Below are 140,982 nucleotides of genomic sequence, written 5' to 3' on the forward strand. Positions count from 1 at the left end.
TCCAGTTCTTTGACTGTACTTCCCGTTAGCAATTATCTCCCACCTCATCCTGCTCCTGGGATTCTCCCTTTCCTCATGAAGCCAAGAGTTCTCCACACACTTCCCTTTTGTTTGAACGTAGTCTACCATTGATAATCTGGACAACTTTTTAACCCATCCTTCTCTTCCTTCACTCCAGCCAGCCTCCAAGAGTGAGGACATGTAACAACTTGCAACTACTTTAGTGGATAAGGGAGTCAGCCAGTGGTGGGTTCCAGATCCCGGTGCAACCGGTACGGTGCAACAGGGCCGGGCGTCCACCACATGCATGCAAGCAGCACTTGCGCAGCATGCGCATGCATACTTACTGCCTGCGATGCTTGGCAACGGCTGCTCAGCGGAGCATCGCGCAGGTGCCATACACTCTGTGCACGTAAGCCCCGATCAGCTCAAATACAGGTAAGGAGGGCGGACGAGCACTCCAGAACTCCGTACTGGAACGGTAGCTGGTGCTCCCAGCAGGCACCGGTAAGCCATATCCCACCACTGGAGTCAGCCCAACGGTTCTGTGGAAATGCCTAAAAATTATTTCAGACTAGCCATTGTAATCAATATTACCCAGCTTCATAGCTGAATAGTTTTGTATGGAATTTGAAGAAAAGGGATTTGCAGTTTTGGTTCAAAAATATTTGCATTTTTTAAAGGTTGGTAATATTTTTATTATGCAGTCTTTAAGAAACTTCATCTAATTCCTTGTTCATGTGAATCCTTTGCCACCTTTGTAGTGAGTGACTAAATACCTCAAACTGCAGAGATGGCAAATATCTCAAATGTATTTGGAAGAATTAGGTCTCTGGTTTCCTAAACAATTTGGGCAAAACTTTTTTTTTTTTTGAGAAAGTAATACTATCCGGGGTGGGGGGAGTGTTCCAAAGAACCTGAAGTGTATGGAAGAGATGCCTATAATTTGTCTTTTAAAGTAACATTCTGATGTTTAATTATTATTCTCATCAAATCACCATAAAAACAGCATTAAAGCCTCTTGCCAGCAATTGGTACTTTTGGTTTGCAGGGTGTCACACCATTTTATGTCGATAATTTCAGCAGCAATCATGCCAATAATGAAACAGGGGGGGAAAAAAACCAAAAAAAAAAAAAAAACTGTCATGAAGTAGAATTCCTCTGCTACATGAGGGGTGTGTCAACTCGCAGCCTGTGGGCCAGATGCGTCACAAGCTGGCTATGGCCACCCCCAGTTTAGCAAAGGGAAGGGAAACTTAGTCATGTGACTACAATGTGACACCGCAGGTTTGACAACTCTGTGCTATGTGATATGGGATGATTTTCCTTGTCACTTGATCAGTACTTACACTGATCATTCCTTAGTCCAGTGTTTCTCAACCTTGGCCACTCTTAAAATATATGGCCTTCAACTCCCAGAATTCCCCAGCTGGGATGACTCGCTGGAGAATTCTGGGGTCTTAAGAGTAGCTAAGGGTTGAAAACACAACCTTAGGCCATTTGCTATTCTGATCCTAACCAACTACTTACACTGGTGTTTGGATAAAATTGGGGTGGAGAGAAGATAAATAAGGAAGAAAGAAGGACTAGTTTAGTTTAGTTTAGTTTAGTTTAGTTTAGTTTAGTTTAGTTTAGTTTAGTTTAGTTTAGTTTAGTTTAGTTTAGTTTATTAGTTTTGTATGCTGCCCACTCCCGGAGGACTCCGGGCGGCTTACAATAAAAAGGGAGGGGGGATAAATAAGACAATACAACAGTTTAAAAATTACACCAACATTCATAATTGAAGTGGGGCTGGATACTTCAACAGCCCCAGTCCTTCCGGAACAGCCAGGTCTTAGTAGCTTTACGGAAGGCTGGGAGGGTAGTAAGGGTCCGGATCTCAGCGAGGAGATCGTTCCAGAGGGCCAGAGCTGCAACAGAGAAGGCCCTCCCCCGGGGGGTCGCCAGCCGACACTGGCTGGCAGATGGAATCTGGAGAAGGCCTAGTCTGTGCGATTGAATCGGTCTTTGGGAGGTATTTGGCAGGAGGCGGTCTCTCAGGTAACCAGGTCCTATGCCATGTAGGGCTTTAAAAGTAACGACTAGCACCTTGAAGCATGTCAGGAGACCAATGGGCAGCCAGTGCAGCTCGTGGAGGATAGGTGTGATGTGGGTGTACCTAGGTGCACCCACAATCGCTCGCACGGCTGCGTTCTGGACTAACTGAAGTCTTCAAACACTCTTCAAGGGCAGCCCCATGTAGAGCGCGTTACAGTAATCCAGTCTTGAGGTGACGAGGGCGTGAGTGACTATCCGAAGGACCTCCCAGTCCAGGTAGGGTCACAATTGGTGCACCAGGCGAACCTGGGCAAAGGCCCCCCCTGGTCACAGCCAACAAGTGATGTTCTAACGTCAGCTGTGGATCCAGGAGGACTCCCAAATTCCGAACCCTCTCTCAGTCACCTGAGCTGAACTCTCCAAGTAGACAGTGGTATGAATTTATCTGGACTTTATACTAGATGCCTTAAGGCCTCCCAATGGGATTGGGAGTTGTATGCAACTACAATTGAGCCCAAAATTTCTGTTGCTAAGCAATGCAGTTGTTACGTGAGTTTTCCCCCATTTTATGACTGTTTTAGCCACAGTTGTTAAGCGAATCACTGCAGCTGTTAAATTAATCATGTGGTTGTTATCCCATTGACTTTGCGTGTAGGAAGCCAGCTGGGAAGGTCTCAAAAGGTGATCACATGACACTGGGACAGTACAACTGTCATAAATACATGGCAGTTGCCAAACACCCAAATTTTGATCACGTGACATGGGAATTCAGAATCAAAATAGAGCTGGAAAGAACCTTGAAGGTCTTCTAGTTCACCGCCTGATCAAGCAGGAGACCCTATACCACTGTGATGGCGAACCTCTGGCAGAGCTCTCTCTGTGGACATGCGAGCTCTCACCCAGCTCAGCTCCACCACACATGAGTGCCTCCCACTGGCCAGCTGATTTTTGAGTCTGTCGCACATGCGGGAGACATGTGTGCATGTGTGGGTGGGTCATGCATGCATGTGTTGGGGTGAGGGGGGATCAAATATGCATGTGGGGAGGGGCACAGCGTTCCCCCACGCCTCATTTTTGGTATCAGGAGGCTTCAGGGAGGCCTGCTAGGCCCAAAACGGAGCTTGTGGATCGCGCACATGCATCAGGGAGCGTGTGGGGGGGATCACGCACATGTGCTGGGGGAAGAGCGCATTGCATTATGGGTGTGGGCATGCACGCTAACAAAAAGGTTAGCCATCACCTCTATACTACTTCAGACAAGTGACTGTCCAGTCTCTTCTTAAAAATCTCCAGTGATGACACACTCACAATGTCTGAAGGCAAACTGTTCCACTGGTGAATTGTCCTCACTGTTAGGAAGTTTCTCCTTAATTCTAGGTTGAAATCATTCTTAATTATTTTAATTTTAATTAATATTTTAATTAATTCTTAATTCTGGGAGTTGAAATAGACAATTGCACTTTATTCATTAAACTCCTGCCAAATACACCATGGTTCTTCACGGTATCTGAACCCAAATCACTATTGTGCCACATTCCCAAAAGTTGACAAAGTCCGACATCAAAATAAATGCAATAATCGTTAAGTTTGAGAATTAGTCATAAAATCACTTTTTTCAGTACTGTGGCAACTTTGAACGGTCACTAAACAAGTGATTGTAAATTGAGGATTACCTTTCTTAATAAATCAATAGTTAAATGTTGCTAGGTCTATTATTGAGTTTTGCCCCATTTTACAGCCTTCCTTGCTACAGTTGTTAAGTGAATTATTGCAGTTGTTAAATTTGTGACCTGGTTGTTACATCTGGCTTCCTCATTGACCTTGCTTGTTAGAAGGTCACAAAAGGGTATCATGATCCTGGAACCGTCACAAATGTGTCTCAGTCGCCAAGCATCTGAATTTTGATCACAGAGATGCTGCAGTGGTCATAAGTGTCAAAAATCTTTTTTCCCCCCCAGTGCCATTGTAACTTTGGACAATCACTAAATGAATTGTTGTAAGTTGAGAACTACCAGTACCTGTAGTTTATATTACAGCAATTGTATTCATTACTGGCCACTAGAAGGCGCTATGTGACTGGTTTAATTCTTGTTAGAGTTTGTTACAGCATTATCCAGAGTTTTCTGAGTTTTTTTTTTCCAAAATAGCAGTAATGAGAAAAGCTTTCAATCAGTGTAGTGGTGGCTGAGTGATGCCACAGGGACTCTATAAGTCACTAATATAGAGAGAACTTACCAGAAATGCACATCAACTGAAGAAAAAAAGACCACCACCCCCAAAGGTGACCTTAATGCCATCCCTTTTAGTCAGCTTCAGTTTATGGGCAGAGCAGTCTTTCTTGCTAAACTACGTGTAGTCCTCAACTTACGACCACAATTGAGCCCCAAATGTATGCTGCTAAGTGAGAAATAGAATAAGTGAGTTTTGCACTTTACAACTTTTCTTGCCACATTTGTTAAGTGAATCACTGATGTTGTCAAATAAGTAGCATGGTTGTTAAGTGAATCTGGCTTCCCCACTGTCTTTGCTCATCCGAAGTTCACAAAAGGGGATCACACGACCACAGGACCCTGCAATAGTCATAAATGTTAGTCAGTTGTCAAGCATCCAAATGTAAATCACCTGCCCATAGGGATAGTACAAGTGTAAAAAATGGTCATTAGAGACTTTTTTTCAGGGCCATTATAACTTTGAACAGTCACTAAATAAACTGTTGTAAATCGAGGATACCTGTATAGATTATAATGTCCCATGGGGAAAAAAAGAAAATGAATGGGATGCTATCAATTAAAAGCATCCACAGCGGCAACAGAATTTGCTTCCAACTGCATCCATCTGTTAGGTAATTAGGCAAGTATGTTATTAGGCAAGAAAAATGAAATGCACAGGTACAATATAGGTGGTACCTTGCTCAATAGAAGTAACTGCGAGAGGGATCTTCGAGTCCTAGTGGACAACCATTTAAATATGAGCCAGCAGTGTGCAGGAGCTGCCAAAAAAGCCAATACAGTTCTAGGCTGCATAAACAGACGGATAGAATCAAGATCACGTAAAGTGTTAATACCACTTTATAATGCCTTGGTAAGGCCACACTTAGAATACTGCATTCAGTTTTGGTCGCCACGGTGTAGAAAATACGTGGAGACTCTAGAAAGAGTGCAGAGAAGAGCAACAAAGATGATTAGGGGGCTGGAGACATATGAAGAATGGTTGCAGGAACTGGGGATGTCTAGTTTAATGAAAAGAAGGACTATGGGAGACATGATAGCAGTCTTCCAATATCTCTGGGGTTGCCACAAAGAAGAGGTGGTCAAACTATTCTCCAAAGCACCTGAGGGTAGAACAAGAAGCAATGGGTGGAAACTAATCAAGGAGAGAAGCAACTTAGAACTGAGGAGAAATTTCCTAACAATTAGAACATTAATCAAAGTTAGAACATTAATCAAAGTTAGAACTATCTCAAAGCTTTAATTATAATTCCAAGAACCTTTGTAATCAGACAGGTGCTGATTTGAACCTGAAGACTAAGTTTGGATAGCAGAGGTGGCAGCACCTGAAAATAGGAGAAGAGAAGGGGGGGGGAACCTGCAGATAGGTTCATTTTTATGGTTGGTTACACAATCAGCCAGATATTTAAACTGGATTGGGCATTTTTATCTACCTATCAAGCCCTGCATATCAATTTGGAGAAAATCACCAAATATAAAGACTTGAAATAAAAGTAGAACAACAGTGACAAAAGAAAACAAAGATTGTACCAATAGTAATAGGTCGCTCGGATGCAATCACAAAACATCTGGAGCACCACTTGAACACCCTTGGCATTGGACAAACTTACAACCAGATAAAAATGCCCAATCAAGTCTAAACATCTGGCTGTGTAACCAACCATAAAAATGAGCCTATCTGCAGCTCAGAAAAAGTCAGGTCTGTGTTTTCCAAGGAAAAATTGCCATGTGAACCCAAAAGTTATAAAGAGTTATTTGTGGCAGGCAAACAAGCAATTTAAATCTAGCTCTCTAATTTGCATCTCCAGTTTTGTTATTACTGTATATTCTTGGAACAAGTAAGCACACTAACGGATTGCTATCAAAATTAAGCATACTTGTTTCTAGTTACAGAAATTTAAATTGTAGTATAGGGGAACCTGCTCCAATTTCTTTTCCATTACCAGACACTTCGGGGGGGGGGGGGAGAGCTTTGTAAAATTTAAAAAATGTGACTGGCTATTTTATTCATATGATGTTTGGAACTTTTCAAAAGCTATTCTAATTTGCTCATTTTTCTTTACCAAACGGAAATTAAATGTCCAGGCTGTTTGATTGACAGCATCTAATTTACACAATAATACATACAATACAGGGTTATTGGCCTATTTTTGTTTGATTTATTAAATAATATTTTTTCTCACAATCCAATGTATTAAAAAGAAAAAGCACAGCTCAACTTTTAAACATTGGATATATGTTATGGAATCCAATTGAATCAAATTTTAACTTGTATTTCCTTAATCCCAATTGTTTTAATACCTGTTTAATGACATTATTTTCATTAAGTTTTTTTATGTACCAGTTTTCATCCCGTCTGATGCCGAAATGGTAAAAAGAATAACCATACAAATAACCAAAAAGAGTGGTAAATATTATAACACTTCAACAGTATAAGCAAAAATACGTAATATTCAACTGATAATATTCAGCCAATTACCAATGAATCCTTAGATTCTTCCTAAGATAAGAGGCTAGATATAATTAAGAGGGGTAAAGTGGTCCTGTGGATTTACAATTAAGCTCACAAACAGCAATTTAAATAAACACTGCACAAGATTGGAAAGCAATAGAAATGCCTACATTTTATAGATTGTTGCAGGAAAGTAGGAATTAGCATTGTTAGGAAATTAATTCCTTTCATTACAGGAATTTATACAAAAACTGGCCATCGCTTAGAAACAGAATACAGCTCTTTTCCTTTCTTAGTGCATATTTTCTTATCATCTTTCCTTTCTGTATGCATTTATAATATTTGTAAGATAAATGAAGGCATTATAAAATAATCAGCGTAAAGAACAGAAACCAAGGTGGCTCAAGTTTTTTAGATGGGGCAACAGGTCACGAATAGTGTTAAATAGATAATGTCAATCAATCCCAAACTTTTTATGGTATGGAGCAGTGTTTTTCAACCTCAGCAACTTTAAGATATGTAGACTTGAACTCCCAGAATTCTCCAGCTAGCACTGAGCATCACCAAGGTTGAGAAACACTGACCTAGAGGAAAGGGCAAGCAAGGCAGTGAAAAGCTATGTCATTCTAAACTGAAGATACCTGCAAAAGAGAACTAAATTTCTAGAACCTACTTGGTTGACTGATTTCAGCAGCTCAACCAATCTTTTGGTTCTGTTGTGGTGTAAACCAGTGGTGAAATTCAATTTTTTTTACTACTGGTTCTGTGGGCAAAGATTGGTGAGCATGGCAGGGGAAGGAAACTGCAAAATCCCCATTCCCACCCCACTCTGGGGCCAGCCAGAGGTGGTATTTGCCGGTTCTCCAAACTATTCAAAATGTCCGCTACGGTTCTCCAGAACATGTCAGAACCCCTGGTGTAAACCAAATTGCTGCATCCCCACATTATTATTATTATACAATTGTATCACAGCGGCCAGTTGTTTCGCCGGATTTGGCATTGGTTACTAGTCGGGCCCCACCCAGGGACCTAGGACGTCGTAACGTATTTTCGTAATATGCGTGCAGATCCAAGCAGTGCGGCTTTTTGCATTTGACTGATGGTGATTTTGTCATTTTTTAACTGTTTAAAATGTAATTCCAGTGCTTTTGGAATAGCACCCAGTGTGCCAATTACCACTGGAATTACCACTGCTGGTTTGTGCCATAGTCATTGAATTTCGATTTTTAAGTCCTGGATATTCAAGAGGCACCTGCACTTTCTGGGGTTTTTTAAAAAGACATTTCACTTCTCATCCAAGAAGCTTCTTCAGTTCTTTTTTTAGTGATATTGTAATTTCAGTCACTAAATGAATGGTTGTAAATCAAGGATGAGCTGTAACCCAAGAAACCATGAAAAGATCCTTGAGGTGTTTGCCATGCTCCCATTCCTCTACGGGCTAAGCAACCTTTTAGCTGACCTTTCCCCTTCCTCTAATCTCCCAAGGTCATTCTCATATACTATTGCAGATAACTTTTTTTTTTTTTTTTTTTTGGCAAGCTCTTCCTAGCTCTTTTGGATTGTTCCCAGGTTCCTGAGATCAGCAGGAGTAAAAAGGCATTCAGAAAGCCCCTTCCAAACTGCTTTATAGAGCTTATGGTAGTCTCCCGAGTGTCAATTTTGACTTCGGCGCTAATGAAAGGGCAGAATCCCCCACTGTGTGTAAGAACAGCAGGCTATGGGGAGCCAGAGCAAGTTGTCTGGCACACGACTCTATCTGCAATCTGTCCCTGAGCACCTTATGCCTAAGGCAGCTGTCTTGTTCTGCCTAATAATAGAACTGTCCAAACCACGGGAGAAACAGCCCATTTAGTGAGGTCCGGAGGCTCATTAAGCACGCATTGCCGCCATTTAAATCCCCAAATAGATAATGGATGCATCTTTCCATTTGCATACCTCCACTGAAACGCACAGGCCAAGGTTATACATGGCTTGCCATTCCTCGTGTGCTGATGGGACCCGTTTTGAACAATTCATGATAGGCTAATTAAGTTATTCTAGCCTATCTTTTTCTAGAAAGGGGGGACAAAATCTTGGCTTCAGAAGAGAGCAGAAGAACCGATTACAATGAAGAGTAAATAAGGCAGCAGATGGAGCGGAGCCTTGAGCAGAGCAAATGGTTCCTTGGAGAAGATTGAAAACAGAGCACTGATCTCTGATACGGGATTATGTGCTTTCGAAGCAGATCCCTGTTTTCATCTGCGAAATCAGAGGCAGCGTATCTCCCAATTCCAGCTTATGGGCCGAGCCTAGCATCTGGTCAGGTTCTGCAGAAGTAGAATGACTTTAATCTGATCCCTCGCATGATTTATTTCACTTTCGGCGGGGGATACGTGCATATCAATTGAGTCATGCAGCTTTGAAACTGACTGCATTAAACTCTGCAGGAAAGAAATATTTCCTGGTCCCGAACCTCTCAGGTGGCCACACAAAGCAAACGTCAATGGAAACTATCAACTTCTATGGGCCCAACCCTATCCTTAATACCTGGGCCTGCCACTCATTGAATAGAACAACAAACTGAAACAAAATACAGGTAATCTTTGAATTTAAGAGCTGTGGTGGTGCAGTGGTTAGAATGAAGTACTGCAGGCTAATTCTGCCCACTGACAGCAGTTCAATCCTGACTGGCTTCAGGTTGACTCAGCATTCCATTCATCCAAGGTCGGTCAAATGAGGACTCAAATTGTTGAGGGCAATAGGCTGGCTGTAAACCACTTAGAAAGGGCTGTAAAGCATTGTGAAACGGTATATAAGCCTAAAAATGACTTATGAACATTATTCAAATTTACAAATGTTGTAGCATCCCCATGGTCAGTCAATCAAAATTTGAATGCTTGCAACTCGTTCATATTTATGACAGTTGCATTGTCCTGGAGTCATGTGATCACTTTTTGCAACCTTCCGACAAGCATGATTAATGGGGGAGCCAGATTCACTTAACAACTGCAGTGAATCACTTAACATCTGTGGCAAAATAGCAATAGCAGTAGACTTATATACCGCTTCATAGGGCTTTCAGCCCTCTCTAAGCGGTTTACAGAGAGTCAGCATATTGCCCCCAACAATCTGGGTCCTCATTTTACCCACCTCGGAAGGATGGAAGGCTGAGTCAACCCTGAGCCGGTGGGATTTGAACCGCTGAACTGCTGATCTAGCAGTAGCCTGCAGTGCTGCATTTAACCACTGCGCCACCTTGGCAAAAAAGGTTATAAAATGGGACAAAACATACTTAACTGTCTCACTTAGGAGCAGAAATTTCAGCTGAATTGTGGTCATAAGTAGAAGACCACCTTATAGGCAAGACCATACTTCCATGTGGCTTGGAGTTGTTTCTTCAACAATGATTTGCCTTTGCCCTTGCTTGCCCTGAGCTGGTGGGAGTTAGTCCAAGTCTCCCTGGTTACGATGTAAAAGAGTGATGCATGACTTTGATCCTAAATGTTTTTGGTGGCCTATATGCAGAATTCCTGTTAGTCCTAACCACTGACCATATAGCATAGGGATGAGTGATGATTCAGATGGTTGTTAAGCAAGTCTCACTTCCCCATTGTCATACACTAAATAAATGATAAATAAATCCCCCCCACCGCATTGGCTTTGCTTGTCAGAAACTCCCTAGTAAGGTTGCAAATGACAATCTTGGAATGCTGCAACCATTGTAAATACATGACAGTTGCCAAAGTTTGATCGCATGATTGTGAAAATGCTACAACAGTCATAAATGTGCAAAACTGATCATTAAGTAAGTTTTTTCAGGGTTGTTGTAATTTTTGAATGGTGGTTAAATGAATGCTTGTTATGTTGAGGAATATCTGTACAAAAGGTACCTTATGCAGTGCCAGGTAGACAACTAGATGGCAGCTTTCTACAGATGAATTGCAAACTAATACACACATGACCAGAGGATTATAACTAAAGTTAAGGTCAGCCTGAAGGATAGAAGGCAAAGCTGGGATACACTCAATTTTCTAATTTATACAGAGGACTTTAGCACAGACAGTTAAAAATAAACTTAGCACAAAGTTCCTAGTGATGTTTTTACCTATTTTTTTCCAGAGATAACGGTTTCATGAAACAAATATTCTGTCTGCCTTAATTATTCCTGGGCTTCCCATTTCCTGGGAATTCTTATAAATTAATATTGAGACTGCTGAAGAGATAGGCAGCACTTTTCTCCCTATCTGTAGCTGCTGTTCTTGTTTAAAAAGACGTCACATTTTTCTATTTCCAGCAAAGAAAGGCTTGGGTAATTTGTCTCAGCAAATGACCAAATGACATCCCTGACTCACTGAAGGTTGAATAACTAGCTGGCATGAGGCTGGCAGTTTGCAGAATTGTTAATGTAGGCTGGTATCCGCAGCATACTTACGTGTGTGTGTGTGTGTGTGTTGTGCACTTCTTTTTTATAATTTTTATTAAGGGTTTTAGTTACAAGAGTAAAAGATAATAGCAAACTAAAAAAGAAAAAGCATCCACCCTCCAAGAAATCAACTTCCCACCCTCATCACATTGAATATAAACAATTTTATAATCTCTTCACCTGCTCTTAATTAACAAATATAAACTTCTTCCTTCCGTCACTTATCTCTTAACTGTAGGCAAATCCAACATCTTCTCCAATCCAGGTGCCAGCAAAAAAAAAAAAAAAAAATCACCAAAATCCAAACAGAGCTCTAAAATATTAATTTTAATGAACATATATAAAACTCAACATTTCACATCTGAACTTTTAAATATAAGCAAAATCACATTTAAAAGGCATAAAGTAGTCCTGTAATCCTATTGTAAACAAATAAACAAACTCCTACAGTTTAAAATGACAAAGAGGGATCATTTTTCCTTTTTAAAAAATCTCACAAACATCCTTTTCTTCTAGAGCAACTGTAGGGAAAGCACCATGTTAACTGTGAACAAACATTTCTTTCATTCCAAATGCCAACAGTTTGGAAAAGAATCTCTCCAGATAGCAACATACCCCGTTCAGGTAATCATCCCATATCTCAATTCCTAATTATAAATGCATTTAGCAAAGGTAAAAGTAATCCCAGTGCCCTAATATGAACAAAAAAAACCCCTAACATTTAATGTAACAAAGAAGGCTAATTTTTCCTTTAAAAAGAGCAAGTTCACCAAACTTCTTTACTTGTTAAATACTCAGCCAGTTTAAATGCAATCAAATTGATATATAAAGTAACTGTAAGGAAAATTGTTAAACACCATATTAAATATAAGCAAATCCAGTACACAACATTTTTTTTACTCCAAATATCAGCAAATCCCAAAAGAACAGCCCAAAATAGCAACATGTCCCACTTTAATTCTGGTTAAATAAGACAATGCTGTGTTCCTCCTCATGGAGATTACAGCATCTTTAGAGAAAAAATCATCCATTTTAATTAAAATGAGTTGGGCTGAGAGTGGTTGGCCCAAGGTCTCTCCGCTGGTTTTCACGCTAAGGTAAGATTAAAACTTGCAGTCTCCAAGCTTCTAGCCTGGTGCCTTAACATACAAATTGGTTCTATAGTATTATAATTACACATTTGAGAAAGAAATGAAAAACAGACCTGCTGAACCAAGCCTATGTCTGTTGCAGTCCAGAATTTCATTTCTCACAACGGGTACAGATGTGTCTCAACTGTTGATAAAAGGAGGTGGATACATACTTCCTACTGCTGTTAAAGGCAAAGGTAAAGGTTCCACTTGCACATATGTGCTAGTCATTCCCACCTCTAGGGGGCAGTGTTCATCTCCGTTTCAAAGCTGAAGAGCCAGTGCTGTCCGAAGACATCTCTGTGGTCATGTGGCCGGCATGATTAAACACCGAAGGTGCACAGAACACTGTTACCTTCCCACCAAAAGTGGTTCTTATTTTTCTACTTGCTTTTTTACATGCTCTCAAACTGCTAGGTTGGCAGAAGTTGGGACAAGTAATGGGAGCTCACTTTGTTACGTGGCACTAGGGATTTGAATCGCCGAACTGCCAACCTTTCAACGTCTTAGCCACTGAGCCACCGTATTTGCGGTTATTGTCCTGCAACTAATATTGAATTTATTGATCTTCTCTTAGAGCAGCTCAACTTAATGGTCATTATCATGTTTTGTGATGGTGAATTTCATAAGTTAATTTTGCACTGAGCAAAGAAATACTTTTTTTTTGTCTGCTCTCAATCTCCCTCCAAATTACTCCCATGGGTCATGTTTAGAGAGGAGACAAAACTGTCCATTTTCACCACAGCATGTATTATACCATATTCCCCCTCACTTGGCTGTTTCCTGGAGTCCCAAACATTCTAGCATTTTCTCATAGAAGAGTATTGAGCCTTCAGTTACTTTGGTTGCCCTCTTATGTACTTTATTTCACTTTCCCGCCAAGAAATGTGGTATCTGAGAACAGCCAATAGAATTCTTGATGCAAAGTATCATCTCTTTCTGAAAAAGCTTGACAATTTTGACAATTTTCTAGAGGGGGGTATCAAACTCGATTTCATTGAGGGCTGCATAAGGGTTGTTTGACCTCAGGGGGGCATGGCCAATGTGGGTGTGGCCAACTCATCACTCGTGTTGTGGCCCTTCCGAGCTCCATTTTTGTTGGCAGTGGCACCATGGGCTGGTCCTTTGCTGTTTCCAGGGTGGCCCACAGGCCAGATCTAAGCACTCTGCAGGCTGGATCCGGCCCCTGGGCCTTGAATTTGACACCCCAGTTCTAGAGACTCCTATCATGGAATCTGCCCTTTTCACAGCAGCCAGATATTGAGCTGATATGTTCATTGTGCCATCCATTGTAACTCTAAGAGCTTTCTCGAGGATGAAAAAAAGAGATCTCGGACCCCATCACATGTGTGTGTACCATTAGGGAATTTTATTTTATCTACCACTTTTCACACTCACTTAAATTTAACTGCATTTGCATTCGATTAACCATTCTTCAATTTAAATAAGATTGTTCTAAAGCTCTTCTCACACATATTTGGTTTTTGCTATCTTGATATCATCTGCAAACAGTTTTAATTCTGTTTTCTGACATCAAGATCCATAGCTGTATCTTCTGCTATGTGATACACTGTAAAATATATAAGATGCACTATGTGTAATTTCTCTTTAATTAAATAGGAGCCAATCTAGTTCCAATATTCTTTAAAATACTACACATAATGATGGTGGTTATGAGATGGAAAAAGCGTTTTGTTTCTTCATAGGAACAAATGATGGCATTATCCATTCAGTTGTGTCTGACTCTTAGCTATTCTATGGGCACGTCTCTCCTCATCTTTCAATCTTGAGTTCTTTCAATTTTTTATACTCTTGCTGGTGTCAACTTTGATGGAGTCCAGCCACCGTGTTCTTTGGCGGCCTAGTTTCCTTTTACAGCTAACTCTTCCAAGCAAAATTGCTTTCTCCAGTGATAAAGAAACAAAAAGTAAAAGAAAATATATAAGTATGAAGCGTTGTGAGCTAGGAGGAAAAGGTTACTCACTCATTGTATTCTTTTAGACATCAGTGAGTCTAAACCTGACTTTCTGAAAAACAAAGTCATGAACTGTTTAATATACAGTTGCATAAAAGATGCTGCTGCAATAAAAGTACTTAACAATAACGAGTGTTAAGGCTTAAATATTATTTAGATAGTTCATTAAAAGAAACTTTCATGAATCAGGTGATTAAGTACCAAAATAATGTTAATATTGAGCAAATACAAAATTAAATAGTCCTAAACTCATACTACATATTTCTGAGAAGCGAACTGTTTGAATTGTGTAGGTTTCATTTTTAATGAATGTGTTGTTTTCCAAACAAGTCCTACATGAAAACAAATATAAACCAATTTTATATTTCCAAAACTAATAAAAAACGTAATTCTAATCTCTATGAAACTATTCCAATCACATATGCCTATTTGATTCCTTCCATTATTCACAAGGACTAGCTGAAATTTCGTCAGAGGTTTTTACTTTATAAATTTTAAATGAAACCAACGTTACCTAAAAATGTGGCTTCTAAATGCCCCTTATATGTTTGGCTCACTGATCATTTCTGGAAACTAAAGGCAGGATTTGCTGAAACACCAGAGGATCAATCTCTATTCATTCCTCTCCTAGATTTCTCCCTTGGTCAACTGACATACACACTCTAGGAGAGAAATAAACCTATTTCCTTTTTTGCTACCCATCTTTCTCTCTTTATTCCAGTTTATGATGTTTACCTGATTCCAGAATATAGGATGATATAAAATGGGTATTTCTTCACCAGTTTGTCTTCATTCCTTCCTGTTTTGCAGTAACATAGAACAAGTAACCACACTGAGTTTGGTATACTTCTATATCCTGCAAAGCTTTTTGGCATGTGCTGCCCTCTCCAATTTAGATTCCTCACTAGATCCAAACATTTTTATTGGGGGGGGGGGGGAAAGTTCCGAATCTGCACTTAAGAAATCAATTTATTGCCAGTCATTTGTATATATTGGTTTTCCACCTGTGTTTTCAAACTGTTGTGCTTCATACCCTGAATAAAGAACTACAAAGCATTTGCACGTTCAAACAAAATCACTTCTTTTTTTTAACATTTCACATCTGATCTTACTCTTCTCTATAGTTCATAATAGCCAAATATTTAAGAAAGAAACAAAACTCCCTCTAAATTAAGTGTAAATGTAATTTCACTTTGCCAAAGAGAAGCTCCAAAACATTACTGATAAAGAACAGAAAAGAACCTTACAGGTCAAGAAATTAAGTATTTCTGTACCACTTGTTCTAACAGTCAGGTGCCTCTGTAGCATTCTTTGAGTTTCAAATTTTACTTTCATCATACTGATTATGCAATCTAAGCCATGCTTAAAGATTTATATTTAATTATCAATTTACATTCAGCAATTTACATACTTATCTACTCTCAACCACCAAAAGTTGCTTTATAGGGTTATGACAGCAATTGGGACTGGTATTGCCATCACTAAATGTGTAACATCACTTAGGATGACAAGCCCAGTAATCCAGTTGCCCTTGTAACCCTATGTAACTCTTAATGACTATGCAGGTCATTCAGTGGGAAGAGGCAGGAATCCCAGATAAGGAGCATGGAGGATACTGCAGGAGGGCACCAGGGAGTGGTGGGCTGCCTGGCAGGAGCCAGGACTAAGTACTGGAGGAGGTGGCTGGGGAAATGCTATGAAGTACAAAATCCCTGGTAACTCATACTCCCTAGTGGGATTCCTCGGGAGAAAAAGTAGCAAGAGCAATTTACACAATTATTTGTGATCTTCTCTGCCAGCTTCCCCATTGACTTTGCTTGTGGGAAGCTGGCAGGAAAGGTTGCAAATGGTGATCATGTGACTGCAGCTTGCCCAGGTGCTTGAGCACCTTCATTGAGATCACATGACCACATGGATGCTGCAATGACTGCAACTTCATGGACTCATCATAGGTCCCCCCTCATTCATCATCACTGTAATTTTGAACAGTCACTGAAGAAGTGGTCATTAGTCAAGGACTGCCTGTATAGAATTTAAGATAACAGACAGATATCCAAAATCACCGTTAAGAGGGACATGAATTAAATTTAATTTCAAACCATAGAATTATGAACATTTGTTGCTGGCACCAAAGCAATCACAAAGCATCATAAATGATGATGATGATGATGATGATGATGATGATGATGACGACGACGACGACACAAGATATTTTTGTGGTCTGTACCCCCCTAAATGCATGGTGCTTCTATGTTTTACTTCCCTGCAGATATATAGCTGCTATCTAAATGCAACCAAAGCTTCAATTCCTCAAAAGCTAGAGATAACCCTGGGATTATTCTGGTCTATAGAGCAACAGGATTTAACTGCATCCATACTGCCTCTGACTCTGGTTTCCAATTCACATTGGGAAATAATCTAACCCGAACTGGACAGCATCAAACCAATCCATTTATATAAGTCACAGAAGCAGATTGACGGCCCTGATAAACCGCTGCCAACTATTTCGGCTATGAGCTAGAATGCCCAAAGTGCTTGAATGAGGAATGTCAAAACTAGTCCAAATAGACCATAGAGTGGAAAGAAGCTGACCCCACACTCATCAGAGCAAATCCAACTATCTAACAAATGAAACAGCCCTGCAGCTATTTTTTTACATCTCCAGCTTTCATAAGGGCCTTAATAGCCCGCGCTCGCATCTCAAGCTCCAGGAGTTCCAGCTGCTGTGCTGATGGCTGAACATCATCTGTTGGAGGAACTGCTAAAGCTGCCGCCTTGGGATCCTTTGGGGAGGATTCAGCAAGCCCCAGGATTTCGTTGACACTTTTCTCAATGTCTTTCTGAAGGTCATCTATCTGACCGTCTCCACTTCCAACTGTCCGTTCTGGCACATCTGGATTATCTTCTTCGTTACATGGTCCTTCGATGTCACTGTCGTATGCATCTGCATTGATGCTGAGAATATCGCTATCTTCTCCTTTGCCTGCGGCAGAAAATGAATAAATTCAGAAGGCTCACCAAAAAGGAAGAGATGCTTTTCACCACCTTGCAGTTGCTTTTGCACACAAATATTCCTTTGCCCAGATTTAAAGTATAAGAAAGGTCATCTATAAATTAAAAACAAGTTTCTCTCTTTCCGGCCCTCTCCCTACCTTAAGACTGATTTAATTTAGACGAGTTTTAATGCATTTTTATTCCAATTTACAAGAACATGCAGTAGTCCAAAGCAGCAGTGCTTGGAAAATTTATTCCATCGTATGGAATTGCATGATCTATTTTCCTAATTAAAATGTCATAAGGTTTTATATCATAAGGACGCTTCTGCATTTCAAAATGAAAGTTGATGTGGGAAGCCTCTGGGACTGACTACTGTTTATTATTTTAGAAGTAAATTTAATTCCTAAAGTGCAGTTTAAAAGTACTCTAAAAATTACTTTATGTACTGTAACAAAAATACAAAAATAGTTATCAGTACAGTAGTATACGTATTAGATATATCTAAGCAAAGACATTCAGTGAGGTTTAGATTTCAATTTAGGTTTCCTTCATAACAATTATGGCATTCTTATTTGCTTAGTTATGTTTGATGGTAGGCTTGATGAGAGCCAATAAATTACATTTGAATCCTTAGAAGACAGAAGTGTGGTTGATGGCCAGATCTTTCATTCTGGTGCATAATATGGAGCTTCTCCTGGACTCACCAACTCCTACTCAAGGAGCAATGCAATTGTGGTCAGGAGGGCTTTTGTGCGATGGCAAGTCGTGCACCAGTTACATCCTTTCTTGGACCAACAATCTCTGCTCATAGTCACACATGGCCTAGTCACCTCCCGTCTGGACTATTACAACACACTCTACATGGGATTGCCCTCGAAAAGAATCCATAAGCTTCAATTGGTTCAAAATGCAGAAGCCCATGTGGTTTTGTGCAGACCTAGATGTGCACGTGCCATCACTTCCGAGGGAGCTGCATTGACTACTGATTTGTTTCTGGGTCCAATTCAATTGTCACATTCAAAGCCCCGCATGGCTTGGGACCAGGTTATCTTAAGGACCATCTTTTCCCAGCCACATTGACCCAACCCATCACAACAGGGAGGCAGGAAATGTTATGGATCCAAGGAGGTCCATCTAGCGGAACCAAAAAAAAGGGTCTTTTCCATAGCCACTCCCTCCCTGTGGAACACCATCCCCATGGATATAAGATCGGCCGCCCACTTTGATACTCTTTTGCAAGGTCCTGAAGATCTGGTTTTGCCAACAGGGAATCCCAGAGTGGGACAGAGCCATTGAACAGTTCATTTGATTGTTGTCACCAGGAGGGGGCTTATTGCTTTTTTTAATTGGTTTTGTATTGATCTTTTATCCTTGTAAGCCACCTGAAGCCACTGAAAGTGAGTTGGGAGGCCATATAAATTTTCTTACATAAATAAATGAAGTACACTAAAATTTTGCCCCGAATATTCATAAGGCCTTTACACCATGCTCCTAGAGTTGGGAGGCCATATAAATTTTCTTACATAAATAAATGAAGTACACTAAAATTTTGCCCCGAATATTCATAAGGCCTTTACACCATGCTCCTACAAATGTCTATTTTCACTTCCCAATCTTTAGTTAACCTGTATCTAGTGATCCATGGTGTGATAATGTCTACATTACTGTAAAATGAGATTGTTTTGGATGGTCCCAAAGCATTAGGTAATACAGAATTATGTTATATCTATACTTGGTTATTTGTACTAGTCAGTTATTGGTGTGGATTTACAAAGCCCTGAACAGCATAGTACCAAATAATTAGTTGGGAAGCCTCTCTCCTCTAATATATCATCTTATTAAGATTTACAGTGACAGTTTTCCTGTGGTGCTGATAGTGACTGCATATGTTCCTGATTCTATTCTATAGTTTTAATATATTAATATTTTATAGTTTGTATTTTAATTGTTGTAAACTGCCTTGTGTCTGATACACAAATGTAACAACTGCAGTGTGGGCTTAACCCAATCTGAGGATGCACTAAGGCTCAGAAATTTTAGAAATGATTTCTATAAATACTAGAGTGCCGCTTTATAATTCAACCTTCTCCGGTATAGTACTTTCTTTTACATAGGAATTCTGATACCAATTGTGGACACCTGTTTGGGAAAATTTGTTTAAGTTATACCACCTTTGACATTTCCATTAGGTTTAAGAATAATGCAACAAGATAACTGAGGTACTAAAAATGTAAGTCCCAAATTCTCTTGGATGTTCAAAACCAGCTGTGAGGATCTTTTAATCCAGAGAAACTGACGTTCTGAACATCAGCAAAGGTTAAGATGTTTGGATATCAACTCCTGGAATTCCCCAGTCAGCAGTTGAAATTCACATATCTTAAAAGTTGCCAAGGTTGAAAAACATTGATGTAGAGTATGGATTTTATTCTTTGATACTAAAAGAAAATATATATTTATATGATATTGAGTCATCAGGTACTACAAATGTAGTCATTTATACTTTGAAGCTATCTATTAGTGGTGGTGCAGTGGTTAGAGTGCAATTACAGCAGGCCACTTCTGTTGTCTGCCAGCTGCCTGCAATTTGTCAGTTCAAATTTCACCAGGCTCAAAGTTGACTCAGCCTTCCATCCTTCCGAGGTGGATAAAATGAAGACCCAGATTGTTGGGGGCAATATGCTGTCTCTGTAAACTGCTTAGAGAGGGTTGTAAAGCACTGTAAAGCTGTATATACGTCTAAGTGCTAGTGCTATTAATTATTAACAGAGCAATTTAATACTACAAAACAGTACAATGACAGATTTCGTAAGCAGTAGAATACAGAGACAAAGAAAGAACATGTTTTGCTGGATCAGGTCAAAGCCCCAATTAGTTCAGCATTATAACAGTACCATCTACATAAAGCCAAATGTCCTTTTGAAGCTACTAATGAAGATACTTTCAAGATCTCATGAGTCTATTCATAGCTATTATGGTTAAACATCATAGTTTCTGCTGTGAATTTGTTAAAACAAAGTTATTTAAACACTTTTAGAAGTTATTTTCACCCTTTCTGACACAATTAGGCATTGTATGAAACTTTTTTTTTTACTTACAATGAACTTCAGCAGGTTTAAACAATTTTATGAAGTGTATAAACACTTTTATAATCTTGCTACCTTTTTGTCTTAATCACTTTTAAATTATTTTTTTTCTGATTTTTTTTCCAGCACAGTAGTTTCCTGATGATTTTCCACTCAAGGATTCAAGCTGGCTTATCTTTTCACAATGCAACCCCTTTGACTGGCTGTGGCCATCTGTTCGACTTGGTCAAAGAACAAATAATGAATTATAATACTTAATTGATAATACTTAAAAGAACTGGCAAAATAATCATGTCGGGTCAATATGCCTCCATTGACCTACTTCCCCAAATTAGAGGCTGCTATTACTTATTAAGGAAGTAGCAGGACTTTTATGTACCTTGGGAAATGTAGATCTGGATGGGGTACACCGGGGAACCATATTGCCAATTCTCTAGAATGATGGAAAAATTACTGTGACAATCTGACTGATCTAGAAATCTGAAAATTAATTTTACTCTTCTACAAATTAACATAATTGTTATGTAATTAACAATGATTGTAAAGTCATTGATAATCATTAAAGCAACAATACCTTAAAATTTAATTCCTTGACCATTCTTTAATCAATTTATTTCTAACCCTATTTGCAGATTAAATTGTAAAAAAACATGGGAAATCCTAACTAAGGTAGTAGTAGAAATGGCCTTTGCTCTGCATCAATCCAGCGAAGCAACTCTTCAAGGCATTTTGAGTGAATGATGCAGGCAAGACAGATTTAGCTTTAGTAGCACACACTGAAGGAATTTCATCTTGGATATCAGCACATATCTAAGCACTTCAAAAACATTCCCACAAGCAGCATACAGATGTATTTTGTAAGATGGAGGGAGAAACCTTTAAAGAAAAATATAGCAAGATGAGACAAAGAGGTGAAAAAAAGAAAAGAAAAAAATGCATGTGAATGGATGCACTTGGCCATGTTTAGAGATTCTAAGTCATCCAGGTCATAGATGTTCCAAAAGTGCTTTTTCAAACGGCAACTCATCTTTCTTTTTTCTCTTGAAGATGTTTTGCTTCTCCTACAAGAAGCTTCTTCAGTTCTGCCTGAATGGTGGAGAATGGAAGGATTTATATTCCTTGCAGTCATCTAGTCTTTAACCCTCTTTCTGACAGTCATTGAGGCTATTTGGATAGCTTCAATCCATCCTGAGACCACTTGGAGAGTGCTAACAACCAGATGACTGCAAGAAGCATAATCCTTCTCTTCTCCACCATAAGTCAGAATTGAAGAAGGTTCTTGGATGAGAAGTGAAAGGTCTTCAAGAAAAAAGAAAAAAGTCCAATTGCCTTTGGGATGCATTCGGGCATTAAAAATCCCAATCTCAATAATCAGAATGAAAATCCCAGATATGTCTATCTAATCAGACTTTATTGGGACAGGTAGATTAATTCTTAGAATTACTGTATTTTTTCGGAGTATAAGACATACCGGAGTATAAGATGCACCAAGGTTTTGAAGAGGTAAATTTTTAAAAAAGTAGGTAGGTAGGTAGGTAGGTAGGTAGGTAGGTAGGTAGAGGGAGAGAGAAGGAGAGAGAGAGAGAGATAGTAGGTAGGTAGGGAGAGAGAGTAGTTAGGTAGGTAGATAAAGGGATAGAGAGAGAGAAATAGTGATAAAGAAATACAGTAGGTAGAGAGAGAGTGTGTGTAGGTAGGTAGGTAGGTAGAGGGATAGAGAGAGAAATAGAAAGAGAGGGAGAAATACAGTAGATAGGTAGGGAGAGAGAGAGAAAGTAGGTAGGTTGGAAGGTAGAGGGATAAGTAGGGAAAGAGAGAGAGTAGGTAAGTACGTAGGTAGATAGAGAGGGAGAGAAATACAGTAGATAGGTAGGGAGAGAGAGTAGGTAGATAGGTAGAGGAGGAGAAAGAGAGAGAAATACAGTAGGTGGGTAGGGAGAGAGAGGGAGTAGATAGGTAAGTAGATGTTTCCAGGTGTTATTTATCCATGTGCTGGAGAAGGAAATCGCTGACAATCTGCAGCACCTAAGACTTTCTTTCTGCTGGCACACACCTGATAAATGTAATTCTCATCAATCAGTTAGAGCTTTCCAAAAGGGGGAAAAAATTTTTTGCACTCTGCAAACCTCATGAAAACGGGCCGTTTTTCACGAAAACAGGCCCGTGTTTTTTTTAAAAGGCATGAATAGCCGGGGGGGGGGGCTTGCAGAGGGAAGTGGGGTGGGGGGCAAAAAGAAGCAAAAAACGCCCCATTTTGGTCAAAAAATTTGCATGCATAGCCTTATGGAGGCTTATAGAGTGCTCCTTGGGGCTGGGGGAGGGCAAAAAACAGGCAGTTTTTTGCTCATTTCTGCCCTCCCCAGTCCCCAGGAGCTCTCTGAAAGCTTCCATAAGGGTATGCATGATCATTTTGGTGAGGGGGTGGGGCTTCGGGAGGCAAAAATTGCTGTATTCGATGTATAAAATGCACCCAGATTTTCAGCCTCTTTTTTGAGGAAAAAAGGTGCGTCTTATATTCCGAAAAATACGGTAAATGGTTGGCATTACTATGTGGTGGTACAGTGGTTAGAATGCAGTACTGCAGTACTAACTCACTGCCCAAAACCTGGAATTTGATCCTGACTGGTTCAAGTTCCATCCTTCCGAGGTCGGTAAAATGAGGACCCAGATTGTTGGTGACAATATGCTGACTCTGTAAACCGCTTAGAGAGGGCTGTAAAGCACTGTGAAGCGGTATATAAGTCTAAGTGCTATTGCTATTACGTACTAGGCTCTAGTCAAATTACCCAGATACTGCAATTTGAAGGTTGCTTGTCATTTTTACATAATAAAAAAGGCCTGCTAAGCACTTTTCCCATGTGTGCTAGTCTCTATTCATTGTGAAGGTTTCAGAAACCAAAGCTTCTATAAGAGAGTTGCTACCCTAACTATTCCACTGTTTGGCAATAATAATATGAGTTGGCAACATGAATACTTCTTTTGGAAAATGTGACAGAGAAATAAAAACTTTTTCCTACATACAAAAAAGTTAATATTCTGCATTTGATCTTTATACCAATTACTTTTCATTCACATCAAAGTCTGTCCAAAAACTGAGCAGCAGAATACATATTACTGAAATTAATCTACAGCCATTCCAAACAACTTAAAGCAAGACTACTTTTTTCTCCCTCTCAAGTCAAAAGTAGAGTGAAAAAGCCTTTAAAAAACTATTCTGGTTTTAAATCTTTTCTGAAAGAAATGCCATAACTTTCATTGTGTGCGTATGTGCATTGGGTCTTGTGTTTATGAGCTAGGAAGAAAATCTTTAGAAAAACATACTTTCTTTGACTTTTTATGATATAACTGGTATCTGGAGGGAGAAAAAAATCAATACTGAACACTAAGAGAAATGTATAATAAATGCTCTTGCCCATAAAGTAGGAAGTAGCTTTTCTTGGGGAAAAAACCTGGAAAGTAAAGCATTGCACAAGTAATTTTACAGATATTAGAAATATAGATAAATAGATAGCTGCAGTATATAAATATTATGATTTCATCAGTAATATCAAAATGGCAAAACCAAAACTGCACAGAGCTCTATTTGCAAGTTCTGATTTCAGCAATTGATACTTTAAGACTATTTTTTGTCAAACTATGTACCTTTCAGACAGACAGACAGACAGACAGACAGACAGACAGACAGACAGTGTGTGTGTGTGTGTGTGTGTGTGTGTGTGTGTGTGTGTGTGTGTGTGTGTGGTTTAGCAGAACCAGGAAAACCATATTAAATGCATCATACTTAAACTGGGCATAGAGCAACACTTGCAGTGTAGGAAATATAGCTATGATTGTGATTTTCTATTTCTTAGTTACATCTGATTATGTGCCAACAAATAGTTATGGAACCTTAACAACTACGCAGATAGATATGCCCCAAAGGGATCCTTCCCAATCTGACTCTTCAAATCTTCCAAAGGTCAACCTATTGTTCATCTGCCTGACTGATAGATAGCCTCTTCTTCTCTTTCGTTTTACCATTAACAGCATTATAGACTTTTCTAGAGAAATGTTTCACATAAGTCTAATTTGATCATTTGAGCCTGGTCCCTTGCATCTTAAGGGATAATTGTGGGTTGGTATTTTTGATGATCCATTTGTCAGTTTTCTTGACTATCTACAACAGGGGTGTCAAACTGGCGGCCCATGGGCTGAATGTGTTATCCACAGACCACGCCCACACCCACCCCGGCTCCACAAAGGCAAAAAACATTGTGATACATCACATCATGAGTTTGACACTTGTGATCTACAATATTCTCAAAAATCTTCTCCAAAGTTCAAAATACTGTGAATACTCCAAAATTGAAAACCATGAATATGCTTCCTATCCTGTTTCTTCAAAGTCCAACTCTCACTTCCATACAATATCACAAGTAAATCCATTGTTTGTATGATTCTGATTCCTGTGGACGTACAGGAATCCTGTACGTCCACAGGAATCAGCATCTTGATATCTTTTTCAAGGCCTTCACTGATACACTACTAATCTGTTTGGGCAATTTGAAATTGAATGTGATCATAAAAACTCACCAACCTCCTTCTCTTCTACATGAGTAGTTGGAACATAAACTTTAAAACTGTCACATTAAAGAGTTTAATTGATAGTACTAGGTCGCTAATTGAACTGTAACCATGCTACGATTAGGAATGGCTAACTAAGTTGGTAGCCATTCCTAACTATGAAAGCAGTGTTGTTCCTTATTTCTTATGTCTTGAGTAGTAAATAGTATGATGCTCTGACTAAAAGTATTCAATCCCAATCCACTTCCATTTGCTGATGCCTAAGATGTTAATTTGTAGTTATTTTATTTTTCCTTTGATGGTGTTGGTTTCCGGTGTTCGTGTTTTTTACATTCTATATTCCCACTGTAATTCTATTTTTGCCATTTTGGATTTTTTTTTGTCTGCATGGCAACATCAGCAACTAGACATCCTGAAGGCTTTAATCTAACCATGTCATAAACACCACTGAGCTCTTTCTCAATAGCACGTTAAGTGCATCTGGCCTTAAGGGCTCATCATCTGGTGCTGTATCATCAATCACTTTATCTTACGCATCATGTGCATATGTGGAGGAGGGAGTTTTGGTAAAACACAGGAGTCATTTTCCATTGCCTTCTCCTGCACAGCTTTTGCCACTGCCACTAAAGGTACCATAAGTATCCTCCTATATTACTGCTGCCCAATATAATTGCCTACATGCTTTAACTGGGCAGCTGGAATGACCTTTATGTTCTGATGACCCTGTTGTGATTATATACTCTTGGTATATATTCCCAACATGTTTTGCTCATTCATGAATTGACACCATAGAGCAGTGCAGCAGGATAGGCGTGGGGTGAATTAACAACTACAGTTATAAAGCAAAAGTTCAAAATCAGTAATTTGGAACCTCTGAAAAATTTAGCCATCAATATTGCCTTCTGAGAAATAGTTGTCAATATAATAATCAAATATTCAACTTGTACCTATGTGATGCAATATTTAATTTTCTACCACCTAAGAAAAGCAATCAAAAATCATACTGCCAGAAACAAATGAGAAGTGTGAAAGACCAAATGAAATGGGAATCAATAGGATTAAGGAATGGAAAATTCTTTTGCCTTGCTACAGGGTAATAGTCCATATTTACTTAATATACTGTTCAGCTAATCAGAAGCTCTTCAGTAAGAGATCACATTCCCCACTGAATAAGCCTTGTTCAAAGATCAGAAGTTATGTTCTGACATACTCATCTCTTCTTGTCAAAGGCAACTATTCCAAGTAAAAGAAGAACTGACCTGAGGGACTGAGGCAAAAGTATTTTTTAGAGAAATCATTTCTCCTTTTCCTCAAGAAGTTATCTGACTCTGAAAATAAGTGTTATCAGCCTGGATTTTTTTGTTCAGTGCTTGAAATCTCCACAGATGTATGCTACACAATAATGACACGGCTATAATGGCCTAAGAAATGTTTAATTAGTTGAGCTCCTTTATTCTCCTTTTTTGCATCCGTAATTTTACATAGTAATAAAAGTCTCTGGTGGTATTTCTCTCATTATCTTTCTCATTTTATCAAAATGAAAACCTACATTTATACTTTCAACTAAAATGGTGAAATTTATTTCTGAGTTCTTAATTTCTGTCTCTGAATCACTTTTTCTTAAGATTTTGTATTTTTCATCTTCAGCATCACAGTGTAGAATAAGAACAGTTACTAAGTTTTGCCATTTTATGCTTTCACATTTTCCAAAGCTCCTTAAAACGTTAACATCCTGACTAGAACTGTTGTCATTGCCTAAAGCCATCATGAAAACGGTGCTGATAAAGTCATAAAAAGGACAAAGAAGTAATCATCTGCAAGAAGTCATCAATTCCTCCTGATAGCAGAAAAAAAGGGAACAAATCTGCAGGAAACATGTCAATTCAAAGGTCATACCCGAGTGCAAAAAAGCAGTATTTAAACTATTCCTTAGAAAGTCACAGCATTTTACTAAAGCTTCATTGCCTCATAATTCTATTCTATTCCAGTCAAATTTTCTTTATTGGCTAGTACAGAAAAATAAAGTATTTATTTCTACAGAAATAATTAGTGGGAATATGTATCCTAATAAGATCTTATTTGATCCCATCCTATAGTTTGTTGCACATACCTATCATCACAAAATAGATGGGGAATTGTTGAAATTCAAACAGACCCATAAATGGAATTTTTCACTGAATTCATACCCAACTGCCACCAATAAAATAAGTTATCCTCTTCCCTACAATTTCTAACACACATTGTTCCTCTCAACTTTCCAAACTCTAGGTCAGCCTTCTACAAGGCTGAGGTATCAAATAGGTAGGGTTCAATTTTAAAATTTCTACAGGAGATAGATAGATCATCTGATAGGAATTCTGGGTCCTGAAATCCACACAACTGGAGGGACAGAATAAAATTGGACCTATGTCTATGAAGTAGTAACAGATGGAGTTTATCCTCATCACAACTGTGAATTTAGGGACACAATTTTCCTTTTCCTGTATGGTTGAATGAAAACCATTCAATAATATAAGACAACAACTGTATGAACAGTAGGACAATGCTGCTACTGAAGTTCCCCTGTTCTATCCATTATATTCTAACAGGGGAAAAAAACATAGTCAAAATCACGGTTAAAGAATTGGCATTATGAATATTGAGTTTACCTGATGGGAATGTGCAATCCATCTATGCCTGTTCTTCTCCTTACCTGACAACTAAAAACTAATTCAAAGTTTTATATCATATAAATATATATTTCCAAATAAATAGGTAGTGCTAATGCTTCTTTACAATATATTTATATGCATGGAAAGTTCCCCACCCACCCAATTTTCAGTCACATCACATCAGGATACCTAACACAAAACAGTTCGATTTTCTCCAATCCCTACCTTGTTTTGAATCCAGCCCTTCCAATTTGTTTTCTTCCTTCAAAGAAGAAGTAGAATCTATGCTATTGTCTTGCCTGAGAACAAGAACACATTTAAATTAGTTTGCCTTTTATAATTATAAAATAAGCACTTCAAATATATCAATACCTGCTTAGCACTCTATTTTATTGCTTGATTTATGTAATGACATAATCATAAATAATAGTAATACAATGAAGCATATACAGTATATTGACAGTTTTCAGAAAAAATTATATTAGTTTCCCTAGCCTGCTACTTTCCCCTCTAGATCTGATAAGGCAAGTTACTTTCAGAATTCCAAGCCAGCTTGAGAATTAGGAATTTATGGTCCCAATATACCTGGAGGGAACCAAGCTGGATAAAACTAAACTTGATGCAATGAATCTAAAGAATTATTTTAGAGGTTTCCGGGCATAATATATTTTGATATTATTTGGGCATAAGAAGAAGACCCTGTCGTTGAAAGTGCACTATATGAACTATATTACCAATAAAATAGCCAAATACAAAGAAGGTCAGGTTCTTCGCTTTTTTTATATAAATATGAAAAAGGGAGTGTGGCTTCCACTCAAAATCTTTATTTCAAATAACAGTTAAACTGAGGAAGGTTCATCTTTCTTTGTAACTACCCAACCTAATGACTCCAAGAACACAGTAAGCTTATTTACAACTCAGAGTATTGTCTGGTTATCCATATCCTCTGCAAGTGATGACTATCAATAGTTTCAGTATTTTCTGCATAGAGTAATATGTGATATATTGATCATTGACCTTACCCCAAAGATATGTGCTCTACCTATTGTTGATTCTCCGAATGGGTTATGACCCTTTCTAGAAACAAAACAAAAAAACCATCTCTGACTTCTTAATATAATGCTTTCCCAGCTTCATCTTCCCAGAATGGCCTTCAGCATTTTAAGTCCTAAAGAAGTCTGACTGAAGAACTCAGAAGGACTAATAACCTACAAAAAAACCTGAAAACAATTACCTTTATGAATGGCAGGCCCACAAAGCCTCCAGCAGTGAATCTGTCTAGTGTTACTACCTTCAAAACAGATTCTGAAAGTTAATTCTTTCTACATTAGATAGGATTAAAAGGTTCCCCAGCAAGCAGTTTTAGGAACAAACTAGGATGCCTCAAAATAAGCCCACAGTGTTGGATAAGAACTGTAAAACCCAGATAACTGCTACATAAAAAAATAAATTCAAACCTTGCATGCAGTGCTGCTCAATGCTACATTTGCAACTCCTAACACCATTGCTACCATCACAGTGATGATAAGGAATACATTTTAACAATAGTTTAGCCTTTATTCTCAAAACTGAAAATGATTTCAGGAAGGCAATTATACAATCTGCAACAAGGAATAGCCTAGCTCAAAACTGTGGCAAGGACATCTCTTTAAAATAGCCTTATTCATTTGACAGGTTATACAGAACTGGAAGAAAAATAACACATTTTCTGAAGAGTTGATGAGTGACCAATTTAAGAGATTTTTACACGCTTTCACCTTAATGTGAAGATGTCCACTGTACAGTGAGGGGACACTGCTATATGGAGGACCTTATCTGTTGTCTAATTGTCTTTATACAACGCAATAACGGAAAAGAAAGACTATAAAACACACTTGAGAAAACAGGATACAGTTCTCCACAGGATTTTGAAATCAAGGCAGGCTAGTCCAGTTGCTGAGCTTAATGAGCATTTTAGTCATAAAATTATTTTATATTTATATAAGTAATTTCACATCTGAATTATTTTGTCTAACAATTATAAATACATATTATGTTAATATACATACACAATCAAAACACTCAATGACACTGCAGGTCAGAGTTAAACAAAAGCAGCAAAGAGTCTTCTGTTCTTCAAACCATTTTATCATGGAATAATCTTGTACCATAATAATTCTGGCAATATTTTAGATGCCATAGGATTTCTTATATGTAAAATAACAATATCATGCCACAATACCATACAATTAATAGGACTTTTACCTACTTTAACTATGAAAAACATCAATGGTACATACAATCTTGAAATTATCCCACAGCTGGACATGCAAACAGTTCATTAGAATTAAATACAAATTGCAATGCCCTTAAAATTGCAGTACCCTTTCAATACAAAGTTAAATACCAGCTATTCAAAGTATATTACAACCAGACTAAAAATATTTTTTTCATACATGCTGGCAAACAGGAGAAGGGTACTTGACAATGGTTCCCCTAGTTTTTTATATCCTTTTTTCTAACTGAACATAGGATAAAGACTTCAATTCCTGAATTAAATGGCAATCCTATAATCAAGCACTCCTCATCAGCAAACTAAAAGGATGGTTGGCCAAAATCTACTTTTATTGAGGAAGAAACTACCCAAGGGTATAGGTTCCAAAATAATACATTTTTTTCTTCCTTGAAACATGCTGACAAATTTCATTTGGGACTCAGATAGTTAGGCAGGAGCAACACAGTAACTTCTTTAGTTCTAATAACATGACTTGTAGTAGAGGTCATGGAAATGGTTACAGCCAACCTATTTAGCTCTGTCATTTTTCTGACAACTGAAGAGTCTGATACAAAGCCATCTGGAAGAAAAATGTAGTACCTGGTTTCTATCAACCACTTCAGCAGACAGAACTGTACATATACTAATAAGACAATGTGTTGTCCAAAACACTAACACTGAGAAATTCTTTGCTGTCACATACCGAATTTCTGATATAGGACTGCAATTGGTCTTTTAATATGCATGCATTTTCTGCCATCTTGTGGCTAAACAGTATAAATTTTAGGAACCACGTTTCCCAGTTAATTTTCATTTTAGCCAAACTACGCCAACTGATAAAGTCATTATTATACCATACCTTTTTACATAAATGAATATTGTTCAGGTTTTAAAGGTCATATCACACAATTCATTTCTAATTGCTGACAGAGAGTCATTACAAGTATTTATTTGTGGGGAAACATTGCTTTCTCACAATCTAATATATGCTAAAAATATTATCCCTCATATCTATTTACATCAAAATACTTTATTAAATATTGCCTGGTCACTTTTTTTCTTTTTAATAAATAAATGTTAAAAAAAAGATCATTTCAAAGTCACTTATGGAAAATTTAATGCCTTAGGTTGATTCTTCTTCCTTTCCTGCTATGATTTTACAATAGCTCTATAATTGTCCAATTAGTACATGTCTGTATCTTTTGAAGTTTTATAATACCCACTAAACAAGTCAACTATAGGCTTATTTTAGATTGGAAGGGCAGAAAGAGAAATCAGATCTACAAAAGATGTATTTTAGCAAAGACCTCAGATAACTCAAAATGATTACCATCTGAGAAATAACACAATCTCTTTACAAGGGAAACTGTTGGAATGTATACCTTTTTGCCTTTCAGGTGTATCAAAGCAGATTATAACTCAAGATCAAGTTCAATACTTATAATGCCATTCCCTCCTATGAATGCAGTTCAGAATGCAATGACTCCCAATTGAAGCCTGCAATTCTATGTACATTCAGAGAAACAATATTAAAGATTAGGATTTACTTTGAAATAAATAAGTTCATTGTACACATATGCAATCAAGAAAAAAAAGTTGTTCTTAAAGAAAAAGCATACGGCATACATAAAGAGGTGATCAATGTATTTATAAAATTTGAATGCAGCTTGATTCCTAACAATTCTGGACAGGATTAAAATACCTATGAGGAATATCTGAATTCTAATATTTGAATTTAGTAGATAGACAATTTTACTTCTTGATTTAATAGTATTTGTTCAAAGTTCAATTAAAAAGCACTATTGGAAATAATATAAAAATAAAAAATATGCAAAATGTTATTAGCAGGCAGGGTCCCATTGTGCAAAACCAATATTTTAAAAGTACTATTTTAACTGAATCACAGCAAATACTGTCAAACTTTTACTATTTATCACATTTTAAAAAATAACAGAAAACAATTATAGAATTAACCATCATTGCAGTCCTTTATTTTTTTAAGGTATTTTCATCTAGGATTCACAATATTTTGTCATGCAATATTGTGTTTATTTGCACATCCCATAGAGCCCACTGAGGCTTTACATGGAATTTTGCAGGCTTTAATTTCTTGATTTTTGCAATACCCACAACAGTTGTTCATTTGTCATATTGCAGCAAGATTTCATACATTTTCACCAACATTTCTACAGTTCCTCCAATGTTTTGACAAAGTTTTAGCCGGAATTTTGCTGACATTTTACAAGTATTTCTAACTGAAGTTTTAATACAAGACAAAATTAAAACAAACTATCTAAGAACAAATATAATTAATTTATGGCAATTACTTACTGACTGGCTGGTTCAACTATTGTCTTTTCTTCAGCATCATTGGTCTCCTCATCACTGTCAGAATCTGCCCCACTCTCACCTTAAAACAAAATGTCAATATGAGATGTTATGTTTTGGTAGCATTTTTCTGTCTTAATTTTATTCACTAATAAATATTGTTATTACTGTCAAGAAAGAGGCAGTCTATTTGTTTCAGAAGGGGGCTTGAAATAAGCAAACTCTAATTGCAATCAGTAACGGAAATATCTGCATTTTATAGACAGTTGGCTATAAGAGGCACTGCAAGCTCCAAAGGTGTACTCTTTCCTAGAAGAGTAGCAGGCTGTTTTAAGATAAACATCAGCTGTCTAGTAGGTGCTCCATATTTATACCCAAGGAAAAAATACCTCACATTTATGTCAGGAGCCGTGATGGTGCAGTGGTTAGAATGCAGTATTGCAGGCTAATTCTGCCAACTGCCAGCAATTCAATTCTCACCAGCTCAAGGTTGATTCAGCCTTCCAGCCTTTCAAGGTCATTAAAATGAGGACCTAGATTGTTGGGGGCAATATGCTGACTCTGTAAGCCACTTAGAAAGGGCTGTAAAGTACTGTAAAGCAGTATATAAGTCTAAGTGCTATCGCTATTTTTCATGCACAAGAACACTATCATCTTCAACATGGAACACTGCAGAATCATTGCTAATAAGCATAGGCAAAGTTTTATCTTTGTATAAATTATCATCTGAACCATGGGTGTCAAACTTGCCGCGTCATGTTGCTGTTACGTGATGTATTGCAATCTTTTTTCCCTTTGCGGAGCTGGGGTGGGCATGATCTCCATGTGATGCATCCGGCCCGTGGACCACCACTTTTGACACCCATGATCTGACCATTCAGAACCTAGAGGTGGTCCAGAATGTGGCATCATGAGACATTGGCATGCCCATGTTAATCCACCTCTTTGTGAGCCGCATTGGCTTCCAATAAGCTTCCAGGTTCAATTAAAAATGCTGCCATCTGTAAACCTCTTCATGGCACAAGGTTGAATTATCTGCAACATCTGTATCTTATTAATTCTGCCTGTTCCAACATATAATGGAATGCATAAATAATCTTGAGAAAAGGTGAGAAGAGATGCTGCCTGGGAAACTTATCAGCAAGAAAGACAGAAGCCCAGAATCGTTGAATAGTCAAAGAAAGAAACTTAGAAAGGGCCTGCCCTAACAATCTAGCAGTTAAAAGTGGCAGGCAGGAAGTCTGTAAGATTATGTTAATGTAGTGTTACAATAAAGTAGACTTAGCTCATCTAGTTGTGCTTCATGTATGGTTTACCTGGGAAGTCCAACCCAACAAATCCAACAGAGTTGGCAGACACCAAGTCCTTTCTAGCAAGCTGTGCTATCTGATGGACTCAGAAAGAATGCTTTCCTTGTCATGGTGCCTGCTTACCTCCCCACCTCACCCAATAATTTGATGGAATTATTTGGCAGCTTATCTCCCAAAATATGAAAGGCCTCCTGTTGGCCTTTCAGAAAGCATTGAAGAGCTGGCTATTTCCATAAAAATTGGGCTAGGACACTGAGTGAGACAAAATCTGAGACATTTTATGTTATATGGCATTGAGTGATTGTCCCTAATTGTTTTTTAAGATTCGATACTGCACTTGGTTCTAAATTTGCTGTAAACTGCCCTGGTATTTTGAACTGTGCAACCATATAATTCGAATAAACAAAAACAATACTCATTAAGATGAACATAAAAGATACCCGCAAAACAACTTCCAAATTTTAATTTGCAAAGTAAGAAAAATGTATTACATTTGTGAGCAACTCTGACTCTGAAAATATTAATCTTAAATCTCCCTATATTTAGAGAGATTCCAGCTACCTTTCCCTTCACTTGCTATAAATGTCTTATTCTAATTGTATTATAGCCAATTTCTGTATTTGTCTGCTGCACAGGCAAACACACTTTTTTGCTTAGTGTTCATTGGGGATCCACAATTTCAAAAAGACTCCACTGCTTTAGGAATATATAAATGCATCGCACAACAAAAGCAGAGTATAATTAAGGCATGTGCTTCTTTAAATGCCCGTATTTATACATTTGGGACTACTTAGCTATTCAATATCCAAACAATGTCTCAGTAATCAAATCTACCTTTAGTGGGAGGAGCTGACCTTGATGCCAAGTAAGGGCACTGGCAAATCTCTATTCATACTGCAATTACAAAATAGAATTTATGCTTTCTTCATAAGGACAGTTAAAATGGATGTTTGATGTTTATATTCTAGTCCTATCTTGCTTTCCCTACAGTTAACTGACCTTCTCTATCAACACCTGCCATCACTTCACTTCTATTCAGACTTTAGCTTTATTTCATCCAAATCATATAATATCTTCCTCAAATCCCAGCACTGGTTTCTCATTCTCTCCTGCAATATAATTTCCTTGTCTTTATCTGTAGGTCTGGCAGAAGATTGGGCTGGTTTATATACTTGGGGAATGGAATGAACTGAAAGGCTATTTTCATAGACAGACAATGTTGATGAACAGTTGGAAGATATTAAAAAATGGGAGTTGCTCTTCTTTCTGTAAGACACAGGAATAAGGAAGAAGATATTTTGTGTGAAAATTCAGTGCTTTTTGCATACTTTGCTTGAAAAAAAGTCCTAGGTTTCAATCCCTGATATGATCAGCTGCCAAAACTTGAATTTGAAATTAGTCCTCGACTTGCTACAGTTCGTTTAGTGACTGTTCAATGTTACAACAACACTGAAAAAAGTGGTTTATGACCGTTGCAGCAAACACATGGTCACATTATCAAAATTCAGACGCTTGGCAACTGGTTCATATTTATGACAGTTGCAGTGTCCCAGGGTCATGTGATCACCTTTTGCGACCTTCTGACAACTTAAGTCAATGGGGAAGCCAGATTCACTTAACAACCGTGCTACTAACTTAACAACTGTAGTGATTCACTTAACAACCTTTGGGGGAAATTACCTTAACAAATGTCTCACTTAGCAATGTTCTCGCCCTTTAGATGCATGAACTTCAACTCTCAATGACTAAGCTGTCCAGATGATTCTGGAGATTAAGCTCTATAAATATGGAGGGCATTCATAGTGGAAAAAACACCACTAAGATAGATACATAGAGGCTTTAGGACAAGGCAATGCTCTAGGGTCCCATCTTTAAAATTTTCTGTAATTAAAAAACAAATGACTTATTTGATAGTGCAATCATTCTACTTTTGTACAATACAGTACAAATTGTTCTACTACCATTTCCTCAAATCAAGAAACCATGGCGGTTTCCCAAACATACATAAAAGATAAAATAAATAAAAAATAACTAATTATTAATAAAATGCACAATTAAAATACTAATCATAAAATGAATAAACTAGGAACAAAATCATTACTAAAATAACATAATTAATTAATTTAAATAATTTGAAGGTAAGCTAAAAATGGCAATAGTGAACTATTTACCAATCATTCTTCATAAGAGTTCCATTTTATTTAGTTTCCGGATTGTTACAAATATGAAGCAAACCTCAGGAAGACTATTACAGTAACAGTGACAAAAAACAGTGTCTCCTGGCTTCCATTTCTCTAATTTCACTTATATCCCCTGCCATGTGACATTTGTTCTTTCCACCCAAAGTGCTAAGATCCTACACAGAATAACTAAGCCTTTTGGTAGGCAGATAGGATTTGCTAGGTTTTTTCATATAGCCAAGCAAGAACAATGAAGAAGCAGAGACAGAATTTATCATCAAGCAGCAAAATAACTCAGCAGAAAATAACAGGATTAGTATACAAACCATAGTACAGGTCCAAATAATCAGTCTTAGAAAATAAGGCAAAGGTTATGGCAATTTGGTCAAGTAAAGAAGTTATTTCAAACACTAAGTTACTTCCAATTCAAATCTCTTTCCTAAATCAGATGGTACATATTGGCTTATGTCACAGACCCAATTCAGCTGGGAACAACAGTGGGGTCTGTTCCCGAGTGTGGCCAACTCGGTATGGCCAAGTCCCCATGGCCAACTTGCTTCAGGACAATTCACCACAGTCAGCTTGCCACAGGTCTACTTGCTATGAGACAGGAGTTACACTAATATTGAAGAAATGGTGGAGTAGAATCATTAAAAAATGGATGCAAAAGGAGGGACAAAATGAAGTGTTTTTAATTATTTTAAATACTTAAAATTGAATTGTTGAATTGTCCTGCAGTAAGTTGACCAAGGTGAGTTGGCCACAGCAAGTCATCCCGCCACGAATTGGCCATGATGGGTTGTAACTCGAGAAGTAACTCAGTGTTTGAAATAACTTATTTATTAAACAGACCCTTAAATAGAGAGTTATTCCAAAGAAAACTTCTCTGCTCCTTCACTTGCCTATGCCTTTCAGCCTCACTCTTGCCATGGCTCACATGGACTTGGAAAGTGCTTGGAGAAGCCCTAAGTGAGATCAAAAGCTAAAGATAACCCAGCAGGAGGAGCCACTTCTTTCTCACTTTTCCTGTTGCATTCTACTTTGCGGTACCATCCAAGTCTCCAAGTCTCTTCTGGTTTCTCCTAAATTGTTTTATTGTTCTTCTGCAGGAAAGGAAGATATGTGATCCTACCTATGACTTGACAGAAACTAAATATGTTTCTTTTTTTCAGATGATGCAAATGCATCTAAATACTCATAGAGTCAAAATGATCAAACTTTGTAATTCTAAGCAAAACATATTTATTTTACATATTTGAAGCAAAGGCTACTGATTCCTTTTGGTATGAATTACTCCATAGTTTGAAGCTCAATAATTAATCTAATGGCACCACATAAAATAGAGGATTTCCAATTCTTGTCATCTCTAATTCAGATATTTAAATTCTAATTTTAATAGCTATAGTTGATGTCTAGAAAGACACATAGGTTTTAATCATATATGTATATTCCCAGACTATATATATGATGTGCAAAGAAATCCTGCTGAACTTAGTAACAGTTACATCTTAGTAAACATACATTTATATAATATTTAGTTTTTTATTACAAAAATATTTCTAATTTTCTTAATTGAAACAAAGCTGTGTCCTCATCTAATCTTCAATAGTTGTTACTCCAAATTTTAGAATAACCAATCGAAATGTTAGTTCAATATATATATATATATATATTTACCTTCAAGAATTTTCAGTAACTTCTTTTCAGACATAAGGTCCAATTGTTCAAGACAAAGCCTTTTAATTTCTTCTATAGAACAGTTCTAAGGAAATTGAATAAAAAAGAAATGTTTCTATACAATAATTAAAATAAGATACTTTAGATAAGCCAAATTTAAGCATGCTTGAAACAAATTTAAAATCTTGTAATTAATTATTAACTAAAGTTGACTTTAAATAGTATTATTAAAATGAATGTCATAAAACAATGTAAAAATAATAGAAATCCAGATATGCATGATTTGGAACTTGAATATTATGCTTTGAATAGAAGGAATACAATTAAAATGATAACATACAAACCTAATACATTATTAAATCATGATAAATATTCATTAAACTATTGACCAAAAAGTTAAACATATATGTAACTAATTATATATTCTTTTTATCAATCTAAAATACACATATTGGATTAAATTAGAAAAATATAATGCTCAATATACTAGAACTCCACTTGTTCTGCTGTTTTTAGATGATTTTAAAGAGTTTTCTAAAGTGTCTATTTTTAAATATATATATATATATATATATATATATATATATATATATATATATATATATATATATATATATATATATATATATATATATATATATATATATATATATATATAGTCAACAATTTAAATTATTGGCATAATAAGTAATTATCATTATGGATTAAACACATGATTTACATAAACAATTCAATAGAATCATAGGGCTGAAATGGCCCTTGGAAGTCTTCTAGTCCAACCCCTGCCTTAGGCAGGAGTCCTTATTTCATCTCAGACAAATGGTTGACCATTTTTTTCTTGAAAACCACCAACAATGGAGTAGCCACAACTCCAGAATGCAAGCTGTTCCATTGACTAATTGTTTTCACATAAAACAGAATGATCCAGACCGCAATAGAGAGAACTACAGAGAAAACAAAGTTATGTGGAAAAATTGGCAGTTTATGTATCAGTAATATATAAAACAGAGAGAATGTGTTGGGATCCACATTTGATGCAAAAGATACATGTTGGGATGTATCTTATACATCAACTGTTCATTAAAGAGAAGAAATGTTTTGGGTAACTGCAAGTGAATAATAAAAATGAATTATGAATTATGTTCAGTTAAACTGTTTTGTGGTCAAGTTACTATTTTTTCAGCCCTAATAATTTGCCCTTGCCTGAAATAGATTTGGAACTTGCAATCATCACCATAGCCATTTTATGCATGGACAGCCATTCTGGATATTCCAATAGGTTTCCTGGCCCCAAAGCATCTCCAATATTAGAGGTGTAGTTTTTTTAAATTGTAAGAACAGTTAAGGGGTCAAGAAATCCCACAAATGTCCAGCAGTTTCACTCATTGAAACCATGCCAACAATCTCAATTTTTTCCTAGTAGACCCCAAGTTTGACATAAACCTATCTCTATTGCAGTCTTCTAAACAGGCATTCCCATTGTTTTGGGGTATGCTGAAAAGTTTTACAATTGCTGGTTGTCCCTTTTTTTAAAAAAAAAATATTTTTGATTTTTTAAAAACAATTTTACAAAAGTAATTATTATGAAGAAAAACAAAGATAGATTTAGGATATCACAACTGAATATCAGTGCCTTTCTCACCTACTGAAAGCTTCATCAATATTCTTAAGAAGCACTGAATAGTAACACCTTAATGTTGTTTCCGTTTTATTTTTAAATCCTGCTTGCTTCTGATTTCTAGTTAGTTATTTCCAGGCAAAGATGTCAAAAATCCTTTGGGAGTAGTATGTTCTTTAATTATAAATGACTTATTTATAAACTGCCAGGTTGCCACATTCTTATCTGGTGTTATGTCCAATTAAAGAAAAATTTCAATATCCCTTTGGAAAAGCTGTAATTATATATTACATTATTCCATATGCCACAGTAATTAACGTTATTTACATTTCCAGTCTGATTTATCCCAAGCACTATACATCAGCATTTATACCACAGAATTTATTAATATACATCCATATAAAATATATAAATACTAGCTGCCTTTACAGCATCTTAATAACTGAACTATTTAATCCATATAAACTACTACTGAACTGTCTTACAATTATATAAGATGCACACCAATAACAGTGCAGAGTTTAATTGGCAGGTTAATCAATTACAGCTTTCTTGATGAATCAGTGAGAACTTCTTTAATCAGTAAAAAAAGCCCACTATAATTGGCAAGGTTGTAAGACTGAGATGTTTTGTGCTGAAGATTTTCAAATGTTGGTGTGATATTGCAATAAGGAATAGAAAACAAACAGAAAACAGTAATTTCCTTTCAAAAATATATGGTAGGTAAAACCTTTTCTTTTAACCTTTTCTAAAATATGCACAGTTGGGGAACAATTTGGAAGAAAATAAACTGAAGCCACACCCGACTTCAACTGATAAAAGGAATGTCACCCATAGGCAGAGAATGTAAAATTTTACTTTTTGAATGTGAAAAATGCAATAAATTAACGGTAGTCTGTCCAGGTGATGATGGAGAGATGGTTTAACATTAAAACTGATTTAAAGCAAACTGGCAAATCCTACATTATATACTCTTAAATTCTGGCTTACTAAACTATGTTATTTTACCCAATTTATATTTCAAAAAGGTCCCTACACTGAAGTGTGAACAAAATGGATGCACATCTAAACAGTAACCAAATAAGTGTCAAATAAATATGCTTTTATTGCAATGCACATAGTTCTCATACTGAACATTTTGCTATTCATATTTATTATGAAATGGATATCTATGGATTTATTTCCAGAATATCCTACAAACACAATTATTATATGATTATATAGGTAACATTTTTGCTCTGATTATGTCATGGTTATGACTCATTAAAAGAATCACACCCAGAATTTGATGTGGGAATTTATTTCACCCGCCCATCACCAAAGGATGAAAACCAATATATCCTAGTATAGACCGCGGATTATCTGCCCAACCCCAGATTTGCAGTCTAGTCATAGTAAACTGATAACATACCATTTCATATTTTTCTTTATATATTTTTCAAAAATAAGAGATGGTACCAATGCCATAAGCACAGTTTATCATTGTGATAAAAAGATAAATAGTTTTAAATTATTACCTTTAAAATCAAACTCTATTTAAATTTTTATTAACTTGTCATATCTCATTCGTGTTTGTATGTGCATACACACATACGCACACACATACATACACACATATACTCAGCCTTCTCTTAAATGTAATAACATAGATATTCACATGAAGCACTTTTTTTGAACAATTCTAAAAGCTGCATCTTTTTCTAGGCTCATGAGACTAATTTCAGAAGTTATTCTTGGCATGGGTGTGTACAACCAATATACTTCATGGATAAAAACATGTTTGCTTTTTAATCATTTTTTAAAAAGTATTTCATGTGTGTTCCAATGTATTGTGATGCACCGTTTTTTTAAAGAATTTGCATAGCTCTAACTGATATACTTCAATACCTTTAAAACATCAGGCAACATCTTCTGCAATTTCTTCTCCCCTATGATATAAAAGCATTGCTGAAGCATTTCCTTCTTGTCCGTAATATAGAAACTGACAGGCTTTAATTGGATAGTCAGATCTAATCCACCTTCTTCTATGTCACTGGGCTCTTCTACCACATCTTTCTTTTCTGGAACCTGAGCAATACACTTGGTTTCCTAAAATATGACAGACAAAAATAACCAATACATACTTGATTGACTGTGTGGTATTCTCAGCAAATAAACTATGACAAAGAACTGACACTTGAGTCTCATGGAGTTCAGTATAGATTACTCACAAGTGAATCCATATAGAATTGCAGTTTGAATCAATGAAGCTTCTAAAATTGCTTCCTACTGTTATATAGTCTAAACATCATAACACTCTCTAAGTTATGACACATTCAGTGACAATATTTTAATATGGTTCATTAAGCTGCTCAATTTTGCATGTCAATATTATTTGAAAGATCATAAGCCCAGCAAAGGAGTTTACAAATGAATGTTGGAAAGGAAGACTAATAGAATAAGGTTATCATTATATACAACTAATTGGCAGAATAAAAAAGCAATAATAGAAACCAATATATGTTTTATATATAATTTTGTTATATTGTTGCATATAGTCCAAAGGACAACTTATATGTTTTAAGAAATAAATGAAGGATAAAGTATTGGGTCATTTAAGGGAGACACAATATTTTTGAACATCTAAGGGCATGGAGAGAGAATAACAAAAATTCAGAGCTATGTCTTCAAAAAAAAGTCATGAAAGTCTTGAAAGAGGAAGAAAAATTGAACCAGATATTGGAAAAAAGAGGAACTGAAGAAAATTAAGAACTATCACATTATTTGTTTACTGATTATTTTGATTATCACAAATGATTTTCTGCACAGAAATGCTCCATACAGAAAGATAAGGCACTGAATGTAAGTTTAGAGAAGATTATAAAATTTGAAGATGACCAGGATAAAGATCCAAAGATAAATTACTAGAGGTCAGAAAAAAGTCACAATAACCATATTAGCACCATAATTTAGCAGAAGACTGAACATGCAGGACAAAGCAAGCAAGCCACTAAGGAAAAGTCAAGGATATATTTTAACAAGTATTGAAATATAGTGAGTTGACCTCAAAACAATAATAGCTCACACAAACAAAAACAGCAAAGGGTAGCATAAAATATAGGAGAGAACACTGTAAGTTCTCCAGCATTTTCAATATAGCAGTACTGACATCCATAAGATATAATGAAGTCATTTGGAGCAATGTGTGTGTTTTCTAACTTATTTTGGAATACTATGATGCTTAAAATATGTTTTTTACTGATTCTTAGAATATAATTGTTGGATGTAATAATATCATTCTAAAATGCAATCTAGATTTTGTAGTTAAGTTTATTAAAAAGTCATATAGCTATTAACATACTGCATAATTCATTCCTTTTTTAATGATGTACAGGTAGACCTCGACTTACAACAGTTCATTTAGTGACCATTCAAACTTACGGCACCGGAAAAACTTATTGATGACCATTTTACAACCGTTGCAGCATCCCCATGGTCACATGATCAAAATTCTGATGCTTGGCAACTGACTCATATTTATGACAGTTGCAGTGTCCCTAGGTCATGTGATGCGACCTGACAAGTAAAGTCATTGAAGAAGGCAGATTCACTTAACAACCACGTTACTAACTTAACAATTGCAATGATTCATTTAACAACAGTGGCAACAAAAGTCATAAAGTGGGGCAAAACTCACTTAAGAAATGTTTCATTTAGCAGCATAAATTTTGGGCTCAATTGTGGTCATAACTCGAGGACTATCTGTAATAACAGTATTCATGCTATTATTCAGATATCATATTATGCTCAATGGCATTCTTTCCAAGTAGGAAGACCAAAATCATAATTCACAGTTATAGAAAAGGCCAACAGATTGTAAGACTATGTATGAATACACATGGAACAGGGTTTTGCTTCTCATTAGATGTGTATTATTTATTTGTTTGATTATTTTTATTTATTTATTTACTTATTTATTTTCTGCCCATCTCATTTAGAAGTTATGCTGGGCCGCTTATGACATTAAAACCATAAAAGATAAATATTTCTAAAATGGTAAAAATTGAATTCTAATGGAATTGTAATCCAAGATAAAGTTATAATTAAAAGATGAAGAGGGATGGAGCAGGGCACCCAGGGTGGGGAGGTGGATTGTCTCTTCACTTATCAACCGCCTCCAATGTGGCACTCTCCTGTTGGGTGGGCACAGTCAAAAGATTAGTTTACAAGTGTGACCATCACTCAGAAAAGAAAATGTAAATTGGAGTAGTACAGTAGGATATTCTGCAGAGGCAGCTCTCTACTTGCCTTGCAGAATTGTTTCTACCTAATATTAACTTCTGCCTCTGTATCCTAATCTCAAATTATACTGCTGAAAATACAGACCCCTGCCAGTTACATCAGACAGCCACAACCTCACATTTGCAGGAAGACTGTGTTTTTACAATTGTTAAATGTTTACCTTTTGAGCATTCCTTGCTCAGGCCAAACCACCAGATGCCATCATTCAGTGTTCAAAAGTTTTATTTGACCCATAACGCAAAAACATTGGCAAAGGTTGTAGACATTTTATAGTGAGGTACAAAACAAGTAGTCTGCACATATCTACTTCTAAAATTTTCAAGTTTTATTTTCCTAATAATCATCTAGATGAGATGAGTGGCATAGGAGATGGAGGGAGGGAGAGAAAAAATAGCCAAATTTCTCATGTTCTAATTGGCATACTTTATCTCTGTTATGAGTCTTAACATTTGTCTTTACATTCCTTTCTACTCTATGCACCTAACACTCTCGCTTCTGTGTAACAAGAAAGCACTAATTTCCCTTCTAAGATGGCCCAGTTCAGCTTCTTAATATTTTAAGTAATTTCTAAAAATACTTTGCCCTGTTAAGTTCCAGAGAATAAAGTAGCTTGCATGTTAATGGCAACGAAGGTTTTCCCTAAGCATATTTGCTCACTTAACTAGAATTTACCTTCCTCAACCAATCTTATGGGTTCATCCAACATATGGACAGTTTAGAAACGTTAACAGCATTTAATCACATTTCTTACTCAGAAAAGGTGCTACTACTTGCCAGATTTCCAGAGAAAGGGCAGCACCTTTTCTGAATAAGAAATGCTATTAAAAGATATACATATACATTGATGAGGTGAGCTAACTTCATTACCACCCCACTTTTGATTTGATTGAATTAAGGTACGCATTTTCCCTCAGTGGCTTCTCTGCTCTCTCTCTCTCTCTCTCTCTCTCTCTCTCTCTTTTTGCGACCCATTATTTTATGCGATACGAGTTTTAAGAGTTAAAAAGAAGACAGCCATTATCCCGCCAAAACAGGCGCGCGAAGGGAACAGGCTGAAGCTGCACTTTCTTGTCAAGTGACTCTGTAACTTTACTCTGCGCCTGCGCAATTCAGCCGCTCTTCCCTCGCAAGGCTGACTGGCTGTTAAAGATACCTCCGGAAGGCCGCGGGTTGCCTCAGTGCTCCGCCGTTTTCTTTCGCTACCACCTCCTTCCTCTGGGCCGCTTAAACGGGAACGATGTCGCTTCTTCTCTTTAGAGAATTTACGGCCCGTCATGGCGTCCGCCACCACGAGACGGTGGCAGTTCCTTTAAAGCGTCTTGAAATATAAAATAACCACATCAAACAGCCGTCTCGCGACTGGCGGTGATCAGCGTTACACTCAGCTGGACCACTGTCGCAGCTTGATTACGTCATTTTGCGACTTTTTCGTCCTAGAGATAGAAAATCCTATAGAGAAAGAGAAAGAAGCATCTTTTATTTGGAAGCAATTGGCAGAGGGTTTTTTTGTTATTGTTATTGGTCCTTCATGTACGGTACGTTACAGGTAGTCCTCGACGTACAAGAGTTACAACGTGATCGAAGTTACAACGGCACTGAAAAAAGTGACATGAATCATTTTTCACACACATGGTCATTTCAGCATCTCAATGGCCATGGGATCAAAATTCAGACACTTGGCAACTGACTCATGTTTATGACGGTTGCAGTGTCTTGGGTTTATGTAATCCCCTTTTGCAACTTTCTGACAAGCAAGGTCAATGGGGAAGCCAGATTCACTTAACAATCGTGTTACTAACTCAACATCAGTGATTCACTTCAGTGGCAAGAAAAGTCCTAAAATGGAGCAAAACTCACTTAATAAATATCTCACTTAGCAGCAGAAATTTTGGGCTCAATTGCAGTTATAAATTGAGGACTACCTGTATTATCAGTCCAAAACTGATCTTAAAACTATTCCAGCTTCAACAAACATTGCTCAGGTTGCTGCCAGTACTCTAATTCAGCCTAAATTCTCAGGCTCATTGGTTATCATACAAGTAAAAAGAATAAATGCCAGCATTTGATAATAAGCAGAGATATTTTTGGAGGATCTGAAATAAGCAGTTGTACCATTTACATGAAAAGGACAGCCTAGATAGAGTGTCTAAAGAAAAATGCAGGTTAATAACTTTGGTAATATGATAGCCTTCAAACATTAATACACTCTGCTCTTCACGGAACCATCCAAATATATAAAAGGCTGACATTTTTAAGAATTCATGCATTTACTGCAAATGGATATCTTCTTGTGTTTATGTCCAGTTGAGGGCAATCAACAAAAACCCTGTGTCAAAGTTGATTTGACTCATTTAGTGAAAACAAATATTCTTCCTTGGGGCAATTTCATGGTGACAGAGCATGAATTATTTCACGCATTCAAATATATTCTGTGAGTTGATGGTAGTTTTATGTGGAAGCAGTATAAAAATAATGGCAAAAACAAGAGATTTTGTAGGTCAGACTGAGGTTTGGGGGCCCAGTGAAACCAAAAATAGATCCTTGGTTATTATATACACTCCCTTGGACAAATCTGATTTATGTACCTTCACAATCATGGATGATTAATTTTTCCCAATGTCTCATCTAACAACTGATCTTTTAAAGTCCGTTATTAATCATGAACATATATTATGAAATCTGACATTTGTGTGTTCCCCTGTAAAATATAAAATTTTATGAATGTCTTCGCTTTGATTTATATATTTGCACAATGTTGGTATTATGAAAAGTAGGATTCTACAATTTGTATGATTTGGTCGATCACAATTGTGATCTATGAATTTCGGTGGTTCCAGTCTAACAGTATTTGAATCTATGACCACCATGCTCAGAATCAGATCTGTTATTTGTACCTGTTGCATAATTGAAAACACAAATGTAAAGGTATTTCCTTTCAGTATAAATACTGTATGAGAATCGCTCATTTTTGAGAAAAATATTTGTAAAAAGATTCATGACTGCACCTTTTTTTATTGGCCCAATGGTTAAGAGGTTGGCTTGTTGACCAGACGTTTGGCACTTTGAGACCCAAGTACCATGTGACATGGTCAGTTCCTGTTCTTGTCCAAGCTCCCAATAACCTAGCAATTCAACAACATTCAAACGCAAGTAGATAAATAGGTACCATTTTGGTAGGAAGGTAACGGTGCTCCGTGTGCCTCAATGTATAGTCAGTGCCAGCCATATGACCATGGAAGTGTCTTCAAACAATGCTGGCTGAAGGAACTAGGAAATGGAGATGAGCACCACTCCCTAGAGTCAGACATGACTGGCTAGGGCGGTAATGGCAAACCTATGGCATGTGTGCCAGAGGTGGCATGCAGAGCCCTTCTGCTGGCATGTGCGCCATCGCCCCAGGTCTGATCTCTGCGGCATTTCTTTTGGAAGTTTGTTTCTCTGCAAATGACAAAACAGAAGCTCATGAAAGATCTTACCTCTTTAGGTCTCGGCTGCGCATGCGTGCCTGTCTGCACATGCGCCTGTCCACAAATGTGCCTGTTCACGCACATGCATTTTTGTGCATGCACATTCATGCACATGCATTCATACACATGTGTACACCTTTCAGTTTGGGCATGTGCATGTGCGCAGTTTGGGCATTCGGTGCCTAAAAGGTTCGCCATCACTGGGCTAGGGCAAACCTTTACCTTTTCAATATTGTTTAACAGAATACCCATGATTTTAACTATATCTATGTTTTCTGCTCATTTCTTGTAGGGGAATGCAGCATTCAAATATTTTGATAGGGTTGGAGGAATGCATCTGCCAGGTTTACAAATAGTTACTTTGGCCCTTCAAGGAGAGGAAATCTATTCTGCTTTTAAAGCCAAAACATCTGCCTGCAAATGTTCTCTCTTGATCCTAGCAGCTTTCTAAAACTATTTGCAGAGAATATTGAAACATTTTGAATGTGGAACTGATAGCAAGGCAATAGGGCAATTTCATAGCAATACAAAGCAAACATTTGTACTTTAACTATAGAAACAGAAAGATAGCTATACCAACAGTCTCTTAAAAAGAAGAGAGGTGATTGTAATGTGTTCATCTTTTATGTCTATGATTTTTAGAATCAGAGGTCCCATCTTCATCATCATCTGGTAACTGTATAAAGCAATAGAGAAGAGCTACAACCATCTAAAGCAGTAAGATATGTGTATGCTGGACCAGTCACATTTTTGCTATTTCCATAACTTTGAATGGTCTCAGCTGTGTTAGGCAAACAAAACCAATTATTGATTAATATCTGATGCTAAGATATTATTTGTTACTCAAACTTAACCAATGGCATTCTGATTGTTTTGCATATACGCACCAAATCTAAGACAGAAAAGTTTGAGAACACTCCTTTCATACCACACTGAGTCTAAGGAAACTCTCCATAATTTACGGAAGTGTATAGATTCCCAGTGATGATAAGCACAGATGATGTTTACCTAGTTTGGGTAATGAAACATCTATAAGAAAACAACCAAGTTCAGAGAGCACCAAGGACCCCTCTGACACCCACTCACATAATTTTTAAACTAGGGTCTTGTTCATTGTGATCAGAATTAGTCAATTTGGTTGTTTCAAATATATCACATTCATAAGGTAGAATGATTTGGGGGTTGAGTACAGGGAGGCAAAAACAACATAGGAATTACTGTATTCCTACACTAAGTCATAATGGCTGGGGCTACTTTTTATGCTAGAGTAGATAATAGTTTGATGCATTTTCTCTGTAGTTTGCAATCTGTTTATGTCTTAGCAGGATATATGAAAGTTTGAATATCTTATTAACCCTGTTAAATATGATATTCAGACTTTGATTTTGAAACTTGATAGGTCTCACACAAAATTTACTTGTAATTTCCATTTCAATAAGAAACCACCTCCTATAAACGAAACTTCCCAAAATAAATTGAGAACATTCAGAATGGAAATAATTATTTGCATATTTAGCATTGCAGCTGCATTTCTAAATCCACAAGAAATGATAAGCATGGGAGCTGCATGTTTATGATAAGGAACTAAGAAATAATGCTGACATTTAGGTATAAGGGCTTAGACTTTAGAATGAGCATTTCATCAATATGAATGAGACAGCTCATACTTTGTAGCATTATTCTTGCAAATCTGGCTGGCTGAAGATAACACTGCACTCAACACTGGGAAGGTTATCACTAAATTCAGAGGAAGATAGAACTATATGTATTCTGAAGAAACATTCTATAGAAAAACAACCAAAATGAAAAAGAGCACAGTACACCTGGAAATACAAAATACTTATTTCCTTGTATGCTGGATTTTTCTGGAACAGTGGTTAAAAATACATCTTCTGTATGTGGGAAGTCTACTTTCTGGTATATCCCCAGTTTCATAAAGAATCAAAACCACTATTAGTAGTGTTATGCAATGTAAAAGCTCACAGAATAAGCAAGGAACTAATATCAACACATTGCTGGAATTTCTTCCAAAATAGAAAACTTAAATGTAGTTAACTTTTCCTTCCAGCTCTTTCAGTCGATAGTGAGAAAATTTCTGCTTGCTCAAGAGAACTTTTCAGTCCCCTCTTCTTTGCAGCCCTGTGGATCTAATCCCAGATACAAATAGATTCTAGATGGTTTTACCAAAATGGAGGCACTCGATGAAACAAGAATCCATTTTGCAAGTGATTTCTGCCTGATGAAAAGCAACAGTAAATGTGTCATATGTCAATGAGTCAAGATTTCTTTATTCTCCAAAGCACCAGAAGGTAGGACAAAAAGCAATGTATGAAAGTTAATCAAGGGGAGAAGCTACTAAAATTATCTTTAAAATAAGCACACACTTAACAGCTTTGAAGAAAAACACTTTTAAAATCAGTGCAAAAATTTTTTTATTCAGATCATTTCACTTCCAGAGAGTTTGCCCACAATATTCTTTTTTTTTGTAAAATACGAAAATGGGTATCTTTGATATAGTCCTAGACTCCCAAGTGTTTTTTTAAGGGAGGGGTTTACATCAAATTAAGAACAAATCTACAGCATTCATTTACTTTAGCTGGTTCTGATACAGAGGAATACTTTTTAATTTGAGAATCGACTCCTAGGGACTTGGCTAATTGTACAGCATTTGAATCATCACTGATCAATGTCCCAAGAGCCACAAGCAATCTAAAAACAGCTTCAAGGTCTTGCACTACCTCTATGACTGTGCTGATCACTGATAAACACTGAGCTTTGCCTTCAATGTTGTTACTCTTATGTAGACAAATGGCATAGTTTAAAGCCAACGTAGCCAGTGCAATGTGAATGTTCTTATTGCTGCTCAGCTTCAGTTCTATTGCTTGTGACATTATGGAGTCCCCCTGTGCCATCATGAGCTTTTGGCCAACTGGGTGAATAAAACAATTGCATAAAATTCGCAGAGCCAGCATCTGGTTGGCTTGCTTTCCTCCAGTGTTCAGGAATTTGATGAGATGACTGCAGAACTGAAGGCCATCCTTTTCGCCACAGAAGCTTTCGTTCACGCTGGGATGCCTGATTGCTAATCGAAGAATATCTAGTGCTGGAAAGACAAAATCTAAAAACAGAAATACAGAAGCAGTTAATGGTTTTTCTATTACATTGTACATTCTGTCAGTAAATTGGTAGCTCTCACTATTCCAATAGCTGAGCAGAATTAAGTCACCCAAGGTTAGAAATGAAATGGTTTTCTCAGGAATACATTTCATATTTCCACTGGCAAAAATCAAAAAACTAAACCTTATGGATATTAAAATGAACTTATACACAGGGACTCCGTTTAGAATGTTTAGGCTGATGACCATGTTTAGGCTCAGAAGCTAAGCAGCACCAAACCTAACTGGAAATCTATTCAGCAATCTGGATATAAAAGGGAAGCAATGGTTTGAAATACATGTGGTATGCCCATAGAATCTCCGTTAAGTAGTATCCATACATACTCTGAATCTAAGTCTTATTGGTTAGGAGAGTTATTAAGGAAACACTATGCTGTAAATTAGGCTGGGAAATTAAGAAATATTCCATAATAAAGCTCTGGCAAACCACTTCTGTACTGTTACCAAATAAATTAGGCATGTCTTCATGAAGTCAACAGGAATCAAGCTCAACTTGTAGGAGACTTGAATTTAATAAGTAAGATAGTTGGCTAACCAGAAATTAATCTATAGATCCTTGTACTAATATCAAAGTCACAACATTTTCAACAATGGACTGAATATAGCATATTATGAAAATCTAGGTTAACCTATCTGTAAGATGATATAGCAGTATACTAAGTTCCCTGAGGATGGGTTCCAGCACGAGCCCAAAAGCTTGGAAGAATAAACCTTTGGCTCTGGTGACCAACTCAGATTGGATCCTGCAACATTATCCTGGGACACGTATATTTACTTTCATTCACTTGAAAATTAGACAATTCTGAAAAATGACTTAAATGTGAGCTAAAAAGCCCAGAATGGATATTTCATCATAACCCTCGGAACTTTACTGTTCCTTTCCATTCTTAAAACATATTTCTTCTCAAATAAATATCAGCAATGGAAAATCTGAGAATGTCAACCCACCACCAACTAATTCGCTAATATGCTCATTCTTGCCTACAGAAAATGGGTTATGCCTCCAGCTTTCTAAATTGTCCAACAACTGATTGCAACAACAAGCAACTGTTTATAACAACAGTAACATTTTGGAAGATGGGCAGCTGCATGAATTTCCTAAACAAAACTATTCACGAGAAGGAAGCTCTTAGAAGATAGAGAGAACTACAAAACTGGATACACGATTAGGCAAGAAATGGAAAGCAAACTAGCAATTCATTAAAATCATTCTTGTAAGTGAAACCTACATCCTAGTAGCCTTAAGAATGTATTCATATAATTTTCTTGACAAAAATAAATATGCCACTGCTGTTTTTTTCTTTTTCTTTTTCTTTTTAATTACCCTAACCTTAGAAATCATAAAGAAAAGGCCCCAAATATGTTTTTTTCTAGAGGAAAACAATTACTCGCATTATCTAAACATAAACATGCGTTCACTGTGTGCATTTTCAATTAGTCAGACTACATATCCAAGCTGAACTTCCAGCTTTTAGTTAGTTCTAGTACACGGATTCCGTATTTTTCTTCATTGATAGCTATACCATGAATTTTGTCAAGCAATTCTACAAAATGGAAAGACTTATGCAAAGACCTGCATATTCACACAGTGGCAACTATGTGAATATGAATAATGAATAATAAAAGTACCCGTTTATCAGAATAGTCCAAGCAAAACACTGTGCTACAACTACCACCATTCTTAATTTCTAAGAAAGTTTATGGCACCCACTGTTATTTGAGGGCTATAATCAAATATTAAAAAATATGCATTATAAAAGTTTATATCGCTTCATGAGAATTCCTAAGGCAATTCACATTTCTATGTAGCTGGTATTCATCCTCATCTGAAAGTAAGATTTAAACTCTATCAGAAACATTCTGCTGTAGTTGCTCTAGGATGGGATTGAATAGCCCTGATGAAACTAGTTTTTGAGGAAGGAGGGGTTCCTGGATTTGTGGTTCCAGCTGGAGCAAATGGTGGAAATCATGGCCAGGAGGCCCAGCTCTAACAGATACATCAGCTACAAACCTACCTGGACAAGGAAGTCTCAGCAACTGTAACTCCTGTCTTGATCATCATAAATGGAACCTGCAATGCATTCTACATGGGGCTGCCTTTAAATACAAGGGCTTGGAAGATATAACTTGTATAGAAGGTAGTGGCCATATTTCTAACCAGGAACATCAATTATAATAGAGTCCCATTTAGCAGAATTATCTGCTAAGGATGACCATCTATGGGAGGCTTGCTGAAGGTTCCAATTCTGGAAAGACCAGAAGGCCACATTCTTTGGTAATTATATCTGTACATATGTAACAGCAGCCCTTGGAGACATGCATGACTTCTATCACTCCAATGTTTTAGGAAGTATTTTAATCCATTCTTATTTAAAATTTGGTTCACGATGAAGATTCTGAGAGGCATTTTATGCAACGTAAGGGAGATTTTAATTGTTGCTTACATCTACACTGCTTAGAGTTTATATATTTGGGCTTTCTGTAAATATTATGAATAGAGAAAGAGTTGTGAAGAAGGAGAAGACTGAAACAATTATGATTGGATGGAGATCACATCCTCCAAAAGAGAGAACTAAGAATTTTAAAAGGGGAAAAAAAACAAGGTATGAATCAGCATATGATATAGAAACAAGGATGGTTTGTAAGGACAGGAAGATGTGGAGGGATGAAATGAATGGCTTTAGGGTAAAGTAGCTTTAGCTAGATTTTTTTTCTCCTTTCTCATGCTTTGAATTTCTTTTGCATATTATTTTTATTCCCTTTTTATACTTCGCATAATGTTGCTTACTCCAAAAGGAAACAGCATGTTGAATATGTATGTAGCTATACAAAAAATTCTCAACTTTAAATATGGCGTGTACCGATCTAAGGTAAGTGTGGGATAAAAATGGCTTACTTAAAAGGATGTATTAAGACACTGCCTTTAGTCCATATAATTTGTGAGATCTGTCCTCAACAATTACTGCATACCATTTGGCCAGTTAATCGCTTTCCACAAAGTTTTCAGCTGTTCTCGTGTGGGTGTTTCCATAGTCACACTGCATATTATAGATAGCATCTTTTCTAAAACATCTAGATCATCTTCAGTTAACTGTTGTTCTTCAGGCACATCTCCATTTAGTTCTTTCATCTTACCTACATGGGAGATGTGAAATAATTTGAAATGAGTTTCCATTTATCTCTACAATGCATTTAATTCCTTGTTATAAAAATACTGCATTATTTTTCTTGTAACTACTGAATGGATCAAATTCAATCTGGTGTGACCATTTTAACATCAACCAGTGTGCATTTATTATATAAATTAATGAATTTCATTTTATAAAACACATTTTACCAACTTTCAAAAAAAGTTTAAACTGAGATAGCCTAGAGACAAAGCCACCATACTTCATCCATGCATGATTTTTCGGCTTTTTGATTGTTATGTTCAAATTAGATGTAATTTTAATAATCTCTACATACTACAAAAATGCTCACAAGCAATAAAATTGCTGTAGACATGGAATAGTAATGTATCTACAGTCTATCAGTTTCTATTCCAAAATAGCTTATAAATTGTCAGGTGTTATGTAGAAGCTATAGTCCCAGGCATACTTACCAGGGAAAATAAGACCCAGTAGAAAATATTTTCAAACAGATATATTTAAGATTAAAGTACAAGTGAAAAATTATGAAACATAATTGAAGAAGATTTATAATTGCTTTAAACTTGCATTAAATATTGGTAGAATCACATGCTTTGGGTTCCCAAGTACCAGCAAGGATCTTACAAGGATATGGACAAAGTTACTGTTAGTCAAGACAGTCTCTACTGGGATAATAAATTATGCTGGTCAAAAACTGAAATAAAAAGTGATTATTGAACTAACGATATGCCTTTCAATGCAACACTTTTTGAAATCCAGGGTCCTTGAAAATAACTTCATAAAACGTTAGTATCATCAGACTTTGGTATTGTAGCCTCCAGATACTTTCCACTATCTCAAAACTCTAGATCCATTCTTAATTTAGAACATCTTATGAACATTTTGGAAACTAAGAACGGTTATAAGATCAGGGAAGTAATAAATAATAAACTATTGACAGCTTTTGAAAATCAGTTTTTTTTACCATTAACAAATATAACTGATATATCAAATCTACAATCTAAGTTGTGATGATGTAGCAAATAGATGCTCCACCTTGTTGTGTCAGAGAAGGTATCATGAGCTGGCTGATTTAGATTTATTTCAGAAGACTGTTTAAACTATTTTCTGCAATAATTTAATGCTATTCATGTGGTAACATAAAATTAATTAGCTTTAATGAACAAAATGGTTTATATTGTATTGGTTGGCACATAAGAATCCATTTAATTGTAGCTCATCATGTGCACCCTTTGGCAAATATTTCAGCTGTGCTTCAGAAGGAGTATGGTGGCACCTTTTCAACTAGATTTTATTAAGAGAGACAAACTTTCAAGAGTTGCAGCTCACTTTACACAGATATTGCACAGAAAACCAGTTTAGTACAGTGTTTAAGGCAGTAGGTTAGAAACCAGGAGACCATGAGTTCTAGACTTGCCTAAGGCAAGAGGTCTGGCTAACTTTCAGCCAAGCACTCTCTTTCAACCCAATACCCCTCATAGGAATGTTGTTGTGAGGAAAACAGCAGGGAGGAGTTTTAGGTAAGTTTTCCGGCTTGAGTTATATGTTTAAAAAAGGTGGGATAAAAACTTAAACATTCTAGGCATCTGATGAAGTAAGTGCAACTCACAAAAGCTTTTCTCTTTGCATAAAATTTGGTAGTCAGAAAAGCTGCTCCTTTGGAATTTTATTTTATTTTTGCCACCATGGATTAACACTGCCCTCCTCTTACAATGTCTTCAGCTATGTAGAGAGGAGAAAGCAGGCAGTGCTTTTAATGTTCGGTCTGATAACAAAACGGTTACCCAGGGAAGATTATGCCTGATGGCTTATCAAAAAGACAAAAAAAGTAAACACAACAAATTTAGCATTACTCCAGTCCAACATTTTCTCCAATAGGAGCATTTTTGGGGAAACGGAAACGCTTGAAAAAAACTGAACTGCAATTCTTTATGAGAAGCAAATAGCAGCTTCGTTCTATTAAAAACATAAATTCTCTTTCTATATTTATACTCAGACTATAGATTAAAGTGAAGACGTTTGTATGGTAAGTACCAAAGGATTAAAATATTTTTTCAAGACTAATATGCCAGAAAAATATCCTTTTTGCATGTTGAAGAAGTCATTACAAATATACTCACCCAGTATTAATGAAGGGTTGGCCTGATCAAATGTAACAGCTTCTTTCTTTGGAAAGTAAATATTTTCAGTGTTAGCTACCACTGATTTGGCCCCTAAAGAATAAAGGTAAAAAGAGGAGAGATTGCCAGCCAATTTAGCAGAGAACCAGTTTATTGCTGATATACTGAATGAAGAGTAAATTACTCGATTGCCAACCACACGGGTACTTAAAGGTTTCTGAACCTTTTTGAATTTTCAGTATTGCAAGAAAAATGACCTAAAATGTAATCTATTCTCCACATTTTCTCCTAAAACTAGATAAACAGAACTCAATTAAGCGAATGAATCAAAACAACATGAATACTTCTTCATGGAGGAAAATTATCAAAACTAGACTATAAGCTCTAATTCCACCTTAGGCTGAAAAGCCAGCTGGATGACTTTGAGACAGTCACTCTTTATCACCTCAACCTACCTCACAGTGTGGTTATTGTGAAGAATATAGAAGGAAAGAGTATGAGGTATGTTCACCGCCTTGAGATTTATAAATATATCAAAGGTGGGATATAAATAAACAATACACTGATTCTTCCCAAGTTCTTGGGAAGAATTTGATGCATATGAAAGCTAGTATCAGCTGAAGAACTGGCAGCTGTGATTTCACACTGCTGTGAATAGATAATAATAATGTCCCAAATTCTTTAATATGATTGACACACTGCTGAAAGCAATGTGGTTTCTCAAGTTCAGGTTTAACATGTAATGCAAATCCGACTGCTGTGGTTTGTAAACTATCTTTATAACAATGAATGAAGCCAGTTGTACCATAATATAGGTACCCGTCTCAATATATTCTTTTAAAAGGCCAATAATATTTCAAAGCCTGGAGAAACTGTAAAATAAAAAATGATTTATATGAAATATGATTTATTCAGTGAAAGCTTAGCAGTGATTCTAGTTATAAAAAGGTAGCCAAATAGGTAAATGACAACAAAGAAATTGTTGTATTTGTTGACTGTAACAAATAAGGAAGAGAATAATGAATACAAGTTACTCTCTTAACTGTGAAAACCTGTCCACTTACCTGGAAATGGATGAGTTCCACTTTGAGGCGTTGAAAGATCAGGGGTAGCACCTGGGACGTAACGACCAGTACCTTAAAAATAAAACAGCAGTAACAAAGGTATATTCACAAAGCTTACATAGACATTATAATATAAGCTTATATAGACATTCAATTTTGATGAAAACAAAATCAAATCCATATTTCATTCTTAATATAGTCACCTAAGTTTGTTGTACTTTCGAGACTATGAGTTCTAGTCCATCCCTCAGCCCAACTTACCTCGCAGGATTGTTGCTATCAGGAAAATAGGAAGAGGAAGGATTACTAGGTATACTGTAATCACCGCCTTATTTATAAAAAATAATTAAGACGGGATAAAAATAAAACAAATAATACCACCAACTGGTGGTAATTTCTGAATAACATAAGGAAAACCCTATTGACTGATATAAATGAAAGAGGTACGAAGTGAAAACAAAGCAAGTTGCAGCAACAACAAAAAAGAACAGCGTCAAACAATTCTCATTCTCTGGGTTAATACTAGATTTATAGCCTAGTTAGTACACCTATTGGTAAGCAAAATGACAGTAATGCCACTAGATGGCTGTCAAGAACCTAATTAAATTTAAAAGCTGAAAAAACAGCCAAGAATTTACTAAAATCTTCCAGGATCTATACGAGACCTCATAAGGTTTGAGCGATTTAGAAAAGCTTGTGGCTCCCACCCTTTGGGACATCATCCCCTGGAAATCAGATTGATTTCTGGCCCTGAAAATGTAGTTCTGCCTGGGGACTCAGGAATGTGGTAAAACTTGTGCTGTGATCATTATTATTGATGGATGTTAAGATTACTGTAGCTATGAATTTGGTTGCATGGTTTTTTGCATTGCTTTTATTTTTCTTATATTGTTTTTGGTCTTTTATATTGCTTTTTCATTTGTAAGCTGCCCAGAGTAATATATTTGAGATGAACAGCTAAATAAATAGAAATAATCAATCAATAAATAATAAATATCTAAACATTATACCTAATGTACCATGTGTAACTTATACATATGTCTGAAAACACTGGTTCCTGGCACATTTCTATCTACATTTTTAAGCTGAATATACATTATTCATAAATATGAGGACAAAATATAATCCATTATCTTTTCTGGTTTCAATTACATTAAGTTGCATCTGAAGGTATAAAACACTGCTTTATTAGGATGGGTTTCAGCTGCTCAAATTATATACATATATGCACACATTTAGTAGTATAATCTCTTGTCGGGAACATTTGTCTGACTCTAAATGCATGAAGTCAACACTGTATTTTTCATATTGTGAATCATTTTTCAGAGAAGTCATACCTGTAAATGGGTCTGTGGCAAGTCTTTCATTAGATTCTGAGGAAGAACCAGGAACATAGCGACCACTGCCTGTGAAAAGAAGAATGAGGTCATTATCATATTGAATGATTGATCATACACTACCAAGCTAACATCAATTCTTTTTTTTTTTTGTAATAAGTATTTTATTTTATAACATACAAAAATTACAATTTCAATTGAACAGTGTGTTGTCTGGGTACAAACCATTTTAAGAAATAATAATACAAGTGTTTATAACAATATTCATTGCATTAATATCAATTGTAATAATATTAATAACAATCCCCATATTTGTTTAACCAAGTTAGCATACCTTCCTTACATCACTAATCCTCCCATATATATCCCTGTTTCTAGCTCCTGTTTTTATCAGCTAGCCATTGATAAAATAAGTCCCAAGTCAAGAAATATTCAGTTTCTTTTTCCCCTTAATTGTAAATGTTAGCTTATCCATTTCTGCACATTCTAATATTTTTCTAATCACATCTTCATCTGTTGGAATCTCTTCACTTTCCCATTGGTGTGCAAATACTATTCTAGCTGCAGTCACTACATGTAAAATCAAATATACATTCACTTTGTTGTACTCGTCTGGTAAAATGCCCAACAAAAATGTGTCTGGTTTCAAATCTATATGTTGTTTTATCATTTTTTCCAGCCATGTATGTATTTTTGTCCAATATTTGTTTGCTTTTTGACATGTCTACCACTTATGAACCAGGTGTCTGATGGCATTTCTAACATTCTGCAGATTTATCCTTAAATATCTTTGCTAACCTTGAGGGCGGAAAATGCCACTATAAAACATTTTATAAAGATTTTCTTTGTATGCAGTGGACATTGTTAATTTATCATTTCTATCCCAAGCTAGCATCAATTCTTAATGGCCACACAGATAAACTTTCTTTGAGATGGTCTATCTTCAACATGACCTTCAGGCCTTCCAATGAAGCATCTTATCACTCCCTTAATTCCACTTGCTGCGGGTCATCAGCTTTTTCTCATGCCAGCATCATAAACTTCACGAGAGCAGGATCTTCATGCACAATATGTCCAAAATATTATTTTCATTGGTGTCTTGGATGAGAATCTTAATACAATACAATACAACAGCAGAATTGGAAGGGAACTTGGAGGTCTTCTAGTCCAACCCCCTGGCTAGGCAGGAAACCCTATACCATTCCAGACAAATGGCTATCCAACATCTTCTTAAAGACTTCCAGTGTTGGGGCATTCACAACTTCTGGAGGCAAATTATTCCACTGATTAATTGTTCTAACTGTCAGGAAATTTCTCCTCAGTTCTAAGTTGCTTTTCTCTTTGATTAGTTAGGTTAGGTTAAGTTTATTTAGCTTGTATGCTGCCCTACTCCCGAGAGACTCAGGGTGGCTAACAATAAGAAAGGGAAGGGGGTACAAAAATAAAAACAACGATTAAAAATTCAGCAACAGTCATAACATCGGATGGGGCTAGATAATTCAACAGCCCCAGGCCTGCTGGAACAGCCAGGTCTTAGTTGCTTAGTTGAAGGCCGGAAGGGTAGTAAGGGTCCGGATCTCAACGGAGAGATCGTTCCATAGGGCCGGAGCAGCCACAGAGAAGGCCCTCCCCCGTGGAGTCACCAGCCGACATTGGCCGGCAGATGGAATCCGGAGGAGGCCTAGTCTGTGGGATCTAATAGGTTTTTGGGAGGTGACTAGCAGGAGGCGGTCTCTCAGGTAACCAGATCCGATACCATGTAGGGCTTTAAAAGTAACGACTAGCACCTTGAAGCGTGTACGGAGACCAATGGGAAGCCAGTGCAGCTCGCGGAGGATAGGTTAACGTGGGTGTACTGAGGTGCACAAACAATCGCTCGCGCGGCTGCATTCTGGACAAGCTGAACACTCTTCAAGGGCAGCCCCATGTAGAGCGTGTTACAGTAATCCAGTCTTGAGGTGACGAGGGCATGAGTGACTATCCGAAGGGCCTCCTGGTCCAGATAGGGTCGCAATTGGTGCACCAGGCGAACCTGGGCAAAGGCCCCCCTGGTCACAGCCGACAGATGATGTTCTAGAGTCAGCTGCGGATCCAGGAGGACTCCCAAATTGTGAGCTCTCTCTGAGGGGCGTATAATTTCACCCCCCAGCCTGAGAGTTGGAGAACATGGCCAATTATTGGGATGGAAAAACACAAGCCACTCGGTCTTGTCAGGATTGAGAGCAACTTTGTTTACTCCCATCCAGACCCTGACAGCCTCCAGGCACTGGCACATCACTTCTACCGCTTCACTGAGTTGGCAGGGGGCGGACAGATACAGCTGTGTATTGTCCGCATATTGATGATATTTAATCCCGTGCCGACGTATGATCTCACCCAGCGGCTTCATGTAGATGTTAAATAGGAGGGGGGAAGGACCAAACCCTGCGGCACCCCGTAATTGAGGGGCCTAGGGGTTGATCTCTGCCTTCCGACCAACACCGACTGCAACCTGTCCGAGAGGTAGAAGAACCACCGAAAAACGGTGCCTCCCACTCCCACCTCCCACAACCGTTGCAGAAGGATACCATGGTCGATGGTATCGAAGGCCGCTGAGAGGTCAAGAAGCACAAGGATAGAGGAGTGACCCCTATCCCTGGCTCGCCAGAGATCATCGATCAACACAACCAAAGCAGTTTCCGTGCTGTAACCAGGCCTGAAACTGGACTGAAAGGAATCCAGATAATCGGTTTCATCCAAGGACCGTCGGAGTTGAAAGGCCACCACTTTCTCAACAACCTTCCCTACAAAGGGGAGGTTGGAGACTGGACGATAGTTACTCAAAATGGCTGGATCCAGAGAGGGTTTCTTCAGGAGGGGTCTCACCACCGATCCTTTAGGAGGTGCGGGAAGGACCCCTCCCGGAGAGAGGTGTTAACTATCGTCTGGATCCAGCCACGTGTCACCTCCCTGCTGGTCGAGACCAGCCAGGAGGGGCACGGGTCCAGTATACAGGTGGAGGCACTCACCGCTCCCATGGCCTTGTCCACTTCCTCAGGAGCGACAAGTTGAAACTCGCTCCATAAAATTTGCTCAAGACCTTCCCCCGGTACCTCGGCTGGTACCGTGCAATTAGAGTCCAGATCTGTCTGAATCCGAGCGACTTTATCCGTTAGAAACTGAACAAATTCCTCAGCTCTACCTTGTAAAGGGTCGTCCGCATCCCTCCCTTTCAAGACGGAGCGGGTTATTCTAAACAAGGCGGCTGGGCGCGATTCAGCGGATGCAATAAGAACGGCAAAATGCACATTTCGCCGCCCGTATTGCCACGAGATAGGTCCTGATAAAGGCTCTCATCAGTGCTCGGTCTGACTCAGAGTTACTGGCCCTCCAGTGGCGCTCTAGGCGTCTCTTTTGGTGCTTCATCTCCCGGAGTTCCTCGGTGAACCAAGGAGCTCTCCTGGATCCACTACCTCGGAGAGGCCGTAAAGGCGAAATCCGGTTTAGGGCACCCGCCGCCGCTATATTCCAAGCAGCGACTAAGGACTCCACCGGATTGTGGATGAGAGCATCAGGTATTTCTCCAAGCGCCGTCTGAAATCCCATAGGGTCCATCAGGAGTCTGGGGCGGAACCACCTAGTCGGTTCCTCCTCCCTACAGTGGGGGATTGGCCTCCGAAAGTCAAGCCTCAGTAGGAAGTGATCAGACCATGACAAGGGCAAGATCTCAATGCCCCTCAAATCTAGATCACGTCTTCACTGCTCCAAGAGGAATACGAGGTCAAGCGTGTGACCCGCTGAGTGAGTCAGACCCCGGATTTCTTGGGTCAAGTCCATGGCTGTCATGGAAGCCATGAACTCCTGCGCCCCATCAGAGCGTTCACCGAGCGAAGGCAGGTTGAAAACCCCCAGCACCATAAGCCTGGGGAACTTTACCGCCAGCTCGGCTACTGACTCGAGGAGCGAGGGGAGGGCTGTTTCCACCCATTGCTTCTTGTTCTACCCTCAGGTGCCTTGGAGAATAGTTTGACTCCCTCTTCTTGTGGCAACCCCTGAGATATTGGAACACTGCTATGTCTTCCCTAGTCCTTCTTTTCATTAAACTAGACATACCCAGTTCCAGCAACCATTCTTCATGTTTTAGTCTCCAGTCCCCTAATCATCTTTGTTGCTCTTCTCTGCACTCTTTCTAGAGTCTCCACATCTTTTCTACATCGTGGTGACCAAAACTGAATGCAGTATTCCAAGTGTGGCCTTACCAACGCATTATAAAGTGGTATTAACACTTCACGTGATCTTGATTCTATCCCTCTGTTTATGTAGCCTAGAACTGTGTTGGCTTTTTTGGCAGCTGCTGCACAGTTGGCTCATATTTAAATGGCTGTCCACCTGGACTCCAGGATCCCTCTCATAGTTACTACTATTGAGCAAGGTACCACCTATACTGTACCTGTGCATTTCATTTTTCTTGCCTAAATGTAGAACCTTACTTTTTTCACCATTGAATTTCATTTTATTAGATGGTGCCCAATGTTCAAGTTTGTCAAGATCCTTCTGTATCTTAAGCCGGCCTTCTGGAGTGTTGGCTATTCCTGCCAGCTTGGTGTCATCTTGGTGTCATCTGTAAATTTGATGAGTTCCCCATTTATTCCCTCATCCAAATCATTGATGAAGAAGTTGAAGAGTACTAGGCCTAAAACAGAGCCTTGGGGTACTCCACTTCCCTCCATGTAGATGAAGTTCCATTGAGGACTACACGTTGAGTGCGGTTGGTCAGCCAATTACAAATCCATCTGGTGGTGATGCTGTCCAACCCCCATTCTTCTACTTAATCTAGTAGTAGGTTATGGTCTACTTTATCAAATGCCTTACTGAGGTCCAAGTAAACTATATTGACAGCATTCCTCTGGTCCACTAATTTTGTCACTTTGCCAAAGAATGCAATAAGATTAGTCTGGCATGATCTGTTTTTGACAAACCCATGTTGGCTTTTGGCTATTACTTTGTTTACTTCTAGGTGTTCACTAATTCATTGCTTGATTATCTTTTCCAGAATCTTTCCTGGTATTGAGGTCAGGCTGATAGGTCTATAGTTTCCTGGATCTATTTTTCTTTTTCTTTTTTGAAGATGGGAACCACATCAGCTCTTTTCCAGTCCTCTGGCAGTTCCCCGGGGCTCCAGGATCTCTGAAAGGTATAGTTCAGTGGTTCTGAGATTTCATCTGCCAGTTCCTTCAGAGCCCTGGGGTGTAATCTGTCCAGTCCTGATGATTTGAACTTGTCTAGGGTAGACAGGTGCTCACTTACCATTTTCTTCCCTATTTCAATTTGTATTCCTAATCTGATTTTTGTGGTGTTGTTTTTGATAGGTTGGACTGTTTTATCCCTTTGTGTAAAGACAGATGTAAAAAATGAGTTAAATAGTTCTGCTTTCTCCCTGTTGCTTGTTACTTTCTTGCCACTTTCTCCCAGCAATGGACCAATTGTTTCCTTAACCTTTTTCTTGTTTTTAATGTGTTGGAAGAAGCTTTTTTTGTTATTTTTTACTTTTGTATAAGCCTTTCTTCATTGTGAGCCTTAGCTTTCCTTACTTCATCTTTATAGGCTCGGGCTATTTGCTGATATTCTGCCTTAGTTATGTCCCCCTCTTTCCACTTTTTATACTTAACTTTTTTGTCTTTCAATTTGTCAGAGTTCTTTATGCAGCCATGCTGGTTTGTATGTTCTCTTCTATGATCTGATTGTTTTAATTAGCCAGGACGCTATATATTTCATAAAGAACATATTTTACATTAGTGCACTTTCTTTTACAATGTTTTATTACCAGAGGTAGTATAGCTTGATTAGATCAATCTAGAACAGGGTAATTTATAATAAAAAATGTTATGCTAGTTTTCATTTTGTTTGTCCCTTGTTATGAAAATCTATGTAATTGAATTTTTTGGCTGCTAAATTCTGACTACACACTTTGTAGAGTCTCAGGAAGGCACATATTTAGAGTTACAGAGGCAGTGAAATGGCTAATATATTTGATTAAGATCAAGAATTACAGGTTTAAGACCATATTATCTTATAAAGTTTGAGGCATCAAGTCTCTATTTTCAGGAAATCGCTACTTGGCCAGGTCTGGATTGAAATTTGAACGTATTAATGCTGGCTGAACATGGCTGAAGCAAAAGAATACCAAGATCTGCATTAGGTATATAAAAATGTGTTAAGAGTTATATTCTGTCATGCTTCTTCCAGCAGTTCAATTTTTTTCTTACCTGTGAAAGGATCTGAAAACTCAGCCTCTGTGCGTCCCAGAGTTTGCCCTTTGGTGTTGTCTATTATGAACTTGGCCACTTGATCCAGGAACATGGGATTCAGATCATTCTTTTGCAGGAAGTTGTATGCTGTCAGCCATGGATCGTCAGTAATATTATACGGCAGCTTATAAGAGGGCCCACCTTCATTTACGTCAATAGTGAAAACATAGTCGTATTCCTTTCAACGGAAGTCAAAATAGAAACAATGATTTTCCTATATTTTCCTTCAAAGCACACAGGTGAACACACCGAACCATTATTCATTTAGGAAAAAATGATTTACCTTTCCTTCAAACAAAACTTTTCCAGATGTCTGCTGGGTGGCTCCAGATGAGCCAACAACATCTCCAATTTTGATCCACCTGCCTTCACTACTGCTCCATTGGTAGGCTTCAACTTTTCCATCATCTTTAATAAGTCTGGTTTGCCCATCTCTTGTACCTTAAAATGTATAGAAGAGAACATTCTTTATTACCAGAGAAAATAATTTAACAACCAACATGTTTTCCTGCATTAAAAATATGGTAATTCTGGGAGGTTTGTCTTAACCTAAAATATAGTAGCATGTATAATTTGCCTTAAGCTCTACTAGCAAAATCTAAAAGATTAGAATTTATATGCTGAAATTTTAGAGGTATGAAATATCATGTCATGGTGAATCCTTGAGAATCTGCTGAAATTGATTTGAAAGAAATTATAGTCATCTCTTCCTAATATACCTACTAGCTTGGCTTACAAATTGATCTAAAATCAGCCTTTCTCCATTAGGGTTGAGGTTACTAGGGATTCCACGAGATGTCAAGATTAATAGATATAAATTCTGAACTTTGCAGAATGCTGCCTCTCGTATTGGTGAAAATTCTTACCTGTTATTGTTATAAACATTGTAAAATGTGGATTAAAGATTAATTGTATAGTGACATTTCTGCATTTTTTTCCAGTTTTATGAAGGAGTTCTCTTGAAGTCTAAAGATTATTTCAACTTTTGCTTTAACTTTTGGGAGAAGGAGAAGACAACAGTGCCATACCAGGTTCATCCAGATGTTCTCTACCAGGAAGGTCATCAGTATTGATGTCCCCTAGGTCACCAGTTTTAGAGTCAATGGTTGTTTGAGAAAGCTCATTTTCGAAAGCACGAATCTCCTCCAGGCTGGCTGTGCGCTCCAAAGACTCTGTGAACACTCTGATAATTCCATCACTGAAGGAAGAGTAAAAATTGTTCTGGTTATCCAATAAAGTAGTTTCCATCATTACTTTTCCATTTTCTGCTACGTTTGTGTCTAAAAGGTCCAGCTCATAGAAAACCCTATCTTAGATTTTTTTTCCAAATATCGTATCATAGATTGGCTTATTTTAATATTTCAGTCTACTTTTTAAAGACATGGAAACACTAGATTCCATGAACACCAACTAAAGCCACAAAACAAAAAGATATGCTGAAGGATACCTTCACAATCCATAAAAAATGTGTTCAATGACTTATTTCATTAATATAGTTTGAACTAGAGTGAAATTCAGAATAGCTACAATATCTCCAGGAACTTTACTGGTTCAACTATAGAAATTTTTCTCCAGTATCAAGAGTTCATTACCTTTGAATATGGAGGTCCTGTTTTAAATTGGGATGATCAATGGCTATTATAGAGTTATTGTTACTTAAGGAAAAGGAAGAAGGCTAACAGGCAAGGTGTATTTTTCAAATAATAAAAAATATCAGTAGACACTGCCTACTACTAATTTGATCTTTATGAATTATTGTCCATTCTGCCGGCCACTGAAATCTCTCAACAATTTACAACTGAAACTAATTTAAAATAGTAGTAACTGTGAGAGGGATCTTGGAATCCTAGTGGACAACCATTTAAATATGAGCCAGCAGTGTGCAGCAGCTGCCAAAAAAAAGCCAACACAGTTCTAGGCTGCATAAACAGAGGGGTAGAATCAAGATCACATGACGTGTTAATACCACTTTATAATGGCTTGGTAAGGCCACACTTGGAATACTGCATCTAGTTTTGTTCACCACGATGTAAAAAAAGATGTTGAGACTTAGAAAGAGTGCAGAGAACAGCAACAAAGATAATTAGGGGGCTGGAGGCTAAAACATAGAAGAATGGCTGCAGGAACTGGGTATGTCTAGTTTAATGAAAAGAAGGATTAAGGGAGACATGATAGCAGTGTTCCAATATCTCAGGAGGGAGTCAAACTATTCTCCAAAGCACCTGAGGGTAGGACAAGAAGCAATGGGTGGAAACAAATCAAGGAGAGAAGCAACCTAGAACTAAGGAGAAATTTCCTGATAGTTAGAATGATTAATCAGTGGAATAACTTGCCTCCAGAAGTTGTGAATGCTCCAACACTGGAAGTTTTTAAGAAGATGTTGGATAACCATTTGTCTGAAGTGGTGTAGGGTTTCTTGCCAGAGCAGGCGGTTAGACTAGAAGACCTTCAAGGTCCCTTCCAACTCTTATTCTATTCTATTCCAAAAACAAACACTTAATTTTTTTTTAAAAGCCTAATAAAACAGGTAAGCTACATAAAGTAATTAAAAGTAATCACCAATTTTTAAAACATTAAAGATATTGGGGCCCTCAATATGGTGTTTCCGAAAGTACTGTGGTAGCAACAGAAAAGGTCCAATGCCAGTCTATTGCCAGAACTTCTCATAGCAACTATAGTTGAACCTCCCCAAATGATCCCTGCAAAAGTAAAAAGTTCGTAGAAAAGGGATATTCTCTCCAATGGCTTGAAGGCTTTAAAGGCAATAATCAATAGTTTGGAGTTTGCCCAGAATCAAACTGGAGTGCTTTAAAGCCCGTGCATAATATGGCCTCTGTGTGTCTTCCCAGACCAACCTGGCTGCTGAGCTTTTTACCAGCTGAAGTTTCCAGATTAGATACAGAGGCAGCCCCACAGCCTGGCGGCTGCCAGCACATACATCACAGTTTTAACATCATTTTCTTCCAGAAAGGGACACAGTTGGCATATCAGCTGAAATTGATAAAAGGCATTCCTGGTGGTTGCATCAATCTGGGAAACCAGAGAGTAATTTGGGTCTAGAAGCACCTCCAGAGTGCATACCTGTTCCTCTGGGAGAGGATAATCCCATTCGAAACAGACATGTTTATACCTCTCTGGAATTATGGTCCCTCATAATGAGCATCTCCATCTTGCTTGGATTCAGTTTCAATTTATGTCATCCGTCATTCAGCACATTATTGAGAGCCACATCACTTCCTGAAGATGTTATTGAGAAACAAGTTGGGACATCAGTAGTCTATTTCAAAGGCCTCCAACTTGGCAACTTTAAGACTTGGTGGACTTCAACTCCCAGAATTCCTCAGGTTGGAGGCTGTAGCCTTCCAAGGTTGGAGACTCTGGTCTATTACCTCCATACATCCTAATAATCTTCTCTAGGAACAGCACCAAACATTTCATCTGTACATTTTATTAGGGAGCCTCACTGAAGGTATCATCCTTACCCTCATGTCATCCGCTCTATTACTACACAAAAGGGCCCTGACACCCTTAATTACTGTCCTTTCCTTGAGACAGCCAGTAGCTAGATAACACCACTCCTAGGGAATGGCCCCAAGCTGTAACTTAATTACCAGCTATGAAACTCCTGCCTCAAAGTCAAGCAGGTTGCTGTTCAAGTGATGGGAAAGGTGGGGAACAGTTGTTGTCTTGGGGAAAAAATGATGTGATGTCTTTTGTTTCATATGATACTTTGCTGCTAAATCCACATGCTCTCTAATGTATGTTAAACTCTCATTTAATGTGATTCTGTATTTCTTTTCATATTATAAATTCCACCTACTCCTGATGCAATACAATTGAAACTCAAAATGTCAGCTTTGGAATACTGGAAACTTACCATAGTGGCTGACTCTGACAAACTGTGACTCAGTCGGTGTTGGTTGGAGGGCAGAGGTCGACCCCTAGGCCCCTTAAATATGGGGTGCCACAGGGTTCGGTCCTGTCCCCCCTTTTGTTTAACATCTACATGAAGCCACTGGGTAAGATCATTCGGCGGCACGGGATAAAATATTACCAGTATGCGGACGATACTCAGTTGTATCTGTCCGCCCCGTGCCAACTCAGTGAAGCGGTTAACGTGATGTGTCAGTGCCTGGAGGCTGTCAGGGTCTGGATGGGAGTAAACAAACTTGCTCTCAATCCTGACAAGACCGAGTGGCTTGTGTTTTTCCCTCCCAATAATTGGCCATGTTCTCCAACTCTCAGGCTGGGGGGTGAAATTATACGCCCCTCAGACAGGGTTCACAATTTGGGAGTCCTCCTGGATCCACAGCTGACCTTAGATCATCATTTGTCGGCTGTGACCAGGGGGGCATTTGCCCAGGTTCGCCTGGTGCACCAATTGCGTCCCTACCTGAACCGGGAGGCTCTCACAACAGTCACTCACGCCCTTGTGACCTCAAGACTGGACTACTGCAACGCGCTCCACATGGGACAGCCCTTGAAGAGTGTTCGGAGACTTCAGCTGGTCCAGAATGCAGCCGCGAGAGCGATTGTGGGTGCGCCTCGGTACACCCACGTTACAGCTATCCTCCGCGAGCTGCACTGGTTGCCTATTGGTCTCCGGATACGCTTCAAGGTGCTAGTCGTCACTTATAAAGCCCTACATGGTATTGGACCTGGGTACTTGAGAGACCACCTCCTGCCGATTATCTCCCAAAGACCCATTAGATCCCACAGATTAGGCCTCCTCCGAATTCCATCTGCCGGCCAATGCCGGCTGTCAACCACCCGGAGGAGGGCCTTCTCTGTGGCTGCTCCGGCCCTCTGGAACGATCTCCCTGTGGAGATTCGGACCCTCACCACCCTTCAGGCTTTCCGTAAAGCCGTTAAGACCTGGCTGTTCCAGCAGGCCTGGGGCTGTTGAGTTCCATCCCCTACTCGAATTGGTGTGCTTGTTGAGACCTTTTAAATTGTTTTGCATTGTTGTCTGTTTTTGTTGCCTTCCCTTTGCATTGTCCCCCCCCCCCTCCCTTGGTTTTGTTAGCCGCCCTGAGTCTCTCGGGAATAGGGCGGCATACAAGTTGAATAAAACCTACAACCTACAAACCTCTTCTTATTTATGGCTTCTTAAAGCCAACTCAATTGATCTCCTTAATCAAAAATGGAAACAGAAGCCTCCAATCACTTCTCACAGCCAAGCTAAGTAAGAGGACAGAGTGTAAACTTAACTATGCTAAGGGTCATTTGTATAACACTAAAGTGATACATAACTGCAGCCAGTATTAGTAAATACACCAAATTATTTAATTACATTGTATAAAACTGATAAATATTGTTTTTGGCTAGTGTTGTTACTAATTTATCTAAATGGGTGGCAAGATACCTTGCTCCAACCACAAGATCTCCATTGTCTAAAATACAGCAACACCAAACAGACTGAGCTGGAAGCCTGATTGTTTGTACGCAATCTCCTTTTCTCCAGATTCTTAGTGATCGATCTTCACCAGTTGTAACAAAATCTGTAACAAGACACCAAATAATGAGTAGATAAAAAACTCTTATTAAATTAACAGTTGAATTATGTCCATACAAACAATAACATATTGCACATGTACGATAATCCCACCTTAATATTTGCTCATTTGAAGCTGTGATTTGTTCCACTGTGTAAATGGCTTACACACCACAACACCATTACACAATCAGGAGCATTTGTTCTTTTACGGTTAGATTTATAGAATGGGTATAATGTGTTTGAAAGCATGACTAAATCCCTTCACCTAGCAGCAACTGCTGTGCTACATTGCACACTATATTAGAAGAGGTTCTCCGTAGCAATGTATTAGGAACAAAACTCACCACAATGGAAGGGAACTGCACAAAAGAAGTTCTTTGGAGCCAAGCTATTAACCTGAACAAATTCAGGAAAAACTACCAAGAAATCTGACAATTAAACCACGGCAAGCTTGCTTAGCTAAAATAAAATTTGTCAGTATCGTATTGCATGAGAATGAAGTATAGCACCAATTATTAGGCCTCCACTCAAATGCCTGTTTAGAGTAACCTTTAAGGACTATTCTATTCTATTCTATACTATACTACACTATACTACACTATACTACACTACACTACACACATTAATATTAGTATTGTACAGGTAGTCCTTGATTTACAATCACAATTGAGCCCAACATTTCTAACTAAACATTTAAGTGAATTTTGCCCCATTTTACAGCCTTTGTTGCCACAGTTGTTAAGTGAATCATTGCAGTTGTTAAGTCAGTACCATGGTTCTTAAATGAAACTGATTACCCCATTGAGTTTGCTTCTCAGAATGTCACAAAAGGGGATCACATCACCCCAGGACATTACAACAGTCATAAATATAAATCAATTGCCAAGCATCTGAATTTTGGTCACGTGATGATAGGGATGCTGTAATCATTGTAAGTGTGAAAAAATGGTTGTAAGACACTTTTTCAATGCTGTTGTAAACTTTGAACAGTCACTAAAGGAACTGTTGTAATTCAAGGATTACCTGTAATTCTATAGTATAAAATTTTATCAATTTGACAAAGAAAGAATGAAAGATGTCTGTCTATCAACAGTCATCATTAACGGGTTTTATTTATAAATAAAATAAATAGCAGTCCTTGATCTAAGGTGAATTATGAACTCAGAAGAGGCAAATGAAAGGACTAAACAAGCACGGACAGACACTGTGAATACTGCTAGAGCCACATGTTAAGATGATTTATGATCTATTTATTTATTTGTAGCACAGCTGATTGAATAAATCACAACAATATAATTTACACAACATTAAATAACAATCACTGTGCTCACAAACTGCTAAACCAAAATCAAAGCATGTTATTACTTGGCATTATGTATTCATTCCTCAAACTCTGCTACTACAACTCTTGCTACTTCAGAGTTTGTGACAGATGGCAAGGAATGCCTTGGCAGAAGGAAGAATCCATGTTACGTTAAGTAATGAACTATCGTTCTAATGCTAGAGAAGGAATTGAGATTTTATTCAATAGTAATTCTATAGTAACAGTGACAATACTCTAGAAAATAAAATAATGATGTTGCCATTTGCAAAAGGGAAAAAAAAGTGCAGAGAGTTATTTTGCAGCCCAAGTCTTACCTTTACTTTGAGGGAAGACAGAAATGCAATATATGTAATTGGTGTGGCCATAATAAACTTGAAGACATTCACCAGATATATGCCATCTTCGAATGCTGGCATCGTTCGCACAGGAAAGAAATTCTGTATCACTTAAAATAGCTAATCCTCTTACACAGTCTTCATGTCCTTTGGGGGGGGGGAAGGTTTTATAGATTAGAAATCCATTTCTTTGATAACTTGCTCAAAAGTGTATATTCTCCCTATAAAAGAGCCATGCCCCTGTTCAACTCTACAAAGAAGATCTGTCTCAACTGGTTTTAAATGCAAGACAGTAAGCAAGCTTTGTAACCAGGTTTACAGTAATTGCTGTCAGTTCTCTTGCTTTCCTGATCTGTGAGATCAGTCTTTTAAATACAGACAATATTCATAATATACACTATATATAAAATCAATCTTGATATTCTACCTGAGTTTTCTCTGAGACTAGAAGTTAAGTTGGTATATAAACTGATGTATTGTGTACTCTGCATGCATCCATGTTGCAACTTAATACATAGAAAAGCATTTTCAGAGGAAGAAGTTTTCTTGCTTTTTTCTTTTGGCAAGAAAAAACTAGTTTAAAAGTTGACAAATAACTCACATTAAGAATCAATGCTGAAAATCAGATATAGACTTCTATTATATTGTATGTTGATTCTTATAGATGACTCCCTCCTCAGAATAATTCACAATTTTTGATGTTTTGATAGATTCCAAGTATTAAGCATATAGTCCAGAAGAACATATGCTTCTTAACACATAGCAGTAAATTCAATCCATCCCTGCAGCTTTCTGTCTAAAATGTGGCAATAACAGAATAACAGAACATTTCCAAACTATAACTGGCATCTCCAATAGAAAGTCAACAGTCCTTAACCATTATCAATCATACTTTGAGTTATCTCATAGAAATAAAATAAAAAAGATCTTTGCATAGAAATCTAATGTAAGACAATAGAAAACTATTTTCATGTTATTTAAAACAACTTGTTAACTAGTCTACCATGGTAGGACAAATTCAATATCTCACAGGTTGCAATAACTAATTACTATCATCAAATTCTTCCAACTTCCTATAAAAGGCATTACTGCCTTAGGGAGATTTTTTGCCGGCCACTAGGGAGCTTCTAAAGCAGCAACAACAACTTGAACCAACAGGCGAAGTAACAAGTGATTGAGGTGAACAAACCACCAAGAAAATATTTTAAATTTGTCTTCTAAATTTTATGTCATATACTACGCCTTATATGTTAATTGTGATGAATAACCCCCCCCAAAAAAACCCCCACCCTGCAAGAAAAAAACAATAGTTCTTCTTTTCCTCCTGCCATCATAAAAAATGTGAAAATTAATAGCTCTCTCACTGCATACTTTTCCATAGCCTTTCACCAGCAATCTAATGCAAAATACAGAAAGGAACAATAATGTTCCTCTACTATGCCTGCCCAAAAACGCAAGTTATAAAATAAGCTTAGAAACAACTGGTGTGTCCCATTGATTGAAGCTCTCTACAAGGTAGCCCTCTATTTACAACCACAATTGGGACCAGATTTTCTGTTATTAAGCAAGGCGGTTGTTAAATGAGTTATGCCTGATTTTATGACCTTTTTTGCCATGGTTCTGAAGCAAATCGCTGTAGTTGTTATGCGCTCATTAAGTGAATTCTGCTATCCCCACTGACTTTGCTTGTTAGAAGCTGGTTGAGAAAGTTGCAAATGGCAGCCATCTAACCCTGGGACAGTGCAACTGTCATAGACAGATGCTGGTTGCTAAGCACTCAAATTTTAATCATGTGATTGTGGGGATGCTGCAACCATCGTTAAGTGGGAGTGCTGTTGTAACTTTAATCAGTCACTAAATAGTTGTAAATCGAGGACTACTTGTATCCAAGCCAAATATCTGGTTTCAATATGCATAACTGGTCAAATAACTTTCATTTATTCTTATCCATATTAACTTTACCTACAATTATTCAGATACCTTACTAGAAAATCCTACCACCTGAGACCTTGGAACCATGCCTTTTCTGTGGTTGCCCCTACCTTATGAAACAGCAATTGCCCTGCAAGTTGGCTGTCCATTCTTTTAGCCTTTTGGAAGACCATCCAGACCTGGCTTTTTACTCAGGTGAGGGGATGGGATGGATTGGAAAGAAGGAACTAAGGATAATTGAACCTTGCTACAGGGTATCCTAAGGGGGTGATTAAGATACAGACCCCAAAGGTGCTTTTTCAAGAGGCAACTGGACTTTCTGGTTTTTCTTTTCATCCAAGAAACTTCTGAATCCAAGCGCTGAAGAAGCTTCTTGGATGAGAAGCAAAACATCTTCAAAGAAAAGCCAGAAATCAATTTACCTCTCAGGAAAAGCACTTTGGGGGAAAACCATGACCTGGATGACTGATAATCTCCATAGACATTAAGGTGCTGAGTTTGGTTTTTTTTATTGTTTTACTGCTTTATAATTTATAGTCACTAGTTTTATCGCTGCTTTGAACCAACCAGAGTTGATTGGTAACATAAACAGCCAGATCAATTTTTTAAAATAAATTGCTTTCTCCACCATACATTTACTTTCATTTCTTTCTGTTAGAAACAGCCTGTATGATACCAACTGCCTCCCCACCCAACATTGATCAATTTTAGAAAGGAAGGTGTTAACTTTTAATATCCAAGACTTTTCCATAATGGGGCATCATTCATAGGAAACTTTGCTAATAGAATAATTAGCTAATAGAATAATTTTGCCTGTTGCTGGAGTATCAGCCCCATATCTGCACAAAACAGACACTTCAGAGATGAATAATTGTCATTCTAGTGACAAAGTCAAACACGGAATATCCTTCCACAATAGTAGAAAGGGCTAGAAATCTTCACGTGTCTTTAGATTCTAACCAAAGCTGTTTATTCATTTTCAATAAAACTCCAAACTTCAAAAAAAAATATTTCCCAAATGTGCACAGAGACTTCTGCTAAATACAATTTAAATTTCCTGGGCCTGTTAGTTTACAATAGCTCACAATATATACGATAAGCTAGTTATCCCAAGGAAAAACATTTTTCTAGTGCTTGTCACCTATGTTGACATTTTCCTATTCTCTGTTCTAACAGTGTATTAATAAACAATACAAGAATTGCAAATAAGTGTTTTCAGGCAGTAGGCTAACTACATTCAATGTAAATGTTATCTTCATATGAAGGGACTCAGAAGTGAATTCTTGGGTTAAACTCACTTACGTGAGAAGATACTTTGTTAAACTCTAAACTACTTTAGACTCTTTTCTGTAAATATAACTCAGAGCTATAAATTCACTCATCAATCAAATGGACCCAATTGTTTTTTTGCACGTTATTAAATGTAAAAATCTTTTTTGGTAACTCAATCAAGGTTTTTACAGTGTGTGTTTTGTAAAATCAAACACTGATATTACCAGTAGTCCAAAGTCTCAAATGAAATACAATATTTCTCAAGAATAAACAAAAGCTGAACCAGGCTACCAAAATAAAATATTCTGATGCTTGTATTTATTAACAAAAGAAGATTTTTCCTTTCTGTATCCCAACATTCAAGGTAGGGAAAAGTATCCATTTTGCATTAAAAAAAAAAGAAGTTTCTCACAATTTGGTATTTAGAAACTGTACAGGCAATTACCTACCAGTAAATGTTCTCTCGCATCTACCTGCCTTCCACAGTTTAATAGTTTTATCAGCTGAACCAGTCAACATCAAACCTTGTTCAGGTAGTATCTTCACAGCCCAGACTGCTGCAGTGTGGCCCTATAAAAAAAGGATATTTTCTCTGCCAGAGCCCATCTGTGTTTTCTGAAGCGTGCACATACCAATACACACACATTATCTATTGGTTCACTAATGGCAGCAAGTGGAGCTTCCATACCTGTAATATCATCATGCATTTATCATTCAACCAGACTTTAGCTGTAGTGTCCCATGAGCCACTAAGGAGGGTGCCAAATTTTCCAGAGGAGAGGCTACAAACTAGAAAAGAAAACAAAATAGGCATTCTCGAACTCAGAAATAGTGTTGATATGCTTAGTGTTGATCAATAGTGTTGATATGCTCAGGAATAGCTTAGATGTTGCTTTTCAGATAAACCTAAATATACATCAAAACAAAATCCCATATTCTGATTTTCATAATTATTCCATTTATGAAGTAGTAATAAAAATTATGCTAAACCACCATAGAAACCACAGCCAAATTACCTGTAAATACATAAACAAGCAACATCCTTTTCATACAACTATTAACACTGTTAGTTTCCCCTGGTCTCAATATTTTTAATCACTCTTCCTCTCATTCCTACAAATTACTGAATTCAAACAGCTGTTTCCTCTTCCTTAAACATATTGCTCTGGATTTTTCTAAGTAGAAATATAAATGTAAAAATGCACTGCATAGTGATGGAACTTATGGTCATAGGCAAAATACAGTATCAATATAACATTGTTAGCTTAGCCATTCACTAAGTATTTGCCCTATTTACAAGGATAAACTGACAAATGTAAAATCCTTTATAAAACTATAGATATTAATATAAAATTTGGTACAAAGTACAAATTAATATTGACTTGTGTAGATATTTAGCTTTATCCAACTCAGAGCATCATAAAATGTAACTGTCACATTCATAATAATGCCCTGCCAAATGAATTATTAATTCAGAATATGACAAAGCGACATAAGTTTATATATTTCTAACAAAATATGTTTATCTGTACATAACAGCTGCTAAGACAACTTATGCCCTTTTACTGGAAATTATACATAAATTGCTTAATTGTATAGTTAAAACAGATTTTTCTTACCAGTGTTTTTATGACCTTTAAGGACATATAGTGGTGTAGACTTGTCCAAAGTGAAGATGCAAATATTGCTGTCATTACCACCAGTAGCAATTAATCCACGGGGGTAAAGGTCACTTGGTGGGATGACACATACACAAGAAACAAAATTGGTATGGCCGCTCAAGCAGTGCATTTCATGAAATCCTCTGTTTGGACTAAAAATAAATACCAAATTTACAATCAAAATTAGATCAACAAATCAAATAAAACTTCTAGGTGTTAATATACTGAAGAGATTAAACTTTTGAGACAGAAAATTAAAATACAGTATACTTTATTAATGTGTCATAGTTCCTATTTTCTCTGCAATCCAAGAATGGAGTTTTTCCTAAAAAATAAAACTCAGTTGAGTTGTAACTAAAATGTACATTTCAACAAGTAAGACCAGAAGGTTAAAAAATTTTAAATAGTGATCCTTTATCCACAAAACTCTAATTCATGTTGTAAAAAATCCCTGATTCTTTGTAAATCCTAACTCTTCTGGAATGTATTTGAAATGGAAACAATCTAGAACAAGGGTGTCAAACTCGTAACGTCACATTGCCGTCACGTGACATTTCACATTTTCCCCCCTTCATGGAGCTGGGGTGGGCGTGGTCTGCACGTGATGCATCCAGCCTGTGGGCTGCCAGTTTGACACCCCTGATCTAGAAGAGTAAACAGATGAACATCAAATTTAATTTGTTTTTTAAATGAGCTACAGAATCCCCCCAGGGTTTTCAATTGAGTTCCAGCCAGAGATATAAATATAGGTAGTCTTCGACTTACAACTACAATTAAGCCCAACATTTCCTCTACTAAGCAAGACAGTTAAGTGAGTTTTACTACCTTTCTTGCCATAGTTAAGTGAATCACTACAATTGTTAAGTTAGTAACATGGTTATTAAGTGAATCTGGCTTCCACATTTACTTTGCTTGTCAGAAGATCTTAAAGGTGGTTACATGACCCAAGGGCACTGCAACCGTCATAAACACATGCCAGTTGCCAAGCATCTGAATTTTGATCATGTTGCAATAGTCATAAGTGTGAAAAATGGTCATGTCCCTTTTTTTGTAATTTGAATGGTCACTAAATGAATGTCTGTAAGTCAAGGACTAATTGTATGACAGGCTTGATTTGTAAGTATTCAACATAGTTATTTAAGCTGAAAGCATTATCCCATTCAATGGAAGGAAAAGAGAAAAAATGCAACAGGCCAAAGAGATGTGAAGAAAAAGGATACATGTACTGTATTGCAAATGATTCAGTTATAATTCAATATATTCAATATATTGCAAATAATTCTGTCTTGAAGAACTTATTCTTCAAGGGAACTATTATGACACGAACCACAAGGACCTAATTTAAACTTTATAATCTGAAACATCTTCCTTTTCTTCTACTCACTTCCTTAGTCAGCATACTTTCTATTTCTCCAATGGCACAATGCTTTCTATTTCTCCAATGAATATTCTACTCAGGCCTTTCATATGTATATGTAGTCCTAATTCATTTACAGTATTGCTCTGAAAGCCACTCTCTTTAAAAAAAACAGACTTCAAAATCTATAGAAGTTAGGTAACAACAGTAATAATAAATCGTTTGGGAAATATTTGAGAAGCAAATCTGAGAATAATTTCCAATAATGAATCTGAACTGATGGTGCATGTAACATGAGCACTATATTTTTGTTGTAGATTTGTAAGAAATCCTGAGGCAGTGATTATAAATTTCAGAAGACTGGGCTTTATATTACAACATATATATATAAAAAAGTTCTGTCTTTCACTATAAAAGCCAGATTTGGTGCTGCTTCTGGCTGAAATGGAATATACTGCCACATGGGTCAGTTCCTTTTGGTGCGTTCACAAGACTCACTGAAAACATGGGTTTCTATTTCCATAAAGGCAGATGGACCTCGACGATGCATATTTGCTGGGACTACCTATATGCACAACGGATGAGCATCTACACAACTTTTTTTCTTCTTCTTGTAAACACTATGGCCCCCATTTACAAAGACAGGTAAAGAACTATCCTCCTGGTTTTTCTGGGCCTCAATTCTCAGAAGCACCTACCAATTATTATGCTGGCTAGGTCTGATGAGAGCTGTAGTTCAAACTATCTGGGAACCATCAACCTCTGATCTAGTAAAACAGGAAAAAGTAGTAATTTGGACAGATCTTCAGCCAAGACCTCCACCCCTCCTCCCGCGTATTGTCCTAACCGGCCAATTGTTCCAACTACCTTCCGATTTCCCTCCCAATGGATCGAGTCTCGGCTATGCCATTTTAGAAGGAGGGGGGAGCCCATCAGATATCATACTGTACACAAAAAGCTGGCAAAGCAAGAGCCCCTATAGGCCGTCTTTACTCCCCGCCCCCCCCCCCGCCATCCCGGCACCTTCTTGGGCTTTCCCGTCTCAGTTACTACCATACTAACCTGTTCGGAGCCCAGACACGCGCCGTCCGGTCTCGGGATACGGACACGAACGACCCTGTCGGGAAGAGGCAGCCACTGAGGCCCCGGACGTCCAGCTCGTGCCCAACCAGGGAGCAGCGGAGCTGGTAAACACCTCCCGGGGTGGCCATCCCGCCCGCAACTCAGGTATTATATACACTGACACAGCACCAGCCGCGGCACCCCTGGCAGCCGTCACCACACCCGCTTCCCTTCCTCTTCCCACCCACTTTCTGCCTCCCCCCACCCCTCGCGTACAGCGTCAGCGCCAAGCGCCGGAAAACGACGACGAACCACAGTTCTCTGCGGCGAGAAACAGACGAAGACTACATAACCCAAGATGCCGTAGACATCAATAAGGACAGGAGGAGACCTACTTAGAACTAGGGAGGGGGAGTGAGATCCCCTAGTTTTCTTATTAACGGGGCGGGGAGTGTGACGGTCTTGCGTTTAACGTTCGTTGTATATACCAAAGGTTTTGTTTTTTTCAGAAGGCAACTGTTTTTTTTTCTCCCCCCCCCCTTTTGAAGATGTTTCACTTCGCTTCCAAGGAGCTTCTTCAGCTGTTACAGGATAGTGGGGAATGAAAGGATTTATATTTTTTTGCAAACAGCTGGCCATTTGCATTTAGCGGGTCATTGAAGCATTTGAAGATTTATCTGTGTCCTCAGGGTCACCTGAGTAGTACTAATGATTCCTGTAGTCTGCATTTTTCCCCCTCTGGGAATCCATTCCTACTCCCACAACATTCAAAGGGTGCTCGTCCCAAATTGTATAGCTAAAGGTCTATAGAGATTCTCATTCATCCAGGATATGGCTGTCCCAAAAGTGCTTTTTTTCCCAGGAGGCAACTGGACTTAAAATTGTTTTTTTTCCCCTGAAGACATCTTCAAAGATGTTGCCTTCTGAAAAAGCACCTTTAGGACAACCATGCCCTGGATAACTGAGAATCTCTACAGACATTTGTTGTATATATGTCAATAAGCACTGCCATAACGAACCCAATGTAGGATTTAGGTAACGGGAAAGGGTAGTGTGTGCTGGTGGTTCGGTGGAAGCAGGCAACGGCAAACCACTTCTGAAATCTTGCTGGAAAAACTGTAAAGACTTTATTCAGGCAGTCACCAGGAGCCACAACTGACTTGAAGTCATATGCACCTCCCAGATGTTTTGCAATGAATGGATCTTAACTTCCTTTCACTAGATTTAGGTTTGCTACAGCTTTCTTGTATGATGCACCATCTTTTTAACATGAGTAGTGAATTTATTTTCAGAGCAATAGCTCTGACAATATAGCAACAGCAGCAGCATTAGGGTACCTGACTGCTATAACAATAAACGGGCCATCATTAAAAAGTGGAGTTGTGTATATGAAGAAATGGTTGCGTTTCTACTCAGACGAAAAGCGATAATTGCATGAGCAAGAAGACACTAGTTCTGTGAATGTTTATGCAATCCAATATGTAATATTGTTATAAATAATATATCATATCATATAAATAGCAATAGCATTTTTACTTATATACGGCTTCAGTGCTTTACAGCCGTAAGCTGTTTACATATAACAACGTAACATAACATAACCACATAACATAATATAACATAATAGTATAGTGTACTATAGTATAATATAGCACAATATATTTTAACTACAGTCGCCTCTAAGTGAGATGGGGAGCACATAAATCTAATAAAGTAATGAACACATGTATTATGTGGGGGGATGGAATCTCGCGATAAAATACGGGAAGGAACTAAAATACGGGAAGGAAGGCGTGTTGTCTAAGTTCCGGAATAATAAAAGGAAAAGAGCACTTTAATTGATCGGCTTCCCGTTGCTACGATACGGGCGCCGCGCGGGTGAAGCAGTTCGCTGGCAGCGACCGCTGCCTTGGCATTTCGCGCGTGCTGAGAATCAGGTAAGAAGAGGCCGAAGCTTCAAGCGCGGAGCAAAAGGGGCGTCTTTAGATTCGTACGCCTGACTCTCTGCGGGGATTTGGGGGGGGGGGAATAATCGGACGGTCACCGACGCCCCTGGACTGCCCTCCGCATCAGCATCGCTCCGGTTTCCGCTATGACTTTTCTTCGGCATAGACTGGTGTGTAATGGAATCAGATGGGAAAGCCTTGAGGTGGAGTGAAGTCACATCACGATAAATCACGTCATTTGTCTGGATAGTTTATTCGACAAACCACTGGAGGCTGACAAAATACCAAATGTAAATGGCAGATTGATTCCAGATCTTAAGCCAAAACAAGCTCTGCCAGTGTTTCTTAAACTTTTCTCTCACTTTAAAAATCAACGGAGAATTCCCAAAGAGCTTTGCTTGTGTGGGATGTGTTCATCAATGCAGGTAGCCTTCGACTTGCTACAGTTCATTTAGTGACCATTTGAAGTTACAGCAGCTCTGAAAAAAGTTATGTTAGGACTATTTTCCACACTTACAGCTGTTTCAGCATCCCTATGATCACGTGATCAAAATTCAGACACTTGGCAACTGACTCATATTTATGACGGTTGCAGTGTTCCAAGAACATGTGATCACAATTTATGACATTCTGACAAGCAAAGTCAATGGGGAAGCCAGATTCCTTTACCAACTGTGTTACAAGCTTAACAACTGCAATGATTTAGTTAACAACTGTGGCAAGAATGATTGTAAAATGGGGCAAAATTCACTTAACAATTGTCTCACTTAGCAACATAAATGTTGGACTCAGTTGTGGACATGAGTTGAGGAATACCTGCATTTACTATTGAAAATTAAAATCAATGGGTTCTCTACCACTGTCCCTTCCCACAAGTGTTTGATGGGATTTTAATATTGTGTCATTTTTCAGCATATGATGGCAAATAATTTTGATTTCATGGATCTTTGGAAGGGTCTTGGAGGACCCCTGGGGATCCTCAGACCACACTTGAGCTATACTGTGGCGTTTTCTGCAATAACATACAGATTATCCAGTATTAAAGCTGGAATGAATATATGCAAGTTTAAAGAACTTGTGATCAAATTTCTAACCTCTTTTCTGCCCTGGCAGTGAAGCAGAATAATCTCTACCAAATGAGGAACTCAATGAGTAACACTTTTAGCATCAGCTAATGGCAGTAGAAGACCTGCAGGTTTTCTATCAGTTATCTTATCATTCTGTTGCATTGAAGAACTTTCACCAAAGGAGTTATTTTCTGCCACAATTCTGCCCTAGCTTCTCTTGCCACACTTCAGAGAAAGCAGATCTTGTCTTTCTTTATTGCAAGCATTGTTGACAGGAAACGATAAAGGGGACAATGGCTCTTTAGCTGGAACCCTCCCCCCCCCAACCTATTCCCTCACACACATCAAAACTGCCTTTACTTAATGGATTAATTTCTGTAGTGCTTAATCCACTAGGATGCATTTTGGCATGTGCCCAGTGAGTTTACAGAAAGTTACATGTCAAAAAGTATACAGTAGTCCAATGGGTTAGGTGTTGGTCTGTCACAGGTCTGGATATATAAGGGAATATACAAGGGAATATTAGGACAGGGATGTTAGGCACGTTGGTGTGCTTATGCATAGCTGAGGTTAACAGAAGGGAAGATAACTTCCCCTCACACATTTCTCTTCTTCAACGGTTATCTGGTCCCATGGATGTATTTTGCTATGGGATGGGAGAAATGGAAATTAAAAGAACTACTTCCCACTGCACTCCATCCCAGTAGATACACACTTGTCTTGCCATCCCTTCAAGTTTGGGACTCTATGGCCAGCCACAAATTAATAAGAGAAAATATCAAGACAAAATGCTATGAAATCATTTCATTTGTTCCCCTTAAAGATGTAAACAAGATGCTTAGATAGGCTTGGTTGACCCTTCCGTCTCTTGGTTGGTTCTGACTGGGAAAGATCTAATAATGTTCTTAAATGTTATTTTGCTTGTCCCAAAGGTGCTTTTTAAAAGGAAAATGGACTTTCTTTTTTCCTTGAAGACATTTCTTATCCAAGAAGTTTCTTTGGTTCTGTGCTGGATATGCTGTAATTATACAATATGTAAAATAACCACTTATTCATTCACTTATAATTTAAAAAATGTTCACTCAATATACTCCTTCTTTAATAAATCATGTTTTGTCATTTTGACAGCCCCTGTGATTTATAATTATCACTATACAAGTATCCAAATATCAGCATTGATATGCATCATTTTATCAGTTTGTGCATTTTTTAAATTTATTTTTAACATTGCCCCTTTCAGTAATTTCTCTCAATGCAAGTGAGACAAACTATTTCTTTTCCTAAAGATTGCTTCTTATTGCGCATACACAAGATTTGTCAACATTTGTGATTCTAATTTAAAATATGGAGAGCATATTATTATTTGCTTAAAAATAACTGTCTAATATTAAGCAGATCAGACTTAGCTATTCATTAAGGAGGATTTTGGATAAATGTGATTGTCTTTTTCTAGAAAGAAATTTGAAGAGTAGAAATGGCGAGTAATCATAAACCTCCTACAGCACGTCCTTCTTCACGAATAGGTCTGAGTGCCAGGCCACCTTCATCCTCATTGCGACCTCCATCTGCAGCATTACTTGGAGGAGGGGTAAGTTAATATTAATGTATTCAAAAACCAAGGAATCAGAGTTCCCCCTTTCCAATTTAGACATATGGTAGGCACTGATATGTTTTCCTAGACAAATGATATTAAGGCAGTTCTACATGTTTATTTGTGTCAAGAGATTACTTTAAAATAACCTCTCTGTAGCTAATTATGTGCCAGTATAATGGGAATCTTCCATACCTGGTTAGGTTTTGGATGAGATACAGCTTGACTTCTCTGGTGTCACCCCTTTCTTTGGCCACCACTATCCCCTTTTTAACTCCAACTAGCATAGTACTCTATTCTCTATATATAAAGGTCTAAAACAATACCTTGACAATTGTAAGGGCTAAGTATGCTTTTTGTCTTTGGTTGGTGCTATGTGAATTCTGCCAATATGATTTGTGAATCATGGTCTACAAATTACGGCATATTCAGTAACCATAGTTTACTAAACAAATGGCTTAGTTTAGTGGGTTAATACACTATATTGAAGAGGTTCTAGAAGAAATCATTTTAATCATATCAACAGTAAAAGCTTAAATTCTTTTCAATTCACATCTTTATCCACATCATATCACTAGCTATTTCCCACAATGAAAAGCTAATATATATCTTTTGCTTTTACTCAATCTCTGCCTGCCTATGGCTGCTCTTCCTTTAAAGAATCTGTTTTATATAACATTAAAAACTATGCATGTTTAAATTTTCAGTACCATAGCCTGTTTATTCATAGGTTACCAATTGAAACAAACTTACTATCCTGTTCTTTGGAGGTGATATTTTAATTATGTTTTTCTATTTATTTTGATTTCTGAATCAGATGCCCCCAGGTACATCCAGGCCTGGTACACGTGGTGGATCCATAGGAACTGGTGTGGTTTTGTCCTCTCAGATTAAAGTTGCAGACCGTCCAGTGACACAGCAAGGACTGAGTGGAATGAAAACAGGAATGAAAGGTATTTTGAGATATGAAAGAACAAGAACATCAACCTCATTTATCTTTTTATTTCCATTCAAAGGTTAAAACCATCACAAGGTAAAAATTAATTGAAAATTAAAAGGTTAAATAATTAATATAATATACAACAATATCTAATTCCATTCCATTAGATCCAAGTTTTCCTTACAGCAATTGTTATTGGATAGAATTTAGCAACCTTCCTAGTTACTTCAGTTACGTCTGCTAGGTCCAGAAGGCAGGAAATGGTATATATTAAAGTATTCATGCAACAACTTTACTCCAAGAGTGCACTGATAGCCATTTGCTTCTGGGTACAATGCAAGCTGCTGGTTGACATCTTTATAGCTCTAGGTACTTCTGAGACACATTCTTTCTGTAACATCTCCTCCTGATTAGATTTGAAATGCTAGACTTGCCCCATGTCCTCTCAATTAGAGGCTACTACTTTCTAAGACCACACAAACACACCTTTTTATTTGCTACCCATTCCTCTAGAAGTGTCCTTCCCCTTTTTTATTGGCTCCGTCCCTCCTGGAAGGCTAGACAGTTTATAATTACTTCTTAGTCACAAGATTAGGTTCTTTCACTATTATGAATGTTTATACATTCATGTTCCAGGGGACAGAATAGGACACTTTGCCACTGCCAGTTCACTGCTGCTGACTCACTGCCACTGGCTTGCCCTGGACAAGTCACCACCATGGGTCGCCACCAACAGCTTGTCCCAGCCAGCTCACCCCAAACGACTCTGCAAGGACAAGGAGGTGGAGGGGATGGCCAGCCCCAGCCAAACCCGCAATGAGACCCCAGCCATCCAGGGTGAGCTGGTTGGGGTGAGGCAGCAGCTATAGACCAACAGTGGTGGGCCAGCGATGGGTACCCAGGGGCAGTGTATAATGTATTTAGTTGACCATAACAAAGACTAAAATAATGTAGATTTTAATATAGAATAAGCAGCACTTTCAATGCTAGATTGAATCTGGAGTCTGTTAGCCAGAGCAGAGCAAATATATCAGGGCCTATACCATGTTTCCCCAAAATAAGCCCTAGTATTTATTTTGGAGCCCCCCCAAAATATAAGACCGGGTCTTATTTTCTGGTAAACATGGTACTTTTCTAATTTTATACATAATATGTTATCATTAATCTTTTAGGATTTTTTTGTCATTAGTGAATAAATATCTTCTCTATATGATAATTTTGTTGTTTTGCAAGAATCGTTTCTCTATTTTTAATCAAATCTTTTTGTCACATCAGAATAATATTTTTCCTTAGGTCCACAGAGACAAATTATGGACAAATCCTATTACCTTGGAGTGCTTAGGTATGTGAAAGAATTTATCACTAGTTAGATGAGATGGGGTTGGTTCAAAAGTTGTATAGTAGTCCACTATATTGGAAAAAAAATTGTAGTATCAAGCAGTTTTTAAGATCTTAATGAGAAGGGTGTCAGGTTACAGAACTCTCTCAATATATCATTTTCTCATGAAATGAAAGAGGTTCTTGCCATCCTAATAGCTGCTATACTTTATTTGCTCTTTTTCTGCAGCATATGATTTGCCTTCTATTTGCTTAAAGCTAATTCTTTAGATCATTTTAAATTGCCATCATTTTCTTACTACATAAATAGTGAGATGGCTATACTCCACACCTGATCTCCTTGCATATTTTGAGGCTAAAGCAAACTTCCTTCAAGGCACCTTTGTATTTCTTTTCCATGGTTATGTATGCTTATGGTTGGCCATAACTTTTGATTGAATATAATGAGCTTAATGTGTATACAACTTGTGAAAAGTATTGCTTTCAGAATTTGCTTTACCACAAATCCAAAATAAATAACTATATTTGACTCAGATAATACAGTAAGCCTAAGAGAATAAAATAAGCAAAGGTAATATTGTGGGATGATTAGCAAGCTTTTTTGGATTTGCTTATCACATACTCCCAAACTCCCAAACTTTGGATTGTCATAAAATAAGATTGTAGCTAAGCTGGATCTATTTAACCATAGTTGTGAAAACAAGATATTGTTTTCCAAACTATGGTTAAATAGATCCAGCTTAGCTACAATCATATTGAGTGGATTCACAGATAGATCAGAAGTGAAGAAACCTACAGGTTACCTTCATAGTATGTATGAATTTGACTTGGTAGCAGAGTCAATCTACTTAAACACCTTTAGCTATGTTTAATTTAAGGATTTTCATTCTACCATTGTAATGGGAGAATTGATACTATAAAAACATCATTTTTTTGTAAAGGCATCTATGCAAAATCTGTAATAGTTCTTACCCTAGGAAAAACAATACAGTATTGACAAATTGGTCAGTGATAAACATATCCTCTTTCATATTAAATTCATATTTCAGAACATTAATGTGGAAATTTTAAAAGGCCCTCTTAAAAATCCTAACTATTTTAAAATTAAAATCAGGACTGCAGGTTTCTGAACAAATCCAATTTAGTGCACATTCTATTTAGTCCTTTATTGTCAAAATGAAAAAGATGTAGCAGTATTTGTAGTACATTTGGTTCTCTCAAGTACCTCCTCAAGTTAAATTATATAAAATTTTAGCAATACCGAAGATTAAAGTATACATGTTAATATGATCACCTATTTCGTTTCTTATAGAGGGAAAATAAATGAGCTTAGCGCAGAAATCAATAAGCTTCAGAAAGAAGTTGATATGTACAACCAGGAGAATTCTGTCTATCTGTCCTATGAAAAAAGGTAAACTGCACATCAAAATCTATAAATACACTTGTTCTCTATGGATTCATATTTATGAGTAATTTTCGGGTTGGAAGTGTATAGCTGAGCTTGTTTTAAATTCCATTCATTGCTAGACTATGTAATAATCTTGTGTTTTCTTGTGCTCTTAGAGCAGAATCTTTAGCTAGTGAAATCAAAGAATTTCAAGGACAGTTGGCAGACTACAATATGGTATGTTATTGTTTCATATATAATTTAGATTGAATTATGCAGTATGAAAATTGAGCACAATTTTGAATTGCATTTGTAAATACCTTTCCAACTATTATTTCTGTAATCTAGTTCAAATCAATGCAGATTTGACAGTAACTATGCCCGGAAGGGCGAACCTATGGCAGGTGTGCCAGAGGTGGCACACAGAACCCTCTCTGCTGGCACACGTGCCATCACCACATTTCACATCTCCATGGTGTTGCATTCATGAGTTTCTGTTTCCCTGCAAACGACAAAAAAAGGCTCCCGAAAGAAAAAGATCTCACCTCTTACTGCGCTGCCAGTGTTGGGATGCCCGGACTCCCACCGGCCAGCTAGTCTTTGCGTCTCTGCTAAACAGGCACGCATGTCCATGCATGTGCAAGCACATGTCTGAACATGCATGCATATTTTTACGCATGTCCATGCATACACGCATTTGCATGCACACGCATACCTTTTAGTTTGGACATGCACGCACACACAGTTTGGGCACTCGGTATCTAAAAGGTTCGCCATCACTGAACTATGCTAAGCAATAATATCTTTGATTTTGTTCCTATATAAGATTACATAAAGGATTAATTAACTTTTCTTGTTGATTTAGTTGGTAGATAAACTTAACACAAATACTGAAATGGAAGAAGTAATGAATGACTATAACCTGGTAAGCATAAAACTGATGTTTCATTTCAGTATTGGTATTTTTTATTGCATATATGGTGATGTTACCAATAATTTTGTCTTTTTTTAATAGTTAAAAGCTCAAAATGACCGTGAAGCTCAGAGCATAGACATTATTTTTACAGAAAGACAGAGGTAAGTACCTAAATTCATTTTTTTGTAAATGTACAATGGAATTTTCATATGCATTACAGTTTGTCCGGTGTTTGTTTTCAATCACTTGAAGAAGCCTTTCACAATTTCCATATTTACCACACTAAAAAACAATAGTAGTCACAAGAATTGGTATAAATATTGTGAAGCAGCTCTTATTAAGTGTGGAGTAATTCAGTGCAGCCAGTGGCCTCTGAAGTAGAGGAAAGCAGATTGACAAAAGCAGTGCTCCACGATCACAACCACATTTTTTATTGTATTGTTGCATGCATTCCCATTTACACAATTTTTTATTTTTATTTCCTATTTCTTAAATGTCCATTCCCTCAGAGATTAATTATGTAAATAAATGCAAATAACTTAGACATCATAAAACAAATTTCATAAATTACCGCAGAAATTTAATTCATTGCATTAGGAATCCATCATATCAATATCTGCTAAATCAAAGTTGTGATGTTTTTCTTAATATGTTTAGATCACATGAAATTGATCAACAACAAACAACACAGATTGTTTGTGTGTATTTTTGTCCTATATATAGGACAATGAAGGACAAAATTCTGTGCTAATAACAGAAATAGTTTAAGTCTATAATATATATGGTAAACATTTATGGATCAATATATTTGTCTTCAATAAATCCATCATCTTCTGGAACATATGGATGGAATTGTTCAAAGACAACTATAGACTCTTCTTCATTAGTCTCTGATGCTTGTGGGGGCATGCATAATTGAGGTGTGAACGTTTCTTCATACAGCTCAGATTCTTCTTTTTCTTGGAGACGTCTGTGATTATAGCTTCTTAAATAACGGTACCACATCGGAAACTTGATAGCAGCAATAATCAATGCTGTAGTGCTGAGGATAACTACTAGGACACCCATCAAAAAAGTCCAGCTTTTGCCAATGGGCTGAATGCCTGGAGGTTGAAATAAAATATTTATAATGTGTAGTCATCCTCCATAACTGTCTTTTCTACACAAACTTTCTGAAAAATTGCTATTTCCAGAAGCCATTTATTAATGTCTATTGATCTGATTAAGCAAACTGTCCTCTTCCTTATGAGAAATATGGGTTTTAGATTATCTGCCTATTGTTTTTTTTTAAAAAAAAGATATAATAAATGCTGTAAATATTTAAAGCAATTTTAAGTGACTATTATATTGTAATTGTTATTATTTATCAAACTTGTCAACTGGCATGATACTTTTAAATATCAAATATGCAGGGATGTGCAGGCAGGGGAGGCAGAGCCTCACCACTGTCATCATGTAAAGAAAAAAAATGTAAAAGGAAAAAGGCAAGAGCTGAGGTCAGGCTGAGCTAGTTGCTGCCAGAGTCAACATGGATGACTCTGCTTAGTGCTTAACTATTTAAAAAAGCCTCTAAAAATGCCCTCTACAGGAGGCGGCAGGAGAACAATGTGCCTCATTTAGTCTGGCATTTTATGATCATTCGAGCAGAGTTAATTCCTGACGTAGATGAGGCATGTCGTTCTCTTGCCACCTCCTGTAGAGGGTGCTTTTTTAGAGGCTTTTTTAAACAGCTAAGCACTAAGCAGAGTCATCCACGGTGACTCTGGCAGCAACTAGCTCAGCCTGACCTCAGCTCTTGCCTTTTTCCTTTTACATTTTTTTTTCTTTTCATGATGGCAGGCAAGAGCAGAGTTGAAATCCTCTCTGAAACAGCTGGAAAAGGTACGTGTGGGTCGGAGGGAGGGGGAGGAATTCAAACTTCATCCTCCTGGTGCAACTTTGTGTGTGTGTGTGTTTGAAAGAAGGGGGAGGGAGCATATTGAGACAGTTCTTTAGTTTATGCATTATGTAACACTCTAATACTATGCCTTTGGGTCTTCTGAAATTTTAAATATCCAATCATAAGCAAAAACAATGATTTTAGTAGAATGAATTTCCACTTCTACTTACACCTGCCAGCCAAAATGCTGCTAGTGGTATTGCTAACATGGACTGAGGAGGAAAACCTAAATTTTCTGAATCCTGGTGCAACTTTGTGTGTGTGTGTGTGTGTGTGTGTGTGTGTGTGTGTGTGCGTGCTTGAGAGGGGGAGAGAGAGAGGGAGGGAGGAAGGAGGTGAAGGGAGAAGAAAAAAAAAGAAAGAAGGAAACTTATTTAACAAAGGAGAAAAACAAATGCTGCCGCTTTAAATCAGAACTGAGCATGCCTGGCTGTGGAATTCTGGGAGTTGAAGTCCACAAGTCTAAAAAAATTGCTGCCTTATCAGCCATAAACCTCACCGCACGTGACTGCAAATATGGAATTTCAACTGAATTAATAATAGATCAATGAATAATCCACATAATGGCTGTCCACATGGATCTCTGGTACCTGCCTAAGTCATGGTCTAGTTTATTCAAGACTAATGGTTCACCTAGTTGGCCCTTTGATATGAGTATAGTGCCAGTCCTACAACTGGGTTCTATTTGACTTTCATGAGAGGAAATTGTTGCCATATCAGACAGCCAAAGCCAAAAATTTATGCTCAAATGGACTTATAACAAATGATTGGAATGTTGAACTATCCAGATTATCTGATTAACTGTAGTTTACCAATATGCATGTAAAGATACTCAGAACACCTTGCAATTTAGCATGTTCAGTTATGCTCTTCTAGGGAAAAGATTGTTTCGGTTAAGTGGTGCCCATAAAATTATTTCCTTGTTTAAAATTTAAAGCATGACTGAAATAACCAAGCTGGGAAGAAGGAAGGTTGAGAGAAAAACAGCCTTTTATGAGACCACTGTGTAGTTGACTATTCCAGATACACCAAAGGAAAAGGCAGCTACCAGTCCTTTACAAGAACAAAAATAAAAAATAAAACAGAATTGAACCCGGCATTATTCATGAATGCATCTGCCCATATATCTGAATGATTTAGTTTGGTAGAAGTTGCTCTTTGTCTCAGTTATGTGGCTTGGAGCTTCATTTATTCAAGTGGACTCCTAGATTTTTATGAATGTGCCAAGTTTCAGATAGAACATTGCAGGCATTTGAGGGCAACTTTGACAAAGGCTATTTTTAAATGGAAAGCAATATGTTATAAAGGTTTTAATTTGTATGAATGCAGAACATTCAGTGGAATATTTAAACAAATCTAAGTTGATTTCTGCAATGAAAAACTATGCACATTCTTTTTTTTCTAGATAGCAGACCTACTGATATTTTTTATGTTTAAAAATATTCAATGCTTTAAAATCAAAATGAATTATATTATTTTTGACATTTTTTCTGAAACAGTGTGCCCCAATATACACGTAATTGTTTATTTAAACTGAAATGTACCTGAATATGCTGATCCATTTGTATAATTATACGTAGTGCCATAGGTAGTATTAATAGAAATAAAAGGTGGGACAGTTTTTCCAGATATTCCCATTTGTTTACAATTTGATGTGATAGATGTGAAATTTGTGATAGGGTATTCTTTCAGAGGAACTGGAATAGGGGACGTAGTATTGTCCACAGTTTCTGTAAATATATTCAGTATCAGCATTAAAATGTTTGGCCTGCATTCTTGTACAAAGATAAACTTTTTATATTAAAAATATTGTTTAGTTTATAAATTTAAAAAATGAATGAAATAGCGCAATATGGTTAACAGAGTGAAGCAAAGTAAATAGTATGTGACATAATAAACCTAAATTAATTTATATTCATTTTAATCTAACAGAAAAGAAAGCCAACAGAACAAACGAAACCAGTAGTCTTTTAGAACAGTTAACCAGCTAAATGTATCAACAGAAAATATTTAGTATTAATGCACAGAAAGCAAACTTCATTTGAGAACTTCAAGAAATGCTGTTCAGTTTTACTGATCTTACTCATTAACAACTGGTTTGCATGTATCAGAAGAATTTCGTAGTGAAATACCACTTTCTTGGTGCTAAATTTAGTAAATAGCTAATTCAAAGATATATTCCATCACTATCGGCCTCAGTAATGGAATAATTCATTAGATAGTAATCTGGAAGATGTTATAGTAGAAAATCAATTCTAGTAATGTGTGCAGTATATCTCAAAAACTGGGCATCCAAGGGAAAAAATTTCTGAGGAATAATGTATGAATATGTTGTCTTAACTGAATCATTATAAAAAAACTGAATGGCAAATATTATTGTGTTAGTTATCTGTTTAAATTGCATTAATTGATTTCCTAGAAGGATATTCTTTAGAACCTAAAGTGACTCACTTATAAAGAGATACTGAAATGTAGGATTATCAGATCTGTATTGGAAAACTCTGAACAACTACCAGATGACAGCCATTAAAGTTCTCTGTATGCTATCATCTAGTGGTCCTCTTGATTTTTTTCAGCTCAGATCTCGTAGATAGCATTAGTTGAAGTATGCAAAGTTATTTTACTGAAATTCATCATTCTGAATACATTTCTGGTTCACTGTACAAATCTTTTTTTCTAACCCACTTGGCTAAACAGATAACTTTTGAATTTGCTATTTTGAATACTTTAAAATAGGCGGACTATATTTAGTTTCATATGGGGATGTTAACAAGTGTATTAAACCATGCCTAAATGCTTCATATGTGATTGGAATGAATCCAAACCAGGTCCTGCAGTATTAGACAAAGAACCTTGCCAATATTAAGTTTCACTTTCAAGCATACTAGCATTGTGCATAAATGAGTTCATGATAAATAAATAAAAAACTCAGTTATATAAGCTAATTTCACAATCCACTTGTTTGAAAATCACATTAATGTTGTATATAAGCCAAATCTCTTACGCTGTTCCAATATACAGTTTTCTTTTATAGTTTTTGGTTCCCAAATTAAGAATTTCAGAAAGCAATTCTGAAATTACTTTTAGAAATGGAAAAATAATCAAGACTAAATATATATTGACCTACCCGTTATCACAGTAGCTCTATTCAGCCAATGTTGTAAACTAAAAAGGTCACATGAACAATTCCACACATTTCCATTTAATTTAATACATATTGAATTAAATTTTCGCTCAACATGGAAATCTTTTAGGAAATTGTTTTGTAAATTTAGAACTTTCAACTTGTTTAGCCCTGCAAATACATTAGAATTTAATTGTGTAATTTTGTTATTTTGTAGATTCAGAATCTGCAATTCATTCAAACCAGCAAATGCTGCTTTTTCAACTGTTTTGATATAATTATTACTGACATCAAGAATTTTTAAGTGTGAAAGCTTTTCAAAGCTGTAATTAGAAACAACAACAATAGAGTTGTTGTTCAAATAGAGTTCTGAGAGATTATTGTACTGGCAAAGTCTTACTGTGTCATTCTTGTCTAAAGTAATATTGTTACAACTAAGATATAACACAGAAATGTCTTTGTTTGGGTTAGAAGGAACGGAAGAATAATTTTTTGCCACTTCCTGATAGTTTACCTGTTAAATAGAGAAAAAAAACAGTTATGGAAATATCATAACAAATTATTTACAAAAATCTTTTACGAATCTGTATAATATGTGTTGTTTAAAAAGTGATTGTCAGCTCAAAAAGAAATTCACATAGTTTAGATATTAAATAAAGAACCTTGTGACAACAAATTCCATAAGATAGAAAAGTAGCAACAAAAACAACAAAATAAACACTACCCAAATCAGAGCAATGACATTTATATGCTGCTTCTAGTTAGGAATATTTTCATTCCAAGTATACTGTATACGAGAAAGAAATTGATCATGAATGTTGATTCTGGATACTTAAAATTTCCATACTCCAAGTCTTTAAAAAGCTTTCTGTAATGGAAAAGGAAGCATAATGCATGTGACATTTCCATGTAACCTAGACTGAAAATTATCTTTTGGCATAAGGAGCTGTTTCATTCTAAAAATCTCTAGAGCTGCCAAAAGATGCAAAGAACACCACGTGTTGACATATGCATCATACCAACATGCCAATTGTTAATTATTTGCATCAGACATCATGATGCAACTATTGCAAATTACATAAACTATAGGAATGCTTCTTCGCTCTTTGGCATAGGTCAAATGTAGTACATAATAGCATCTTCTGCAATAAATACATCATGCCTCAGATCTATTTATTATGTCATTGTGATTTGTAATGAACACTATATATGCAGCAGAATATGACACTTGAAGGAATTGAATATGAATATTACAAAATGTACAGTGCTATATTGAATCTCTAATCTCTTACAGAATAAATATTCTCTAACTTCCTTAACATCCTGAAGAAGCATTCTTTATTTTTGGTATGGAATGCGTGACATGCTCTGAGCATATATATATGTGGAAGAGTAGTGGAATGACTGATAGTATTAATAGAAATATGTGATCATTATATTTTATAAATATCACAAGTTTATACATGTTCTAAAACATATTTTTTTTAAAAATTGAATGGCATCATAAAAAAGCTCCATTGGATCTAAATCTCATTCTCATCTAATTAGAAATTGGGAGCTAACAGCTTCTTTAACAAGTGGCTAAAAATGATAACTTACATTTTGAGAAATATCAGTGCATTCAGTACTGACAGGATGAAGAAAGAGAACTGCAACCAGTATCAGGAGCCAAGCAAGCTTCATGTTCAAAATCTGTTAATTTTTGATATAATTCAAATAGTATAGTAACAAGAACTGAGGATTTAACATAGGAAACTAAGGAGCTATTATTTGTTTTTTGGGTCATGATTTGTGGCCATAACATGTATGAAAGTCTATTGCAGAGCAAAATAAATAAATAGAATTATTGAGTTGAATTAAAACATCGAAATTGAAGTAATATTGTTTTCATTCCTAAATCATCCATTCAACCGTCTGATGACCTATGTATGGAGGAAAACTTTTATTCTGACTTTATAAAAGATAGATTACTGTGCATGATGTAGGCAAAAACACATACACACCCAGATACCTACACAGAGAGATACACACAGTAATCTTTCATACTCCCATATTCCCAAATTCTGCTTTTTGTTTGGAATAATGATACATGAAAACTTTTGCAAAGGTGGTTGACTAATCTATCCCATACAGAATGCATATGTAGGAGGTAGAATCCCGGCCTTTATGTTTCAATAATGTGGAACTTTCTAAGTCATCTCCCCAATTTCAGAGTGTTTTTTCTTACAGAAAATGTGACTAGGTAGGAGAAAGCCTGTGAAATATGCTCCTTCCATGTTTCAAAGTAGATATGATTTTCTCTCTAAAGCATCTCTAGCTGGCAAACCAAACAGCAATTATTTTTTAAAAGAATTCAAAGGTTACATGCCAAGGCCACTTGCTAAAAGTACAAGCGCTTCACTTCATAAAAATGGATTGCTTCTGCTAATTAATTTTGTTGTAGATTTTTATAAAGTACAAAAAGTAACAAGTATTCTCTAAATGCAGCTTCAATAATTTAAGAGCATTGCTTCTTGCTCCCAACTGAGCTCTAAAATGGTTCCACTTCAGCAGAGAATCATCTCTCATTGTCGTGATGCAATTTATGTGACCATTCTTTATAAAGAAAACTGCATAAATCTCTCAAGAATTGATTTAAAAAACAGTTAATAAGATGTTTATTTTATATAGTGCAGTTGCCAGAGAAACAAAACCAAGGTTGCGGCAAAGTTTCATGGTGAAAGCGTCTCTCAATCTTATCTTCAGCCATTTTTTTTAAAATCAAGTATATGCTATTTCTCAAAGTTTCTTATTTATTGCCAAAGCAATCTTTGTTACGTTATAGGTGCTTTAAAAAAAATACAGCTTCAAGGTAACAGTAGAATTAAATATGACTTCTCACAAAACATAAATCATTCAGTATCTTTTCTGAATTTCATAAAAAATCAACACTAGACAGTATGCACACACACACAAACATATATATATATATATATATATATATATATATATATATATATATATATATATATATATATCTATCTATCTATCTATCTATCTATCTATCTATCTATCTATCTATCTATCTATCTATCTATCTATCTATCTATCTATCTATCTACCGGATTATGAAGCAAACTTTGTTATCACACAAATGTACCATGATTTATCTGTATATATCATACCTTCTTAATTTTTCTTCAGAATATCATACTTGCATATTTTCCTGTGATTGAAAAAGACGAGAGGAAAGTTGCAATGTTTCTGCACTTGGCTGCAACCTTTGTACCCAATTAGCAGGGAGGAAGTTTAAAATAAAGTCCAGGACACCTTTAGCAAAAGATTGACTATTTGTGTTCATCTGTGAGTTAGAGGCTTGCAACCAATCAAGAAGACTTTTGAATATGATCTGTGCCGTTTTATGACATTAAATTGCAAGGTGAGGGCGGAGTAATCTAGAATTTGCCATAAAATACGTTTGTATTGGATACAAAGTGCTTGGGATGGTGACTGCCACTAGCAGTAAAAAAAAATCAGTCCTGACACACAGCATAACCTGTCTATAAATTTTGTTTTTAAAAGGAAGCAGGTATGCGCTTGATTTTATATCAAAGGTCAGGAAAAAAGAGCTAACAAATACTAACTAAGCTTCATAATAAGGGTCTGACCAGTGTGAGGAAATGCTGTTTCTGTCATACTTTCTCTAATAGTTAGGTCCTCTTCCCAATCCACCTCAGCAGTTTTAGGTTTTAGTTAGTGTAAACAAATTGTGACTTTGTGACCACTTTTTGGTGGGGTCTGAAGACAACTCTCCAAACACATTGTTTAATTTTAATTTCCTGGCATTTTTTGTGGTAGGAAGGACAAAATATGAAATATTAGCTAAAAATAGGCATAATATTGTTTACTTAAAAAAAACAGCTTGAAACCAAAAAATCCCTGAAGTTGAATTGGCATTTCTATATGTCCTTTAGAAAACTGTATATATCGATGAAGCCATTAGAAGTCAAGGAAAACTTTACTTTTTGTTGTTATTGCTTTCTTTTTGCTTTCACTCTCTTTAGTGTGAAATTTACTGCTGTTCTAAATTTAAAAATAATTAGAATGCAAAAAAAAGTGAATAGGGTTTACAAAGTGTTTATTTTTGTGATGCAGCAAAGAAAAACTAATTCAAGCTGTGGAAGATGACATCCGGCAGGAGAAACAAGCGGCCGAAAATATAATTAAAAATATGTCGGAAGAAGATCAAACCAAATACATAGACATGAAAATGGCAAATGAAAAGCTCTTGAAGGTAGTCTTTGATATTTCCCTAATTTACAGTTTGATGTGTGCCAGAATAGTTTCAGACCAAGGAAATTTAAAACAAGTTCCAGAAGCTTCAGTCAACATGTCAAGGGAAATATCTTCCAGCCAAATCTAAGATTTTAATCTTCTAAAGGTTGAACGGGTGTAATTAACTCTTTACCACAGAAATCATGTTACAGAATCTACCAACCTCTTTTTCTTTCTTATATCTTTAGTTCTCCAGTTTCTTGCCAATTGCATGATTTCTTAATTGTAAAGAAACCATAGATGTATGGCTTGGTAGCTTCTCTCACACTGAAGAAACTAGCCACTGCAAGACTAATGTACACATTAAGCATGCATGATTGTTTAGTGTGATGCTTTTCTTTACATAAAAACTCCATATAGGAGTGAAATATTCGATTGACTCCATTCAAGAAAAAAAATGGTCAGAATAAGATAAATGAATCTAAGGTTTAAAGGAAACAACATATTTCTTTAACATCAGAATGTTTACAATCGTCACATTTTGAAGCATGAGCTATAATCTAACTTTGCTTGATTTAAGTTACTGGATTACAGTTGTTATTCCTTATGTTTTTATATTTGTTTCTATAAGAATCTCATTTTAGCTGTGCAGGAACATAGTAAATTAGAGTGTCCCACTCAGGTTTTGAGTTCATCTGTTTCAAAGGGAAACTGATTTCAGTTGTTTATTATCTACAAATGCAGAGGAAATGATTCCAATTATTCCTGGAATTATTATGTGTGGGAGCTCTACATTTGGAGTCACCGTCGAAGATTAGCAGAAACTTAAATAATTCAAATCCTAACCTAAGAATGATGATGATCATGTTGCTGATGGAATTAGTCCAGTGATTAAATTATTCAAAGAAAAAGGTGACATATTTATCAAATATAAGATTGGCTGTCCTGAATACAAATGTACATTTATATAGAATATGGCCATAGCTGGGCTGCCTATGAAGCCTTGTTTTTCAAAGTTTCTTTCAAGCACCAAATCTCTTAACAGTTTTTTATTATGAAAATCTTACTTCCTCTCCTAGGAATTGTCTTCTTTACAACAAGAAATGGATGCTGTGAATATGAAAGAACAAGCTCTGGAAGCAGTATGTATTTTCCTATTCTCAAATTCATTACATAATGGAAGAATAAGTTGAAATGTGATGATTCATAAATAAGCATCTTACATATAATTAAAAATAAAGTCAAAATCCCTGTCTAGTATCATTTTAGCTGTTTGTTATCTTCAGCACACTATCTAGTCCTCCCTAGTCCTAGGGAATGACTAGATAGGTGGATAAATAAAGCGAAAAATAGTTTAAACACCTGATTGCTTGTGGATAAGGTGGATAAAAAAGATGGATATTGTTGTTTGATGGTGTTAAAAGAATTGTCCCAAGATGTAAGCTGTTCCAAGTAAAGCTGCCTTTTGCCATTGACTGAACTTGATTTTGTAAATGCCGTTGGTGTTCATGGGGGCTTCAGATGTTTAGGGATTGCACCCAAAGCATGTATTACTATTGGTACTATTCCTTCTTTCTTTTGCCACCATCATTCTATTGCTATTTGAAGGTCTTTACATTTTGTTGCTTTTCTTCAGTTGTTTCTCTTCTACTTTTATTATTATGATTTGTCACATAGTCAGGAAGGTATTTTGAATGGATTTGGCATTTTTATTTATCTATCAAGTCCTTCTCAAAAACCTGGGATAAGTAGATATTATTTAATTATTATTTCTATTATTATGTTCAACTCTCAGTGACTCTTTTAGTAAATTTTAACATAAAATACTGGAAAGGATAATTGTTTCTTGAAGGAAAATTATCACAATTTGCTTCCTCTGTCATATAACATACTACAGAAAACCATATAGCTGGATTCATATATTACATAACATAATGAGTGAATTTAGCCATTGGGACTTGTAAACCCATGCAGTTGTGTCTTATTCAATAAATAAAAGTTAAGTAATGTGGGAACTTTTAAGTAGGCTCCTACTATTCAATTTATAATGTTAAACCATAGTATTATACTAACTAACAGAGCTTCTGTGTAACTTTCTAAATACTTGTTATCCTAAGTTTAATTTCTCCCACAATTTTTATATGTATGTATCAACTGTTTTGACTTTTCCCATTTGATAATCTAGTAGAAAGTTACTATGTGGTACTCTAAAGGTTATAACTTTGATATTTCTTCAATTTCCTTAGTTTTAAAATCTCACCAGAAAATAATTTTGACAGCTGTTTTTATTACCTTGTAATTATCACACATTGGCAATTATAATTTGGATAATACATATGTTCTTAAATCAAGAATGATTAAGAAGGCTCAGAAATAGATGTGAAATAAGAAAATGGATACAGATATTAATTAGCAGTGTATATCTCTGTATGTGACGATAGAGAATGGCTTTGTTCTATCTGTTCATTTAGAAGTATTTAGGAATGATAATCTATGAATCAATGAACATATATAATATAAATAACATAAGGGGAGAGTGCTCAGTTTTAGAAGGAACCTTCCTATGCTACTCTCTAGTTGCTGGTTAGACATAAAATAATGTGTCTTACAAGCCAAAACCGATTCATTGTCCCTTGTCTTTACTTTTTATTTCAGTTGTATAAATACAAAATACCACTTGCATGTATTCTGTCTTTAGGAAATTACCCACTCTCAAATTAAACAAGAGGCCTTACAGCTGTATGAAAAGCTTCATGGTCTTGAGGAACATCGAGATCAAATGATTGCAGAGGACAAGAACATGGGATCTCCCCAGGAGGAGAGAGAAAGACTATTAAAACAGGTAGAAAAAATACTTCATAATATTTCTAAAGCTCAATTAACAAATAGAAATTAAGGCCTAGAGTACTTACATGTCATGTTAATGTAGAAAAGCCACACTTACTATCACCATCATGACTCTAGGATAGCAAATGTAACAATTGGAGCTTGGTGACCTTGACCAACAGAGCTAACTGTGAGAGCATATTTTTGTAAGAGACTCTTGTTTGGAAGGAGACATGTTGATTGTGACTTAGTATTCACATGTCATAAAAAGAATTTAGAAGGCAATAAATACATCTATGTTATACAATTTATTTCCCCTGCGGAAAAGGGAAGTATTTCAGTATTTCTGATAGACTGAAATACTGAACTATTTTAGTTAGATTAAAACCTATTTCATTGTATTTAAGTACAATGACAATAAAGATTATACTTATGAAAGATAATAAAATGTATCATATTTAGATGGCTGAAAAACATCAAGGGTGTAACTAAAAGATTATGAAAACCTGATTTAAGTAAGATGTGAAAAACTAGTTAAGCCATCAGTGCCATATTGCTGACAAAAAAATGTAAAGTGAATATAGGATATCTCCAGGAATGACATTTGTGCTATTCTGAGGTGACCATGGTTGCTGCCTAATAAGATCTCCCTGAAAATAAGGACAAGTGCTTATTTCAGGAGTCAAAAGAAAATAAGACCCTGTCTTATTTTTGGGAAAACACGGTATACATTGACTTACAAACAGTATTTTAACAACTAGTCAAAGTTAAGATGGACCTCCCTGAGCTACTTACAACCTATTTTCAAAGTTACAACATTTGAACTTCCACCCATGGTCACGTGATACCTTGACTTACGACCACAATAACTGATAACTATAATTCTGGGCTGTATTTTAGTTGTAAGTGAAACATTACTTGTATATCACTTTTTCTAATATACACATATTTGTGATACTGAAAGGTAAGATGACAGTATTTTATTCAGCAAATTTTAGACAATACAAGTAATATCAGTCTTTTCTACAGCTAAGCCAGCATTCTTACCATTCTTTCCATAACTGAGTAATTTATTTGGGTCACTAAGAATATGTTATGTTACTGTTATCTCTTTCTAAGGTGAAGGAAGACAATCAAGAAATAGCAAGCATGGAAAGGCAGTGAGTGCTTTTCTATATTGTTCCTCTAGTTTTCAATGTCTGCTATAAAATCAGTTTCATTTACATCCACATATTTTTGGAAGATTTGTCAGTCGTGTGTATTGCACCCATTGACTGTAAAAAGAAGCAGGGCTGTTTTTATGACCTGTTTGTGGAAATATTCTGAAGAATCATATGTGAAAATGGAGTTGGAATTAAAGTATCTGATGCCTTAACTAGGTAATACCACTGTATAGTAATAAAACAATAGTAATAAGTAATGCAGCAGGGGAAAGTCTAAAAGAAATATTTGTCCTGTGATATTTGAATTGCTTATGAGACAGGCTTCATAATCATAAGGTTATTTATATTGTTCAAAGAAAAAATAAAGTTTTTAAATGCCTTCCCTTGTATAAATAAATACAAGATCACATTTAAATACAATATTGTGTTTAAATTTAAATACGTTAAATGGGTTACTTTAATGTTTTACCTGCATTTGTCTTTTGAAACCAAACTTAATTTGAGAAAGTGAGGTAAAGAAGCACTACTCTCTTGTAACATTATTGTAATGAATTGTTTTAACCAGCAGGGGGACCCATTATTTAACATAAGTAATTCTTAAATTCCTCATTCCCTACAAAATTAACCTCATTTAGGTAAAATTGTGTAAACTCGGTTCAAGAATACGCAGAAGCTAAAACATATTAGGAGAAAAAGACATTGCTGTTTGATTGTTAGTCTGAAAGCTATTTATTCAGTACTTTTTACAAAAAGCTGTATATTTATAGTTATCACCATGCCCATTATTTTAGGCTAACAGAGATAAAAGAAAAGAGCAACCATCTCAATGAAGGAATCCGGCAGCTTGACATGGATTTAGAGGAACACCAAGGTGAAAAAAGGCTTTGAGACCTGACTCTCCAAACTGTATTTAAATGTTCTATTATAGTTTAATCTAATCTAATTGATTATTTATATTCAGATAGAGTCTATGAATTGTGAATAGATACAAGAATGTGCTCATACATGCAAATTACATGATTCTGTACAATATTTTTATTCCATACTCGTATATGATAATTATTTCCATTTGTTACCTTTCTGTAGTTTCCTTCCGCTTCTATCTATTTTCTTACTGCTAAAACATCTATAAATGATATTTACAATCTAATACAGCTTCATAATGCATTGCACTATGTTAGTGCAATGGCTTGTTAGCTGTCTGGAAATATCCCTTTTCTCAAATGACTTTAAAGAATGTGTTTCGCTGTGAATGAAAAAAAAATGATGGCGTGACAAAATAAGCCAAAAATTAATCCTCCCTAATGGGAGTTGTTCAAATTCTACCATCATGCAGAAAAGCTTCAACATAAATGAATCCTTGCAACATACATGGGTGGTCTTCTGATTTGCTTTGTGTAAGCAAGACTATTTGGAAGAATGTGAATGTGGGTAATTCTCTGCATATGTATTATGAAATCTTTGAGTTCCATGCAATGGGGGGGGGGGGAAGCATTTCAACTAATAATGTTGCCTTTTCCAATTTAGTGCTTCCAAATCTGAACAGATTATTGTGGCAGATGTAATCCCAGTGACACCCAATAATGCTTCTATTCTATACAGAGGGTACACCCTGGGTTGCTTCACCGAAATGGTGCCATTTTATGAAATCCAAAGCCTTCTCAATGGCAGCAGTTGAGATCTGGCTTTTTCCTCAAACGTTCGGGTCAGTTGAATAGAATTCCCAATTTGAGGAGTTACAGTAAAATCAGCTTTCATAATTTAATGACCTTTCAGGGGTTTTTTTATGTTTATTAGCTGATTATTTTTCCTTTCTTTTTCCTTTTCTTTTTATATGCTGCCCAGAGTCATGTTATTTGAGTTGGGCAGTCATTTAAATGCCCTTAGATAAATAAAATAAGTACATGCAAATGTATGCTTTGATTTAATATCTAAAAGGAACTAGTTATCATAATGCTATCTCCTTAGAAGTGTGATTTAGTATTGTTTTTTCTTTATTGATTCTTAAGTTTGATCATATAATTAGTATTTGATTTTAGCCTTTCCATAGTAATTCCATCATTTTGCTTTTATCTGTTTTATTTTCATACACTTTTTGCATCGTTTTCCTATATTGCTTGGATGACTGTAGATGGTAAGAAATTGTTTTACTATTTATAGCTTGATAACTGAAGCTATTTTTCATAAAATATTTTCCAAGTATTTTTTTTTTGTTTAAGCCTCAGTCTACATCTGTTCATGGTCCTCTGAAAAGCAAATTAGATTTTAAATTCGGTATTTTTTTTTCCTATCATGAAAGGAAGTATTGACAAGAAATAGGACCCTAGCTACCAGGATGTTTTTAAAAATGGCCTCTTAGGACAGTGCACATATTTATAAATGCAAGCAGTGGGAATGTCATATAATATAGCAGGGAAAAGAAAAGGCAGGACTGTCAGTTCTAATATGCTTATTTTTAGCTTATGCATTCCATTTCTTCTTTAAGTTTTGAAGTTGTTATCTACTTGTATTATATGCTTTATTTTAAATTTTTGAATCTGCCATTTTTGTAAGTCAACAGAGATTACAGTTATCATAAATAAAGTGTGGTTATCAGAGAAGTATATTATGGAAGAGATATATCATCTATTAATTCAAATGCATCTTATTTATCTTTCAATTTGTCCCCAATGCATTCAACACGACTCTTAGTGCTTTACAATAATGTTCAATGATGTAATAAAGCATCTGTGGTAAAAAAAGAGTCCTAAATATACAATGATTTATTTGATCAATTTTTAAAGTCACCCACTCTGTGAATAGACCACTTATAATGGGTTAAAAACAGTGAAAATACAGACATTGAAAATAATGGAGGAAATAGATTCAGATATACTACAGCACTGCTAGTGATTAGTGGCCACACACCAACGTAACACAGAGTTGGCAGGAAGAGCCGGGTCTTAAGTGCCTTCCTAAAGGCATTTAATACAAAATACTAAAACCATATATCATAGATCAGCGTCATTTCTTTCACCATTTGTCCTTCAACATGATTCCATTTTTAACAGTTTTTAGAAGGCCAATAATATAGAGGTCAACCTGATATCAACAGGAAGGCTGCTCCATATTGCGCATGCAGCCATTAAATGTTGTTTGTTTAATAGTAATTTGAATAGCCTATTTAAAAACTAGTACAAATTAAACTAAAAGAAAAAGAAAGTGCAAAAAGAAAAATGTAGAAGAAAAAAGACAAAAACATCTAGAAAGGAAAAAAATAAGAATATTGTAGCAAAAAAGAAAATGTATAAAGAAATTACTTCTCCCTTCATTGGAACAAAAATAGACAATTTTAGTAACTTGCTTTTCATTATAATATAACAAATGGTTTCTTTTCTCTAGCTTTCATCTCTTATCTATAAACAAATCTTTAAAACCTTGTTCAGTCTTGGTCACAAAAGTATGTTAAGGGTTTGCAGAGATAACAATATTTTCTTAACTTTGATCAAATTAACTCACTTTATATTCCTTCCTTTTAGTTTTAACAGTCTGGATCTTTATCACCTCAAATATTATTCTAGAATTAGATTTATTTTCATTTTTTGTCATTCTTTTCCTTCTCACAAAAACCTTCAAAACTTTAACAGAACTCTTTTGTAAATTCAGTATAGGAAAGTTATCAAGATTGTTTTCTTGATTTGTTATTTGTTTATCCCCTTTAATTATCATGACATCAGCCAGCTTTATTCCTTATTCCTATATCCATTTGTATACAGCATTTTTTTACGTTATCATTTTTGTAGCCTGTAATTTTTAAAGCCACTCAATCTCAGGTTTGTCTGGTAAAACTTTTTTCCTATTCCACAACATTTTTGAAACACAGTTTATTTATAATTCTGGGCCTATTGCTCACCAATATCCTTTAGTACATTCACTGTTAACTATTTTGCTCCATTCTATATTCGTAATTCAAATGTATGTATTGTTTTCCTTTAGCTGTAATCTTTAGTACCTTCTGGTTCCCTCTAGTATCCAACCTTCAAAGTCCCACCCTATCATTTTTTAAGACTTGAAGAGTATTTTCCCATGTAAAGAATTCTTATAATCAATTTTAAAATCTTATTTCAGTCCGTTTTACCTCTTAGTCCATCTATCATCCATTTATAATGGTCCAAAACCAAAATTCTAATCACCCTTTTGCTTTTTATTCCAAATTAATATTTTTTCTTAATTCTTAAATTTATATTTTTATTTGTATTTATTTATTTATTTTTGCTAAGGATTGAAGGAGATTCAGCCAGTACTCTAAATTAACTCATCATTATAAAAATCCCTAGTAACTAAAAAGCAATCAAAAAGCAATTTCTGAAAGTAATTAAGAAGTGAGGCTAAACAGTTAGGAGGGACCAAGTTGGGAATGGTTTAAATCAGGGTGGGTCCTTGCCTAACAACAAGCAGAATTTGGTTAATGATGGCAATGGGAACTGTCTGAATTTCCATTGCTAAGGAATAAGGTAATGTGACATTATACTTTGACCACATCATTTAGTAATGGAAATTCTGGCCCCATTTACCATCATTAACCAAGATTACCTGTACCCTAATCTGTCAATACAAAATAACTGCAGTACTAATTGTTTAATTTTAATTTTTTTTTGTAGGTGAAAAAAATCTGAAATATAAAGAATTGAAGAAGCGAGAGGAAAGCATGGATAGTAAGTAAGATTCGTAAACATATATACAATGCACATTTTGCATTCAGTGCCCTGAAAACACTCATTTAAATATTCATTTAAGGAGAGAAACAACTTATAACTAAAGATAAATTTCCTGACAGTTAGAATACTTAATCAGTGAAACAACTGGCCTCCAGAAGTTGTAAATGCTCCAACGCTAGAAGTTTTTAAGAAGAGATTGGACAGCATTTGTCTGGAATAGGTTTCCTGCCTAAGCAGGGGGTTGGACTAGAAGACCTCCAAGGTCCTTTCCAACTCTGTTATTTTGTTAATATGTCTACTCAGAAAAAAATCTTAACAGTGTTTTATCCTTTAATCTCAGGTAAGTGAGAACAAGACTGCATCATCAGTCACTTGGTAGGAATGCTAAAACCTATTAGTAAATCCAACTTGATAAGTGGATTTATGGCAACACAGAGTAAAAATTGGTTCCCATTTAGGTCTTTTGAATTTCAGATAAATTATTAGAAACTAAAAGTAAATTGAAATACTTCCTTATGTGTTGAAAAATATTATAAAATAAAACAGACATTTGACAAGACCATGGCTAATGAAGAATAGTAATTTCTTAAGTTAATTTCAAGAATTCTATAGATCGTTACTTTGTCAAGAGAAATTTATAGGAAAGAATTTAGTCTATTTTAACAGAATCCTTTTATGTAGGGAGCTGCTCAGCACATATAGGACCTCTACTACACATTTTGGAGCCCCATATGAACCAAAGCTTCCTACTGAATTCAGTATTGCTAAAGTTCTGTGGTCATATTACAGTTGCACTCCCACAGCTAACCTCCATATTGAACCTTTGTTTCCAAAAGCTCTCCAGATATCAGGGAGGTTTATGGAGTTAAAACATCAGGATATGAAGTTTTCTTCTATTTAAACAAGCAGTCAGACAGTATTTGTAAATGTTGAGAGCTGTTACCCAATCTTGGATGGTGGTGTGGCTAACCTCAACTCTCCTAATTTCTACTTTAATTGCCACATTTGCTGGAAGAATTTCCAGAATCTGGAAGCAGATACTAAAGAGTTTCTCTGTTTGAACATTGGTATCCCCCAGGCAATCTTCAGGTTCAGGGTCTTTCATACAGTCTGTATATATGATTTTATGGATCATCATAAACATTTCCAGTTGGATTTGGAAACAGTATTTTTCCCAGTGAAGCTATTGTTAGGAGAAAAAAAACATCAATAAGATATAGCATTCTGCTTAAATTTTTGAATATTCTTCAGAGATTATGTTACAATAGATAAATAGATTGTTTTACAGGACTCCAAATGGAATGTAATTGAGGCATTGAATATCTTAGAAATATCTTTATATTATTATTTGCTAGTTTGCCATATAGAGCTCAAGTATTGGTTGAGTGAAAATTGAATAACTGGTTCTCATTGTACTTTTTCATATAAACTATTTTTTCATTGAATTATTTTCTGAGTTTAAACTCCCTGTATATATATTTTTAAATGCTTTAACATTCAAAGTGCAATTGTAAGCAATGCTGCTGGACTTCTCTGCAGTTCCTATTGTAAACAATAGCTTCCTCTATCTTTTTTTAAAAAAATCTTTAGACTTTCTCGAATCTTTTGAAGAGACAAAGAACCAGGAACTGGAGCGGAAATCAGAGATAGAGGCCAATATTGTGGCCCTTTTGGAGCACTCGAGCCGGGTAAGAAGTAATCTCACTTGAAATCCTAATTTACTATTAGGGAAATATCTCTCTCTCAAACAAATGAAACCCAGACAATTATTTAATTTGAAATAAAGTTGAAAATCACCCTGTTAAATAATAAAGCCCTTAGATAATAACATGGGTTTTTTATTTCTTTGTATTTCTTCAGAATGCAAAGAAGAGTAAATCCAATAGTAATTTAGTGTCAAAAATTCTCAGACTTTATGGTGCTGTGACACTCTAAAATAATACTTGCATTTGTATATTTCCCTCCCTAACATGAACTGCACATAAAAGAGTAAGGAAGGAAGCCATTTCATATAGGTTCAGGAGGGAAAGGAAAGTCCTCACTAGTAACTGCTACCAGGGAGATGGCTGTCTTTCTATCTTGAGAGCAGCCACCTTAAGAAAGTATAGCACCTTGAGGAGATGCTCCAGAAAAACAGGCAGCCAGGGCATGTCAGTCTCCTATCACAAAAAGGAAAGGAGAAGCAATATTTCACTGGCTGGAATGGACATCTATGCTCAGGAAGAGTCACCTTGGCATAGAAGAAAAATGACCTTTGTGTTGGAGAGTACTCAGGAGTGAGTAGGGGATTTCATAGAAGTCATTATAGTGAGTACAAAGGCTATTGAAGAATGTTCCAGCAGCTGGATCCTTCACATGACTTGGTCAGGTACCAACAAACTCCCTGTCTAGGCAGCGTAGGAGTGAAGGCAGACTCCCTTATATTTTTATCAGAGCTCCTTAAGGGATGTGAACCACAGTTGAGAAGTCAAAAGAAGACACTGAGATTTCTTCCTTCCTAATATAGATCTTCAAGTAAACACAGTTAACAAATGAAGAGTCTAGCCTTGCTTTAGCCTTTTTCTTCCTGAAATGGTGACTTCTATTATTACAAACAAGAAACATATTTTAAGCCTTTTTGAGATCTTAGCCACTAGAATAGCAGAATGCTTCTTTGGTTTGTTTAACATTGGTGTTAGCACTTAATTAAGGTAGGCTTACATTTTTAGGGTTTTTTAAAACATAATTCATAGGACGTCAACAGGTTCCATAGAATTGATCTTGCTTCTGCTCTTTCCTTTTCCCCCATCACTTTTGTTTCTTCCTTTGATACCTTAGGCTTAGGTCTGAAAAAAAGAAAAATGACCTCAAATTGCAACCAATCACATATGATGTGAAACAGAACAATGATTGTCATATATGCTTTTTATGTTTCCAAATCATCCTAGCACAACTTAAACCATGTAGTAATTACCTTTCATATATCTGCCTAAAAACTGTCCTTATACCAAATTTGTCAATGTTTTATTAAGTCTTTTGCAGATACAAGTCAATTCACTGGAAACACCTTAAGGTGCCATGTCATAGTGAAAATAGCTTCCTTTAGAACTGGCTGTCTCAATTTCGAAAGTAGAATCTGATTGTCCCATTAACATTTCAGAAACAGTTTTCCTTTAGGATACATTTCCTGTGAAGATGTTTTTCAGAGCATAAGGGTTAGGTTTATTTTTGCGAGAAACAACTACAGGTAGTCTTACAACAGTTTTATTTAGTGGCCATTCAAAGTTATAACTGCACTGAAAAAAGTGACTTATGACCATTTTTCACATTTATGACCATTGCAGCATCCCTATGGTCACATGAGCAAACTTCAGGCACTTGGCAACTGACTCATATTTATGACAGTTGCAGTGTTCTGGGGTCATGAGATCCCCTTTTGAGATCTTCTAATAAGCAAAGTCAATGGGGAAGCCAGATTCACTTAACAACCTTGTTACTAACTTAACAACTGTAGTGATTCACTTAACAACTATGGCAAGAAAAGTCGTAAACTGGGGCAAAACTCACTTAAATGTCTCACCTACTAACAGAAATTTCAGGCTCAATTGTGGTTGTATGTCAAGGTTAACCAAGGTATTCCTTAGTTAAATTTCCTCAAATTATTGTAAGCCTTTAATATTTTATTTACCTTTAGTCTTGACTCATTATGTAAACTATAGTAATAAAGTCATTTGTATGGATAACACAGCAATGCTTTATTTGAGATAAATTCTCTAATATTTACATTTCTTAAAGGTATTTACAGTGACTGATAAAATTATGGAAAAGGGTTTCTTAATGATCTGCCTCTAGGCATGGCAACATATTTGGTAAGGGTGGTTTTTTTTTTTTTTTTGGTAATATGCAGAATGTAAGTCGTATGAAGCAGATATCTTCTGTAACAAATCAAGAATTGAAGATCATGCAGGAAGATCTCACTTTCAAATCAAGTGAAATGCAAAAATCACAGAGTACAGCTAAAAATCTGGGTACAGGTAAGAGGTGTATTTATTCCATTACAAAAAACAACTCTTCCCCTTTTATATTTCAAGGACTCAGCTGTTGCATAGTTCATGCTTTCTGTTCATCATTAAGGTTTTAGCACTGGGAAAGATTTTTAATTGCATGAGTAGCTAAACTTACAAATTCTATTAGGGAGTATTGAGAGGAAAGATTTATGAAAAAAGTAAGAATATTTGTGGAATGTTATATTTGGAAAAGAAAAAAAAATGCTTATAGTGAAGTTCTCCATAGATCTTTGAGAAGCAGTGTCTTTGTTTTTCCCTGCTCCGTAACTACACAGTGAACTTGTCTGATGAACTACGATTCAAGCAAATTATCATAATATCTCAAGTAAACTAATTGTCTAACTATCTTTGTTAAATTTTGTTTGATGGTACAAGAGGAAAATGACGAAAACAATAAAAAGCTCAGATTGCCTATCAAAATTATATTTGCTTACCCTTTTTCTGTGGGTTGAATGATTCGAGTTATGCTTTTGTGTGTATTTTCCTTGCATTATATAAATAGAAACATATTTACTGTATACTGTTTAAATACAATTTTTGAAACTGGCATAGAATCAGGCAAATACTGCTGATTTCCCCAAATGTATGGATATATAGATATACTGTTTCAAAAACAAATTCAAGTAGGAGTTTTATTTACATCTTCCAGAAGCCATTGGGCACCAAATAATGTTACAAGGCATTGAGATTTTATGGATTGTGAATAAAAATAACAGCAATATCAATTTTCAGAAATATTAATTTGTGAACAAACCATTTTGGGAGTCCGATCTTGACACATTCTGTATACTATGTGTTCATCCTGGATGGGAACATTTGTGGATTAGAGTATAGATTTGTTTTATCTGAATTGTGAATCTGTAGTTATTCTCTCTTCTTAGCCCGGTCTTAAAATCAGAATATATGAGATGCAATTTAAAGGGAAGATGAAAAAGACAGGTGAACCAGGCAATTTTTTTATTCTGTTTTAATTCTCTTAAACTGCTTAATCTATTATTGTGGTTGCTGATTTGTTTAACCAACTATAATAGAAACGTGAGACTCTGCTGGTCTTGAAATCATGTCTTTTACAATCTACACATTGCTGTTTGCTTAGTAGCAAGTCTTCCATATTTTAGAAAAGTTCTTGGAGGCCACAAGTTCCCTCTTTGTGTAAAATACCACTACAAAGTAATCTGCCTTTCCCTCCTTAAAGGAAACTTCTGTGAGTAAACAGATTTGCTGATGGCAGCATTTCCCACTAACGTTTCCCTAGGTCAAAGCACAAAAGCAATTTTGTCTCAGAATTTGCTACTATGTACACACGGCTTGCTGAAGTCTGTGACTTAGTGGCATATCAGAAGGAACTGGACTGCATCCTCTTCCTGTCTCTTCCCAGAGAGAAGGGTTGTTTTTTTTCCCCCTTTTCCTTTCCTTTTTTTTACTCTAGGATCGTATTTGGATGAAGAAAATTAGTTCCTTCTCCAAATTGTTCACCAAAACAGTCTGTCTTATCCCCAAATTGTTGCACTTTTGATATTGCTTATACTGTTTAGCAGCAGCTTTCTATGGTTTTAAATAGAAATCTAGAATTTGGATGTACTTCACCAAGTGTGAACAATTGTTCAGCAGACAAGAAATAGTAAATATAGTACTATTTGTAATAGATTCTCTGGGTGCAATTCCAAAACATTTAAGAGTACCACTTGAACATCATCAGCATTGATCAACGGCATTGACAAAATCACTATTTGTTAATTGCAAAAGGTAGCTTTGCTTGGAACAATTTACATCCTGCAACAATGTAGGATCTACCTACCTATCCCAGGTCCTTGGGAAGATCTACACATATGCACAAAAATGCCAAATCCTATATGTACATCTGGCTGACATGTGACCATCCACAATAGATTTTTAAGATTTAAACATTTTAGTTCAAAATAGTGTGACTGTACCTTTGTCAGTTCCAGACATTCCACAGTGCAGGAATTTTAATCCTTGAATCATTATTTTGGAGCACTAACATGTATCCTCAAATAAGAAGGCCAGCCAGGAGAACAGGTTGACCAACTCTGAGACAAGGAGTTAAGCCATATCCTAAGAAAGGAATTAACAATGCACATTGAGGATTTAAAATCATGGTGATATGCACTACTTTATTCCAGTATGCTAATTTTATACCTCCATATCTTGCATTGAAGCCTAAAAAAAATATTTTGGTCTACCTGGTGTACCTATAGTACGCGGGCCAGAGGTGGCACACAGAGCCTTCTCTGTGGGCACGCGCACCATCACCAGCTACTCTTCTGGTTTCTGGCGCTCCGGCGCACGTGAAGACCAGCTAGCCGTGCGCATGTGCGAACCGGAAACCTGAAGACCAGTTGCGCAGGCACGCGCAGGCCAACTGGTCTCCGAGTTCTAGGGCTGCAGTGCATTCCACTTTGGGCACTTTGTGCAGAAAAAGTTCGCTATCACTGGTAATTCTGAGATGTCAATATGTCTGCCTGAAATTCCCAGATGAGACCATGCACAAGAGGAAATGAGTATTCATATACACTGAGATTTGGTTATTATTTTTGGAGTATCTAAGGATTTGGTGTTTTAAAAAGTGGACAGCTATCAGTCTATTTTACAATAAAAATGATCAGACCACAGGATACACTGTGTAGCAGCTGGATGTAAGTTCAGCATTTAAAACCATTTTTAAAATATGGCCTCAAAGCTGTATACCAGATGGACCGTATTGTGGGTCAACAAAATTGGTATACAAAAATTCAGCTTTTATTTGAATCATAGTAATCTGCTTTTTTTTCTTCTAAATTACCAGCATAATCTCTAGAAGTTTATAACATTTTGAATTGTTTAAAGCTAAGGAAGGCAATGGAATTATTTTCATTGTTCTTCATTTTAGTCACAAATATAAATGAAGAATAACAGTCTTAATTTCAGTTTGGCAGCTTTTACTACAAGCAGTAAACTATTTCAGCACCAGTCTTTGCCATATTGCTATTTCATCAGATAATGGATATTTGTATGCAAAAGATAACATTCTTGAGAGCTTTGCTGGATCAGTGCCAAGGTGAATAAGGCAAGCAGGACTTGGTTGTCTTGTTGGATAAGTAAATGTGTTCTGTGATGGAAAATATGTTTATCAGTAATTTATACTAGACCGTCTTCCTTTGTTATAGATAGTCAGAGACTCCAAATGGACCTCCAGAAGATGGGCTTATTGGAGGGAAAGATGGTTGATGAACTAACCTCACTCAAAGAAAAAATTGAACAGATGACCAAGGACTTGGAAGTATATAATAATCTGCCTGCTCTGAAAACAGCAGGAGAAGAAAAGAAAAAGGTAATCAGCAGTCCAAATCCTAAAACCATAGCATTGCAAGGGATATTGCAATTGTCTAATCCAATTCCTGCTCAGTCCTGGATCTACTACTAAAGTATCTCGGACAGATGATTACCAAGCCTCTCTTTGACACATCTAGCAAAGGAGAACTTAGCCCTTTGTGCATTAGCCTATTCCACTGGATGATACAGTCAGAAAATTCCTCCTGTTGTCTAGTTTTCTTATATAAGTAGGCCTTATTTAGCGACAGCCTTATTTAGCTACTTTTTTCAGTTACAGTGGAGATGAAAAAGTTGCTTTGCAAACAATTCTCACATTTATGACCTCCACAGATTTGTAAACCAAAGGAAAACTGATGTAAAAACACAACTGCAGCCAGTTTCACTTAGTGATCATCCTGCTTAAAGGTCAAATTGCCAATTCCAGTTGTGGTTGATACAGGTAGTCCTCAACCTACGACTGCAATAGAGCCTCAGATTTTTTTGTTGTTGTTCATTTGTTAAGTGAATTTTGCCTCTTTTTACAACCTTTCTTTGCCATGGGTGTTAAGTCAATCACTGCAGTTGTGAAGTTAGTAATCTGGTTGTTAAGTGAATCTGACTTCCCCATGGTCACAAAAGGGGATTACGTGACCCTGCAGCCATTATAAATATGAATCAGCTACCAAGCATCCAAATGTTGATCATGTGACCATGGGGAGGTTGGAGTGGTTGTAAATGTGAAAAACGGTCATAAGTCACTTTTGTCAGTTCCTGTAACTTCGAATGGTCACTAAACAAACTGTTGTAAGTGAAGGGCTACCTGTAAATGAAGACTACCTAGAGTTTTAAGCCACTGATTCCGATACTGCCTGCTGGGGCAATAAGAAGTTCACTTTCTCCCTTTTGTGTGACAACTTTTTAAAAAGCAATTAGGAAATATGCTTGAGAACCAGTTCTTCAAAATTCAGAATAAAATATTTGACATTAAATTGTCTTCGGACTGCTACTAAGTATATATAGAAACTGATCTTACTATATAATCACTTTTGTAGGATTATGCTCCACCGCTTGCACCTAATAGGGCTTGCATTGTTAACGGCACAGTGAAATAATGCAGGGCTATTTCCCCCTATCTTATCTCAACTGAGTATAGCAGAGCCATTTGATGGGTCAGTAATAACTCAAAATAGTTGTAATACTCACATATTTACTGCTGCAACCCAAGATACAAGCCAGCTGCTTCAAATGGCTTCCCATTCTTCCCAGTAGAAGGTTAATAATTGGACTGTTTAAAAAAATACTTTAAAAATATTAGTGAATGTTTAGAAACCATTTTATGCGTAAAATTGAAAAGTCATTAAAAAAATTCTAAAAATATAACATTTAACTTTTTTCTTATACAGCCAACAGTCTTCTCACTTGAAAGAATTATTGTGAAAATTAGTGGTGCTTCCTTGTAGAATGGACGATAAATGAACCCAAACAAAACACACTCTCCCCCTTTTCTCTTGCAGTGGGATCAGTTGTTTCCAAATCACTCTCACATTGCTTTGTTCTTTTTGTAAGAAGGTGTATTTTCAGGCTATCCCAACTATGTTTCCATACCTTACAGAACTAAAAGTGCCTGCAGGGAGAAGGGGTGTTGGTGCAAAAGATGATTTAAAGTGTTCATATACTGCCAGTAATGCAAAACAACGATATTATGTTTGTTTATTGTTTATTCTTGTCAGAAGCATCACAGTTAAAATAAGGCATATTCTATGACATAAAATTTAAAATATAAAATACAAGATTGAGGTTATGTTAAATTCTAATGTCAGCTCGCAAAGCATTCCTGACCTGCTCTCGAATTGCCATAAGCAAGTGCGATAGTGTTTGGTATGGAATTCACCCAGCTTTTATTCCATCTTCATTAATTCTTATATTTACTGTTTTCTTAGCTTGAATATGTTACCATAATATATAGTACTAAATTATATGGTGAATTCTAATTCTATTTTTATGGTATTGCTACCTGGTATTATGATTGTAATAAACAGTAAAAAACACGTGATAATTGGGTAATTGGCACAATATAAAATAGTGGCATATAAAATAAATATAAAATATTGGAATGCCAAAATGTGTAAAATAGGTGGCTTATCTCCTGCTGTTCAACAGAAAGACACAGTGCAAAAAATCCTATTCCTACTAGGCAAATATCTGCAGGATGTGACACAACTAAGAAGGTTTCTGATAGATATAAGCAGGAAGGACTTCGATATGAAGTGAACATAACCCTAACCCAAATTCCAAGAAAACTCTTAGGAACTTTCAGAATATGAAATGTGTAAGTAAAACACAGCTAAAAACATAGCATAGCGAAATTTAATATTTTCTGGATAATTCAAGAACAGTAACATTCACAAAAGCTGGAAAAATAATGGTAGGGGTTCCACAATCACCCTAAACCCAGTTCCAGGAGCAGAGCCAGGTCTTAAGGGATTTAGAAAGGACTGGAAACATGGGAGCCGCACATATATCTGGGGGAATGTTGATCTAAGGGACAAAAACTGTGATAGAAAAGATGCATTTCCTTGGATCCATAATATAACATTTAATTGAGGGAACTATAAAGTTTTATAGATACATTAAGGCTAAAGCTTTAAGCTCAGTTAAATCAGCAGCTAGTGCAATTCTTTCAATAAACAGTGCTCTGTGACAACCCAGTATAACTAGATAAGCAACCATGCCTATACTTTTTGTACTAAAATGTGTTCCTGAACATTATTCAACCTTTTTCTTATCCTATACAACAAAAATGAATCCCATTTTTTCACTGCTCCTTTTCTTCTTAGTTTTAACAGATGAAAAGTACATACATCTATGAGAGTTTTGTGCCACACTATCCCCAATGGAAAAAAATTGCAGATTCACTTCATTAATTTTGTTTTAATATTTTGTAACTGATAAATGCAGTCTCGATTTAAATCCCTTCTGTTTCACCTTTATGCTAAGAGGTGTTCCCCAGGTGAAGCTTTTTTGGACAATACAGTCTTACTGTTTAATTTGAGTCTTGAGGATTGGAGTTTGTTGTGTCCTCCTTCAATATGTTATTTACCGTTCCAGTTTTATCCTACTATATATCTTTCTGATAGATCTGGAATAGTACCTCCCTTTTTACAATCCTGTAATCCCTTAGATCCTTTATTCTAATTGTGCATTATTTATATGAAGTGTTTCAGCATTTAAGTACCATTTATTACTGTGAACAAAAGATTTTATGAGAAGAGGAAATGTGTTAGAAAGTAAAAGCTAGGAAAAAAATAGCAGAAGCCAGTGTTCATAAACACTGGCTGGGAATCAAAATTAAATCAACAGCGAGTGCATGAACACAGTGAAAGAGAAAGAAATGATTCAAATAAAAGGTATGCATTTCTAAAGAAATTAGAAGTCTGGATTCATGCAAATCTTCATTTTTTTTATTTTTCCATTTGCTAAAAATTAGAATAACATAAAACCGAAGGCTGGCCACTTCAATCATACTCTGAAAAATCAACTCTATCTCATTTTATGTGCTCTTTATGGCAAATGCTGTGCTCCAGACTTAATTATAAGTATAAATACTTTTTCCCTCCTTGAGTGATTTGATTTTGTATCATTTCCTCATGCTAAGAAACTGCAAGAAGAGAAAGAAAGATTGATCAAACATCGGGATGCATTCAAAAAAATTATGGAACATTTGAATAAAGAATATGAAGGCCTAAAGTTGCAGCTCCAGGAGAATGAAACACATGCTCAGGTAAATTGTTAAGGATACACTAAATTGCTTCAAAACCTCTTGAGTCAAGTGTTTTCACATGTTGGGCACACAGGATTTTATAGTAAATACCTCTGATGGCAGATTTGAATGAAAAAGGAGGATGGAACTCAGCTTCAGAGTATGTCACAGAAGACAATTATAAAACATATGGTGCTTGTGGTTTAGTATTTTGCATCTCAAAATTTACTGGTAAATAAAATTTAAAGTATTTTTCCAACTCAAATATTAATGGACAATTGTTGTTTTAATGTCTATAATGGTTTATATTCTAATTTTCCATTAACAATGAAATATTCTTAAAGTAAATATGTTGACTTCCACAGAATGTTTTTGAAAGTTTCATTGTAAGGAGCCGACATGTTTTGATTCCAAAGGTTGGAATAGCAATATTAGGCAAGCAAACTGCTGCTAGTATTTTTAGGAAGCAGCCATAAATATAATAGCCACGTAACCTTGTTATTTATGCTCAGCGAATGGCTAAAATTCCACTGTTTAACTTATTGTGTTAGACTATTCTCAGCACAGACCCGGTTCTTAATCACACATTCTGCCATCAGACAGGAAATTCAGCTATGGAAGTGAGGAAGTTTCTCCCTCTTAGTGCAGAGTATACTATAGTTTAACATGAGTAAAATATTTTGGAAGCAATTGTTGACTCCTCCCCCACACCCTACCAAAAACAAAACAGACTAGGAGAATTATGTGCCTTATCTAAAGCAAACCTTCACTGTGAGGGATTGTTATTTTAATTGTTTGTCACTATAAAAATACATTTGTGTGTGTTTATTTATTTATTTTATTTTTATTCTATCTTTATTATTTTTATAAATAATTCAAGGTGGTGAACATACATAATACTCTTTCCTCCTTCTATTTTCCTCGCAATGACAACCCTGTGAGGTGGGTTGGGCTGAGAGAGAATGACTTAGTCGAAGTCCATCTAAAACAGAACTAGAACTTGCAGCCTCCTGGTTTCTAATTCAGCACCCTAACCATTAAACCTCTCTGTGTGTCTGTGTGTTTGTGTGTGTGCGCTCCCGTGCGCACAAACACACATGCATACATACACACACATGTACATATAGAAAGAAAATTATACTGCAATTAGTGTTAATCAGAATGCTTTATAGAAATCAACGTAGCTAAACAGTTGACTAGAAGAGAGGTCAGTCTTGTGCTAAAAAGTGGAACTACAGTATTCATTCCTGTTGTTACCATATTTTTCATTTTCTACCTTCAGCTCACGAATCTGGAAAGGAAATGGCAACACCACGAGCAAAATAATTTTGTTATGAAAGAATGTATCCTTTTTGTTTCATAAATAGCATTACTGTTCTCAAATACTGCAAATTATTACTGTTATTTCCTCCAAAGTACCAGTCTTTTTAAGCTCTTCTGACATTTATTCTGAATAAATTTGGTGCAAATATATATTTTTCCTGAATACAACAGGGGCACACATCAAATACTTACAAATTGAGTTTAATAAGAGAGTAAATCAAGTGCATAAATTGAGGCTTGTTAAATATTGTCTACCTTCTCAGATCACAGTGAACCAAAAATATAACCTTGTTGTATACAGTAATATGAAAATATGTTATTTGATACAGTAGTCATTTGGTTAAATACAGCAATTGGTTTAGTGTGGTTAATGGTTGCCTTACATATAAAGGGATTATACGTAATTTTGGGTTTATTTGATCAATAGAAGTTCCACCAAGATTTTGAGATGGGTAACAAGAGTAGTTACACAACTGAATGTTCTTTCCATTCCGCCATTTTCTAGGGTGAATTTCCAGATAACAACAGCAAGCATGAATTTAGCAACGTCATGTGTTTCCATTGTTCTTTCTTACTGCTGAGTGGCACTTTGTGTAACAGTAATTTCTCTATGATCATACCTATAGAATTTTTAGAATTCCTTGGCCAAAAAGAGTTAGTGAAGTAAGGCGAAGCTGTACCAATTATCAATGTTAGTATCATTTAAAGCCCTGTACACAGAGCAGGGACGTGCAGTTACTAGAGGCAAGGGAGGCGGGGCCTCGCCAGTCTCCTCAGGGAAAGGAAAGAATTTTAAATATTTTTTTAAAAATAATTAAAGCCAGGGTAGTTGCTACCAGATTTCAAGTCACAGTGGCTTGGTGTCTCAGTATTAACTAGGAGGAGGCCAGAGAACTAGGGGCCTCTTTTGCATAAGGAATGTTTCGCCTTTTAAGAGTTAAGCAAGGGTTAACAAGCAAAGAATTCCTTATGCAAATGAGGCACGTATTCTCTCGCCTCCTGTAGAGGGCATTTTTAGAGGCTTTTTAGAGTTCTCTAGGAGCAACTAGCTCAGTCTGACAGAACTCTGGCTTTTCAAGAGGGGAGGGCAGGGCAGAGCAGGGAGAAGCAGAGTTGAAATCGTCTCTAAACAGCTGGAAAAGGTGCGTGTGGGGAAGGGGGAGGAATTCAAAAAGTTTGATCGGAAGGCAGCAGGGGAAGGGGGGGTATGGCAGAGGAGCTGCTTTCAAGCCTTTGGAAAATATATCCAATCCAACATTTGTGTTTGTGTTTGAGAGTGAGTGAATGAGAGAGGGATCGAAGTTCTCTGTGTGCGTGTGTCTGTTTGAGAGAGGGGGGAGGGAGGGAGAGAGGGAGGAAGGAGGGGGAGGGAGAAGAAAAAGAATGGGAAAACTTATTTTGCAAGGGGGAAAAGTGCTGTCGCTTTAAATCGGAACTGAGCATGCCTGGCTGTGGAATTCTGGGAGTTGAAGTCCACAAGTCTAAAAAGTGCCTCACCAGGCCTAAAGCTGACCGCACGTCACTGACACAGAGACATGATGCAATTTAACATCTGTCCTATCTTATCCTTACAACTGGCATCAGTAGTAAATCCAGGTGTGAATATACTAAATCACTACAGAAAAAAAGAACCTTACTGTCTGTGATTTTTAGGCATGTTTTTCTATGTTGTCAAATGTACCTATTAGGAGGATCAGACTTATTCTCAACTTCTTGATCCTGGAGTATAATTGGGGGAAGCGGGGGAGAGAAGCAGGCTCTTCATACAATTGAAGCCAATTCACAGTTTATAAGTTATTACAACACATATGGATGTTCTGCAAATATTCATTTTGCCTCCAAAGAGATTGGATTGGTTTAGAAGTGGTTACTGGTTATTTTTAGAAAAGAATGGATTTTGCTAATTGAATCGTGTGAGGTTTACCCTGAAATTGAGAATGATTGCAACAGCTTAACTTGCTGCCATATTGTCAGTGGCAAAGTTGGCTTAATTCATGGTTAATGAGAACGCATCTTGTTGAAAAAATTGCCCTGAGTTTTCCCAACCCGGATGCCTTCTTTCTCTCTGGCAAAATGATACACACCAAAAAGGATAGATATCTAGAAATTTTTTCCCCAATATGGCCTCAGTTCTTTAGGCATTAGGAGTTGATTGTGTTTCTTATTGCTAGCTTTTATATTTATTGGATAACTTTTTCCTTAATTGATATAATCAAGTTATAGCTACAAAAAGCCAGGAAAGTGACTACGGGCCCATAATGAACGATGTGATGAAGGAAGTTGCAGAATATAACAAAACTATAATAGAAGCTTTACAGAGCAGCAAGAATTTATCCTAGATCTGCCTAACTTGGATGGACCAATTAAGGATTTACATACAGTTATTTTGAAGAACATTGACATTTGAAGGCACTCTAGATCACATTAGTATAACCGGTGTACCTTTTTTTCCTGTATTCTAGGGAGCATGATAGACCCATGCCAGGCACATCTGTTTGTTTTCCTTTGAATTCATTCTGTATTGTAAAACAATTGTTCAGTGAAGATTCTTTCATTTATATTTGTTTTGCTTTGTTAAATAAGCAATATAGTTTGATTTACATCATTTTAAAAAAACAGTGTGATTGTAAGTACACTAAAGTGCTTAAGTTTCTTCTTAAAGTAGTAACTTCAAAAGCAGAAAAATGTTATTATTCTATATTTCTATTTATCTTGACATATCAGAATTGTTCTACATTGAACTGTGTTTAAGATGCATAAAGAAATTTAAGAAGTCACCCTGTATTCCCCCCACCACCAAGATTATGCAATAAAAGTCATATGTAGCAAAATGAATATCTAAGAAATGACTTCTTAACCCTCAGTATCTGAGGAATCCAGGGACTCCAGCTTGAAATAAGCTATCTGACTTGAAAAATTCACAGCATTCTTTCTATCTGAAGCATACTAGGGTCTTATGGAGTCACATTCTTGCTGTAGGAGGATAAAACTCTCAATGGGATCCAGAGAGCAGCAAACCAGAAGTACTGTGTTGACAAGGGAATCATCATGAATGAGCAAAAACCAAATCAGCTCTTCTTGTTGACCCATCTCCCTTGTTCCTAAGGGAACCCTCTGTGAGTAATGTTCTGTTTGTAAAACCCCATTAATAAGCCTAAATAAGAAAAGCAAACAGAGCAAAAATGTGCAACTAGTTTTTCTGACTGATACCAAAAGGCCAGATTACTCCCTTTCCTCACAAATGTAACTTTTTCATGCTGCTTTATCTTTCCAATGGATGTTCAGTAACCTGGTAATTTCTGAGGAATGCAGGAATGACTAAAGAACAGTTACACAGATTGGCTAATGCAAAATAATAAAAATGTAATCCAAATTTTAAAAAAATCAAAGTATTTGGAACTGTATTTCAAACAGATTTTGGCATTTTGCTCTTTTTGGATGGTTGCATTGTTGTTATAGTGAACCTTTGCATCCTGAACCAAAGACCATTGCATGAAATATTTATTTTTATTATTTCATTTATTTCCTGACTTTCATCCAAGTTCTCAGGATGGTACACTTGGAAGTCTCCATTTTGTCTCTGAAGTACAAATGTTATGACAGGCATCCTTTAGTTCATTTCCAAATGGTTAATCAAATAAGCCAATGGCTTCACCATCATGGACATATCACATATTATACTTAGGCCAAAACAAACCACCTTACGTGATTGTCAGTGATTGCCCCAAATCTTTCAAATGAGTTTCCTTAGATAGAATTTTACTGTGGTACTACATTATTTCATGCTTGTGCTATATTTAATGGGGAGGGGGGATTTTTTAAGTGTAAAAGTATACAAAATTAATGATATTTATCAGACATTCTAAACTAAAGTGACCAGATTTTAGCATTGGTAAAGCAGGACACCATTGACCGGGGGGGTGGGGGTGGTGTTTCTTGATTAAAATTTTGGTCCAAAACCAAAAACCTCTTTCTTGACAGCACTTTCAAGAAAGAGGCTTTTGGCTGCTCTGGCGGTATGTCCACCATACACACACACACACACACACACACACACACACACACACACACACACACACACACACCAAAGAATCCCAGACAGACAAACAAGCAGCTTCCTCACTGTGGGCTTTGTTCTTAACCAACAGCTGGCAAAGGGAATAGAGAGAGGCGGTGACGAGGCTGCCTTTTGCGGGGAGAGCAGGAGCTTCGCCAACCGTGGAAAGGTGCCCCGGGGCTGGGATCCAAGACGCGCTTAACAAGGTGAGGAACTTGTGCGGATCCGCCGGGGCGTGGGAACTGAGGAAAAGAATGGAGGGGAGGGGGGGCGTGCAGAGAAGAAGAAGCGTGCCGAGCTGTCATCGGGGCTGCTGAAGCTTGCAAGGGAGATCTTGAAGCGGAGGATCCCAGGGCTGCGGACGTGGGGCTTTGATCTGGTGATTCTGGAATCAGCGGCCACGAGGGATTGGTGAGGGTGACCGATGCTTTTTTCCTCAGCCCCGAACTGGGTTTGATTCCCAGCATGCCTCTTGATCGGCTGAAGAGAATGTGATTAATTGGCCATTTTTCTGGGATAATTGATTCCTGAGCCCCATCAATGCTGTCAAGCGCTGTCAAGAAAGAGGCTTTTGGCCGCTCCAGTGGTATGTCCGCCATTAAAATGGCCAATTAATGGATTAAGATCTCTTGAATTAGATGGGATCCCTAATTGAGTGAGTTGAGTTTGAGTTTATTATATTTCTATGCCGCCCTATTCCCCGAAGGGACTCAGAGCGACTCACAACCAAGTTAGGGGGGGGAGGGGGTACAAATAAGAAAAAAAGAACGCAAACAAAACAATACCACAATTTAAACACTCAACAACCATATTGAGGGCAGCTGCCACGAAGAACAGATGAACTTCAATTTAAATCCACCGGGTTTCCCTCAAGCGGGAATTCTCGTCTTTGCCTGTCCTAATTCAGACACTTTCCCTTCCTTTTTGGATCACATTCTCTTCAGCCGATCAAGAGGCGTGCTGGGAATCAAACCCAGTTTGGGGCTGAGGAAAAAAGCGCCAGTCATCCTCGCCAATCCCTCGTGGCCGCTGATCCCAGAATCACCAGATCAAAGCTCCGCGTCCGCAGCCCTGGAATCCTCTGCTTCAAGATTTCTCTTGCAAGCTTCAGCAGCCCCGATGACAGCTCGGCATGCTTCCTCTTCTCCTCATGACCCCCCTCCCCTCCATTCTTTTCCTCAGTTCCCATGCCCCGGCGGGTCAGCACAAGTTCCTCGCCTAGTTAAGCGCGCCTTGGATCGCAGCCCCGGGGCTTAACTGTCTAACCCAGAAAAAAACATTACCACTTTTTGTCTTGCCCCGGTTAGGATTTCTTAAGCAAATCCACTGCGCTTTCAACATGAAGCCAAAATCAGGACTTTTAAAACACTGTGGGACGCAGGACAAATTGTGAAAAATCGGGACTGTCCTGCCAAAAGCGGGATGTCTGGTCACTTTATTCTAAACTGACTTGCAGTAGACTTGATAGATTGTATAAATCTGGAAGATGGATTGAGGAAGTTGGCTTATCCAGTTTTGCCTATATTTTTGGCAGATTAAGATAATTTCTTAACTCGTCAGTTGGCTAAACAAACAAACAAAAGTCTTTACCAGAGATTTGCAACAACTCTAAGTAAATGGCAGAATTTCCTCTGTCCCAAAAGCTGATTTTTATTCTGCCTTAGAAAAGAGGCTTGTGGGAGGTCTTGTCCTGACAGCTTTTAAAGTGGAACAAGTTAAGCAAAGTGGTTGATGGATAGATATCCTGCCAGCTCTCCTAACATGGTTTGCAGCAAGGGAAGAGATGTGTTTTGACTGGCAAATTTAACCAGCTGTTTTCCTCTCCTGCCTTACCAGGAAGTCCCCACTTGCCCTATGAATTAGAATTATGTATGGGGTCCATTGCACGGATGATCACTCTCTTCCTGTTTCACATTGCTGGGTCATTTATCTTCTTTTCTTTCATTGCTCATTCAACCATCACCTGCTCCACTGCATCACTCTCTGTTGTTAGCTCTACCATTCTAACACTAGCTCCATCATCATTGCCACAACCATCTCAATTACTGGTCTCCATCATCAGTTCCAACATTTGTATTGCCAATTCATCACCAACTATTATTACAGCTCTATAATTGGCTCTATTGCAGGTCCATCATAGCTCCATTATTTCAGCTCTATCCCTGGCTCCATCACTAATGCTACCTTGTCAGATCTGTTTTTGACTATTTGTTGGCTTTGTTGCTGGTTCTATCACCTCCTCCAGGGGCAACTCCACTGGCTCCATCACTGACTTCCCTGCCATCTCTATTTTATCTATCAAACATTTATCATAAGTGCATTATTATCTGCACTATGATTTGGAGTGGTTTTTTTGTATTACTACACCTATGTGATTCATATATATTTTTTGCTCTCACCTTTCTCTCTGAATCTTCTTCTTTCATTCACTTGTCTGTGCTGTCTTCTCTCATTCCATGTCTCAAAAGTAATATTTGGGGATACTATTAACAGATACGGATAAGTAGATTCTCACGCTTCAGCCACTAATACTCAGGAAGATGGAAAATAACACATTAACATCAGTGGTGGGTTCCGGCATCATCCATGGGCAGCGTGCGTAGCGCACACATGTTCAGCATGCGCATGCATCTTACCGCCTCCGCGAGCCTCTACAGCGCTCCAGCTGCTCAGCGGAGCATCACGCAGATGCTGTATGCGCTGCACATGTGCGTGGAAGCACTGAAGACTTAAAAGACCAGTAAGGAGCTCAGGCGGGTGGGTGGGCCCTCCGGAGCACCATACCAGAACAGTATCTGGTGCTCTGGGCAGGCTCTGGTACACCTGTACATGGGCATACCGCCTGCCATCCACCACTGATTAACATACTGGATAGTTAGGTAGACTCAGTTATTGGCTGAAGTTGAAATGAAAACTGTATCATGAAGATGTGATGTGACCTTAGAAATAGTTGGTGCATGTTCTGCTTAGGCAGGGCAACATGCTTAACAGCTCTCAGTCTTTAAACCACTGCTCATATCATCAGAAAGCAAGGTTAATTCTTCAGGATCTGAACTTTCTTGGATTTACACAATTTTTTTCATTTTTGTAAAAAGTTTTTTATTTTTCCTTTCAAATTTGTTCTTAGATATACATTCTTATAATTGTTATTTAACCTATGTCAATTCATATCATTTTTCCACTTGTATATTTACATTTTGATATTTTTTGAATTTTTTTTATTTTAATTGAACAAAAACACAAAAAGAATAATCCTTCATTACATCTTGTAGAAAGCATGTCGATTGGTTACAAATAACTTTCGTGCATTTCTTCCACAATCATTACTTATAGTTCATATTAGATTATACACTTTAAGTCAAAAAAAATTGTATATCTTACTATCAATGTACCACAATTCTCATTTGACTACAATTATTTGAACATGCTTTTACCTCAAATCTTAAAAACACAACCACATAATGGCATTCATTAGTTATTTCAAAAAATCTTCCAATAACATTACACCTTTATAGCATCTTTTAAGTAAAAGTCAATTAATAAAGTCTTTCTCCCCCTTTTTTCCCCAACTCACTGACTAAAATTTATATCCAAGTTACTTTAGCCAATACCATGGCATGTATATATTGTTAAACAATGTCCATTAACATTTCCTTGTTGTTATTATAATTGGCTAAAATCATTTACTATTTATGCCCCATCTCCTCTCATCAGCCCCCCCCCCCAAAAAAAAAACCCTTACATTTTTATAACAAGATCTAAATGAGAATTCGTTAATAAAATTTATAGGCCTTTTTCCTAAGTCACAATTTACAATTTATATCCAAATTTATTTTACTAAATTGTCAATATGTGTATATATCATTACGCTGTATCCATTATCATTTCATTATTATTATTATTATTTATAGTTAATTGTTAGCAAGTAAACATTTAATAACAATCTAAAACAATCTAGGAGTTAAAAATTCCTACTTATTAATCACTAATAATAAAGAAACCTATTTTTTATTACCAACTTTCATTGTCAACCTGTATCTTTTCACTAACAAAACAGTCTTATCTCTCTTACCAATTGTGGAGTCAGTCTTCTTTTTATCTCCTTTATAAGGTTTTTATAGGCTTCTCTCCGCACTTTCTTGCTTGAAGGGTCTCTCAGATAATCTCCTTGCCCACCAGTTGCTACTAAAGTTAACTTGTTTTTGTTTGTCAATCTTGCTTCTGAAAAAAATTCTCTTCTTATGTCTATCATGATTAGTATTTTTTTCTCTTCTGTGTCCTGGAATCCGGAGCAGAGCTCCAACTCCAACTCGTCGAACGCCCCCCTCCACATTTCCTTCTTTCCATTTTCACCCACATTTGCTTCATTAATAAATTCAGCTATTGTCTTATCTTTATCTTCTATTTCTTCATTCTCCCCTTTAATTTTTGGGGTTCCAACCCCATCATCTTCTGCTGTGAGGAAGACTAGTCTTTCCAACTTCTTCTCAATTCTCCCATATCCTTCCATTAGATTTTGAATTTCAGCCAAGATATTTTGAAATTTTAAGGTTTCCTCATCTAAGTATTGACTCATGTTTCCAAAACAGAAGAGAGAAAGAAAAAGAAAAAAACCCAATAATGACTGCAACCTAGTCTTCCAGGCCTCTCTTACTTTTATTTTAAATTGACTTGAACACAAGTTCTTTTATACTCTTCAAAGGGGAGGAGTTCTGTTCCCATCTTTCTTTCTTTCTTTCTTTCTTTCTTTCTTTCTTTCTTTCTTTCTTTCTTTCTTTCTTTCTTTCTTTCTTTCTTTCTTTCTTTCTTTCCCTGCCAAAATATCTCTCGGAGGCACCTGTGAAAACAGTTCATGCCCTTGGTTCTTTATCAGTTTCTGTAAACAAGTTGCAAACCCTTCAGCTGCAAAGTTAGTGAAGTCAAGTAAGAAGAGAGTTACGTTGTTTAAAAAAAAACCTCAGAGTCGCAGTTAATTTTCACCTTCTGTAGGAAACAAAGTTCTTTAGATTTCTTTTAGTATGGTTTAACAACAAGTAGTAGGAAGAATTGTTAAAATAAAAAGGAAGGTTTAAATCCAGAAGTCAAAAAATAAAGCAACAAGAAGCAGGAGAAAAAAAAATCAATCCGTTCACTTTAAGAGGAGAGATGAAGAACTTTACAAGCATTTCAATCCACAAAAAATAGTTAGAAAGACAAAGGAAAAAAAAATTCCACAGCAATCCCATTAGGATTATTTTCACCGCTCAGTTCTTTTGTTTAAGGGTCTAATTTGTCTTTAAAGAAACATTTCTTTGGGTAGTCTTTAGCAAAATAGAAAAAATATCTTACCAGATGGACTCACTTTCTCTTTTCCTTCCTTCTGGAGCGTCCCGATTTCATCAGCCTAGGGGCTGCCTGTTTACCGCGGGCTTGAAGCACTTCACTTGGGTCTATCAGGGATTTTCCAATATCCCTGAGACCAGCAAGGCTTTGTCTTCCTGATCACTGTCTCTGTGGGATGATTTAGGTCTCAATGGACCCCCCCAGCAGCAAAAGTATCAACGGCAGTCTCAGAGTATCGAGACCTCACATTGTAACATCGTGACGTGGCTCCTCCCTCTCCCCCATTTTGATATTTTCTTATTCCCACCCTCTATTAATCATGTGTCATCTGAGATACTTATTTCATGTTTTGTTCCTTTTCTTTCTATTTATATCTTTTTTCAAGCCACTCATAAAATCTCCCCCATGTCCTGTAATACACTGATTCCTCCTTGTCCTTTATTCTCAAGGTCAACCTATTCATTTCTGCACAGTGTAATATCTTCTTTATTACCTCCCCTTACGATGGGATTTTGTCTGCTTACCAGCTTTGCGCAAATACAATTCTAGCTGCTGTTATTATTTGTACAATCAAATATGAATCTTTTTTTTTACTGTATTTCTCTGGTAGAATACCCAATAAAAATATCTCTGGTTTAAACTCCACCGGTTTATGTATCATTTTCTCTAACCATGTTTGTATTTTAACCCAATAGCTTTTTGCATCCATACACATCCATTACATATGATAATACATTCCTGGCAATTGGTGACATTTCCAACATTTAGCTGATTTATCCTTAAACATTTTTGTTAATCTTTCAGGTGTCATATGCCATCTATAAAACATTTTATATGAATTCTCTTTAAATGCTGTCACCATTGTCAGATTGTAATTCCTTTGCCATAGTTGTTGCCATTTTTCTAATTCTATTGTATGTCCAGAGTTTTTTGCCCATCTTATCATTGTTTCTTTAACCTCTTCTTATTCTAGGTATATTCTAAGTAGATAACTGCACATTTTTTAATCATTTTTTAATCTGTTCCCATGAGTATCCTATCTAATTCTGAGTTTTCCATATTAAAACCATCTTAACATCTTTCTCATATCTTGTTTGTATTTGCCTTTGTTTAAACTATCCTATATCAATCCCTTGTTCTTCTGTTTTAGTTAATATATCTTTGTACCTAATAACCTGATTTACACAATTCTTACATAACCCATTAATTAATGTCTTCTCTTGATAAGAGTTACACTTCATGAGATTTCAGCTTTGCCTGGAGGAGAATTTTCTTTCATTTTAGAATAATAGAACACAATAGGCCACTACATATTTGCCACTGTGCATTTGTTGATATCCAGAAGTCACCAAATACTTCACTCAGCAGTGTAGGTAAGATGCAGAACAGGATAGCACACCCATAGCTTTGGGAACTATTAAAGAGCTAAATTTGCTCTTCTGCACAACTTTATAAAAGCTTGGTCTTAGCTTCATGCATTTTCTAGCATCTGGTTCCATTTTTGGCTCCACTTGAAGAGAAAACAAAAAAGGATGCTGTTTATTAAAATGGCAAGTTTAGGAGTACCCTTGCAGAATTGTCAATTTCCTGCTTTAACCCAATAAATCTGCTTCATTCTGTTTTTCATATCCTAATATCTAACTAAGACAAAACAGGATTTCAATAAACCCCAGCCTATTATCTAGGGGAAATTCCCACTAATATCTCTTCCTTCCTTTTGGGGAGAGCTTTCAGTTATTCCAGTGAGACTTTTTTTATTATTAAGATAAAAGTTGGTCTCTAATAAATTCACAGGAGTCTTTTTGTCAGTCACTTGGTTTATCCATTGAAATTCCCCATGCTACAATAACAAATTTTGATGAACAGTAGACAGAAGTCACTCTGAGTAAACATACTAAATAAAAATTCATTGTGCTCTTCATATGGGGTCAGTTGTGACATGGCACTGATTTTGCAGAACAGCATGGGAAAGTTCCCCAGCCTTGTATCTCTACTTCGCGGGGTATCTACAGTAAGAAAATCTTGATTCTAAAGATACAACCTCTGATGTTCTCTCTTACAAAGCTTATTTCTTACCTATAGATATCTCAATCATTTTTTAATCTGTATCCCACTGTTTTGATATTTAATATTACAAACATTTTCTGTCTTGGAAGCTGAAAATCTTCAATTTTGTCTTTTTTTTTTAATAAGGCCTAGGTTGTACCAAAGACACAGCTGTATGAAATGATACTGCAGTGACCAAACCTGGAAAAGCAAATGTTTTGCACCATTCCAATTCTAGCACAACAGCTTCGGTGAGAATTGGAGAATTCTCAGTATTCGAGAATTCTCATTTACATGAGCTATGTACAGTTGTGCTATGTCTTTCTATTGATCATTTGAGTCAAGTAAGTTTTTCTATTGACTTGTTACATTGCAACTTGATTCCAGTATTAGAGAGGTTGCTACAAAAAGGATTGTTTTCCAAAATACCAGAGGGTAGGACAAGAAACAATGGATGGAAACTAATAAAGGAGAGAAGCAACCTGGAATTACGGAGAAACTTCTTAACAGTGAGGACAATAAATCAGTGGAGCAGCTGGCCTTTAGAAGTTGTGGGTGCTTCATCACTGGAGGTTTTTAAGAAAAGACTGGACAATCACTTTTTCTGAAATGGTTTAGAATCACCTGATTGAATGGGGCTGGACTAGAAGACCTCCAAGTCCCTTCCAGTTCTATTCGGATTCTGAGTCCAACTCCATAAGATGCTAATCAAGAAGTAATATCAATAATCCAATAGGTTAGGGATGGCACAAAATGGCAGCCTTTATTTATCAAAAGTTACACACAGACACACACTATTATATATTTAATCAATAATTGTGTCCACAATTACTAAATACCGTAACTCTGCTTTTAAAATGAAATATAGGTAGGACTGCCTATTATCTCCCACATGATTTTCCCAATCAATTTTGCACAGACATGAATGCCCATTTTTGAATGATTAATTGGGTCTGTAATACTGTACTGAGGGATTCACAGAATCTGTAATGTCTCAATGGTTTATTTGGCATTGGCACCTTACTGAATGAGGGTGAAATCTGAATTCATAGGAATCCTCTTATAGTTACTGCCTAATTGCCTCATTTGTAACTTAAGGGCATCTAAATTGCCTTGACAGATCAGGCCAAGATCTGTCTAATTCCAATACCCAGAAATGAAGCAGTCTCCCTTAGTCACCAGATTTTTGACCACTCAAACAAAGTTGTACTATACTTGGGAAACTATCTTTTTTACTGAGTAGAAAGATATACTCAACAGGCCAATCAATGTTGTGATGTTGCCTATTGATTAGTAATACAATTATGCTAATTGTTGGATAATTTCCCAACTCTATGGAAGTTCTATCAGTTATTCATCTTCAATGTTTGGAATAGGAATCACCTTCAGTTCAAAAATGACCTTGGAAACTTAGTTTCTCAGTTTCTACACCTGTTATATCGTTTTGAAAATCTAACTTTTAAAAAAGTGTGTTACTCTTGACTGATAGAAGTTAAGTATCTGTTCTAGGATTTGATGAAGTACAGATTTTGAGATATTTTAATATGTGTTTAAGACAGATACTGCCATCACTGATATATTACTGCAAAGGACATTATGGAACATGCTCCTTCCATATTAACTTTTCCTAGAAATGAACCACAGGGCAATATTTTGAATGGCAAATTGGATGTGGCATAAGAACTTTTTGTATTAGAAAGTAAACTGTGTACGAAGATAGCCATTCCATTAAGCACAGCTTTGAGACTTTCATTAAAATGCCAGGAGAGCAGAAATGAACCATCTCCAATCTAAACAGTTCTTATTTTTGTACTAAAGAGGCTAAAACAACCAAGGAGAAAGAATGGATTAGGAAGGAAGGCCAAGACTGCAGTCCTTTACACACTGACCTGCAATTACATACTTTTGAACAGACTTGTATAGGATTGTATTATTGTTTTGATGATTTACGGAACTGAGTTCAAATTCCAACCTTGAAACTTCCTGGAGCATTTTCCTAAAATTAAGCAATGCCCTGCCTGGATTGACCGCGATGAAATAATCTGCATCTGAAATATAAAATAATTGCCTGGCATGGGTTATTTAAATCACTTTTGCCTGGATTCTTAAACGCCTTGTTTGATGAAGAGTTCTTGGAAACGCAAGATTCTACCTATTTTATTGAAAGACTTCCACTAATTTAATAACACCTAATGCATAATTGTACCCTTCCCCACTCTACAGAGCCATAGCGCACCATCATGTGTACAGTGTGATACACAGTGCTAAGCCAAATAGTAGTTTCTTGTTTGGTCTTGGCATAATTGCAAATTTATCCTGTCTGATTTCTAAACCATGATTTCTTTTGACCTACAAAAGTTAGATAGATTAGATTAGATTAACTGATAGATAGGAGGTAAGTAGATGATAGATAGATAGATAGATAGATAGATAGATAGATAATAGATAGATAGATAGATAGATAGATAGATAGATAGATAGATAGATGATAGATAGATAGATAGATAGATAGATAGATAGATAGATAGATAGATAGATAGATAGATAGATAATAGATAGAAAGAAAGAAAAATTGATAGATATGAGATATATGAGATATGATATGATATAATATGAAATGATATGATACAATATGATATAGATCAATGGTCCTCAAACTTGTTGGCACCAAGGACCAGTTTTGTGCAAGAAGATTTTTCCACAGACGAGGGGGGAGGGGGACAACACAACCTAGATCCCTCACATGCACAAGAGCCGAGGTGGCACAGTGGTTAGGGTGCAGTACTGCAGTCACTTCAGCTGACTGCTAGTTCTGCAGCTCGGCGGTTCAAATCTCACCGGCTCAGGGTTGACTCAGCCTTCCATCCTTCCGAGGTGGGTAAAATGAGGACCCAGACTGTGGGGGCAATATGCTGACTCTGTAAACCGCTTAGAGAGGGCTGAAAGCCCTATGAAGCGGTATATAAGTCTAACTGCTATTGCTATTGCTAATTTACAGTAGAGTTCACACTTCTATGAGAATCTAATGCCTGATGATCTGAAGCAGATCTGAGGCAGTGATACTAGAACTGCCTGCCACCCACCGTTCATCTCCAGTTGTCTGGCCCAGTTCCTAACAGGCCACGGATGAGTTACTGACCCCTGATACAGATTACTTCCAAGAAATTCCTTTGGTTGACTTGGCAAACCATGCCCTGTGGCAAGCTGTAAAGAAATGAACTCCATAACATGCTGGGGAGACCTGGAAGACCATTATGGAACAGTAAACAATCTTTTTACTTGAAAGGATGCTCAGACAATGGCTGAAATCCTGCATTTATCTAAACTATAATTGTCCTTTTATCTGGCTGATAGTTGGTAGGTGTTACACAGCTGATCGGGGTTTATTCAGTTGCTTTTATATCAGACATTGGGGACATATCAAACATGTCATAGTTATATGACACCTTGGAGTCTGACTTGTCTAGACATCGACCATAATTATATATCATATCTGTTTTTCTTTTTTCTGTCTTCTCTGGATATTGCATTGATATATAATGACAGGGCTCATGTTAGGCTGGGCCAAATGGATTTCAAAAAACTTGAGGAACCTATGAAATTGTAGAAATCTAGCTATTAAATTAATGTGTTATGGGAACCAGATCATCAGGTTAAACCGTAAGTAGTCACCAGTGTTCAGACAAGCTATATTATTACACTTTTTTAACCCTTAGCTGTCTGCAAACTTAAATATTTCATTGAAATGTCCTGGGGGGGTTTATCAAGTTGACAATTCAAAGCAGGGCTATCTGTGGAACACTACAGCCCACTTCTTGTTATTCAAGATTCATTTATGAAATGAACACCCCACCCCATCCCCAATCACTTGGTGGAGAACTCCAAGGGGAAAAGGGAACTTCTGAAAAGTTCCAGAAATGGATCACAATATTTTTCATATCTCTAGCTTACTGTAATAGGTTCAGCCAATCATAGAGTACCCTAAAGGAAGATGTCCCACTGAAATTCTGACCAAGCCTATTCTTCAACCTATTGTATCCCAAAGTGGAAGAACCTGTGGTCCACCAGATGTTGCTAATTGTAACTTCCAGCAACTCCCACCAGCCTGAACAATGAAGGCCATTGCTAAAAAAAAAAACCTCAGTCATGCTAGTATGTTTGATACAAATTTCAAATTCATGACATATCCATGCTAATTTGTTTCTGTGTTGACACCTTTATACAGGTATGTTATGATAGCCTAGCACCTGTAAGGTAAGGGTTTAGGTGCCAAAAGAACTAGAAAACTAAAATGAGTGAAAGTGAAGATCTTAGATCAGGGGTGTCAAACTGTTGGCCCGCGGGCCGGATGCATCATGCATAGACCACACCCACCCATGCTCCGCAAATGGGGAAAATGTCACAAAATGTCACATGATGTTATGAAATGTCATGTGATGGCAAAGTAATGCGGCAAGTTTGACACCCGTGCCTTAGATGGATTTTTATTTTTTAATCGTTTGGCAATTCATCAGAAAATATTGATAGAATGGTGAATGTTTCTGTATGATATTTTTAGTTGCTGCAACCTGTGCTGCTAGTCAAATCCTATGTGTAACTGAACTAGAATGAAAAAGGTTTTGGCACCTGTTTCAATCACCAAACTCTAAAATACGGTCTGCTTTCTAAATGTCCCACTAAGTCCCTAAAATGTCCCATGTAAGGACCGCATGTTAATGTGAATCCTACCAGGCTATTTGAATAAACTAATAAACCAATACAGGTAGTCCTTGACTTACAACCACAACAGAGCCCAACATTTCTGTTGCTAAGCAAGATGTTTGTTAACTGAGCTTTGCTCCATTTTACAACCATTCTAGCCACAGATGTTAAGTAAATCACTACAGTTGTGAAGTTAGTAACATGGTTAAGTGAATCTGGTTTCCCTATTGACTGTGTAAGAAGATTGCAAAAGGCAATCATATGACTCGGGACACTTGAACTGTCATAAATACAAGTCAGATGCCGAGCATATGAATCTTGATCATGTGACCATGGGGCGGCTGCAATGGTGGTGTGAAAAATGATTATTGGTCACTTTTTTCCAGTGCCATTGTAACTTCGAACAATCACTAGATGAACTGTTGTAAGTCAAGCACTACCTGGATTTGATGGGTATTGTGCAGTTCGCACGATGCCCATCAAATCTGCTGGACTGCATTTCCTACTCTCCACCAGCCAACATACCTAATAAGAATTGTAGACTTCATATCATAGAAGACATTAGATCAAAGACGTTTGATAAGTTTGTTATTGGAGAAAGTGTCTTTGTGTGTGTGTTGCTATATATCTACGGTAATCATTGTTTTAGCCTTCCCTTTCTTTTTGTCTCTTAGCTCCTGGGCTAAGAACAATCATAAATGAATCAATTCCCTTTTTTAAAAAAAAAAATCTGAAAATCTCAGAGAATGGTTTGCTTGCTATAGTGATGCCTGGAGAATCTTGTCTTGCAACACTTGCACTAAGAATTTTTTTTTAAAAAAAATCCTGCTTTTGTTCTCCTATGATTTTTGGCATTCCTTGCTGTTTCCAAAGCAGGATATACACAAAGCTGAACCAAACTTAGCTTCTTTTAACATTTCAGAAGAGATAGAAATAGAAGGAAATGAGCTGAGGTTAACCTCTTGGACGTTCTGAATTATGCCGTTGCATGGATGTCCAGAAGCAAATAGATCCCATGTCCATGTCAATTTTCTATATTGCTGTTTTTTAAAAGTATCCCATGAATTTCAAGCAGTACATTCTGTTCTTGTACATTTTCAAGTTTTTTCATTAGGGCTGATTCACAAAGTACTCCCTGAGTTGGGACTAGGAAGTCATTTTAAATAGGATTGACTCATTCATTACATCCAAAGATGAAACATGAAGGGGGGGTGGGAATGGATTATTTCAAAGAAAGTTTGATTTGCAATGGAAATATTTTAGTGACTGCAATCATGCTATTTATTGGAAACATTTGAAGTTCTGTTTCTGTGATGCTCAGCTTACTCTGAATGTCACATCTAGAAGCTATCCAGTCAAACTTTACTAAAATTTTATTGTGAGCCCAGTCCTTGATGTACGTTCTTCAGATATTCTTCTGTACAACTACCGGAATGCAAATATATCATCTAAAATATTATCCAAGACAATCTTTTTGAGGTGAATCACTGGCTCAGCTAACTTTTGATGCTATATGTAGCTTTTCAGTCCTTTTTTAAAAATATTGCTTAGTCTCAGCTTTTTTTGAAAAATTCTTCTCATAGAGAATATTACTTGCCAAGTGAAATTGAGTCAATAACAGTCTCAAAACAAATCTAATGTAAATAAAATAAGTGTATAACATAAACATGTCACTGTAAATGTATAAAACCAAGTGTGAGGGAAAAGAAATATCACTTGATCTCATATAACCACCTTCCTGGCTAATAATGCGGTGGTTCAGTAGCTAAGAGGCTGAGCTTGTCAATCAGAAATGTCGGCAGTTTAGCAGTTCGAAACCCTAGTGCCATGTAACGGAGTGAGCTCCCGTTACTTATCCCAGCTTCTGCCAACCTAGCAGTTTGAAAACATGTAAAAATGCAAGTAGAAGAATAGGAACCACCTTTGGTGGGAAGGTAACAGCGTTCCATGAGCCTTCAGCATTTAGTCATGCCAGCCACCTGATCATGTCTTCGGACAGTGCTGGCTCTTTGGCTTTGAAACGGAGATGATCACCATCCTAGAGTCGGGAACAATTAGCACATATGTGCAAGGGGAATCTTTACCTTTAACAAAATAATAACAAAACTAAAATAAAATCTTATTTTTATCTATCTCCAACAGTTTACCCCAATCAGATCTGTTAGATAGGGTGAATAGATGAGGCAGACTCAGGCAACAAACAGCTCTTTATTAAGTGACAACTATGTACAATCCAGCAAAGACTCTGCCTGGCAACAGCCCTTTTATAGGGAGCTGTCAGACCTTTCAACAGATTTGAATACTGTTCCTGCCAGAACAGAGGACCTTGGTCAGTGTGGGATTCAGCCAGTTCACACCTATTCGGGAGAACTGGTTGGTAACTTTCTAAGCAGTTCGGAGAACCAGTTGTTGGAAGAAATCTCCCCCCCCCCACTTTACAGGGCTAATCCTGTAAGGAAGGCAGGAAGGAAACATTCTGGTGTTGTTTCTAGCCTAATCTTTATTGCCCTGCTTACACAAACTGCCTCTCCAGTTAACCCTTATTACCATTGTAACAACTAAGGTGAAGTGCCCATCAACCTGAGTGACATTGACTTGGCCACGCCCACATTCTCACATGACCACCGAGCCCCACCTACACAGCTGGTCATTAGGGCAGAGAACTGGTTGGTAAATTATTTGAATCCCACCACTGACCTTGGTGGAAACTACCATACTGTTTGTCAGTATGTAACAAGATCCATATGCAGTTTTAGATTGCACATTTCTATTCAGATAAAATACAATATTGTATGTAATATTTGGGTTCTGACTACACATAAAATGCATTGTTCTAATGTACAGCTCCCAAAGGACTGTTTGTCTAATCTCTGGTTCAATATATGGTCCTATCTCTTAAATATACAGCTGGATTTCAAATAATATATAAACAGGTAATCTTTGATTTACAATTACAATTGGGACCGGAAGTTCCATTACTAAGCAAGATGGCTGTTAAGTGAGTCATGGCTAATTTATGACTTTTTATCATGGTTGTCAGCAAATCACCACACTCTTAAGTGAATCACATAGTTGTTAAGCAAATGTGGCTTTCCCCATTAACTTTGCTTGCTGGAAACTAGCTGGGAAGCACAGAAATGGTGATCACATGACCCTGGGATATTGCCGCCATCATAAATACCTACCAGTGGCCACGCACCCAAATTTTGATCATGTGACCATGGAGATGCTGCAATGGTGATAAGTGCGAGGACTTATATGACCCCCCCCCTCTTCTTTGTGGCAGCCCCTGAAATACTGGAATACTGCTATCATGTCACCCTTAGTCCTTCTTTTCTCTAGACTGGACATATCCAATTCCTGCAACCATTTTTCATATGTTTTCGTCTCCAGGCCTTTGTCCACCGTAGTTGCTCTTCTTTGTACTTTTTCCAAAGTCTCAACATCTTTTTTGTAATATGGTGACCAAAACTGGATGCAGTACTCCAGTATTCTTACTAAGGCTTTATAAAGTGATATTAATACCTTATGTGATTTTGATTTTATGTCTCTGTTTATACAACCAAGGATTGTATTAGCTTTTTTGGTGCCACACACCTCTGGCTCATGTTTAAGTGATAGTCCACTAGGACTCCAAGATCCCTCTCACAGTTACTGATTTTGAGCCAGGTTTTGCCTAATATGTTCTTCTTTAGTTTTTCCTGCACAGGTGTAAAACCTTGCTGTTCTCCACATTAAATTTCATGTTGTTTGATAGGGCCTATTGATCAAGTCTGTCAAAATATTTTTAGATCCTGAGCTTGTCTTCTGGGGTGTTGGTTATTCCTGTCAACTTAGTGTCATCTGCAAATTTGATGAATTCTCCTTCTATTCCCTCATCTAAGTCATTTATGACATTATGAGCATATTGAAGAGTACTGTGCCTTAGACATAACGGTGGGTAATTTTTATACTACCGGTTTGGTTATACTCCCACACTCCTGCATAATGCTTCTGCACATGCGCAGAAGTGTCCAGGCCGGTGGGCAGAGCCTCCCGCCACCACTACTACTAGTTTGCCCGAGCCGGGCCGAACCAGGAACAACACACCTCTGCTTAGACAGAACCTTGTGGTACCCCACTGCTGAATGAATGAATGAATGAATGAATGAATGAATGAATGAATGAATGAATGAATTTCTTCCAGATCTCATCCATATGAGAATGGCAATTCTAATGGGACTTTGGAAGTGGCCATTTTCAATCCTCACTACTATAGTCTAGAATTCCCTCTGTAAGAGATCCTGTTCATTCTTTTCCTCTTGGGTTTCAGTGGGGCAGTTATGATCTTCAAGTAGATGACATAGAGTGACAGAAGATTTGGATCTAATGGATTAATGGTTTTGTATTTTGAATTTTTAATATAATTTTGATACTGTTGATTATTCTGTTTATTTTTTGCATGGATCTATTGTTTCTGAGAGGGTTTTTTAAATTTTATTTTATGATGGTTAGGACTGTTAGCCACTCAGTGCCTTCAGGAATTTTTTATTATAGAAATAAAGAAAGTGAATAAATACATTTTTCTACATTCCAGTTGGAAGAGGAGATCTTCTAGACCAGTGATGGCGAACCTATGACACGCGTGTCAGTGCTGACACGCGTAGCCATTTGGGGTGACACGCACAGGATTTCATGTGATTCATCCTCGGCACGGCCGCCGAGGATGAAAGAATCTGTGCTGGAGGAATGGGGGGGCGGGACGTGTGATCTCCCCCGCCCACACTCACTTACTGTATCGCCACCTCCCCTTTCTGAGCGCAGGGGCTGCTGGTAAGGCGTGCGTGCAGTGCGCACACACGTCATCAGCGTGGCGAGGGAGGACCGGCAGGAGAGGAGCGCGGGAACAGTGCGCGCCTCTCTCCAGTCAGGCCGGCACAGAGAGTCTACTCCTGGGACTGTCGGTTACGACCGCACCACACTTATCTCAGTTCACGGCAGGGCTGTAGAGTCTGCTGCTTCCAGCTCCACGTCCTCATCAACATGCCGCTCCAGCCCGCCCCCGCTAGGAATATTCATATTTTTCGCCCTCGCGTCACTAGAAATATTCTTAGCAGGGGCGGGCTGGAGCGGCATGTTGATGAGGACGTGGAGCTGGAAGCAGCCGACTCCACAGCCCTGGTTCACGGCACCCCAAACAAGTTCAATAATATCAAGGGCAACATACGAAATCGACTGATGAACAAAGAAGTTACTAAGCAGGTATGTTAAATAATTTGTTTTTGGTTTATTAAATACAATTATATATTGCAATTATACATTTTTGTAGTTTAAACTATAAATTGTGCAAAATTATGTTTTTGTCGAAGTGACACACAACGTGAGTTATGCTCGATTTTTTGCCGATTTTTGACACACCACACCAAAAAGGTTGCCCATCACTGTTCTAGACCATGGGTGTCAAACTGGATTTCTTCGAGGGCGGGATCTGCATTGTAGTTCTCCTCGGTGGGCTGGCCAGGAGGGAGGGCTGGAGATGAGATGGACACCTCCTACAGCACCCTGCCAGCCAAAGCAGGCTGCGGGGGCCATTTGAGGCCCCACACCCCATTTTTGGTCTGGACAGCCTTCTGCAGCACTCTGCCAGCCAAAATGTGCCCCATTTTGGCTGCCAGAGGTACCGCATGCTGGTCCTTTTCTATTTCCAGGCCGGCTCCGCAGGCCAGGTTTAAGCACCCTGTGGGTTGGATCTGGCCCATGGGCCTTTAGTTTGACACCCCTGTTCTAGACTGTTTACCACAGGATTGCATTGTTTCTTGAATCAGATAATCTCCATCAACAAAAGACCCAAAGCTGCATGCAGATCGAAGTGGGGGATATTCTTGCCTTAAACTATGCTGCTAAATTTAACTCCATCAACCCAGCTAGAATGGTCAATATGGAGTAATATCTAGTGGACCACAGGTTCTAATTTTTTACAGGAGATATAATAGCTCTGTTGCAGGTTCAAGACATATCAAATGACATACACAGTTCTCTCATTTAACCCAACAGAACAGTTGTGGGATTTGGGAGGAAGTGTATTGGGAATTTATTGCTATTCTACTATCCGTTTTTGATAATCACTTTGAGCCATAATAAAGTATTATCCTTAAACAGCTTGAAGCCAGATCAATTTAAAAAGTAGCTCCTCCTTATTAAAAACTTCTAAGCTCAACTTCTTTTATTCTGTAACCCATTTCCATCAATGGCAAAAGAATCACCCTGACAGCAATTTAAATTTGCTTTCTTCTGATTCAGGAATCAACACAAACGTACCAACATCATTGGTTCTGCCCCAACAGCTGAATTCTTATCTGGTTCAGTAACAACGCCACCCAGTGGGGGGCCTCCCATTTTTAATATGAGACAATTCAAGTAGAAAGGCAAAAGCTGGATTAGGCGGCCTCAGCTATAGAATGGAGATGTCACCCAGCTCAGGAAACAGACTCCACAAGGTCTCCTGGAACTCATGATTATTGTTGCAAGGTATAATAATAAATCTTGAGAGCCTGACAGAGCTTTTCTCTCTCTTCTCTGAAAGAAAGGAAGAGATCAGAAAGAAACTCAAGATTGACCTGTCTGTTCTGACCTAGGCTCCGCAAGAGCATGCGGCAAACTCCTGGTCCCGACAAAAACCCTTTTATTAATTGACTGTGAATGCTGCTCATTCGCATCCAACAAAGTCTTTTGAGGGGGGATTTATAGTCACAGATGTTGTCTGGCTTGGAGAGCTGAAAGGCTGATATCTACAAAACTTGGCAAGGAGTCTCAGAGAGTACGAGCCCATCAAGCGAATGAATTGTCTCCTGCAAACTCCACTCCCCTTTCACTTCTCTTTTATTTTCTCGGGGGGGGGGTGCTATTCATTGTCCACCTGTGGCCTTACTCCCAAGTCGACCCCTGTTCTTTAGCTGTTCCCTTCGTCTGGCAACTCTGCGCATGCACACACTGGGAACAGGCTCCAGCTTTTCATCTGCCTCACTGATATCTGACTTCGAAG

The 140,982-nt window shown here is 36.9% G+C and overlaps 4 protein-coding genes across 7 annotated transcripts; 1 reads left to right on the top strand and 3 right to left on the bottom strand.

The window, feature by feature from the left end:
• Positions 1–11,431: 11,431 nt before the first annotated feature.
• On the bottom strand, positions 11,432–45,017 carry CAAP1 (caspase activity and apoptosis inhibitor 1). Of its 2 annotated transcripts, XM_014055080.2 has the most exons (7): positions 44,320–45,017; positions 40,773–40,973; positions 37,268–37,352; positions 32,104–32,182; positions 27,744–27,817; positions 20,684–20,737; positions 11,432–17,207 (listed from the first exon to the last, which is right to left on the bottom strand). In XM_014055080.2, the coding sequence occupies exons 1-7, from the start codon at positions 44,440–44,442 to the stop codon at positions 16,870–16,872; spliced, it is 954 nt and encodes a 317-aa protein (XP_013910555.2). In that variant the 5' UTR covers positions 44,443–45,017; the 3' UTR covers positions 11,432–16,869. The 2 variants fall into 2 exon arrangements, with proteins under 2 accessions (XP_013910555.2, XP_013910556.1); XM_014055081.2 differs by lacking the exon at positions 20,684–20,737 and having other exon boundaries at positions 44,320–44,799.
• Positions 45,018–49,106: 4,089 nt separating this feature from the next.
• PLAA (phospholipase A2 activating protein) lies at positions 49,107–78,445 on the bottom strand. Its single transcript, XM_014055074.2, has 14 exons — positions 78,207–78,445; positions 75,746–75,939; positions 74,815–74,915; positions 74,576–74,696; positions 70,902–71,069; positions 69,132–69,267; positions 64,795–64,964; positions 64,050–64,207; positions 63,725–63,944; positions 57,480–57,548; positions 56,143–56,214; positions 55,079–55,171; positions 52,780–52,944; positions 49,107–49,751 (listed from the first exon to the last, which is right to left on the bottom strand). Exons 1-14 carry the CDS (start codon positions 78,353–78,355, stop codon positions 49,186–49,188), a joined length of 2,382 nt encoding a protein of 793 aa, XP_013910549.1. The 5' UTR covers positions 78,356–78,445; the 3' UTR covers positions 49,107–49,185.
• Positions 78,446–79,994: 1,549 nt separating this feature from the next.
• IFT74 (intraflagellar transport 74) lies at positions 79,995–120,666 on the top strand. Of its 3 annotated transcripts, none has more exons than XM_014055076.2 (20): positions 79,995–80,143; positions 82,673–82,807; positions 83,628–83,763; positions 85,044–85,092; positions 86,401–86,499; positions 86,652–86,712; positions 87,341–87,400; positions 87,491–87,552; positions 96,589–96,727; positions 97,788–97,850; positions 99,407–99,550; positions 100,654–100,694; positions 101,489–101,568; positions 105,338–105,391; positions 106,985–107,082; positions 109,281–109,407; positions 112,608–112,771; positions 116,408–116,533; positions 117,795–117,855; positions 120,053–120,666. In XM_014055076.2, the coding sequence occupies exons 2-20, from the start codon at positions 82,694–82,696 to the stop codon at positions 120,172–120,174; spliced, it is 1,800 nt and encodes a 599-aa protein (XP_013910551.1). In that variant the 5' UTR covers positions 79,995–80,143; positions 82,673–82,693; the 3' UTR covers positions 120,175–120,666. The 3 variants fall into 3 exon arrangements, with proteins under 3 accessions (XP_013910551.1, XP_013910553.1, XP_087572259.1); XM_014055078.2 differs by having other exon boundaries at positions 82,677–82,807; XM_087716133.1 differs by lacking the exon at positions 79,995–80,143 and adding an exon at positions 80,303–80,322.
• LRRC19 (leucine rich repeat containing 19) lies at positions 87,800–95,738 on the bottom strand. Its single transcript, XM_014055079.2, has 5 exons — positions 95,619–95,738; positions 94,054–94,146; positions 92,458–92,968; positions 90,875–91,060; positions 87,800–88,494 (listed from the first exon to the last, which is right to left on the bottom strand). Exons 2-5 carry the CDS (start codon positions 94,135–94,137, stop codon positions 88,184–88,186), a joined length of 1,092 nt encoding a protein of 363 aa, XP_013910554.2. The 5' UTR covers positions 94,138–94,146; positions 95,619–95,738; the 3' UTR covers positions 87,800–88,183.
• Positions 120,667–140,982: the final 20,316 nt, after the last annotated feature.

Source organism: Thamnophis sirtalis, unplaced genomic scaffold (genome assembly GCF_051295495.1).
Source record: "Thamnophis sirtalis isolate CommonGarterSnake01/CBP01778 unplaced genomic scaffold, rThaSir2_p1.2 scaffold_5, whole genome shotgun sequence".
Classification (NCBI taxonomy): domain Eukaryota; kingdom Metazoa; phylum Chordata; class Lepidosauria; order Squamata; family Natricidae; genus Thamnophis; species Thamnophis sirtalis.

Bases quoted from the DNA above. Each gene is read 5' to 3' on its own strand.
- CAAP1 (XM_014055080.2), bottom strand. From the start codon at position 44,442: ATGACGGGCCGTAAATTCTCTAAAGAGAAGAAGCGACATCGTTCCCGT. The intron at 37,353-40,772 runs GTATTGAAGTAT...CAATTTCCTTAG, and splicing joins TGTTGCCTGATGTTTTAAAG to AACTGTTCTATAGAAGAAAT. The intron at 32,183-37,267 runs GTAAATATATAT...TTTTGTTTTAAG, and splicing joins GTTACTGAAAATTCTTGAAG to GTGAGAGTGGGGCAGATTCT.
- PLAA (XM_014055074.2), bottom strand. From the start codon at position 78,355: ATGGCCACCCCGGGAGGTGTTTACCAGCTCCGCTGCTCCCTGGTTGGG. The intron at 71,070-74,575 runs GTAGGTAATTGC...CCCCCCCCAAAG, and splicing joins ATGCGAGAGAACATTTACTG to GACATGAAGACTGTGTAAGA. The intron at 63,945-64,049 runs GTAAATCATTTT...TTCCGTTGAAAG, and splicing joins AAGTTTTGTTTGAAGGAAAG to GAATACGACTATGTTTTCAC.
- IFT74 (XM_014055076.2), top strand. From the start codon at position 82,694: ATGGCGAGTAATCATAAACCTCCTACAGCACGTCCTTCTTCACGAATA. The intron at 87,401-87,490 runs GTAAGCATAAAA...TTTTTTTAATAG, and splicing joins TAATGAATGACTATAACCTG to TTAAAAGCTCAAAATGACCG. The intron at 112,772-116,407 runs GTAATCAGCAGT...CCTCATGCTAAG, and splicing joins CAGGAGAAGAAAAGAAAAAG to AAACTGCAAGAAGAGAAAGA.
- LRRC19 (XM_014055079.2), bottom strand. From the start codon at position 94,137: ATGAAGCTTGCTTGGCTCCTGATACTGGTTGCAGTTCTCTTTCTTCAT. The intron at 91,061-92,457 runs GTAGGTCAATAT...ATATATTTACAG, and splicing joins TAGAGCTACTGTGATAACGG to AAACTGTGGACAATACTACG. The intron at 88,495-90,874 runs GTACATTTCAGT...TTCAACCTCCAG, and splicing joins AAATGGATCAGCATATTCAG to GCATTCAGCCCATTGGCAAA.